The sequence below is a fragment of the Panthera tigris genome, chromosome A2 (assembly GCF_018350195.1).
Source record: "Panthera tigris isolate Pti1 chromosome A2, P.tigris_Pti1_mat1.1, whole genome shotgun sequence".
NCBI classification, from domain to species: domain Eukaryota; kingdom Metazoa; phylum Chordata; class Mammalia; order Carnivora; family Felidae; genus Panthera; species Panthera tigris.
Genome location: NC_056661.1, coordinates 49896896 through 50031326, shown reverse-complemented (window position 1 = coordinate 50031326; position 134431 = coordinate 49896896). Strand labels below are relative to the sequence as shown.

Sequence of the window (134431 nt, the reverse complement as noted above, 5' to 3'; positions counted from 1 at the left end):
GGCCCCTGCTGGCCTGCAGCCCTTGTCCACCTCGGTGTGTGAGGATGTGGACAGAACAGGCCTGGTTAGAAGAAGCTTGGGATGTCTGAGACCACCCCCCCGCCCCAGGGCACTGTTGACAGATGGTATGCAGATGAGCACTTCACCTGTTATACCCCACCCCCTGGGACTCGCTGTGTCCTGTTCAATTACTGCTGTCCCCCCTTCCCCACCAAGCCTGGCCGAACTACATACCCGTGGGGGTCTTGCTAACAGGGAGCCGCAGCCCTGGGAGGGGTGTCCTGCTCGCTTGGGACCACCTGGCAGACAAGGGGAAATGCAGAAGCAAAGGGCCGTGAGCTGGGAGAATCTGAGTCACCTGACCTGGCAAACCTTCCCGGCTCAGACTTGGCCCCTGGATCCAGCTGCCCCGCGCCAACGCCACAGGCTCCGCCTATAGGGGAGGCTGAGGCCAGGATGAGGTGCACCCCTGGGTGGTGGTGCATTCTGCCCCTGGGGACGGACTACTACGGGAGAGTACTACAAGCCTCCCTTCCTCCTCTTCCTCCTGTAGCTCTGTCACGCTCAAGTCTAGGAGGCCAACACCTCTAACCCTGCGGTTCCTCCAGCTTACCTCTGTGGGCCTCAGAGGGGATGCTTCTGGGGGCGTTTGTACCAACGGAGGGCACGGGCTTTGTTTGTTGCAGTGATTGGAAGGGACACGGTTGGCATTTGGTAGACGGAGTCCAGGAAGGCGGGATGTCTAGCAATCCGTATGACGAAGCCTGTATCACATCTTACACAACTTGCAGATACCCCACTGACATTCACAGAGAACCTGGTTACACAAAATCTCAGCAGTGGCTGAGATTGATGCAGTGGTAATTCTTATTTAGCGTTCGGCTCTGTTCTTTGATTTTCCTGCATGTCTTGTTTGAAGTTGCTTCTGGATCTCTTATTACCCTGAAGTCCAAAGGAGTAATTCCCTGACGACCCCATTACTGCTCCTCGTGCAGTCCTGCCTGAGCATCCACAAATTCACATAACGTGCATTAAAATATTACTTTCTTCTCATTCCTCTGCAATAGTTCAGTTTGTGCATTCAATTGCTTTTTTGTTTTCTGTTTTTAGAAACAGGTAAGTGGACTATACATGAGTGTCCTTTTAGGATAAAAAAAAAAAGTGTCCAGTGACCAGTACATACTGTTGGTGTGTGAACCCAAAGAGAAAATCTAGCTGGAATAAAGTGGGTCCAGAGAGACACTGTTCCAGTTGAGTACCGGTGGGTTACTAGCCACAGGGCCCTTAGTTCCCGTGGTTCTGGCAAAAGTCCCAAATAAATCCTGGGTCTTCTGGCTGTTTGATAACAGTCGCTTGTTTCTCTCTGCAGTGTTAGCTATTTTTATGACCTTCGCTGCAGCCAGGGTATGACTTCATTTTCTATTTCTGCCTCTTTCTATTATCCCCGGGCTGAGTTGGCTGTCTGTGTGTAGCCCTAAACCTAGTTGAAGTCACTGGGGGGGGGGGGTAGAGATTAGAATATTAGGACAGCTTGGACCCCAACACTGGCCACCACAGACTGTGGCTCTCATCTCCATTCTGTTTTAAAAGGACACAAACTCAAGTGATTTGCTTATTCTTTGTTGCTTTCCCAAAGGAGAGCCCTAGCCCTGTTCTTCTCTATTCACTGATGGTCAGTCTGCCAGGCGGCCAGAACCATGCTGGGCTTTGTGAGAGTTTCATGGAGATCTGCAGTCTCTGCCCTAAGACTATAGGAGAGACTATAAGACTATATACTATAGTATATAAGACTATAAGACTATAGTAGGAGAGAATATATGCAGGGGACAATGAAAAAATGAATGTGATAGTCAGGTAGCTTTATAAGAGGAGGATACCTAAGACCCAAGTCAGTAGTAGTGATTATAGGTGACAGTGACTCAAATTGACTCATTGATTAGCTCTTATCCCTTAATAAAGTTTACCAGCTTCAGGTATAGCTGGATCCAGGGATTTGAAGGATTTCATTCCAACGTGGTCTCTCCTGCCCTGCTTCCTTCTTTTTCCTATCTGCTTTTCTCTTTTTTGCTTTGTTCACAGGCAAGCTTTCCATACCTTGGCAGTAAGACAGCTACCAGCAGCTCTGGAATTTCATCATATGAGTTCAATGACCTCAGGAAAGAGGGGGCTGCAAGCTAATTTTCCAGAGACTCTCACACAGAGGTCACAGGGAAGGTTCTCAGTGGCTTGTTTTGGGTCACATGCCCATTCTTGAACCTCACTGACCGGTGAATGTAGTGACTGAATTGGCCAGCCTAGGTCACATGGAACCCTCTCCCCCTAAACTGGGGGCAGCCTGGGACTATCAGAGAGACCCCTGGAAGTTGGGCACCTGTCCACTAGAGGCACACACAGAAAGTGCTAGTTTATCCAGGGATGATGTTCCGGAGTTTTTTTGTGTACTCTGCCGCAAATGACATCTTAAGCCAGAGAGGTGAAATTGGGATTGGGTCCTTTCCCTGTCTAAACCCTGAACTTCCCTTCCCTGTATTTGCTGGGGTTGTAGGGATGCTATCCTCTGCAGTTTGGCTGTTAAAATAAGAATTTGGACTGACCTTGGTCTCAGGGGAGGGATATGGTCCTGGAATGAGAGAGGATACATGTGTGCTTGTGTGTGTGTGTACATGTGTGCATATGTATGTACATGTGCATGGGTACATTCATGATATGTGTGTACATATGCATGGTGTATGCACATGTGTGTATATTTGCGTGTTTGTGTGCATGGAGTGTGTATGTATAGGGTTGTATGCATGGGATGTCCATGTATAGGGTGTGTGTATCCTGTGTGCATGTGTGTGTGCATGAGGTATAGGTGTATAAGTGTGTGTGTGCATGTTTGTGTGTGTGCATGGGGTGTGCATGTATAGGGTGTGTGTGTGTGCGTGCGTGTGTGTATGGAGTGTGCATGTACATTGTGTATGTATGAGTGTGTGCATGTGTATGTGTGCATGTATATGGTATGTGTGTGCCTGTTTACGTGTGCGCGCATGGAGTTTGCATGTACATTGTATGTGTGTACGTGTATGTCTGTGTGTGTGCATGTATATGGTGTGTGTGTGTATGGGCTGTGCATGTATAGGGAGTGCATGTGTGCGTGTGTGTGTGTGTGTGTTTGCCAGATGGGGAGCATACTGCTTAGAAGGCTGGAGGAACTTCCTCCCCTGACCTAGTTTTCCTCCCTTAGCTCCAGGGCCCTGTTATTCCGTGTAGCTCCCAATACCCAACCTTCATTGTATGGTTAGCTTGTTGAGCCCACGGCCAACTTCAGTTTCTAGTTCACATGCAGCCCTTGCTATGGAGAACGAAGAGACAACTGTTTTATTCACAGTCAGGACAAACAACCCAGGTGGAGTTATGTTTCTCAGCAGGAGGAGAGACCCTTCTGGCTCAAGCAGCCTGGACTCCGCCGGCTTACCCTCAGAATTCCAGGCTCCATATGCTTGTGTCTAGTGGTCGGGGACTGTGGAGAGGACGTGGCTTTGGGGGTCATATACCCTCTGGTTGAAGCTCTGGCTCTGCCTGTTGTCAGCCGAGTGACACAGCAATTCACTCATCTTGCTGAGCGTGTTTCGCCACCGGTGAGATGGGGATGACAGCACTAGATTTGCAGGGCGTGTTGGAAAGGGACGGGATGTGCAGAGCTCAGTCAGTAGGTGCTCCATACTGGGAAAGGCTGTGTCTTCCCCTGAAGGAGAAGAAAGAGGTGACCTGGATATAGGGAGCTAATATTTTCAAGAGCTAATACTTTAGGGCAAAATTAGTCACTGTCATTTTAGTAACAATTAGTTTCTGTCCCATGGTTGGAAAGCCAGGCATGACTTTAAGGGGGTTGGGGCAGAGGGTGGGGCATTCTGTAGGGGAGATAGCACAGTGTGCACAAAGCCACATGATGTGGCCTCATGGCCACAGCCTGGGCTTCCCATTCTGGCTCAGCCACAATTCACCATGTGGACTCATGCACCTTGTGGGAGATGCAATGAATAGTGTGTGTGGTTTGTGTGGCATTTGAGCCCTCAATGGTGTGAGAGGTTAGTAGTATGTATAGGTTAATAATAGTATACAGGAAGAGGCAACTATTGGGAGAGAAAGATCTACCCCCTTAACATTGGGGGTAGAGCAGAAGGAGGGTGCTGTAGACTATGTGTGTCCCCGAAAAATTCATATGTTGATACCCTAACCCCTGAATGTGATGGTATTTGGAGATGGGACCTTTGGGAGGTAATTAGGTCATGAAGGTAGAGCCCGCATCAATGAGATTAGTGCCCTTATAGAATAGACAGGGATCTCCTTTGCCATGTGAGGATATAGTGAGAAGACAACGTCTATGAACTAAGAATCAGACCCTCACCACACACTGGTGGTCTTCTGGTCCCTTGATCTTGAACTTCCAGCATCTAGAACTGTGAGGCACAACTTTCTTTTGCTTCTAAGCCACCTAGTCTATGGTACTCTGTTAGAGCAGCACAGAATCAGGCAGATGGTGTCTAAGTACAGAATCTAATGCTATGTGATACAAGGCAGTGGTTTCCAAAAGCCAGTCGGAGTGTTGGGACCTGACTGCAGCAGCCTTCCCTAGAAAGTTTGTCAAAGATCAAGATTCCCAGTCTGACCCCTAGATATTCAGGATATTGGTGTCTAAGATTCTGTAGCCTTAATAAATGCCCCGAGATGATTCTTGTGCATAGAACAGGAAATTGGCATTTGGAGTCAAAATGATTGGGCTTTGGAATCAAAATTGTCCGCCTTAAATTTCAGTTCTTAGCTCACTGTGGGCTTACTTTCTCAAAACCTCAGCTTCTTCTATGAAATGGGGACAGTCCCTGCCCTACCTACATCCCAGGGTTGTTTGAAGGCTCACATAAGACTTGGAATGTGAAAGTGCTTGTAAATCAGCACACCGCATATATATATATATACATATATATATATATATACATATATATACATATATATATACATATATATATACATATATATATACATATATATATATGTATATATATGTATATATATATGTATATATATATGTATATATATATACATATATATATATATATATATATATCTTATTACCAGTGGGAAAGATAACCTTGATGGTTTCTAAGGTTTCCTGTTACTTTTGACCCTGCCCACCAGGGGGCAGCAGGTGCACGCACACGAAACCTTGGAGCAGTTTCTCCCACAAGTGAGTTCCTTGTCTCATGAAATCAGAACTTTAGGAAGGTGGTGCTCAGCAGTTCATGGGCCACGGAGACCCTTGCAAGGTCAGGGCCTCAGGGAGATTGAGGTGTCTCCAGAAAGGTCTTCAGGAATGCATGCAGTATATTTATACTGAATATTATTCAGAGGCTCCAGTTAAAATGTTTTATCCTTCCAGAAGGACATCATGGGAAACAATACTGACTGACATTTAGGAAGCCAGGCTGCAGATGCCAAACCAGAAGTTAGTGGTTGAGGTCAACACATTGGCTCTCGAAACCAATTCATTCGTTCACTCACTGACTCATTCGTTCATTCATTCAGTAGATACGACTGACTCCTTCTCTAAGCCTCTGAATGTTGATTTCAGCTCAGGTCGTGATCTCATGGGTTTGTGAGTTTGAGCCCCATATGGGGCTCTATGCTGGCAGTGAGGACCCTGCTTGGGGTTCTATCTCTGTCTCTGCCCCTCCCTCCCTTCCCCCCTCAAAATAAATAAAACTTAAAAAAGAAACCCCAAAACCGAGACCTTCTCTGTGCTGGGCACTGACTAGGGCAGTCACAGGGAGAAAAAAGTTGAATCAGGTCAGCCACTGACCTCCTAGCCTTGAGGACTGTTCTTTAAGATAATGGTGAACATTTTTAGAGCATTACTCACGTATCAGTTGCTGTCCTAGGCTCTTCATATGTGCTAACTGATGTGAGCCCTACCAGGTAGGTATTATTATTACCTCCACTCGACAGAGGAGGGCATTAAGGTCCAGAGAAGTTAAATCAAGGTTCCACTTTGAGGGGAGAAGCAAGGATTTAGACATGGGCAGTGTGACTCCAGAGCCCATGATCTATCTGGTTTAGTGGGGTAGGCAGGCATGATAATGACTTGGCAATAAGAGCTGTAAGACACTCGTGCCTTAGTCACTCCTTGTTCCCAGGCACGCTGATGACGCCTTACTGAGCCGGGCAGGGGGGCAGTGCTGGGGAGACGATGTGGAGGTGGGGATTAGAGAATCAATAACCCCAGCTCCTAGGGGAGGACGACTCTGAGGTGTGCTCTCTATCGCCCTCTGGTGCTCTCCAGTGGGACTGAGCTCTAGGTGGTCACAGCGGTATCAGCTCCAGTATGCATGCTCCCTGCCTTCCTACTTGTTAGGTAGCATTTCCTCTCACTCCTACTATTGTTTCCTGGAATCACCTTCCAACTAAAGGATTGCAAGGACTCCCATTGCAATCCTTGGTTCAGGACCTGCTTTGGGGGGAGCCCTACCTGTGACACCTATCTCCCTGAAGTTTGTATCCCTTAAGGAGTAAAGAGCTGGATCCAGTTTATAGCTAGAGCCTCAGCCCCGAGCATTCAGGGGCTGAATGGAGTGGAGTTGGAGGCTAAAAAGACTTGGAGGGAGGGGGCATTGATTTGACCCAGTGGGGAGCAGTGAAGGCCCCTTGGAAGAGATGACATTTGAACTGCTGAATCTGGATGCTCCCCTTACCTCTCTGTGAAGGGGTGTTCTCTCTCACTGATTTCCTCCTTGCCTTTGAAACCCACTTGCTTCTCAGAGGTCTCAGAGAGTCATGATTCAGCCCCCCGGGATTCCAGTGCCTGCTGAGCCCTGCGTTGTCAACCTCAAAGCACTTTCTTCCCACGGATTTATCAGCACTGTGAACCAAATGATTGCTTCCGCTTGGCTTTCTTTAGCCATGTGAGGCCACAGATCACCTTTTGGGGCCTGAGTTTCCATCTGTAAAATGGGGGCAGTAATGCTCCCCCACCAGGCACCTGTGAGTCTCAGTGTGACAAGGCGAGAATGGGCTGTCAGCTCAGGGCCTTCTGGGGGGACTCCCAGCACAGCGCTGTAACCTTGTGAATGAAGGTGGCTCCATCACTAGCTGTTTACCTCTGCCCCCCTCACCCAGGCAGTCTTTCAGTCTGGTCTTTGCCCTCCGTGATGGTGTCCTGGATTCCTGGAAGAAGTCAAAAGGAAAGATGCTGTATTTCTTGCCTGTTTCTTTTGGATGCCCCCAACACCCAGTAGAAATCCAAGCATCTCGCGTTAGAGGCACGTGGCCAAATAGGCGGTCCTGACTCCATCCAGGAGACCCAACCCGACATCTGGACTTCATTATGCTAACAGAACCTCACCTCCTCCCACCTTAGTGTGCTGCACAGCTCTGTGGGATTCATCTAACCTGCCTTGGGAAGGCACTGCGATTCCTTCCAATTCCCTGTTCCCCTTTTCACTGATTGAAGCAGGTAATAATCACGGTGAACATTTATTAAGCCTTTACCAAGTGCCAGGCACTATTCTAACCATTTTACAAGCGTTTAGCCCTAAATCTTCTTAACAACCTTGTGAAGGAAGGACGGTTTTTATCCCCATTTTACAGATAAACACATTGAGGCCCAGAGAGTTTAAATTCTTTTTTTAACGTTTATTCATTTTTGAGAGATAGAGACAGAGACAGAGCATGAGCAGGAGAGGGAGACACAGAATCCGAAGCAGTCTCCAGGCTCTGAGCTGTCAGCACAGAGCCCGATGTGGGGCTCTAACTCATGAACTGTGAGATCATGACCTGAGCCGAAGTCGGATGCTCAACCGACTGAGCCACCCAGGTGCCCCAAGAGTTTAAATCACTTGTGCAAAGTCACAGAGCAGGAAAGTGCAGAGCCATGCTGTCTGGCTTTCAGTCCTGGGTGCAAATGCAGTGGTCCAGTATAGACGGTGTGCTTATGTGCCTAAGAGGGGGTGACCCCCAGGACTCCAGGGGAAAAGCTTGTGGAGCAGCTGACAGCAGCAGCAGGGCCTGCCCGAGGCCGGTGGGCGGACAGTGTGCCTGCCTGTGGGCGGCTGTAACAGCTGTGGCTTTTGGGAGGCCCCAGCCTGGCAGCTGCTGGAAGGAAGTGCATTGTTCTTCTTGGGCAGAAACTTGGGGCCCAACTTTCTCTGTGGCCGCAGCTGACTTGGCCTCTTCTCAAGGTGGCTGGGTCCCAGGTCACCTCTTTAGCTACACCCGAGAGCAGGAACTTTATTTTGGAGTGCAAGTAACAGTCCTGTCCGTGGCTTCCTAGTTGTGATACCATCCTGGGGAAGGGGGCTAACAGAGCCCTGTATGATCCTTCTCCCCACCAGGAATTCACACGGCTAGAGTTACTCATATGTTCTACTGTATATGATACATGATATATCCCACAACGTGTGTGGGATAAATTGTAAAATCACCCCTACATTTGGATAAATCCCAGCTATGCTCTTTTTAGCCTGAAGACCTTGGCTCATCAATCTCTGAGCACTCAGTCTGCCCATCTGCAAAATGGGATGTTAATAGTAGTTCCTCCTTCAGGGGTGGTTTGAGCACTAAGGGTGTGTAATGCCTGGAAAGCCCCTACAGTGGGCCTAGCACATACTAAGCACTCCGTAGTGGTCACTGTCATTAAGCCAGTGCCAGCGACTATTATTATCACTCTTGTTGCGTCTGTCTCGGAGATCACTGTAGGACTTAATGACTTAATGCACGGCACACCATAAGTTTCTCATTAAAGAGCCATTTACTATTTTGGTGTTTTATTTTACTAAGTTCTTTTATGCTCATTTGGTTCTCACTCTGGATCTGAGGGAAAGCTGGAAATGCGTTTCTCATTTGAAAGACGTTCCGGCAGAAACGTAAAAAAGCAAAATGTCTTGTTCCAGGTTTCCTAAAAGAGTAAGGGTCAAAGTCGTGACTGAAATTCAAAGTATTCAGGCTCCAAATCCTACGTCCTTCTTAGGCATTGAAGTCTCTTTGAAATTGACCTCCTGTTATGTAGGAAACAGCCTTTCGTCTTTTATTTTTATTTTTTAAAGTTTATTTATTTATTTTGAGGGAGGGGAAGGGCAGACAAAGAAGCAGAGAGAGAGAACCCCAAGCAGGCTCCACACTGTCAGTGCAGAGCCTGACATAGGGCTCGAACTCATGAACTGTGAGATCATGACCTGAGCCAAAATCAAGAGTCAGACACTTAATCGACTGAGCCACCTAGGTGCCCTGGAAACAGCCTTTAAACCACACCAGCTTCTAACTGCTTATTTATAAAACACCTTTCCACCTACTGTCCCAATCTGATGTACTCATTAATCCTTTGAGACCTATTTACTTTAAGACCCATTTCAAAGATGAGAAAAATGAAGTGCAAAGAGCTTGGGCGTCCTGTCCAAAGTCACGTGGGTTGGACCAGAGCCAGGACCTTCTGGTTTCTTGACCTCCAGTATGGAATTGAAGAGAGTTCCTTTAAGACCAGAAGAGGTTCAGGAGTCCCAGGAGGCACATACTAACACAGAGCATGGTTCTTCCTTCCCTGTCCTCTCTTCCCTGGTCAGCCTCCCACTGTCTGTGAGGCGCCTGTTCTGACTCTAGTTTTGTCCCCTCTTGTAACTGATGACTCCTGTTGAGTCGTGTCCTGGAACCCAAACCCGCCCCACTTCTCACAGTGCAGACCATTTTGGACATCTGGAGCCTTCTCTCCCGGCATCTGATCCCGGACGTCCCTAGGTCCAGCTTCCATGCTCTTATCCCAGACCTGCCAGCTTGCCACACATCCACCGTGCAGCTTGGCCAGGACTCTCACTCATCACATACCGCCCTCTCCAGACCAAGGCAGGACACTCGAAGACAGAAGAGGAAGGTGTGCAGAGGATAGATGTTGCTGACTCCAGCAGCAAAGAGTGACCTAGATACAGCGGAAGAAAAACATAGGTGGACATGTGGGCGCTGGGCCAATTGGTTGTGGGTCCCAGAAGCCTTGCTCACCCTGATGGAAACAGTTTGTTGACATGCAGAACTGGAAAGCCTCAGGTGGTTTCTGGCCTGGGGCCTGGGTGCACCCAAAGGTTGAAACAGTGCCATGGGAACCTGTTTCTCTCCACCTCTTGTCCAGTTGGGTGACATGCTGTCCATCCACCTTAATTCCAGGCTTATGCTGACTCTCTCAGCAACTCTTATAGCTAAGAGCACATGGCTTTCCTGATTGCTCCAGAAAAGGTTCCAGTACTGAGACTCATTGGGCCGAATGGCCTGGTTTGGGCCAGCTTAGTGCCAATGCCTGTGGCCTGGGTGATGAAATGAGCTGATCAGCCAAGCCTTGATCCAAGGATGGAACCAGCTCCATGGAAACCTCCTGGATACAAAAGGGGAGAAGCTTGGTTCCCTTAGGATAATCTGGGTGCCATTCCCAGAATGAGAGGAGAATCCATGGGACCGAATAAACAATGCCCAGGGCAGCATTTGTGCACACTTTAGATTGGTCCCTTCCCCAACCAACCTCTTTTCATCCTGATACAGTGAGCTTGGACCTGTTCAGTGTCATACATGATAGAAACCTGGGTGCACAGTTTCCTTTGAGGATGCAGGGGCTGGGCTGAGACTCTCTGAAGCTAGGCAGCAAAGTCAGGCTCTCCACTCTCCTTCCTCCCTGTGGCACACTGTCCCCTGAGGATCGCTCTGCCTCAAAGTGGGGAGCTGGTTCAGGAAGACAAAAAGCCAATTGCTTCTAAGGGACACATGCTGTCTTCAGGTAGTGTAGAATGCAGCCTCTTAGAATGACAGAGTGAATGAGGACAAGCTGGGCTGCAGGAGCCAGTGCGGTCTGGCCCTGGGCAGCGACAGGCAGACTGGGCAGGTGGCTTTGGGTCTGTGGTGGTTGGTAGGCATGAGGGAATCTCGACTCTTGCAAGGGAACAGACCAGATTTCATTATGCAAACATGAAAATCCTCCTGGCCTCTGCTGATTTCTCTCATCCCTCCAGCTTGGCTCTGAGAGAGCTTTCTCAAAGAAAGATCCACTCAGTGACTGCCCCTGTACAGATGCAGAAAAGCCTTCTTAGCTTTGCCCTGGAGCGTAGAGCTGGAGATGCGGCAAATGATCCGTGAAGGGATGGGATTTGTATTGACAGACATGTGTTTATCCAGATCAATTAGGGAGAATTATTTATTTATTTTTGCAACACTCCCCAAACAAGGCTTTGCGGCTGATAATGACTTGGGTCTGTGCAACACGAATGACAAAAACGTGAAGCGAGATGAGAAAATGATTTGCCAAACTGCCTCTGGGGGAGGGGGCTGTATGGCCTGGAAGAGATGTTGTGATGACCCCTTGGAGCAGAGAGCAGGATGCCTTATAAGTGGCTCTGCATAATTAAGGAGGGGGCAGTTGGACATTGGGGAGGTTTTAAAAGCTGACCCCTGGGGGCTCCTGGGTGGCTTAGTCGGTTGACTCTTGACTTCCACTTGGGTCATGATCCTGGGATGGTGGGATCAAGCCCTGCATCAGGCTCTGTGCTGAGTGTGGAGCCTGCTTAAGATTCTCCTTCTCATTCTCATTCTCTCTCTCTCTCTCTCTCTCTCTCTCTCGCTCCCTCCCTCCCTCCTTCCGCCCCTCTCCCTCGCATTCTCTCTCTCCAAAACAAAACAAAAACAACAAAACAAAAATGAAAAAACCCGATCACTGTGTGGAGGAAGGACGACAGACAGGAGGAATAGCAGAGAAGGGCCTGAGGAATGTTGAAGTGTCAGGTGGGGGACATTTCAAGAGAAATTCAGGGTGCTGGGTGGTGTGGGCCTTCCCTGGGAACATACACAGTGTGAGTAGAAATTGTTGAGAGATCCCCAAGGTTTGGTGGCCTGAATCTCTTCTCTTTGCTTCTATAGCCCGGGAGGCCATCTTGCAGAGGTTCTCTTGCCCTCTGGCTTCCTTTTGGTTTGGCCAATGTGGAGCCAATTTATGTCTGGTCAGGGCATCAGAGGGAATGAGGAGAGTGATGTGTGTGTGGCGGGGATGGGGGGCGCTGCTTGTTCCTCTGCTTCCACATTGCCTTGAGTTGGCTGTTGCCAGCCCCAGGGAACCAACCACACCCTGCCCACACCTTTGTAAAATTTTCTTCTATTAAACACTCCCTAAATTGTCCTAATTTGAGTGTGCTGGCTGTTTCCCGCCAAGACACTGACCAACTCTCTTGGAATGAGCGCATTTCTCCTGGAAGCCTGAGAGGCATGGGTTCTGCACCCTGGGCGGGAGGCCCAAGCAGCGGTTCACTCAGGTGAGGGAATCGCTGACTTCCGGTTGTAGCCAACAGGTGCTCTCATGGGATCTCCTGGCAGCCTGGCTGCCCCTAGCAGCTATGGTCGCTGGGAAGTAAAAACTGTGAGTCCCAAAATAATCAGGGTGGCCCTAGGAACTTGCCCAGGCTGGGGCCCCTTGCGCCATCATGGTGTGGTCTTCTTTCGACTGAGGCTGGGGACAATGAGGATCTGGAGACTCAGAGAGTGGGGAGTTGGAGAATGGCTGGGGGTGATCACTTCACTGATATGAAAACTGTAAGGGGCTCAAGGTTACATGTCAGGTAGATGGCAACGTTGAAAGAGCCGAAGGATCGTGAACACAGGGCTTGGTTTAAGATTAGTTACGCTGTCAACCAGAGGAGATGTCAGACAAGTAAGTACAGAGGGCAGCTGGCCAGATTGGAGGGTGCAGAGCTCAGGCACTTACAGAACAGTCTGGGCAAGTCAGCTAGGAGATTGAAAAGATACTCCTCCATTTTTCTGGTTATAAAAGCAATTCAGGTTCATTATAGGGCATTTGAAAACCACGGCATAAAATAGAAATACGCAGGCTCTTACCACTTAGAACTCAGTTGCTATTTTAGTATATTTTCTTCCAGGCTTTTTTTTTTTTTTTCCAGTATAGTGGTCATTCTGTTCCTACAACTTTGTATTCTACTCCCTTCTCTTAGCATTATGAGTAAACATTATGGATACACATTATTTTTAAAACTGTTTTTTATATCATGCAGATTGCCATAGCTTGTTTTTGTAACTATTCCTGTGATAGTGGGCATTTAATTTCTGTTTTCTAATTTTTTTGCTATTATAGTTAAACACACACGTAACAATATATACACATATCTAATGTATATTGTTCAATATATCATATATATATATATATATATATATATATATATATATGTTTCTGTCCTTTCAGGCCATGAACCCACTTTTAAAATTCTGCATGAAGGAAATAATCAGACATGAACATAAAAATGTGAGTACAAAGTTTGTGCGTGACATTATACATATACTTTAACAGCTCCTGTTATGTGCGGATAAATTGCGTTCCAGAGAAGCTGTGCTCGTCCTATTTCTTGTTCAGGTCAGGTGTCCATGTGGCTCTGCCTGTCTGGAGTTGGGAAGGGCCTCATTTCAAGGCCCCACCCCGCCCCCAGGTCCCACCTTCACCACCATTAGTCTTAAAGGTGAGCCCACTGGTAGTGAGCATATGCAGTAGGTAGGCGAGAGTTTCTCTGGCTCCAAGAGTAATACGTATCTATTTTCTACTTTCTAGATGTTTCTTCCCTCTGGGACCAATTCCATAGCTCCCTGGAAGGTGATACAATGACCTTGGGCTTGAACCCAAAGAGTACAGGAAATTTTTGGCAGGTTGCTGATGGGGTGGTGCCAACCCACTTAGAGTAAATACACTGTGTGTTGGGCTCACGTGGAGAGAAGCGTCTGCAACTTCCTCTCACGGGCTCAGAGCCACCGCAGTCTCCTCCAGGAAACTGCCTGAGCACCGGGACCCCCTGGCAGGAAGCAGGCAGGATGGGTTTGAGAAAGGATTTATGTATGGGGAATGGGAGGAGTAGGCATGCGCTAGGTGTGGAATCAGGAGACATGGGCCTTGAGAGGCCATTGGTACAAAATCAACGGTAGAACAAGAAGCAGGCGTTTAGCCTCTCTGGGTCTCCATTGCTTCACCACGTGGGTTAGTGTTGGAAAGATTTCTAGGGCCTTCCCAATGAACTCACACACACACACATACATGCCCCAAATATACATTTTAATGCATAGTCCACTTGGTGGATGGTGAAATGACAAATCATCCATCTTTAATGTTTGGTTTCCTCCAGCTAACCCTAATGCTGGAAATTCACTTCGTAGATTGCCAGTAATAGCTATTAAAACCTAGAGCTGCCGTGCCCCTGACAAGGCCATCTTCCTGTCACTACGCTTGTGGCCCTATCATGTGCTGTGGCTGGGTAGAGTTCATTTTACGGTTAACTCAGAAAAATCTGATTAAGAAAGTTGATCCCCAGAGCTTGTGTTTGGTCTTATCCATTGTGTGTGCTATCATCCTGGATCACTTTCTCCCTGGGTTGCTGGATGTGACCATCTTATAGATGTAGAAGCTGAGGCTGAGAGAGGGAACATGTCTAGCAAGAATGCCCACGCAGTGAGAGGTAGAGCCAGGATTAGAATGTAAATCTCCAGATTCCAGGCTGGTGCTTTACTTATTCAACCTGTGGTTTTGCAAAAGTAGAACCTCTTACAGATGAGTCTTACTTGAGTCCTCTCAACTCATAAACAGATAGAAGTAGTGGGGAGGGGGTTCTGTGTGGCCCAGAGCCTCATCCCCACCCTGGGATTTTGAAGCAATTCCATGGATCTTCACAGTTGCACTTAGAAACCAAGCAACCTGCCCCATCCATTTACTTACTCTCTCATTCATTTATTTGTTTAACAAACTCACGGTGAGTACTTGTTATACCTTAGGCTCTGTGGTTAAGTGAGCTACCTCCTGTCCTTCCAATGAATTCTCTGCCCTTGCCTTTTTTTCTTTATTAAATTGTTCAGAGTTGTTTCTGTTGCTTTTCATCAATGAGCCCTAATAGGTACAAGGAGTTTATACCATCCAGGTGGTGGAGCTCCTTTGGAAGATCTTAGGCAGGGGAGTCTCTGGGACATGTTTGAATATTATATAGCCCATGCTGGTGAGTGGACAATGGATGGCTTGGTTCTTGTGGGGATAGAAGGTAGATAGGAGGCAAGAAGACTGGTTAAGTAGTAATGAAGACCAGAGAAGAAATACTGAAGGTGTAAGCTAGGTCATTGCTTGCACCAAAGGCAGGAAAGTGTAATGATTAAGAGCTTGGTCTCTAAGGATCAATCTGGGTTTGAATCCTAACTATGCCACTTACTTGTAAGTGTAAACATGGGCTAGTCACTTAACCCTTCTGAGTCTGTTTTATGGTCCAGATAGGCTAGATAAGAGTATTTCTGCTTGTGGAGAGAGGGAAGATTCACTGAAATAACTCAAAGGAAGCCTGCACACTGCCTGGCTCATAGAAAGCATTCAGTAAATGCTGTTAACCCTTCATGATGAGGATGGTAGTGATGAGGAGGATGGTGATGATGGTGATGATGATAAATGAAGATGGCGGTGGTGGCGATAATGATGACAGTGAAGATAATGATGGTGACGATAGTTATGGTGACATCTACCATAATGGATGGAGATGACAAGTGGAATTTGAAGAAAAAGTCAGGATTTCTAAGCCAGGTGACTGAGAGACCACCTTTTAAGAAAAGAAAAATACCACTCAGAATATATTCATATGGTTATATGCTTTTGTAGAATTTGAAAAGTTGGATATTGGATATCTTAACACCAGTTGGCTCTGACTGCCTTCTCTCTCCTCTGACTTCCTCCTCTCTTGTGCTGGGTGGTGTTGGGGCAGCCTCAGGAAGCCTGTGCAAGCTTCATCAAATCTCTGTGTCGTCACGATATGCAGAACACCCAAATTGTATTTACGTAACATTTCTTTACATTGTCTTATGGTTGTACATCAAAGTGGCCTCCGTTCCATAAATAGAAAGAATTCAATATGATGAAAATCTAAGTTAGTTAATCTTGGCTAGAGACTGTTGCCGGCAAGTGCTCCAAACCTGAGGCTTGCTTTCTGTTTGTTAAAAAGGGGGATCAGCTAACCTTAGAAAGGTGTTAAAGACACTGGCACCAAAAATGAGCCTTTCTCCTTGTAGTCACCAGCAAGATTTGAAGAGAGTTGATGGCAGAACATGACAAAGCTCTCAGTGTGTGAGTCAGTATTATTAAGCGCCGGGCTGTGGACCATCCACCCTACATCCTGGACAGTTCTGCCCCAAAGACAGGCTATCATATCTCCATGTCATGTGGTTACACTATCCACGACCCATAGAAATTGACATTGACAGGTGGTCACAGGTACAAATTTGCTCAGGATTAATCGGCTTGGCCTTTGAGGCTGGCTTCCTCAAGCAGCAAAAGACAGGCATCTTCACACAACGCTTCTATTTAGAGAAGGCATCTGAGCAACTGGGTCTGGGATGGGCCAGGCTCTGCAGAAAGGGAAAGGGATGCTGGTGACATCGCTGGAGCCAGGGCACAACAGTGCAGCTTGGAGATCACCACAAATGAACTGAAAGGACAAGAGGTACCCCCTTCCCATGAAGGGGGCTGAAGTCAGCAAATTGGTCTCCCAGAAAAGAGAAGCAAGGATGAGCCACTTTTCTACTATGTTTTTTAAAAAAATGTTCGTTTATTTATTTGAGTATGAGCCAGGAAGGAGCAGAGAGAGAGGGAGAGAGAAGATCCCAAGCAGTCTCCATGCTGTCAGCCAAGAGCCCAATATGGGGCTCGATCTCATGAACCGTGAGATCATGACCTCAGCTGAAATCGGTAGTCAGACACCCAACAGACTGAGCCACGCGGGCACCCCACTGTCATGTTTTTAATGAGTGTGCTTTTCTCAGTCCCTGCCCTGCTCCATCACATTTCACTCAGATGACTTCCAGAAAGCCTAATAAGCACTGACATAATCACTAACACCAAAATTGACCTTTGCCAACTATTTGCATCCTTTTAAAATTCTCTTTTGAGGCTGTAACATTAGTAGTGATGCTCAAAATATTGGCACCATCCCCTTTTAAAATCTTTAATTATAGAACATTTCAAACATATACAAGAGTAGAGAGAGTAGTATATGTAATGAGCCTCGTGCCCAGCATCTAGTTGCAGCAATATTAACTCACAGCCAGTCTTGTTTCATCTATTCCCACCTCCCCGTCTTCCATTACCCCACTAGGGTATTTGGAAGGAAGTCCTAGAATTATATTATTTCATCCACAAGTACTTAAGGACGTTAGGTTAGGTTGGGGGTGCCTGGGTGGCTCAGTTGAACATCTGATTCTTGATTTCGGCTGAGGTCATGATCCCAGGGTCGTGGGATTGAGCCTTGTGTCAGGCTCCATGCTGAGTGTGGAGCCTGCTTAAGATTCTGTCTCTCCCTCTCTCTAAAAAAAAAAAAAAAAAAAAAAAAAAAGAATGTGTTAGGTTGAACCCTACGCAGTTGGTAATAGACAAACATTTATCTGAAGTTGGTTTTTAGAGCGAAGATTCAAACATGGTCCAACATGTTTTGGCAGCTTCTTCGTGTTGTTGCTTCTCTTCTGTCCACAAGCCTCCGTCCTTGTTCTGCCCCCCCAGGTGTATAGCCATCCCTAGGGCGGAATTTAGAAGGCAGGCAAATTTGCCGTCGGAGCCCCCAAGCTCTTCTGGAGGTTGTCAGCTCTGTAGGGCTCCCACCTGCCTCCTTTAGGTACTCAGAGATTGTATATTTTCTACCACTTTATGAGTTTTGATTCTCAACAAATTCTGATTCTCCCCAAAAAGAGGTTCTAGAGATGAGAAGAGCCAATGAGTTCGATGATAGAAGGGCCTCCTTGGTTCTTCTGGGCCCCGTGGGGCAGGCATATCTGTTTAAGGATTGACAGAGTCCGTGCACTGCCCTGTGACCCGGGCCAAGTCCCTGAACCTCTCTGGGCTTCAGTTTCCTCATATGCCACAAGAGAGAACGTTTGTTCGGTTATTGTTCCTTTCTTTCCCCGCCATCAGAATCAAGCCTGCCTTGTTCGTCGCTGTAGCAAAATACCTAGTGTGTCGTGAGCCCTCACTCATCTTCTGGGCCAGCGGGTGACGTGCTCTCAGGAGCCCTTCCACTCTGAAGCCCTGCTTTTCCATGACACCCCGACTGGCCAGTCCTGCCCACGTCAAGATGTCTCCTGTCCACCTCCTGCCCCTGACTTTGCTTGGCTGACTGAGAAGAAAGTAACTGCAGACAGTACTGGAGGAGAAGGGGTCAGGGACACTGGATGCCGCTTTCCCAGTGTCCTTGACTGAATGTCCCCCTCCTGGGTGACAGCCTGGGTCCCAGCGCTCTGCTCTATTTCAGTCACCATTTGGCATGTGTCACCTTACAGAGGCCTGGGCCCTTAGGGACAAAAGGCCACAATCTGCTACAAGAATGGTAATTTGAGGAAAGTTGGCCCCATGCCCCTGGGGCTTCGGTGTTCTTTGGGACCAGTTGAGTGATGACATCACGGACTTAATTACTTTCTGGGCTATGAAGGGCCCTCGTTTCTAGGCTTCAGCCGGTGAGAGGCCCCAGGGAGCCTAATTTAGGAAAAGGAATCAGTGGGATGGCAGCTGTTGAAAGTGCTTGGCTCATGCCTTCAGCCAGAGAATTTAAGGAGAAGGCCCTTTGAGATGCCTACCTCTAGGCAGGTCTTCCCTCCTGAGGCCTCTCAGTTCTTAGAGATGGAAGGGCCCACAGAGGTCATCTGGGCCCGCCGACACCCTTCCTGACACCCCTAAGAGGTGGTCGTTCTGGCTGGGCTTGATTACTTCCAATGATGTGGAGCTCAGGCTCTCTGGGGACAACCTGTTTCATTAGTGGACAACCCTATCAGCTGGACAGTGCCAACCTGACTTCTACATGGCCCAGAATGCCTTGATGCCATTTCCATGGCCCTGGTATCACCTTGTGGAGCCGGATAAAACAGGTTTAAATTCCTCTTTCTTGCGGCAACCCTTCAGATATTTGAAAGCAGCTCTCATGTCCTCCCTGAGTTTCTTCTCCAGGCTAAACATAGCTCTTTCAGCCATTGCTCATATGACATGGCTTCAGTCCACACCACTATCCTCATCATTTTCCGCTGGATGGGTCCCAGCTTTTCACTGTCCTTTAGCAGAGAGGAGTCGGACGCTCGCTTCATTCCCACCCTCACACATCCACCATCATGGCCTGGCTTGGCAGACGCCCACACTCTTTACACGCAACAGAACCCCCTCCGTCTTCCTCACGCGTGCCACTGGGAAGCCACACCACACTCTGGGATTGGGGCAGCTGTGTTTCAGGGCCCAGGCACAGGGCTTCCAACCATCTGTCCCCATTAAACTTTCGCCTTGTCGAACTCCTGCTGCTGTTCCAGGCTGGCTGGGTATTTTTGGGTCCCAATCCTCCCATTTACCCTCCCAGCTCTGTGCTGCCTCCGCTCGCCGGGTCACCAGAGACACGACCTGTGGGAATGGGCTGGTGTGTCCCTTTTCAGGCTCCCGTGAAGCCATTATTTGGCGCTCCTTCAGAGTGGTCATTCGACATGTTACAGGTCATGGAGCTCCCGTTTCTTCCCGCACCCAGGGACGGTTGGGGAGGCCGGGCTGCAATCCAGATACCCTGTGTCCAAGCACAGCCCCTACTGACTTGTACTGGTGAAGGCACTGAGGTGGGTCAGCGGTGTCTCGTGCACAGTTAACCCGGGCTACTCCTAGTGACCTCTGCCATCTGGAGGACCCTGGAGGAACCCTCTGTGTTGCCCTGGAAGCAAGAGGAAGGTGAGCTTGGAGGGGTGCTGGGGTGCAGGCTCCAGGCTTCTGGCTGAGGTCCACAGGGAGGTCCACAGGGAGGGCTGGGTCCTGGGTGACAGATGCAGGGAAAGGGGTGCCTCCCACCTCATACAGCCCTGCTCACCTGTAGAACCTTTCCAAGGGGCTCGACTCAGTGGGTTCATAAGTAGAGGCACTGTAGGTCTCAACATTTCTCTAGTTTGTTTTTCTTACTCCTTCCCTCCCTTTCCTCCTTTCTCACTTTCCCTGTCTTCTTTCCCTTTTCCTCCTTCCTTTCAGCACTGCCTCCCCACCCTCAGCACAGTCTGTGTTCACCAAGGCTGTCAGGTCGCAGGCCATTGGGGAAGACACATGTCAATCACCAGCATCCACCAGGGTGGCAGGCGTGCCCAAGGTGCTCACAGGGTACTACCGGAATGAGAATTTCTGTGCAATCCCAGGGCTTGAGGTTCTACTCGCTGGTCTTCACGAGCCCTTGAACTCCCCCTGGAATCATCACTCTCTGGTGTCCAGATGACAATGTCCAGATTAACGTCCCCACTTGAAGGAGAGTAAAATTTCTCTGTTAGACCCTGGGTTTATTTTTGGTTTGAAAAATGTACCCCTGTAATAGGTCAAGCTCTTAAAGTCAGCTCAAGTCATTTTCGGATTCGGGATGCTTCTGAATTTGGGTACAAAGCCTGAGAGGAAGCAACTAACCATAGGTCAATATGTATTGGAACAAGGGGCAACTGTGGGCTGGGAGCCTGGGAGAACCAGGAGCTCTTAGCATCTTCTGGAAAGAGTGTAGATGCTCACGTCAGTCTTGGGTTTGTAGGGTGGCTCTTCCTCTCACCGTGTGTGTGATGTTGAGCCTCTTAACCTCTCTGAGCCTCAGTTTTCCACATCTGTAAAATGGGGATAGTCCTTTGCAGTGTCAATTGTGAGGATTCATTGAATTAGTGCAACACCTGGTATATGACAGACACCGCATTTATTATACCTTTGCTGTGATGCCTCTAAGAGCACCGTGGGCTCTCGAAAAAAATCTGTGACTCTTCTGAAAAGGAAAAAAAAGGAAAAACATATTCTGAAAGGAAAATGGTGGAGAATATGAATAATAGGGATTTCCACAGAGGGCTTGAATTATGGTTTCAAGCTGACTTCTAATGTGTGTCTCTCAGGCATGTAATTTTGTGTAAGTTTGCCTTTCTTCACTGTTAAGTTTCATTAGAAAGTCTTTTGAGAGGAAAGAGTGCAGCTGCGTCTCGAAAGAAGGTTGCAGGCCTTGCCTTTGTTTGGGACAACTGGGCCCCGCTGGGAAAGGGTCTGTCCTGACAAACCATGACAGGTGGGCCCGGGCCTGCCCCGATCTGTGCGGTGAGGTGGGGTGTACATCAGGGAGCCCCTGGGGGTGCTGAGCTAGCAGTGCTTTTGTGTGGCCAGGACAACAGGCCGGAGCAGTGGCATGGAGTGTCACACAGAAGGGATGTGAGGTGGTGCCACTCACTTCCCCTGGGATCCTGGCTAGGGCATGGGGTTCAGGAGCATCACGGTGGGGAAGATTCCTCCTGCTCTGCTGACCTTCACCTCTCCCCCTCCATTTTCAAGGACAAGGTCTGAATTCCATGTTCTGCATCCTGCCGGCTGTCCTCAGTAACCTACTCACAGGGCTCAGCCCCATCCGGCCTCTAGCTCGCTGCAGGTCAACCTGAACCTTGTCTGACCACCATTTCTCTCCTGGATTTGTCTCCCTTTCCCCTTCCTCCTGAGCCCTAACACTGCACAGTGTCACTAGGATTTCCCAACTCCAAATTCCCTGACACGGCCAGCCCATGCCATTCCTCACTCAGTTAAGTCAGCAGATTTCATACTATTTATAGGATGATGTAGCAGTTCAGACCTGGCGCCTCATAGGCTGGCCTGGCGGCCACAATACACTCTGTTTTCTTTTCTCTTTTTTCTTTATTCTCTACATTTTAAAGATGACGATTCCTACAAATAATATGCAAATATATTCTCATTGGGAAAGACTCAAAATAGAGAAATATAGGAAGAACACTTAGAAAGAGTAAAATATTTTAGGTTCCATTTCATTCAATTCTGACTGTTAACAGCTTGGTATGTTTCCTTCCAGTCTTTCTTCTATGCATTTATATACATATCTGTGTAAATACAAATGCAAATATATATGTGTCTCTGCAGTAAAGAGTTTAGCCTTGCACAAAAGGAAGTCTGGCCTTGGCCCTCAGCTCCTGGGAGGTGATCTTCATTTGCCAAGGGGCCTTGGGCCAGCCAGATAGTAACAGTGTGATTTAGGGTGGGGGCTTTGGGTCATGATCAGTTGTTGACTTGCCGATTAGACCAACCAAAGAATCAATCATGCCCATGTCATGAGACCCGGTTAACACTCTGAACAGTAAGACTTGGGTGAGCTTCCATTGTTGGTGATACTCTGTGCATATCATCACACATTGATGCCAGGAGAGTAACACATCCATGACTCAGTAGGGAGAGGACAATGGGAGTTCCACGTTTGTCCCCTCTCCTGGACTCTGCCCTATGTGCCTCTTCTCTTGACTGATTTTAATCTGTGTCTTTCCCCTGTAACAGACCAGAACTGTGATTATAAGAGTTTTCATGAGTTCTGTGAGTTTTCCTAGCAAATTATTGATCCTGAGGGTTTTGGGCAGCTCCCTGAATTCACAATCAGTGTTGGAAGTGAAGGTCGTCTTGGGGGCGGTGCCCTCTAACTTTAAGTTGGCCTAAACTCATCACTGGGTGATGTGTGTGTGTGTGTGTGTGTGTGTGTGTGTGTGTGTGTGTGTATTTAAAATTACATGATCGAGAATTTTATTAATGGTTCTGGCGCTTGAATTGTTTCACCTTTATGTACTTAAAGACCATTTTTTAAGGGTTCTATGTCTTAGTTTTCTTTATTGTAAAATGGGATAGTACCACAACCTGTATCCATAGCGTTGTTATGAGGAGTAGATGAACGAACATTTTAACAGAGCTCTTAGACAGTGCCTGGCATGGAGTCAGGGTTACCTAGGTGATGATGCTGATGCTGATGACGGTGATGATGGTGATGATGGCGATTTCCACACCAGACCACTGAAGTCTAGCTTATTGCTTTTAATAGCTGATTCATGGTTATCACTTCTGTGAGTTCCCTTTGGGTATTCCACAGAGAGAGTAATAGGTGTGCTTTATGGGAAATGACTCTTTTGCTGCACTACAAGGTCAGATAAATTAGCCAGATGATCTAGAACAAGTATTTATTGAGTGCCGATAATTTTTCGAGCAAACATTAATTTGGCACACACGATGTGCATAAGCCCTGTTCTGAAAACTGTGGAATTATAAAAGCAAATTTCGTGGGGGAAAGGAAAAGGAGAAGAGAATGACGAACCATCGCAACACCCACTGTCACACACTGCAAATCTGTTATTTCATTTTATCCTTACCACACCCCTATGGGGAAAATATTAGGACCTCCGTGTTCCAGAAGAGAAAACAGAGTCTCAGGGTAAGAAACTTGCCCATGTTGACCTGGCCATAAAGTGTTGGGGGAAGAATTGAAGGGATGCTGTTTTTTTCAAAGCCCCTCATTGTGAGCTGCATTTTGCTGTTGTGCAAGACGTGGACCTCGCCCTGGAAGAGCTCGCCTTTTCTTTGGAGAAGGTGTGGTAGTGGTGGGAAGGATGAGCTACAACACAATAAAAGAAAGCTCCCACTCTTAGAAGCGCACCCCCATTTGCAAAGTTGCTTTGTCAATCAACATAGCATTGGAATTTTCAGAACAACTCTGACGTAGGCAAGCGTCATTATCCCTGTTTATAGATGAAAAACCTGAGGCTCAGAGGGGCTAGGCGCTTGTCCCTCTTAAACATCTAATAAGGGGCAGAACTGGGGGTTGCATGTCAGTGGGCATAATAGTAGGACAGCAAGTGAGCATCTCAGTGACCAGGAGAGCCGGGCTGTTGCAGGCAGGAAGCTTGCGCTCCATCCTCGGGACCTTGCTACCTGTCCCTGGAGGGTGTCTGTGGCTCCTCTGATTCCCAGCTCCTTTCTCTCCTGCGTTGGCTGCTCGAGTCCTCAGGATACTAGAAGCACATTCCTTTGGGCTCTCGGTAATGGAGCATTTCAAAACTAAACCTAAATTAAAAATAAAAACCTTAATTGGTTTCCTTTGCAGTTTTATCTGCAAACAAATAAATGGCTGCCTCTGGAGGGTTTTCTTCATTTTTCCAGGCATGATTCATCACCAGATATATGCTTCCTCCAAGATACAGTAGAAAACTAATGAGAATCTAGTCTCTGCTGAGCAGAGTTGGAGGAACGCAAGTTGAATGCAGGGACAGCCACAGGGCAGTCAGTGAGTGACTTAGAATGCTCTACCCAACCTAGTGTGGCCTTCAAAAGGGAGGCTGAGCTCTGAACCACCAAAATAAGGACATAAATGAAACTGACATTTATTTTCTATGTGAAATTCAGTGTATGAGACACTCCCGGGACTTTACCCTCCCTGTGGAGTGGGCTCAGCCACCGCAGCCTTTGCAAAAATACTAACTATTCCTCCCTCTGGCACAGCCAGCCTGGCATTAAGGCATCCCAATCCCTCCTGAAACCTGGGATCTGTTTTTTTTTTTCTCTTTGGAATCACAGATAAAACTAGGACAAATATTGGGACTATTGTCTCAGGTTCTGAGGACCACAAGATTGCTAGCGTTTGGGGAATTACTCAGGAAACTTCTGCTCTGAGAAACGGTTTCTCAAAGCAATTGGTTTCTCAAAACCAATTTGCCCATTCATCCAGTTACTTTTGTTTTTTAATTTTTTTTAACGTTTATTTATTTTTGAGACAGAGAGAGACAGAGCATGAACGGGGGAGGGGCAGAGAGAGAGGGAGACACAGAATCTGAAACAGGCTCCAGGCTCCAAGCTGTCAGCACAGAGCCCGACGAGGGGCTCGAACTCTCGGACCGTGAGATCGTGACCTGAGCCGAAGTCGGCCGCTTAACCGACTGAACCACCCAGGCGCCCCCATCCAGTTACTTTTGATTGAGCCCCTTACCATGACCCATCCAAAGCGCAAGGAACTGGGGGCACAGCCAGGAAGACAACAAATGTGGACCCCCCGGGAAGCTTGAATACTCTCTGATCATGACAGAGTCAGCTGGTACCCACAACAAGTATGCAGAGGAGGCAGTTATTCCCATTTTCCAGATGAGCAAACTGAAACTGGAGAAGGGAAAGTAACTTGGTGACAATCACAAACCAGTGTTGGAACCAGGTCTTCAAAGCCACAGCTTTTTCCACCCCCTGCACTTCCAAACCAATGTGATTTGCAAACTTTGGGCAACTTACTTAATGTTTCAGAGCCTCAGTTTCCCCTCCTATATGGTGGGGATAACTCTATTCGGCAGAGTTGTTGAGGTGGTTGAGTTAGATGGTGTAGATGGATGTTAATAGACAGATGTCTGTCTGTAGAAATAGACCAAATAGATAATAATATGCTTAAAGCATTTGGTATTCTACTGAGAGCATGAGACTAATCACCATTATGGTAGTAACACGAGCTCATCTTTATTCAGTGCTGACTATATTTCAGACAAGTTCTATTATTATCTCCATCTTGCACTTGAGAAAACCTGAGCGTGCAGAAGTGAGGTGATTTGCTTGAAGTCACACAGTGTACTGATAATGATGGGAAGGCAAGTGCTCAAAGGTAAAATATAGGCATATATTCCATATAACTGCATCAGCTACATGCCCTTTCTTTCACCAGTGGAAAGAAAAGGCAGTTATTTTGGACCCTGCAGAGGAGAGACTGAAAAGCTTTTCTCACATAGACTTTCCAGATATTAAGCTATATGTAGACTCCTGGAAGAAGACTGGGGCCTCAGTGTTCTCACCTGTCTGATGGGGATGGCAGTAATTCTCTCAAGCTTCTTGTAAATATATTTTTAAATTTTTTTGGTAATGTTTATTTTTGAGAGAGGGAAAGAGAAGGCATGAGCAGGGTAGGGGGAAAGGAAGACAGAGGATCATAAATGAGCTCTGTTGAACCCACGAACTGTGAGATCATGACCTGAGCCCAAGTCGGACGCTTAACCCACTGAGTCACCCAGTCGCCCCAAGCCTCTTGTAAATATTAAATGAAGAGTCTGAAATGCTTTGCCTCTGAAGGGCTGCCCGCAACAAGAATGGCTTGTCCTCTTATGTGAAACTCATAGGTTCACGACATTTTGTGCCGTGTGTAATGATGTCATTTGACACAGAGATAAAACATCTTTCTAAGTCTCCAGCCCAGAAGATGGCATTTTACTGGGACAAAAGGACACCCAGCTGACCACCTTGGAAATTGCAAGTAAACTATTTAAATTAAGTGCCTGGGTTATTGATGACCCACTATTCCAACTGAAGACCTGACTTTAATCTCATTTTTAACAGACTTGTCCAGAAGCTGTTTCCTTGTTCTCATTTTGCCTTTAATAACCTGCCTCTTGTCTTAAAATAATGGTTGGTGTCACTGTATTGAGGTGCATTATTCAAAGGGGGAAAAGACAACAGAAAATTGAAATTTCTTTTATCAGTAAGCAAAAAACTAGGAATACCCTCTACTATTCCACCTGTTTTCAGATGTGGTGAAGAAACGTAAGGTAACAATTTCTTTTTGTAGATTTTTTTTATAAAAGTAGACTTTCTTATTGTGGTTAAAATATATAAAATGTGGTTAATATGTAACCATATGTTAATGTAACCATATGTAACCAAGGTTAATATGGTAACCATTTATATATGTAAAATATATAAAATGTGGTTAATATGTGGTTATATATATGCAATATATATAAAATATATAAAATGTGGTTTAAAATACACACACACACACACACATATAACTCAGTGTACTCTTTTGATCATTTTTAAGGGAATAACTCAGTGACACTAAGTACATTCCCAATGTTGCGACCATCACCACCATCAATTTCCAGTACTTTTTCCTCATCCCAAATAGAAATCCTATACTCAGTCACCACTATCTCCCCATTTCCTTCTCCTCCCAGCCTATAAACCTCTATTCTACTTTCTGTCTCTATGAATTTGACTACTTTGAGCACCCATCTCATTTGTCTTTTTGCATCTGGCTTATTTGCTTAGCTTACTGTTTTCCAGGTTCATCCATGTTATAGCATATTATGAGCTGAATTGTGTCCCCTGCCCAGCTAGAAATCATATGTCGAAATCCGACCCCCAGCACCTCAGAATATAACCATATTTGGAGATAGCATCTTTACAGAGGTGGTTAAGTTTAGGTGAGGCTGTTGAAGTGCGCCCTAATCCAATATGACTCATGTCCTTACACGAAGAGAACATTTGGACACAGACACCTACAGAGGGAAGGTCCTATAAAGACACAGGGAGAATGAGACCATATGGAAGCCAAGGAGCGAGGCCTGCAACAGATCCTTCCCTCACCGTCCTCAGAGAGAACCAACCCTACCAATACCTTGATCTTGGACTTTTAGCCTCCAGAACTGAAGAAAATAAATTTCTGTTGTTTAAGCCTCCCAGTCTGTGGTACTTTATTATGATAGCCTTAGAAAACAGTATGTACCAGAAATTCCTTCCTTTTTATGGCTGAAAAACATTCCACTGAATGTATAGACAACGTTTTTTTCTAATGCATGCACCTGTCAGTGGACACGGGTTATTTCCATCTATTGACTATTGGGAATAACGCTGCTTTCAATAGTGGTGTACAAGTATTTGCTTGAGTATTTACTTTCAGTTCTGTTGGGCATATGCCCAGAAGGAGACTTGCTGGATCCTATGGTAATACTGCTTAACGTTTTGAGGAATTGCCAAACTGTTTCCCAAAATGGCTATACCATTTTTATTCCTACCAGTAAAGCACAGGGGTTCTAATTTCTCCACAGCATTGCCAGTACTTGTTATTTTACTTTTTTGGGGGATATGTTTGTTTTTTAATATTGGTTTAGCCAGAGCCATTAAGATCAACAACAAGGAGTTACACTTCCAGGATGGCAGAGTAGGCTCCTGATAGCCTGTCCTCCCTCAGAGAACAATTGTAAACTCTGGATAAAATACAAAAACCAGTATGTGAAGCCTATGAAAAGTGCACTAACATGAACAGATTTTGAAGAGGGTCAAAACTTGAAAGAAGGGACTAGCATTGAGTAGTTTTCAGTTTTTGTGGCTTTAGCTTGAAGGTGAGGTACATTCATGGTGAAATCAACAGTAGCTAAAACTCCAATGAGGATCCTACCTGGAACCACGGGTAATTTCTGTGGGGCTACCATGACCACTGGACAGCCAAAATGGAGTCCTGGACAGGAGTGAACTAGAGAAGAGGAACCCTCCCACCCCAGTTCTTATTCTCCAGGATGCCTCTGGTTGAACATAGAAAACACATGTGCAGGGCAGATGTAAGTAGCTTCCAGCTAAAGTTAAACAAAATCATATGTGATTGTATATATTAGCAGTAAAAAATTGGAAAATGAAATTTTTAGACATTACAATATCACCAACAATTTAGGAATACATTTAACCAAAGATCCAAGACTTTTGCAATGGAAGACATTTGCAGTAAGAGAAATAAAAATGATATACCATATTCATGGATTGGATGACTCAATATTGTTGAGATGACAATTTTCTCCAAATTGATGTACAGATTCAACACATTCCCAACCAAAATCTCAGCAGACACTTTGGTAGAAACTGATGAACTGATTCTAAAGTTTATGTGCAAAAGCAAATAATATAGAGTCAACCAAAACAATTTCAGAGAAGAATAAAGTTGGAAGATGTACACAATCTGGTTTCAAGACTTACTATAAAATCATAGCAATCAAGAGAGGGAAGTATTGATGAAGGATAGACATATAGATCAGTAGAAGAGAGAGAATCCAAAATAGACCTACATGTATATGATCAATTGATTTCAACAAAGGTGCCAAAGCAATTTGATGAGGAAATACCGAGATGTCCCTAAACTCTACCTCATGATGGAATGGGCAGCAAAGTCATATTGCAAGGGCTGTGAAGACATGAAGACATGAAGAACTGGATTTGTTTTGGAATATACCACCCAAGCAACCTGAATGAGCCTCTGGGACCACTCATCAGACAACCCTGCTTATCTGCCCAGGTTTCAGCTCAAATCCACCTCCTCTGAGAGGCCTTCCCAGATGCTCTACCTTAAGCTGACCCACCCATGATCATTTATGACACTACCCTGAGCAGCTCCTTCATAGTTCTTCTATAGCCTTGTTTCTTCATTTGTTAATTGGTCTGTGTTCCCCACTAGGATACGATTATCATTTAAGATGGCTTTGAAGTAGGTAGAAAGAACTGAGGTTGGAAGGGTAGTAAGAGGCCAGGCTGGGGCCCTAGTAGGTTCCAGTAGGGAGTTTAGACATTAAGTTGTACAGAGGGTCAGGAGTTTAGAGCAAGGGTGTACCTGATAAAATGGATATTTTCTAACAAGACTCCTGTGGCAAGGGCACCAGAAGTGAATTCCTTGGGAGGTGGGGTGAAGGGAGAAAGGGAAAGGGTGAGAACGGGGGCAGAGTTCAGTCCATCTGAAGGTGGCTGTGTCAGTCCAGGTGACAGTAGATACCCCGGGCAAAGGTTCAGTGGGGATGGGGAGGCAGGTCCCTGAAGGAGATGTCATATTCTCCTAGGGAGAATATCATCCTCATAGGGAGATATCATCGGGCCATAAGTAGGGAGTGACTTGAGCTAATGCATATGGAACATCATCTTGTGGGGAATGTGGTGTGGTGGGGGCAGGAATGGAGACCAGCTGGGATGGAACCGAAGTGGACCAGGTGAGTGGTGATCGAGCGCCAGTCACCATGCTGGGCATTGAAGGGCCACAGTCCTCAGGGACTCACAGAGTAGAGAGCAGACCACCAGGGAAGAGACCCTTACATACCCAGAACAGAGACTAGCATCTCATCACCTGTCACCCTCATGCCAGTTTCTTGAGCCTCGTCTTCCTAATGGGGCCGGACAGTTTGCATAGTGTCCAACTTTCTCTCCCAAATTACTTTTCTGCTGGGAGACATAAGCAAAACCTCTTAAGTAGCTGCTCCCTAGAAAAGCACATAACAGAATGTTCTAGGCACCTAACTTGCCTCTCCACTGTGGTCTGGGTGAACTATGAACAGGGCTGCAGGACCCTCGGCAGGTGCCTTGCATGCGGCCAGGTCTGCCAGGGTCACTGACTGTTTTTCCTGCCTTTGTTACATGTTCTGTTGGAGATATATGACTTACAAGTACTTCCCTAGGCCAGTCAGTATTTTAGTGTGGATTCTGTGAGAACGGAGGTCATGTTTGTGCGTTGTGATCCTTTGAACAGCACTCAAACTCTGGCTAACACGGGGACTCGATCTGCCAGCAGGGACCGGGCTCAATGTGGATTAAACTGATTGGGGTGGCGTGAATTTTGTTTGTTTTTAAGCTGAGAGTGGAATACCACACAGCATCACGGGGAGAGTCTAGTGAAGAATTACAATAAAACAAGAAAAACAAGTGGTATTTTTTTTTTTAGGATTAGTTCTTCCTTTGCCAATCCACTTCAATTAAATTCTCTGAACTTTGGTCAGAGATGAGAGAAACAGCAAGACAAATAGTGACGACATCATCCTTAGTAATCGCTACTTGTTGCAGGGGTCACTATCACCATTCTTAAAGAGGAAGGTCTCGTGACCAGGATCCAGGAAAATGGGTTCTGGTCCCATTGCTGCTACCTCCTAGCCATGGGGTTTTGAGCAAGTCACATTTCCCTCAGGGCCTCAGTCTCCTCATGTAAAAGATCCCTACGGCACATCATCTCTGAACTGCAGAGACACATTTGTGCCGAGGAGTTAATAACACCTACTCCAGTGTAGGCAAAACCCGAGGCCTGTGGGAGGGTCCCTGGACATGCTCTTTCTAGGCTGCATTGCTGACAATCACGTCTTCCTACTGAACTGCCCTGCCATTTTCCCTGTTAAAATTTTCCTTTGCTCCACACTTAGTATCTGATGATCTACAATGACACAGACAAGGAAAAGTGAACACAATTGTGTTGAGCTTGTCTTTCTAGGTGTGGAGGGTGGGGGAGGAAGCCTGTCAGTTTTGGGGACAAATGGGCCTGAGCAAGTCCCCGCCAGTTACATGAGGCCAGGACCTGTGTCCTGTGTGTCTTGTGTAGAATCTTGTTGTCTACTGTTCCGGCGTGAAGGTTGGTCACCCGCAGGTTAGCTCCGGGCCACTTTCATTGCTGGTTTCCTTCCTGACACTGTGGGATAGCAGCCCTGATCCTCTACTTGGAAGACACTGAAACTGGTCTGGCAGCCGGCAGCTCCAGGGCCAATTTACTGCCCCAACTGGTTGCTTGTTTAGGAAAAACAAAAGCAGGGAAATTTCCTTTCTTTCTGCTTTTCATCACCCCATGGATTGTTTGGTCAGATTGTCTGCTGTGGCTTCCCACCCCTGTCTATGTCCTTCCTCAAGGAGCTTCCAGAAGCAGCCAGCCTGGCAGCCTAATTGGACACAGAGGGCTTCAGCTCCTGCCTATTTGTGAAATGGTCATTAGCTGGGATTGAGCCTGATGGTGAGGTCTGGCCTGGAGATTTCCCCCTGCTTCCTGGGAACCCTAGGGTCTGTGGGGAGACATCAGATGTAGCCATCAGTTTGAGGCATAAGAGGAATGGATGGGGGGGGGTGTCTCCAGCTCCCCTCCCCCTGCTAATCTTATATTCTATTTCATATACTTTCATTTATTTCATATAGAAGGAAACTGTATAAAATGTCATCAATATTAATGGCTCAAAAATGTGTGAACATGCCTGAGCTAGCCCATTGGGTGCCACTGAAAGAGTGTTCATCTCAAACTGCATGAGGAGAAAGCTGGTATTTTTTCTGGGAACATCAAATAAGCAGGCCCTCCATGAATAGGGCTCTTTCTCGTTTTCACAAGTCTTTCCTATCTGCTATCCCATGTGACTGCAGCAATCGTGGGAGGTGGGGGGGGGGTGCGATCACCTCCATTTTACAGGTGTCTCTTGAGGTTTAGAGGGATCTCGTGACTTGCCAGGAAGTAGGAAAGCTCAGAGCCAAGTGCAGCCTCTGCTTTGTAGGCCATTGTTCCCTCTGTTTCACATCTAGAACCCTCAAGGAGAGCTGGGAGCCCCAGCTTCTGAAACGGAACCCTGGCTCAACAAAGCCCTTCGCTAATGAAGTATACAAGAATATGTGCCACCCAAAATGAGCTAAAGGCCAGTGAGGACAGACGGGTGCCCAAAAAGCTGTTAAAGCAGGGCACAAAAGGAAATCCACGTTTATAAAGTGAATTTGTATTTGTAAAGCTGTCTTTGTCTCCTGTAATAGAAAGAGAAGGACTCACTAACTCATCAGTGGAGAAAGCATGGACTTAATTCTGCATGACCAACCTCGCTAAACAATCCTTCTTTACTTTTCTGGTCCCCTTTCCATAACTTGCCTGTCCTTTCCAGGAGCCCCAAACCCCTTTTCCTTCATTTAGGCCAAGCCCATCTATAAGCCTCACTCATCTGGCCACCTCCTTGAGCCACATTTTTCTTTGCAAACAGCTGTGCATAGGTATGTAATTGTAACTGTGTTTTTTTTTTTTTTTTTTTCTTTCCTCTTCGTAATCCATCTTTTTTCAGTTTGATTCCTTGGCCCCAGCCAGTGAACCTAAGATGCATGCAGGGACAAAGAATTTTTTCCTTCCTTACACTAGTCTGCCAGTGGGGCCCAGATACCAGGGTAGCAGAGGCATGGGTACCACGAGCACAGTGTCAGAATGGTGTCCTAGTGTGCAGGATCCTCAGAAAGATCCTCTAAGTAACAACTAGGGCTGACCCCTTTGATGGTGAGTTACAGTGTCTGCCCTTTTTCCTCTTTCCTAAACTTTTCCTGCAACACTGCAGCTAGCGTTCACAGAAGGGGAGAACCCAGGCATCTGGCCTTGAGTTAAGGCAGACATGCTCAATGCTCTTCATCCGCCGTAGAAAGGAAGCCTGATGAGGCAGGCGCCTCTAATGTATTTGTTAGAATAACTCTCTGGACTGCTCCTGCCCAGTTACCTGCAGATGATTTAGCCTTTTGGAAAAAAAAGCCATCTAATTCTAAAGAATTAGAGAAAACAGCTCTCATTGTGCATTATAAATGAAACCAACAAGATCCAGATTAGCTCTGTTTCTTATCATTCCTTTCCTTTTGGAGAGTTTCATAGTGTGGAGGATGCCACCTTTGATATAAAACCTTTGCCCAGAACTGGGATTGCCTTTAAACTTTGGGGTGGAAAGAAGTTTCATGGAGTCAATAATGTCTGACTCCAGAGTGAAATTGGTCCCCAGACCACTCCTGATCTGATACTGATGGATGGCCAAAGAATGGAGCCCTGTGTGTGTTCCCAGGCAGGGGACTCCTTTGCAAGACAATAGAAAGCAGTCACAGTTTGGGCGAAATCTGGAGGATCTCACTTTAATTGGCAGGTTGACAGGCTAACAACAGCCGGACCGAAGCAGATATGTGTCCCAGGCAGAAGGCACTTTGGACTCTGAACACAGAAGAAAAAATAAAAAGAGGCCAGCGGTGGGCTGCCAGATGTATCCTAACTCGGTGACCGGGCTTCTCATTAGTTCATAGGAAGTGTCTCGGGAGCCTTATAAACTGCTGTTTTGTTTTTCCAAAATAAGGTGTTTTCATTTGAAGTTGTGGGCATTTCATCTAGATTATTTGGCATTTTCTTCCAGGCCCCTATTTTGAAAAATGCTTTCACTTAAAAAAAAATGCTTTTTTAAAAAATGTGAGTGTAGTATATAGGTGCTCATGAGTCATGGCTCATTCTCTTTCAGACCACCTGGTAATTCAGTCTTTGTGATAATTTACTGAATTGATTTCCTTTAGTGAAGTTACACTGGTCATGTATGTTGTGAAAACCCCCTGTGGGGGAGTAGGGTGGGGCTGGAGTGAGAATATAACTTCTGAAAGGAAATGACAACTTTTACTTTTTGAGAGAGAGAGAGAGAGAGAGAAGGGGAAGAGGGGGGAAGAGAGAGAGAGACACCACACACACACACACACACACACACACACACACGAGTGGAGGAGGGGCAGAGAGAGGGAGACACAGAATCCGAAGCAGGCTCCAGGCTCTGAGCTGGTAGCACAGAGCCCGACACGGGGCTCGAACTCATGTACCACGAGATCATGACCTGAGTGGAAGTTGGACGCTTAACCAACTGAGCCACCCAGGTGCCCTGGAAATGACAACTTTTAACATCTGTTTCCAACAGAATCCATGCCTTTCCTGGACGTAAGCCATACGGTTTTCCGAAGTGGAAAAGCGTGGGTTGCCCTGATTTCGAAATTCAACTTTCATACTCCATCCTATTGTAAACTGAGAAGCCAAGAACACTATGTCTTAGACTAGCTCCTTCTCTGAGGTGGATTTCTTTGTATGAGTTGTTTCCTTACTTGTGGATTTTACGTCACTGTGCATACCATCCCCTTAGGTAACCACTTTGTAGGGGGCTGTGGGGAGAAACTCTACCAAATTCAATGTATACTGTAACTTAAGATGAATCCCTGTTGTAAGAATGTATTGTTTTCATTTAATGTGTACTTTGGAAGTAAGGATACAAGACACTCAACTTCTGTCCTCCATTTCTACAAGCTCACAGAGGGCAGCACTTTACTGATTTTGAAGGATACAAGTTGCATCTTAAACTGTGTTATAAGTCATACTTTGTATAAATAGAGACACCCCTTCCCCTCCATTGTCTAATCAGCTTAGGCAGGGGCCCACTGGCCAAATCAGGCCCACCTCGTGATTTTGTAAATAAAGTTTTATTGGAACCCAGCCACACAAATTTGTTTACATACTGTTTGTGGCTGCTTTCCCACTACAGCAGCAGAATTGAGTAGTAGCAGAGGCCATATGGCTTGCAAAGCCTAAATTATTTATTGTCTGGTTCTTAACAGAAAAATTTAGCTGGCCTCTGGTCTAAGGTTCTGCAGACTTTCCACCCACAGACCATTCGTAGCTTACAGGTATGTTTTGCTGGTGTTTTTAAAAAGTGAAGCCAGAAGCAGGTGTATGTGCAGCATGGCCCAAGGTGTTGATACTGGGCCTGCTTCGTGCATTACCCTGGTCCTGGTTAGTGGACCCAGGAAGGGGCCTGACTTAGAACCTGGAGACCTGGCTTGCAGTCTTGCTCCACTTTGAGCTTACTATGTGACCTTAATAAAGCTACTTCAACTCTCTGGCCTCAGTTTCCCCACATCTCACCTGGCTTCTAACTAGCCCTTTCACCTCTCACATGTTCCAGTCTTGCTGTTCCGACTGTGGTCCTCAGGCCAGCAGCAGTGACATCACCTAGCACTTTCTAGAAATGCACAGTCTCAGGCCTCAGCCCAGACCTGCTGAATCAGAACCCACATTTTAGCAAGCTTCCAGGTGATTCTCATGAACACTAGGCGTGGGAAGCACTTCTCTAGATTACCACCTTCCTGATATGATGTTAGCAGCAAAGTAAAATAGAGGTGGCTGAGGATTTCAATTTCTGAGTTGTTTTTAGTCCTAGGGTGAGACGCAAAATGCATAATTTTATTAATGTAACATTTCTCTACGCACTTGCTTATGACTTTAGGGGGCCCACTGTGAGTCTGATGGTCAATGGAACCACTCACCATTCTTAAAACATACATGGTACAAATGGAGGTCAGTACCACCTGACTTTGAAATAGCAGTTTGGCTTTACCGGTAAAGAAAGAGTATCTATATTCACGTGTGTGTGTGTGTGTGTGTGTGTGTGTGTGTGCGCGTGCATATGTAGCAAAATGCTGAAGTGTCTCTCTCAGTGGGGAGGTCATATAGGGGCATTTGCCAGAAGGTCTCAGAGATGAGAAATTAGAAAACTAATGATGATGTTTGCTAATGGACTTTAAGAAACATGCACGGAATTTTTATTTTGAGTTTTTTTAAGTTTATTTAATTATCTTGACAGAGAGAGAGAGAACACAAGTTGGGGAAGTACAGAGAGAAAGAGAGAGAGAATCCCAAGCAGGCTCCACACTGTCAGCACAAAGCCCAATGCGGGGCTCAAACTCACAAACTTTGAGATCATGACCTGAGTCAAAGTTAGATGCTTACCTGACTGAGCCACCTGGGTGCCCCACACACAGAATTTTTAAACATATCTGTTTCCAAGAGTAGATTGCATTTGACTCATCTTCCAGGTCCACTGGCCAATAATACAAACAACAACAATAATGGTAAGAGCCAATATTTACTGAGCACTTACTATGTGCAAGGAGCTCTTCTAAATCTTTCAACATGCATGAACCCATTTACTCCTCAGAGCAACCCTACAAGGTAAATACTATTCCTATCCTCATTTTACATTGAAGAGACTTGGGAACGAGTGAACCAATTTATCTAAGGCTACACAGCAGAGTCAGGATTAGAATGGAAGCATCTAGCTCCCCACTGTCAGTGACAATGCTGTGCTGCCAGCCACAGTGCATCTGTTTGGTAGGTGACTGGGAAAGACCAGGCCTGCCAGTGGCCTATGTACAGGGATCCCTGGAGTATCTTGGGAAGGGACACAGTCTGGATTCCACCTGGATGCCCTTATGTCTGAGTAGATGATTATCTGTTATTTGTTACTGTCCTCTGATAGAGTGTGATTCCTTTACAGCAGAAGCCATGTCTCCTTTGTCCACTATTGTATTTCTGATGCCTTAGCACAGTGCTTGGGGCATACGAAATGCTGAGTAAATGCCTGCTGAATAAATGAAAGAAGACAGAATGGGTGAGGGAGAGAGAGAGAGTTGCCAATTGCTTGGAAGACAAATCACAGAGTCTGACGTCAGTGCAGTCTGGTCAAGGGCTGAATCACTAATGCAGCTGGTTAAGACTCTGAACATCTGAAGGAATCACCGAGGGCTTCCTGGAAGAGGGAGTGCTTATGCTGAGCGTGGAAGCAGAGGTGGCGGAAGTGTGACCTTTCAGGTGGGAACAAGTATTAAAAAAGCGCAGTGTCCACAAGCTCTGGTCCAAGATGTCACAAACACTTCTCCTGCAGGGGGGACCACATAGGCAACGTATTGAACAGACATCTTCCCGCCTGGCTTGGGGCTTTGGCTGGAGCATGATCTTCCGTCCAGCTTTGGCACCACATGGTCCCCTTGCGTCAGCCAAGGGTACCCGCCTGCCTGCTCCTTCTCCCTCTTTCCTTATCAGCTGAAGATGAACTCTGTAGAGCTCTCCTGTCAACTGAAGCACAAACCATTCCCTTGTAGGGCAAAGGCTTGCGATCCTTTGCAACAATATTTCATAATTTATATATTTGATTAAAAACTGGAACCACTGCCAGCAGCCTGAATAATCTAACATATTGGGATCATTAGCTGCTTGTGTCACTCTTCTATTTTAAAACTTTCCATATTTGAACTCCTGGAAGTACATCCTTCACATTTATTAAAGTTTTCCCATAAAAACAGTTTAGTGAGAGTCCATCATCTTTCACAGAATTAAGAGGAAAAAAAAAAAAGCCACAGTAAAACCCTTCAGACACCTCCTTTAGGGAATACCATTTTATTTAGGCCTTTAAAAACATTTGTCTTTTCTTGCCAGTAATTAAAAAAAATATCAAGACAAATGAGATTTTTAGTGGCCTGATAATTAGTTCAAGATGAGCTTTGTGACTTGGCTTCTATCCTTGCTCTTTGGAGCCTCTCAGGAACCTGCATATTACCCATTCCTCGCACAATCTTAGTCCCTTAGGTTCCTCGGGTTGGTTCTTTTCCAGCTTCTCAGATTGTTCCTTTTCTGTGCTTTGCTTCTGTTGTTTTATCTACCCTTCCTCTCTGTAGAGAACGAAGCCAGCTCTACTTTGCCCCACTGGCTCCCCCCTCCACATCCCCCCTCCCCCCCCCCCCCCCAGCTGGCTCCTGCTCTAACAGCACCCCCACCATCTCTCTTTCTCTCTCTTTTTTAACAAGGGGCCTGTTTCAGGTGATTTGCTTGTCGCTGTCTTTGTGAATCCCTTGCAGTTGGCTGGTTGGCATGGGACTGAGGCATGCCAATCACAATAACCCAGTCCTCTGGCACAGCCACTGGTTGAGGGATAGGCATGTGACCCACATTGGGCCAATCAGAATAATTCCCAGGAAGCCCTAGAAAGAGACCGCCCCTTTTCATTGGGCTCACTAGCTCCAGGGATAAAAGTGACCCTGGCTGCTGCTGGTGTCCGTGGCTGCTACCTAATCTAGGCGAGCCTACCTGAGAATGAAGCCAATATGAAGAGAAACAGAGGTGAGAGAGGGAAAGGAAGAAGATTCTTAACTACATTATTAGAAGTACTAGATACACTTGTTCCTGAAGCTGGCGCTCCTCTTGAACTTTGTGACTAGAAAATAGATCCCGGAATGTGAATTCCCTCCAATTTTTGTGTTTGTTTGTTTAAACTGGTTTGGATCGGAGTTTCCTCACTTGCAACAACAGCGTTTTAGATGCTGTTTCTCCTGTCTCCAAGTCCAAATCCCTTCTGTTGCTCAAGAACCAATGTCCCAAACCCAGACCAAAGAAATGCTTTATGCTGATGCCTGTAGTTTCTATTACCAAAGAACAGAGGGAACCAGACCAAGAGATCATTTTGCTTCAAATTAGTAGAATCTGACTGCATGTAAGTAGCAGTTGAGAAAAAGGAGCCAACACACTTCTTGCTTCAACAGCATCACCTCCAATGTTGGCCATTGCACACTTTTGTCTAACTTTCTTGTGTAACTTTTTTTTTTTAATTTTTTTTTTAACGGTTTTTACTTATTTTTCAGACAGGGAGAGACAGAGCATGAACAGGGGAGGGTCAGAGAGAGGGAGACACAGAATCCGAAACAGGCTCCAGGCTCTGAGCTGTCAGCACAGAGCCCGACGCGGGGCTCGAACTCACGGACCGAGAGATCATGACCTGAGCCGAAGTCGGCCGCTTAACCGACTGAGCCACCCAGGCGCCCCTCTTGTGTAACTTTTTGTATTTGAATGCAAACCTGTGGAGCCAAACTGTGATAACCCAGTGAGTCAATCACTCATGTCATGTAATAATAATTAATTCAGTCAAGAAACATCAATGGATACTAAGAGCGAGTGGGTGGCATTTTGATGAGGAACGGGATATGAACATAGTGTCAAAGAGAGGCGTATCTCATTTCACTTCACTCTGCTTTATTGCATTTCACAGATACTATGATTCTTTTACAGATCGAAGGTTTGTGGCAATCCTTTATTGAGCAAATCCACCGATACCATTTTTCCAATTGTATTGGCTCGCTTCATGCCTCTGGGTCACTTTTTGGTAATTTCCTTAATATGTCAAAATTTTGCATTATTATTATATTTGTTGTGGTGATCTGTGATCAATGATTTTCACTTGCTGAAAGCTCAGATGATAGTTACCACTTTTTAGCAATAAAGTGTTTTTAATTAAGGTACGTACGTTGTTTTTAGACATATTGTTATTACATGCTTACTACAGTATAGTATAAACATAATTTTTATGTGCACTGGGAAACCAAAAAATTCATTTGCCTCACTTTATTTGGGATATTCCCTTTATTGAGTGGTATGGAACTGAACCCGTAGCATCCAAGATAGGCCCGCACCTTCCCACAAAAATACTCATTTAATACAAAGGGGAAAAGAGTAATTTTACAAAGGAAAAACCTAGCTTAATCAAGTGTTGGAAATTAATAGCAACACCTAAGAGAACAAATAAAAATCTCGTATCATCTGATAGGGCACAATGAAAAGAAACCAGCTTCGCTTTCATGGGATTCCCACCAAAAATGCATAGCCTGAATCTAATTATGAGAGAATATTAGACACCCAATTTGATGGACCTTCTATTCAATAAGCAGACTTCTTAGATGTCAAGGTCATAAATGTCAAGGAAAGAACAAGAAACACTTCAAAATTACAGAGCACTGAAGAGACAAGGTAACTAAACTGGAATGCATCATCCTGGACTGGATCTTTTTGTAGTAAAAGATATTATTGGTACAATCGGTGAAACTTGCATCTGAGGAGTAGATGGTAGAGTGTTAGTTTCTGATTTTGATGGTTGTTTAGTGCTTATGTAGGAGAATGTTTCTGTTCATGGGAATTAGACGCTAAAATACTCAGGGGTGATGGGGCATTGTGTCAGCCCCACCCTCACATGGTTCAAGGGAAAAACAATGTCTTCTTGAAACTTATTTTGTAAGTTTGAAATTATATATATATAAAAAAAACCCCAAAACAGGGCTTTTTTTCCCCAGAACGTCTCTTTCCATTAAGGAAGAAAACTTTTCTAAGCAGCTCCCCAGTGGAGAAGCCCCGTTGGCCAGGACTGAGTCACATGCTCTTTCTTTCTGAAGCCCAGGGCCATTGGCAACAATGCATCCTCCAAGAGCCCTAGGCTGTTTGTCCTTGCATTTAGTTGCTAGGTGCCATAGTAAGGATTGGAGAACCAAAGATAGTGCAAGAAGTTCATAGAGGAAGGCTCTCAGAAACCAGTAATTATAGCACAATAGCATCAGTCAATGATTGCAGAAAGCCTGGATGCTTTTGAGCACACAGAGTAACCTAAAACACCCCCGAGGGGAGGGTGAGGCCAGGGAAGTCTTCCTAGAGAAAGACAGTGATGGGAACAGTGGCTGACTTTTTTGCTGAATGGGGGAGGGGGGGGTAGTTAACGTTGTAGCCTTTTAAAGCCTACCTCCTTCCAGTTCTACTACAGAACTGCCACTCAGCTCTGGTGGTCCCTTGGAAAAGGCAGCAGTTGAACACAGCGTGGGGAACTCCCAGAAGAGGGAATAGCTTGAGTGATGGTGCAGAGGTGGAGAAAGCATGAAGCAGGGACCTGCAAGCTTTTCACCAGGCCTCTGAATGGGGAGCAGGAAGCCAAGGTGGTTTGGGGCCGGAGAAATTAAGAAGCTTGATTGCAAGCCTAAGAAGTTTTGATTTTCTTCTAGGTATGCAACAGGGAGCCCCTGTTTTAGAGGAGGCCTGTGTTTCTGAGCAGTTCATCTGGGCAGTGTGTGGAGAGGGTGAGTTCGGGTAGGGAGACTCACTAGGACACTATTGTCAGTCTCGGCTAAAATCATTCAAGGAGAAATAAGGCCTCAGTGATAGAGGGAAAGCCATGACAGTGACCTATCTGACAGGAAAGGAGTGTCAGAGAGGATTCAGGTATTCCAATGGCAAGCGTGAGGTGTTGTTAGTAGACATGGGGAAGGCAGGAGGACGTTCTGGGTGATATCTGGTAGGGTCTACTGGGGGACATCACTCCTGCCCACAATGGTGTGGACAAAGATACCAGGATAAAATCAGTCAGGTATCATGCTGGGGTTTCAGCAGAGGAGAGAGCATGTATCCAATAATCTCTCTATCCAGTCATCACTACCCCTGCTTAAAACTCTTTGAAGGTTCCCCATTGCTCTTAGGAGAGACTGGTCTTTTCCACTGCCCACAAAATTGGTGCAACTCTTATGCCTCACATCTCTGTATGTACCACAGTAGTCTTCTGTAAGCCCCACTCATGGGCCATGGTCACCACTGTATCTTCAACACTAATATATAGGTACTGAATAAACTGATGCTACTTCAGCCACAGGACCTTTGCACATGCCACCCATGTATTTATCCTTAACCATCTTCCTTTCCCTCTTTGGCTGCTCAGAATTTACTCACCCTTTAGATCTCAGTTCAAGTATCACTTTTCCAGGAGCACCTCTCCTGACTAGGTCCAATCTCTTTTATATTCTTTATAGAGACATGTTCCTCCTCTTTTTATAATTTTACATTGACTTGTAGGAATATTTGCCTAAGGCCATTTCCCCCACAGACTGTAAAGTCCAGGAGGCAGGGGTATTGTGCTTTCTACGAACACTGTCTCCTGTACTCAGGTTGCTTAATGGAACTCTGTAATGCCCAGTGGATATTTGCAGAATGAATGAGTGAGTGAGTGAGTGAATGAAAGAGTGGATATTCCATTGGTGCCTCTGGGAAGGGATTGAGAAGCAAGTAAAGGTGCTTGAGTAGCACCTTACAGGACAGATAGAATTTCAACAGATGGTGTTGGCCTTCAAGTAACCAGCACAGAACTGGGAAAAGCTCAGAAGAGGGCTTGACCAGAGGCAGTGGGTGAATGTCTAGGAGAAAGAGGGAAATGGAAATCAAGAGAAATGAAGGGTTCCAAGGCCAAAAAGACAATTAAGCCAAATCTTGGAAGGATTCAAATGTCAGGGTGAGGACTTGGTTCTTAACTTGGAGACACCGGGGAGCCAGGCAGGGTGGGTGAGGACGATGACACAGCCCAAGCTTCTCTCTGGGGGGCGGACGGACACGACAGGGTAGCAGGTGACTGGAGCAAGGAGCTGGGAACAGAAAACCACCTCAGGAGGCAATTGCAAAAGCTTTGGTCAAACTTGCAAGGTCAGGGTATTGTAGGTAAGAGATGAACAGAGTGAAATTCGGGTGGGAAAATGAAAGAAACTTGGCAACACATGGGAAATTTGAGAAAGAAGGAAAGCCATGGGTGACCGGGCTGTGAGCCCCTAAGCCTCATGTCTTTTTTTGTCTCTGTTTCCCCAGTAGAGAAAGAGATTCCTTTTGTTAGATGTTGTGCAAAGGAAACTAATCTGGGAGCTGCAAATGCTCAGAGGTCATAAAAAGAGAGAAAATCTGGCCCAAAGACCTATTCTATTTGGCTCATTCTGTGCTGAGTTGGCAACGTTTAGAAGAAGAGAGATTTCGCATAAACGTCCTATATTTCTTCAAGACTGCCCTCACTGGTCACCATGTCCCCCGGGGCACCCATTGGCCGAGCTCAGGTAGCCTGTGTGGCTGCTCCCCAACACTCCACCTGGTCTCACTCTCAGAGGGTTCTCTCATTCCCTGCGAGGGCAGCCGATCAGCTCCCGGAGGCTGCTTTTTGATGTACCGTAAACCATGACATGTCCCATCACTGATCTGGGGGTTCCTGGAACGGCGGTCCAGGGGTTCTGCCTTGAGCACCTGTGCTCACAGAGAAATCTGACGAGACGCGGTTGGCAAGGAGGCGCAGCACTTCTGTGCCTTCTGCCACCGCCAGCACTCAGGACCGAGGGGCTAAACGGGTGCCATGCAATCACCGCCATGGTGTAAATGACTAGATAGGGCATAGATGGACTTCATCAGACTTTTATTGAATACGTTCATCATGCCAAAAACATCTTTTTTTATTTCAAATTCAAATTCCATTTGAAAAGGAGGCCACAAATGACTGTTGGGATCCCAGCCAGCTCCTGGAGGAGCCCCCACGTTCGTGAGAAAGCACACACATCCGACAGCTACGCGATTTGATCACTCAGAACTGCATTTTGGGAAACTCCTAGAGATCCCTTGCAGGATGCCAGTTGTGTCTGTAGTTGGTGGCTGGGAAACAACAACGTAACCCCATTCTTAGACCTCTCAGAACACTGCTGGCTTTAAAACTATTGACTCTCAAGGATCTACCAGCCTAGAATACGTGTGTGTACGTGTGCATATATATATTCCCACTGAAAAAAATCACTGGTTTTGTTGCCTGCTGGCCGTCACATCGGACCCTTAGAATGACCTCAGCACCCCTGGCTCCCCTCCTTGGTGGGATCCTGTGGATTCCGGCTGTGGCGGGGCAGCCCTTCAGGAGCGTTTGGACTTGCTACAGGTCGGGCACAGCAGCTGGCCCTTGGTGATGATGTACGCCCGGCCGCTCAGCTGCTGCTCACAGCCTTCACACACGAAGTGCTTTCGGTGCCAGGCCAGGTCTTCCACACGCTGGTAGTCCTCCGAGAATATGATCTGGGGAGGGGAGCAGAGACAGTGCGCCAGTCAGGTTCTGTCCCTTGTGGAGACAGGGCATCGAGGACAAGTTGCAGAATGGTGGTTCCTCCTCCCCCATTCTCGTCTCGACCTTCAAATGCGTCAGTGGAGGAATGGGACACAAACCTCAGGCAGTAAGTACGGTTATCTGCACAGGTCATAATTGTCTCTTAGCTTGTTAGATGGAAAACAAAATTCTCTGCCGTAGGCCAGTTTTACTTAGCTAGCAGCCATGATACTCTTTGGCCCGAATCCAAAGCCCGGCTTTGTTCTGAGATGGGATTACATATCCTGGTGAAGACAGCCCAACAATAGCTAAGTGGCCAATGGCCAGTCTTCACCAGCAAGGTCACACAGGGTCACTGGGGCTTTGAATAAATAACACTTCTTTTTTTTAAGTTCGTTTTATTTTGAGAGAGACAGAGCGTGCAAGCATGCAAGCGGGGGAGGGGGAGAGAGAGGGAGAAAAAGAATCCCAAGCAGGCTCTGCACGGACAGTGCAGTGCAGAGCCCGGCGTGGGGCTCAAACCCACAAACTGTGAGATCGTGACCTGAGCTGAAACCGAGTCCGGGGCTTCACTGACTGAGCCACCCAGGTGCCCCACACACTTTGGAATATGTATTTGTATGCTGAGGAAGCCCTGAGGCTCAGAAAGAATTCAGAAAGAGCAGAACAGCTCTTCTCACCTCATCGCAGCCAGAGCACCGGGGCCGTATGCTCTCGCAGTAATGGCGGCCACACCAGGGGGCACCGTCCTTCCAGAAGTAGATGAGGTCCACCAGTGGCTCCGAGCACTTGGCACACACAAAGCAGGTGGGGTGCCACTGCTTGCTGTAGCCTGCCCTGTCTGAGTAGACCACAGGGCTGTCCGCAGGGGCCACTCCCTTGCAGAGCTCACAGACCTAGAAGGGGAGAGGACACCAGGGATATAAGGGTCAGGAGAGCATAGTGACATGGGTTTGAGCTTCAGCTCATCTCTTTCCTTCCTGGGGGCCCTCCAGCAAGTTACTAAACCTCTCTGTTCCTCAGTTTTCTCATCTTCAAACCTACCTCATAGGTTGCTGTGGGGACGAATTAGTTGTTTAGCTCAGTGAGTCTCAAACTTTTTATCCTCAGGACCCTTTATATTCTTACAAATTATTAAGAACCCCAAAGAATTTTTGTTCATATGGGTAACAGCTGTTGGGATTTACCAAAAGAAAAATTAAAACTGACTAAAAACTTGAATAACTATTTGTTGATTCATTTAAAATAATAAACCGACATGTTAATATAAATATTTGTAATTGAAAATAACTGTAGGGGCGCTTGGATGTCTCAGTTGGTTAAGTGTCCAACTCTACATTTTGGCTCAGGTCATGATTTCATGGTTCATGGGATCAAGCCCCATGTCGGGCTCTGTGCTGACAGCTTGGAGCCTGCTTGGGACCCTCTCTCCCTCTCCCTCTGCCCTCTACCGCACGTGCACATGCTCTTTCTCTCTCCAAACAAATAAATAAACGCTAAAAAAAAAAAATAGCTCCATTTTCCCCAGACAGAAAAATTTAGTGAGAAGAGTGGCATTGCTTTATATCTTTGTAAATCTCTTTAATGACTAGCTCAATAAAGGACTGTTGGATTCTTGTAACCGTTGTAGCTTTTCGTCTTTTGCATTATGTTGCTTTCTTTGAAATATATGAAAAAAATCTGACCTCACCCTGCTATAGAGTTAGAAAAGGAATGGAGGAGTATTTTAATAGCCTTTCCAGATAACTGTGGATATTCTTCCTTGATACTAAATCAAAATGGGACAAGTGGTAGTTTCTCAAAAGTCAGTGGGGAATCTGAACTATATCAATTAACCTTTCATCCTGCTTACATTAAAACCCACTGGACCACCTTGCACTTTGAATGGATCTTTTACCCACGTGTAATTATTTTTTATTTATTTATTTTTTTGAGAGACTGAGTAGGGGAGGAGCAGAGAAAGAAGGAGAATCCCAAGCAGGCTCCAAGCTGTCAGCGCAGAGCCCAACTCTAGGCTCAAACTCAGGAACCGTGAGATCATGACCTGAGCCGAGGCTGGGTGGTTAACCAACTGAGCCACCCAGGTGTCCTGTATAATTATTTTTTTTAATGAACTTTACATTTTAAAACAGTTCTATATTTACAGAAAAATTGTGAAGATAGTACAGAAAGTTATTTGCCCCACACCTAATTTCCTCGGTTAACATCTGAAAGTGATATACTTGTCACAATTAATTAACCAATATTGATATGCTATTATTAAGTAAAGTCCCAACTTTATTCAGATGTTCTTAGATTTTCCTAATGTCCTTTTTCTATTCTAGGATCCTACATCACATTTAGTCCTCATGTCCCTTAGGCTCCTTTTGCCTGTGACTTCTCAGACTTCTTTTGTTTTTGACGACTTTGACAGTTTGGAGGAGTACTGGTCAGGTGGACCTCAACTGGGATTTGTCTGATGTTATTGTCATGATTACATTGGGAGAAAAACCACAGAGGTTAATTGCTATTCTCCTGACATACTTTCCAGAGTACATATGTAATCCATCAAATCTTTTGAGTCATTTTGGAGTTATTTCCAGCTCCTCAAAATTCCGATGATGATGATGATGATGGCGGCAGTGGCTATCATTTCTTAAAGACAGGTCTACATCCAGCATTATGCTCAGGATTTTGCACTCCTTACAGAAGCCCTGGAGAGATATTCCCCTTCTAGATTTAGCTCCCTTTTAAGGAAATCATTATTTCCCTCCAGACTTGGCAAAACTGAGTTTCAGAGAGTTTCAGTGGTTGTTCATTAATATACAGCTGATAGGAGGCAAAGCTGGGATTTGAACATGGGCCAAGCCTGACCCCAAAGCCAAGGTTCTTTGTACTATACTGTGTGTAAGTGTCCATAAACTGCAGCCACACCAAACCCTGATGCTCCCTGTACTCGTAAGACCCACTGGCTAAGAACAGATTTTACGTTTGAGCTCCAGTTCACTGAAATGTTTTCTCCCGAAAAAGAACTTCATTTTCCTCATTAGTAGACCTGTATTAAGGACTGAATTGTGTGCCTGCCGCCAATTCATATGTTAAAGTCCTAACTCTCAATGTGACTGTATGTGGCTACAAGACCAGGTAATTAAGGTTAAATGAAGTCATAAGGATGGGGCCCTAATCCGACAGGACTGGTGTCCTTACCAGAAGACTAGGCACCAGTCAACTTCTCTCCCACCCTGTGTGCACACAGAGGAAAGGTCCTGTGAAGACACAGGGAGAAGGCAGCTATGTACAAGCCAGGAAGAGGGGCTTCATCAGAAACCCACCACACCAGCACTTTGATCTTGGACTTCCAGCCTCCAGAATTATGATAATAAATTTCTGCTATTTAAGCCACCCAGTCTGTGGTGTTATGTTACGGTGGTCTGAGCTGACCAATGTAACCTGTATTACAAAAACCTGTATTTATATTATTAGATTGTGAATTTCAGAAATGGAAAACTGGAAATTTGTTTTCCCTCTTGTTACATAAAGTACCTACATGATATCATCAGTTTTGGCTCTGGGCCTATAACACCTAAAGTATTTACCATTTGGCCTCCATGAGAAAATGTTTGTAGACCCTAGCTTTAGATGAGGACTCTAAGCTTACCAAGCACCAATTATGTGTCAGCCAAACTAGAAATTTCGTTCTGCCATGCAGACAGGAGTAGGCATAAGTTAAGAGCCTAGACACTTGGCATTCTAAAGTTATATAGTTTAATTACATTCTTAATATATATTCTTGCGTATGAAGAAAAAATAAAAGCTACGATGACAAAAAATAGGGAAAGAAAACCAGACCACAAAGAATGCCCCTGTACTGCTCAGGGGTCCCTGAGCACAGTAGTTGTTGAATGAATGTCTACATAAAAAATATGCTTGGCTAATGGATCCGGACAGCTTGACAATGTTCCTTAGAATGTGCTGGACTTGTTGTTTCAGTTATGCCCACAAGAATGAACGGTGTGAGTCCTTCACCGCAATGAAAACCCTGTTCCTCTGCACGTGACTGAGTCCCAGCTCCCATGGAGCTCATCAGAGGTCTTAAACCAAAAACAAGGATGAATCATCATTTACTTATTTTCACCATCCCTTCAGCACAGCCAGGACGTGTAAACTATTTGGCAAGTGTCATGTGAGTACCAAGTGAGTTTTCTGTCTGCCCGGCTTTCTAAATTTCATGGGACGAAATTTCCAGCCCTTTTCGTCCAGCAAAGAAGGGACTTGGGGTCAATCCACCACCTTGGCTGGGTATCACTGTGGTACACCAGTGGGGCTCCCAACTCCAGATTTCCAGATGTTGCTTAACACGGAAGCAGAGAAAGGGAAAGAGATAGAAATGCACGTGGCGGAGTCTGGGGAGCATCTGAAGGCACCCACAACCCACAGAAGGAAACCGAGGGCTGGGAGGTCAGAGGGGCAGTCTGGGTGGCTGTGAGCCTAGGTTATGGCTGAGATCTCTGGAGGTAATAGGGGGCCATTACTGGTTCTTGAGGCTGGAAGGGCTGTGTTTGGTTTGCACTGGAAGGAGATAGTTGTAGTGGCAGGGGCAGCATGGAGAAGGGAGGGAGAGTCATGCCCGCAGAGCTTGGTCCTGACCTTCCCCCACCACATCTGAAAGTGCTGTCTTAAGCACCTCCCTCAGTGAGGAGTGGCCCTTCCCTCATTGTTCCCTCAGCATCCCTGGCTCCTGGCCTCGTTATTACCAGTAGCCAGCCCTTTTTAAAGCAAACAGTGTCACTGCCATTTTATGAAAACAAGATGTCCGAGTAATGAGCCCTGTCAGCATGTGTCAGGAACAAATTTCCTCCCTTGGCCTCTGAGCTATTTTCTGTGTTCCTTTCCCTGTCTGACAGTGTCCTGGATAGTAGATCTGACAGTGTGCTGGCTCTGTCAGCCTGGTGGCCCCTCAGCCACCAGGGGCAGGCTGGCAACCAAGAGTCAGAACGCCCCCTCACCTGCTTGGCTCCTAGGATCCTTGCCTTGCCTTTCTCTGCACAAACTTATTCTCCAACAATCCTTGGTACTGAAGTGGACAATTTCTAAATTGCAGTAGGTAGCTGAGAGTGGGGCTGGCTGTGTGACCTTGGACAAGTTACCCAACCTCTCTGTGCCTTAGTTTTTTCACCCATCAAGTGAGGATACCAATAATATTAACAATGTCATAGAGCTGTTGCATGGATTAAATGCGATAATAGAGTTAATGGACTTTATAAGGGCTCAGTAATAATTAGCTAAAATCTCTGGTTATCTGTATGCCAGCTCTCTTTATAGATGAGAGACCTGTGGCCCGGAGGGGTTAAATCCCTTTCCCAAGATGACAAAGACATATTGGAGGCAGGATGAGCTTTAGCTTTGGAGGCCTGAGGTTCCTTTCCGTAACACCACGATCATGTAGGTTGGCAGGAAGTGACTTTTCCCACTGATGAGCTTTGTAGTTTCCCATCTCCATTGTCTCCATCTGTGCGTGGCCAGAGAACAGGGTTCTGGGAGTTGTATCGTCCATCACTACCCCAGACTCGGCTACAGTCAGTCCCCTTCCCCAAACCGCCCCCTGTAAGACCCTGGTTCTCAGACTGGAGTCTGCCCCAATACCCCCCAGAGGGCTTCTTAAAACAGACTGCTGTGCTCCACACCCACAGTGTCTGATTCGGATAGGTCTGGGATGGGGTGCAGGATTCTGCAAGCTCTGGGGGATGCTGGTGTAGTCAGGGGACCCACTTTGAGAACCACTGCCACACAGAGTTTAAAAATGACCTTAAAAATAAGCTCAGCAAAAATGATATCATCAACTCTGTTCAGTTATAGCAAACGCCAGTTTGAATTCCTGGGATGCTTAAATTCTACACAATTTTTAAGAAAGCCCAGTGTGGTCATTCCCAGGCTACTTCCCCCGTGAAGGAGATAGTGTGGCCAAGTACAAGTCCCTTGGGACTATGTTAAAAAGCATACAGAAGACCACTTATCATTAGCGTATCAGTTGGTTCTTATTCATACTCTCAACCATCTAAAATCAGAGCTTGCTCATGAGAATCTAACATTTGCCACATAACTTAGTTTGCAGACCATTTCCCCCTGGGAGGAGGGGGGAGTGGCCCAAATCTTTCACAGGTGGAACAGGTATGAAGTTTCTCCTTACGACCCTGAAGTTTTGCCCTGTCCCTGCTCAAATGGCGAGAGATTCTTAATGAAAAAGGTCTAAATGAAAGGATTTGAAAATTCTATACTTTGGGCCTTTGTAATCTGTAAAAAAACAAAAACAAAAAACAAACAAAAAATGCCTGGTTTGAGAAAGCTGAGGAACATTTCAGATTTGGCTACTTCAGAAGCTAAGACCCTGCAGGGCTGGGGTTCTTTTGGTCATGGTGTGTGGAAATGTTGTTGGCAAATTCTTGGACACTCCTCCATCCAATGGGGTATCTAAGTCCCTTCCTTTGATTGTGGTCCCTCCTTAATGACTTGCTTCTATTGAACAGAGTGTAGTGGGAGGGATGTTATAGATGCCTGTGGTAGGGCATAAAAGACAGCACAGCTTTCACTGGGATCTCTCTCTATACACACACCTTGGGAGCCCTGGGAGGACAGGAAAGAAATCGTGAGACCTCTATGCCAGGGCAACTTTGTGGAGAAACCACACAGAGAGCAACAGGCCCAAGGACCCCCTCCCTGGCTGGTCCAACCCAGCTGTTTGTGTCTTCCCAGCACTGAAGCCAGACCACCGAGACAGCCCCCAGCCTATAGGCTGCTCCAAATGATGCCACGTGGGCAGAGACAAGATATCCCCACTGAACCTTGCCCACATTGCTGATTTCTGAGCAAGACAGATGTTCTTTCTTTAAGCCTCTCCACCTTTGGGTGGTTGGTTATGCAACATTAGGTGACGAGAACATCCAATGTGAGCACACAGAATTAAGACTTCTGGCATGGGAGTAACCTAGACACAAAGTGTTTTAGGCAACAGTATATTAGGGACAGTGGCCAAAGGTTACATGGCCAAAGACCTGTCTCTAAGGACCGAGCTGTGTTGGCCTTCAGAGCAGGATCAGCAGATGTGGAGAACCCTCTCCAGCAATAATCTCTCTGCTGGGGTTGCCAGAAGCTCTGTCCCAATAATTCTGTTCTTTTCTGGAAGGCTCTTATCCAAAGGCCTCCTCAGTCTAAACCCAGAGTGCCTTGTGAAAATCTCACTATTACAATACAGTAAATATTAACACAAGGGCCTTGAATTCAGGCGCTGGGTTCTTTCCAACACAAATACTCAACAATTTATTTATAAACAGCCTCTCCCCATTTCCTCTTATGGTGATTATTCGCCATCTTTGCTTTGCAGCCTCATGTATCCCAGAGGTTTTTTTTTTTTTTTCCCTCATTTTCTTTCCTTTTTCAGCCCAGTGTCATTTCTGGTATCTTTAGACTCTTGTGTTCTGTTCCTCCACACTGTCATCTTCCTGAGACTCCTCACAGTACAGACTGGGCAGGCTGGGTGCAGTGGTTAGGGTGAGGGGCTTTGGGATAAGATCTGTACCATTGCTCCATCACTGATAAGCCCTGAGACAAATCACCCACCTCCCTGAGCCTCAGTTTCCTCACTTGTAAACATATGACAGGCCCTGGCTTATGGGAGATGCTTTACACATGGTGGTCCCTGTTGTTGGCCAACGATTTCACCTCATGCTTCTTCTTGGGGCAGACGATTGAACATGGGCCTCTCTGCCAAGCAAAGTCACATGTTAGTCATCTCTAACTGAATCTCTCTCACTGGTTACCTGATAAAGGGGGAACACGGAGCCAGGAAGGCTTCATAAATGCTACTCTCAGAAGAGAGACCGTCAGCCTGGGGTGTTCTCAACTCCAGCTTTGACAAGTGTGTGGGCAAGAGCTGGCTTCCCACCAAGGACATTGCAGAGTAGGAAGAAGCCTTATATGTGGTCATCTTGTCGCAGTGGTCATGCACGTGCCTGCAGCTGCATGGGGTGCTATGGAAAAAGGAGGTTCCATCATCTGTGGTGTTTGTGGGGTTTAGGGTAAGTTCCAGTTCTGCCTTAACCGCTCACAAGCTAGATGACTAGAAAAAGGGGAAATTATATTTTGTAGAAGAATTCTTAGGATTCAGTTGAAAAAAAAAACAAAACTAGGTAAAGCCTTTGGCACAAGTGCTGGGCACAGTCTAGGTAGTCAAGGAATGCCAGATGACGTCATTATCATCATTATTCATTAACCTGCATTAGCAAAATGAAATTGAATAAAACCAAAGTAATTCATAAAAAGCTAATAAAAACCATGTTTTACAGTTGTTCTAGTTCTGGGGTGAGCACACTACATCTGTGGGCCAAACCTAGCCCACTGCTTGTTTTTGCAAATAAAGTTTTATTCGCACACAGCCATGGTCATCTGTTAGATATTGTCTATGGCTGCATTAGTGCTACAACAACAGAGGGAGTAGTTGTGACAGAGACCGTGTGGCTTGCAAAGCCTAAAATATTTAGTATCTGCCTTTTACAGAAAAAAAGTTGCCAGCTCCTGTTTTAGTCAATGGAATATTATGCAGCCCACTCCAGAAAAAAAAAAAAAAAAAAAAGCCAACTTGTGAAGTCTCTGTGGCAACATGGAAATATATTTATAGCATAAAAAAGTGGGATGAAGGGAATTTTCAGTGGAAAAAAATTCCTTTAATGTCATTAAAATATCTCCACTGTAAAGAAGGAGGGAGACAGATGTTGAGAAGCCTGGTAACCATGGTGATTTTTCCTGCTGCTTCCCTGGGCCTTTTACCCTCTGTCCTCCAGCTCAGACAGGGCTCAGGACTGGGGGTGGGGCAGTGGTTTCAAATTCCCAGAGAGGGGCCTGCAGGAAAGCCAGCCTGCCGAGCCCACAAGCCAAACATCTGCTGCACAAAGATTTGGAAGTCCCTTGCCCACAAATATGTCCCTTGTTGGGGCAGGAGTTGGGCTGAGCAGCCAGATGCTGTAAGTTTCCATCTGAGAGGCAGGCCTCAGTGGGCGGGGCGCTGTGGGGAAGGGGCTGGGTGAGGGGCACCCAGCAGTGATGGTAAATTACTAACGGGTGGAGATTACATTGAATGCTATGTTCTGGCTTCCTTTCCCCTTTCTTCAGTTACAAGTTTGGGGTGTAGGGAAGGGAGGAAATTCCATGCCCAGGAAATCCGCACATTTCATTTCTGAGAAAATACCAAGTAAGCATTCTAAATGCAGGGAAATGGTTTGGTGGGGCTGTTAACAATCAGAGCATTGAGGTCATTGACCTCGCAGCCCAGGCGCTCATAGGTTCCATCCAGGTGGGAAAAGTGGGGCGCGGAGGGCCTGGAAAGTGGATATGGGGCTCTGCCATTCTCCAGGGAATGTTCCCGATTGCTGGAGTTGGCAGATCCCTGGCCATGGAGCTCTCGGAAGCCTCCCAAACCCATGAGAACCCATGGTGGGTGGGATTGAGGTGTAATGGGCAAGGCCTTCCATTGTTCTTGGCATGCCTACTAGAGGCCCCCAGATTCTTCACTGAACTGGGCTGTGGGTGACTCCAAACTCTGTGGCTCAACCAGCAAACATAAATACACACACCTTTGTGGAGTTGTCCTCACCCATCCAGGGCCCCACCCTAGGACTGCTCAGACTCCTCAGGACTGGTGACCAACAAGGATCTGGGATGGAATCCCAGCCCCACCTCTCATCGGCAAGCCTTTTAAGTTCTCTGCTGCAGGCTTCACAGCTGTGAAATGGGTATGAACAACTCCAGCCTCTGCCAGTAGTTGTTAGGAGGACTCAAAGACATGAGTGAGCCTGCTGTGAACAGTCCCCTTCCCACCTGCCCCCCTTCCTTGCCAACACACACACGGTGGGGCAAGTAAAGGAGAGAGGGGGAGACATTAAATATTTGGGGTTTTTCATTGGCCTCACTGATTTAAAGGGCACACTTGTGGGGTGACAGTGGCTGAGTTAGCATCTGGGATTTTTCACTGCGGTGTTTCCTCACAAAGACAGGTGCCTCTGATGGCATTTCCCATGGTGTCCTGCCTCTCCTAAGCTCAGTGTAATAATGACTCTTTAGGGCTGCTCTGAGGTGGGCAAGGGCAGCCACAGCTCCTGGATCTAAGGACCCAGATCTAAGGACTGCATAGCACCAGCCATACGGGTGAGTTGAGCTCAGAGGGTGCTGTTCCCACAATCTGGCTAGACCTCTGTTATACATGTGGCCTCACCCCTAACTCAGCTCAAGGGGCCCGTTTCCACATGGACAAGGTGGAAAAGGCTTTTGGCAGTAATGCTCCTCTGGTCTGGAGAACCCTTTCCTCTGAGCACATTTTGGTGGAGGGGCTTGGTGAAGACTCAACAGCCCGATCCTGTTGTAGCTCGGGTCCCAAGGTCTCTGAGGAAGGACAGCACTGTAACAGGCTGACAGCAGATTGATGGAGCCGTGCCAGCTCCGAGGAGAAATGCCCTGCAGTGTAGACGGAGCTGTGCCAGCTCACAGAAGTGCCCTGCAGCATAGGCTGATTGTGGCTCCGTGAAAAGGGAGCTGGTGGCCTCAGGCTGCTGAGTAGTGTGGTTGGGTGTGGTGTAATGCAGTGTGTGATGCCCTGCCTGTGTTTCCCAAACTCCCTGTGGGTCTTTAAAGATTCCTATGTAGCGTCCTCAGAGCTGGACTCCCTAAGCCAGGAGGCCTAAAACATCTATAGAATGCCCTGTTGTCTTCTCCGATCCTCACCATATGCCAATTTAATGATATTATTTTTCCTCGGCTTATATGTAAAATTATTTTTATACTTTTTTTAGCAGTGGTTCTCAAAGTGTGGTCCCCAGACCAATGTCAGCATCAACCCAGGTGTTCATTAGAATAGCTGAGTCTCTGGCCCCACCTGTTCCTACTAAGCAGGGAGCTCTAGGGTGGGGCCCAGTCCTCTGGATTTTAACCAGCCTTTCAGGTGATTTTAGTTTGAGAACCACGGCTACAACCTGCCAGAGGCTCTCAGAAGTCCTACCTCAAAGAGACCCACTTAGTTTTGGTTACTCTAATGTCTCCCAAACTTACATGGCCATGTAACCCCTTTAGGATCTAATATCCATTAGCTATCCGAGGAACAAGCTTTGGGCAACAGGAAAGATGGACTTGGGGACTGATGGGGGGTTGGTTCAAATCCCACAGCTTTTCTTCAAGTCATTGGGTGGTTGGGGGCTTTAAATCAGACCCTCTAGTTCTTAGCGCTGCCCTTGGTTCAGAGAAAGCCAAATCGTAGCTGCTAACGATAGTAATAATGATCATTCTTAGGATGACAAACAATATTATGTCACCAAGATCATTCTAGGAAAATGTGTTTCACGTGTTCTTTCTTTTGCCCATTTTTTTTTTTTCTCATAAATCACCGCTTGGATTTGGGGCATCAGTCTGAGTTCTACAATTTCCTCCCCATATCTGGGTTCTCAAATTGAATGCCCTGACCATTTCTGGCAAAGTCCACTGTCCTCATCAGGGGAGCAAAAATCAGGCTTCCTGCCTGATGCTTGGCTCTGGTAGCTGTTCTACACTTCCCTTTTATGAGAAACAGAAGGGACACAGCACACAGGATGACCAGCACCCACGTCCACTTGACTTGGCCATTGACTAGGGTAAGGCAGAACAAATTTGGGTTTGCTGGGGACACACTGTCTATGAACTGGCAGGCTATCTAGCTACCTTTATAGGATTTGCTCCCTGGCTTCTAGGAGATAAACAGGGAGTCAATAAAAGCACCCAGCCTTCTTTCTTCCTGGAACAGATAATAAGCAGGGTTTTATAACTCAGCATCATGTAGTTGGAAAAGTATCGGATCCAGGTTCTACTCCTTAAAAACTGTGGAACCTTAGAAAAGTTACCTACCCTCTATGAATCTCTGATTCCATACCTGTCAAATGGGGTTGGTGAAATTCACCCTACTAGGCAGCCGGGTGAGTTAAACAAAGACTCTGAAAGAGTAGGCATGGCATCTGGCACACATCAGGTGCTTAATAAATGTGAACTTGGATCTCATCATCCTCTGGGGCAAAATGGTCATCTAAACTGTCCCCATCGTTAGAGGCTCTATTTAGTCTGAATATTCACTGATTCATCCATTTGTTCATTCATTCATGGTTCACATATTTATTGAGCACCTACTATCTATATCAATGGCACCTGCTGAAGATACAGAGATGAAAAAGAAACCCGCAGCACCTAGAGGTGACATGAACACATGACGTACAGGCAGGGATCCACTAGTTACATAACTAGTTATCCAATCAAGATTGGGGGTAGGATAAGGAAGGAGAAGGCCGTTTTCCCTAGCCAGCCCAGCCCAACCACCACAGGCTTCCTTCAAATTCTGTTTTTGGTCTGGTCTTATTGTTTAAATGCTTCCAAACTGTCAGAACTACTTCCTAAAGTTGACGATAGGCAGGGGCTCAGGATCTCAGGCCACCTTTGCCCCACTTCCATGCTGTACAAATATGTGGGGCTGAGTCAAGGATAAAATAGCGTATCTCTCCTGGGAATGGCAATTGGGAAATGTCCCAACGACTTAAAGAGATCGCCTTCCAACTTGGAATTATGCAGTATTTATGCTTTAAGGACAGATAACTATTTGGATATAGGGCTGGATGGGGAGGACACTAGTTTATGAAACACTGTAACTGGATCTAATTTTTTTTTTTAAGTCGCTGGGACATGGATTCTTCCTCGGAAATGGGTCTTTTCAACACCATCGCCAAACCTGTGGTAAGGAAAATAAGTTTTGTTCTTTTGACTTAGAGTTCTCAGATTGACTGTGTGCGGCCATAGTTCACTGGACGGTAACCCCAAATGAACGCGCCAACAAATGGGGGTTGGACATTCAGGACACAGGTTTTGGATGGCAAGTTTGAGTCACTGCAGGCAGGAAAGAGCCTGGCCCTTTCTGAATGTAGTGACAACATCACCAGGGCTGGCATTTCCCTGGGCGGTCCGGCTCACACGGGCGACTGCCAGCCTGTTACCAGCAAGGCAGGTTATTTGCTTGAGGGCTTCACGTATTGGGACATTTATCTCCAAATAACAATTAGAAGCAGCTGAAGTCACTTGGCTGACTGGGGCAGAGGGCAAAAGGTAGACGGGAGCCAGAGGCCGTGAAACAGCAAACATCAGCCCTCTGTGGTACCCGTCTCCAGCTAGTCCTTTATACCTCCTGTGGGGCAGATGAAGACAAAGCCATCCATGAGGTTTTCACCTCCCGGACACTCTACCTTCTTCATTTTCTCTCAAATAGCCTCCAGTCCCTCACTCCCTTACAGCACATCTTCCACATGCTGCTAGAGGGCGCCTTCCCAAGCACAGCTCAGATCCTGTGATAGCTCCCGCTGAAACCTGCCATAGCTGTCTGTGGCCCTCAGAGTGAAGTCCTACATCCATGGTATTCTCCAGTGTGGGGACGGAGTCCTCCACTTGTTTGATTTCCTGGGGCTTGGCGGACAGCACAGGCTGGTTGATACTTGGGTGATGAATGGATGGAAGGCTTGCCTCTTCAGGAAGTGTGCCCCTGCTGACCCTGCCAGCGTCGTGTCCCCACGCCCCCCAGCACACCACGCTCTCAGGCACATGGGACTTTGTTCAATCCTCTGGCTCCACCGTGCTCTCTGGAACTTAGGGTTGTTTTGCCCAAGCTTGCCTCTTTAAGATGGCCTGGGTCTTCCCTGCCAAGCCTGAATTCAGCTCTGGGTGCGTCCTAGTCATTTCTCCCGGCCAGGCTGGGCCTCAGCTCCTCCTCCAAGCCCACCCTCACCTCAAGCAAGGTTAGATGCCCTTTCTCTAAGCCGTGACAGTTTGGTAGCCTGTGACCTCCACTGGACAAGTAGCCTCTCAAGCACAGTGACCTTGTGTTATTTTCCATAGGATAATGCCTGGCACAGAGTAACTGAGCACCAAACAGCCGCTGGCAACATGAATGCATGAAATGAATGTTGGAATGAGGGGCAAGAGCCTGGAGCTGGGGCCCTGCCTGTGCAAGCCCTGGGCCTGGTTTTTTCAGCCAGACCTGGAGGCACGGCAGACACTTACGTATTCTTTGGACGGGTCACCGATGCTGCCGTTGGTGGTCGGAGCGGTGGTCTCTGTGCCCTCTGGCTTTTCCTGCTGCTTCCCTTCCTCCTTGGGCAAGCCACCCTGCCCAGGGAGGGCCACCTCTCCCACGCCGAGGGCCTCGCTCTTGTATTGCTTGACGAACTCTTCCATTACTTTCAACTCATTCTCCAGAAGTCCACGGCAGCGAGAGGGGTCCTGGTCGTAGATGGGGAGCTGCTGCATGAGCTGGCGTCGGCGGTAATAAGCGCCCTCGGTGCCTGTCACTGGCTGCTTCTCTTTAGGGATGAGCTCCATGTACTGTAGGCCCTAGTGGGGAGGAGATAAACCGACTGTGATTCTCAGGCACCCAAGCCAGATCTGGAATTGGTGAGCAGCCTCCAGCTTCTCCATCTGTTTTTGCAGAGCCCCGAGGCTTGTCAAGGCAGAAATGTTGTGAGTTTGGCGACACCCGGAGAGGCCTAAATAAGCTGTCACTCTCCACCCAAGTGGTCGCAGATTCACATTCTGAATGGGAGTGTTGTACTGGATGCGTTGGCTTTGCAACGCAGATTTGGTTTCCTTCAAAACTAAATATTTTTACTTCACTTTACCTCGTGGCAATGCTCCTTAAAAAGAAAAAGAGTCAATCTAGTTTAAAATTGCTTTGCTTGGAAAAGTATAATTAAATCATTATAGGTGTAAGGTATTTCATGGTTTGTTCATTTAAAAACAGGCAAAGGCACCTTCTAATAGAACAAGTTGATAAGGTCTCGTGGTAATAACATTTCCACATCAGTATGACTGAAAACCATCTGAATGTTAATATGTCCATAGATAACTGTCCAATTTGGCTTTTTTTTTTTTTTTTTTTTTGTAATGAACAGTAATCTTATACTTGGGTGGGTTGCAGGGATGGGAAGATTCAGAGGAGAAAAAGGTCAAGGCCACAGAGCATGAGGAAGCGTGAAAAGCAAACTGTTTATCCTTTACAACTGGTCTCCATTTCTGTGCTTGACCCTGACTGTGACTCTGACACCCCCACCAGTTTGCCGGATTCCCACTGCCCAGGTGGCTGTTGCCATATTTACCCTCTTGGAACCTGCCTGTGTCCTATCACATCCTGTGGTTGGAACTGGATTGTGGTAATCAACATGGAAAGTCATACTGTAATTCATAATGAACAATCCCGGCTTTTGCCTCATGTTAGGGAGGAGGGGCAAGGAACCTGATGGAGGGGCGTACTAGTCCAGAGCCTGGTTTGCTAACTTCCATAATAAATGAATTCCGGGTCAGAGCAGTTTTAGAGAAGGGAGAGGCAGATGACCCGGGTTTCTGTGGACTCATGAAGTGAGAGATGGCTGTAGATGGCCCTATGTGGCTCTGCCCTAGAGCTTGGAACACTTGTGGGCTCACAGAATACCCTGTGAATCCCCCTTCACCTGTACAGTCCCTCAGGACTTTTCCAGGTGCTTTTTCAGGCACAGGAGATGGACTGGGTGGTAGATAGAATCTTAGGGTGTCAGGGAATTTGGTTTCTAGCTCCCTCCCTGATGCTGTTCTCTGTGTAACACTGAGAAAGTACACAGCCACCCAGGCCTCGGTTTCATCATTGCAAAGTTTGGGGTAGACTGCATGATCTTTAGGGTCCTGAGCACTGTGAGAAGTCTGTGGTGACCTCACTCGGTCCTCACCACAATTAGCAGAGAGAGAGGCAGTAGCACTGACCCGGGTCTACAGTGCAGGAAAGTGGCTCAAGGAGCCCGTGGTTTCTGGTTCGCCAAAGAGGCCAAGACTCTGAACCCCAACACACGGAAGAAGAAGTGTCAGGGAGCCACACGGCTGACCACACGTCTGGGAAAGGCTCGGTCCTGACTCTGTCTGCGGGTGGTGTGGGGTGATGCGGTTTTTCCCTGGGTCAGTATGAAACCACAGGTGGCTTCCAGCACAAAAATGCCAGGCAGGTAGGTCTGAAGAACCTAGTCACAGACTTTGGGGTGCATGAGAATCGCCTGACCACCTTGTGAAGAAGCTTCCTGGGATCACCCTAGACTTTGATTTGGGAGTCTGGAGGAGCCCAGAAGTGAGGACTTTTGCAGGTCCTCCTGGGTCATCTGAAGCAGGACATCGGAGGACTCAGGGACAGTGGGTAGGGGGAAGGGGTGTGACCATCTGAGGACAGGGCAAGCAGCAGACCAGCAGCACACAGGCTGGGGCAGGGCACAGGGCCCTGGGGAGATGGGTTAGAGACAGGTGGGTGGGGGGGCAAATATCTATCCCAGGCCTTCTTATTTCGTGTCTGAGGCCTGCCCCGTCCTCGGGATCTGTGGAAGGGATGGGGAGGTGGTGACAAGACTATGGCTCACCGTGCCAGAAAGGGCACCCAGACCTGCTTAGCATCTCATTCGCTCCCACTGTGGAAGCAGTTCCAAGTGCATGGCTGATCGAGCTCATGGGAGCACAGCCTCTTCTTCTGTGAGGGCTGCTGACCTCCCGGGTTGAGTGGTTGAAGGAATGGCAGGAAGAGCTCACACTTACGTGGTACTTACTATGTTCCAGCACACTTCTAAATGCCTGACCCATGTTAGCCCGTTTACTTCTCACAGAACCCCCAGGAGGAAGGCACTAATATTACCCCTCGAAAAACCGAGGCACAGAGAAATAACCTCCAGAGGGTCACACAACTCGTCTGTGGTGGACACAGCTTTGTACTCAGCAGCTTGGGTCTCAACCCCTTCTACACTGCCTCTCTAGAAGGCGAATGATTTGCAAAGAGGAAAAAAACAAATTCCCCCAATCTCTAGGGGAGTTTCCTTCTGTCTTCATTTCAGGGTGAGGAGGCTGTGTGGGCACTGCCTAGTGAGATGATCCCCCAGCCCCTGGATATGCCCCTGATTCCGGCCTTCAAGAGCATGCATCCCTCCCTGCATAGCTTTACAAATAAACACTGTGGTAGGAGTCCCGGGGTAGCGGCCTTGCTGGCCACCTGTTTGTTGATCCCTGTATTCAGTGTCCTTTCATGGCTCTGTCCTGGCTACAGGTGTTTGTGACCTGCAGGGCTAACAGATTCCTGGCCAGAACCCTGGAGACAGGGAGTGTTCCCTCCCAGGAACCTGTTGCAGGTCAAAGCCCCAGCTGGGTACCTGCTTTCTGCCTTTGCAGGGTCAAGGCCACACCATGTGGCCGCCAATGTTTTGTTGTTGTTGTTGTTGTTGTTGTTGTTGTTGTTGTTTTGTGATGGCTGGCCTTGCCTGGCTGGCCTGAGAACCCTATTCACACACCTGTGGTAGACATTACTCATCAACCCCGGTGAGGGCATCAGAGTCCATCTCAACACAGCCCTTCAGACAATTGCTGTTGACTGGCATGGGCTTGGGACGGGGATGATGGGGAGAGAGGGCTGGCTCAGAGTCAGCTGCCTGTGCCACTCAGAGCTTGTAAGAGAATCTCTCAGAAATCCCTCCAGGAAGCTGATTAAGGTCATGTTCCCAAAACCTTTAGCAAGAGGCCTTTTCTCAGAGCAGTTGGAAAGGTTGGTTTAGGTTTCAAGTTTTTCACGAGGACCTTTCTGAGTCATTTGGTGCATTGCTGTCTGGCTGGGACATCTTGGGTGAAGAGGTTCCCAGAATCAGGCTTTATCAGGAGAAGAATCAAAAGGCAGAGAGAAAAGTGGAAAAGAAAGGTGCCTTATTCCCAGAGTTGGGCATAGTTGAACACACATGGACTCTGGAATCGGAAGACCCCATCCTGCCTGTTCTTTCGGCTTCTCTGGTGGTCAGGCAAGGACAGTACATGGGCTTTGTGTTACATGCTAATCTCCATCAACAGTGGCTACTTGAGTGCTGTGTTGAGAAGGATTCTGAGGCCCAAAGAGACTCAATGGAAGATCGTGCTCTAACTGACCAGCAATGTTTGCCATGGGTGTGGGAGTAGAGGATAAGGTAGGAGTGCCACACCTGCACGAGTTCCTCAAGAGCCTCTGTTTGCTCTCCTGTAAAATGGGGTTATTAAGCACGTAGGGAGTGGTGAGATGTTGATGACATATATCATATGTATCATAGTATTTTTTTATCATAAATCATAAATATATCACAGGGATTCGTGAGAGAGTCTCTAACAAGCTCTGAGTGGCACAGATACCTCTGACCCAACCTCTCTCCCCATCATCATAAATACACACATACACACACACACACACATACACGTGCACACACACATGCAGAATGCTCAATGGATGCTGGTTCCCTTCATCTTTTCATCCTTCCCTCTCCCAAATCCTGGCTAGCTTTCAAAGATTTTCCCAAGTCCCTCCCTATTCTTAGAAGCCTTCCCTTAAAAGTGCTAACCCAAAATACATGCTGTTTTCTGCCTCTCCTCCTACCTGTCTGGTTCTCCTGGCCTGGCTTGATAGGTGGGAGCCTAAGCTTTGGAGTCAGGGAGGCCCGAATCCAAGACGTGGCTCTGTCATTTAAGCCAGCTATGGGACATCAGGCTAGTGGTGTCACTTCTCTGAGCCTCCATTTCCTCCTCTGTGAATAAGGGTAGTAACAGTATATCCCTAACAGTGTTGGAAAATTAGATGAGACCACGTATGCATAGCTCTTAGCATATGCTAAGCTTAGCACACGTAAGTACTCAGTAAATATTAGCTATTAGGTTTATTGTTACTAATCTTTAAAGGCTTAAGAATTTCTCCATTTTTCATTCTGGTTGGGAAGGATGACAGCAAGATTCAGTTCCATTTCCAAAATATAATCAGTCCTGATCACTTGGTAATTAAAAAAAGAAAAAAGTGGGGAGGGTGAATGGGAAGGGAGAGCTGTCCAATCTCAGGCGACTTGCTCAGGCAGGCCAGATGCAGAGCAGACAGAGGGGCCTTTATACCATGTGGTTTTATGAGCGAGCATTAATCACAGCCTCACGATGCCTTCCTCTGATTAGTCTGGAGCCGAAGCATTTGGGGTTTTCACCAGCCAGTTCCTGACGCCCACAGCCAGCTCTTTTACGAGCTGCTTGCTTTAGTTTCCACTGACATCTTGGAGACCTGCTTGATGGCTTAGCCAGACCTGGGTGCTGGAGGCAGACCCACATTTGGAGCCACCCAGCACTGCTATAGTTGGATGCCACTCTCTGTGGCCCGGATCTGCCCCTGCCCAGCCCCTCCAACTGGTCAAGCCCAATTAACCATTCTATGTTTCCTTACATGTAAAATAATTCCTACCTCACAGGGTGGCTGAGCTCACAAATGCTGACGTATTCTTTTAAAATATGTTTTCAAGGGGTGCCTGGGTGGCGCAGTCGGTTAAGCGTCCGACTTCAGCCAGGTCACGATCTCGCGGTCCGTGAGTTCGAGCCCCGCGTCAGGCTCTGGGCTGATGGCTCAGAGCCTGGAGCCTGTTTCCGATTCTGTGTCTCCCTCTCTCTCTGACCCTCCCCCGTTCATGCTCTGTCTCTCTCTGTCCCAAAAATAAAAAATTAAAAAAAAATAAAAATAAAAAAATAAATAAAAAAATAAAATATGTTTTCAAGAACTATAGCTTTTTTAAAAAAAGCATCTTTGCCTCTCTCCACTTGATTGAAAAGGGATTTCCCCCTCCTTTCCTCCACTTAAGCTACAGCTTAGAAGGGTGCTACTCAGGTGCTCTATGGTGAAGGATCAGGTTTTTTTGTTTGATTTTTTTTTTCACTGATTGCAGAAGGATTCTTGGGCTCACTGCATGCGATGAGAATGTAGCCCATGCCACATGAGATTTCCATGTGAGTCTGACCACAGTGGAATTCTGTTCAGTGAGAGGAGTTGTCTGATCACATGCTTGGATGTCAATTGCTACTATATTTCCCCAACATTTATTTTCAATTTCTGTACTTCTCGTTGTGGACCAGTCACAGGATTTTGTGGTACACTGTTAGTCCACAGACCATGTGTGGAATGCCACTGGCCCGGAGGGTGATGTAGCACAAATAGGATGTGCCAAATAGGATGGTGCACAGGACAGGTGTGGTGTCTGCCCTCGTGGACCTCGCTTCACTCCAATGAGAGAGATAACCAAACAAAGACATACATAAGACAATTGCAGCTCGCAATAAATCTTCTAAAGAATCAATGGCGAACTGAGGGAGAGAGAAAAAAATATAGCTGGAGGATAGGTGGACTGGGGAGTTAGGGAAGGCCCGTCTGAGACCTGACTATCAGAAAGACCCAGCCATGCAAAGAGCAGGGAAAGGCATTTCAAGGGGAGGGAACAGCAAGTGTAAAGTCCATGAGGAGGGCAAAAGCCTGGAGTGTTCCAGAGCAGGAAAGAAGAAGGTCAGAGCACTATAAAGTAATGGGTGAGGGGTCATAGCCAGAGCTGCGGGTGCAGCCTGTGGGGGTATGACCATGCAGGACTCTGAAGGCTCTCCTTTTCTCCCAGAAGAGATTTAATTACATGCCAGGCTTCCATATCTAAAATTGTAGGAACTTTTTCAATCTCATGAACTTGTGGAAATCATCTAGGCCCTCACTATTCCAAGCATGGTCTGGGGACCAGCATCCCCTGGGAGCATGTCAGGAGTGCAGAGTCTCAGGACCAGCCCCAAGCTTCCTAGATATATTTCTGCAAGTTGTCTAGATGATGTATGTACTTGTTGAAATTGGAGGGGCACTGGTCAGGTCTGTGGGGTCTTGACAATGGCTGCAGGTATCATTATCTGAAGAGTTAAATGCCCATGTCTGGTGATTCTGATCCTGTAATCTGGAGCTTCTGATCTGGGGTGAGGCCTGTGCATGGGAACTTGATACGGGTCTTTATAGTGGGCAGCCAGGGTGTGACCTTGTGCAAGTTACTTGCTCTCTCTGGATGTTGTCCTTCTCTGGGTGCCTCACCCCCAGGGTTGTGTAAAGCTAGTCTGGTTCTCCCTTCCAAGGCTAAGAGCCTTCAGCTGTTGGCAAGAAGAGAGGACTGTTTTTGTGCTCCCCCACAGGCCTGCAAAGGATACATCCCAGGCCACTCTGAGGGAAAAGGAACAACTCACACATGAAGACAAGCACTGTGGGAGTCCTGAATGATAAGTCAGCCTTTGTTCAGAAGTGGGGAGCCCAAAGGGAATCATGAACGACCCTGTACTGGAATTGGAAGGGCCCTCAGAATTCATAGAAACACTTCTATCCATTTCATGGAAGAGGAAAACCGAGGCCCAGACAGTTTTCACTTCAAGATCACATAGGTGATGCAGGAGCAGGTTTGGAACCTTAGTTATTCCTATCATTTCTATAATACTGCCCTCTTCTTACCTTGTCTTTGAAATTCAGGCATGACTAACATTTACAAGGACAGGACAACAACCATTTGGTTGGAGGAAGCTGTCTTACCAGTTTCTGGGTGACTCCAGGGGGGGCCCACTCATAGGTGATGGTGTCAAAGGTGGGATCTTTCCCAGTGGCAATGGGATTGGTCATGATCATCCGATTCCTCTTGTAAATCCGGATGCCGTCCCCGCCTTTCACTCGGGCTGTGAGGGTGGAATACTTGGAGTCCATCAGCAAGCGGCCAATTTTCCGATCATCTTCCAGCTCAGAGCTCAGGCAGTGGTCCTCATGGCTGCATTTGCATGACTTGCATATTTTCCTGGGGGGGGGGGCGGTAATCGGGAAAAGTGAGATCAACCTCCAGAGAAGAGCAGCAGTCTCCTGCTGGTAGCATCTGCCTTTTTGAAAGCAAGTTCAAGGCTCAACTTTAGTAACTTGGAACGGCTGGCAGCAGATGAATGGTAATGTGAGACCAAAAGGACTTTGGGATTGGGAACTGCTTTTGGGAGACTACCTATCAATCCGACTGTCTGTCTGTGGGGAATGTGGGATATGACTTCAGCTGGTCAGAAGAACAGCACATTTTTACTCATGGTGGCAGCAAGGGCTGGTTCATTCATTAAAGATGCTCAAAAGCAGGAGTCTTTATGACCTGTAGGTTGAACCTGGCCCACAACCTGATTTTATAAATAAAGTTTTATTGGAACACAGCCATGCTCATTCATTTATATATTGTCTGTGGATGCATTTGGGCTACAGCGGCAGACTTGAGTAATTGCAGCAGAGACCATTTGGCCCACGGAACCTAAATTATCCACTCTCTGGTCCTTTATAAAAAATGTTTCCTGACCCCTGCTCTAAGGAATTATTGAAATTGTCTCCCAAGATTCATGAGCGTTGGAGCTTCAGCAACTGTGAACTCTTTAGCACTCATACTGAAGTTAGAATACAGCTGGAAAATTTCTTTAAGCAACTTGTGGCTGGGACCCAGGGGAAAGAGAATGAGCTAAGAAAACCCCTTGGGCTGGAGAGATTGATATTCACTGGCAAGGCTATGTTGTGAGGCTGTGAGAAGGAAAAGCATCCTAGGGAAGCTTCACATTCACCTGAAAGCCTGACACTTCTCTCTGACAATGAAAAACAAAAGCATCTGGCTGCCTTGTGCCATGCTGTTAAGGTTGTGAAATCCAAGTGTTTGCAGTGTAGAGGAAAACCTCTTCCCTCCCTTTCTGGCTTGTCACCTGAGGTGTGCTGTGACTCCTGAGGCGTGCTGTATCTCACTTCCTCCCATGCATGAGACTTAAGAGCTTGTTAAGTAAAGCAAGCAACGTCGGAACCTGCAGCAGGGATGGATGGGGCAGGCCCAAGCAAAAGAGGTGTCACTGCAGTAGCGTGGGCGCCTCACAGCTAGGCATGCCCGAAGGAACCCTCCTTTTTTTCTCTTCTAAACTCAGGAGATTGATATGTTCACCCATGTATCACAAATATTGCCTGGGAGGCCCGCAGGAGAACACCTTGATAGTCTACCTCAGTGATTCCAAACTAAGGTCAATTCTGATGCCCAGGAGGCATTTGGCAATGTCTGAAGACACCTTTGATTATGGCAATGGAGTGCTACTGGCTTCTAGAGGGTAGAGGCCAGGGATGCTGCTAAACATCCCATAAAATATAGGACAGCCCCCTCCACTGCAAAGAATTATCCTGCCCCAAACGTCAATAGTGCTGAGGTTGAGAAACCTTGTCTAATATAAAGTGAGGAGGACCCAGTGCACCCTTCCAGGAGCCTATAGTTGGAGTGGGAGAGGGAAAGCAAATCAGATGGAAAATGTAACATAGAGTAAGGTTGGGCCATATGAGAGTCACATATGCTCTGGGGTGGTTCCGCTGGTCTGGACCAGTTCCCCTAGCATGTAAGTATGTGGCACACGGAAAAAGGCTCAGTGTGGGGAAACAGTGGGTTACAGAAGGTGAAACGCGTTTCTTCAGTGCAAGGCTGATTCTTGTTTTTAACGCACTGATGTACAGCGTGACTTTAAGTCAGGGAAAATGCAGCGTTTCCAGTGTTGTTCAAGGAGAAGCTTGCAGCCCCAGTCCATGTTCCGTGGGCTATAATTTGAGAAATGGTAAAATTGTTGATCTCAAGGATAATTCCAGCACTACAAAAGAGAATATGACCCTAAAGATGACATGGGGCAAAACCAAGAAGTCTTTTCTTTTTTTCTCTGTTGCTCGTGTTTTCAGAATTGGGGCATCTTACTCATGATAAATATTCTCTTGCCTCTCCCTTTCATGAGCTAGACATGGAGGAGACTGCTTCCCTAAGGTAGGGAATAAACCACTAGTTTACACGTAGGGAGTGACAGCAGCAGAGGAGGAAATGGAAGGAGGAAGTGGAAAGAAGTGAGGGAAAGCCCAGTGTCCAAGTGGACCCTTGGACCCCTAATGCCTTCCATGTGTGGAGCTGGGTGGGGAGGCTGAATTTGCTTATTTGGTTAATGTAGACTCTCAGGATGCTATTAGAGATGTGTGGAATGCAAAACACCTTGAAATGGAAAATGTTGACGGATATGAGATATTCTTTGACATTATGTCAGTATTATTTCTCTTTTTATTCATGCCGTCATGTTGCCAGGTATTGTTGCTGGGACACCATAAATGAAGAAGGCACCCCTCTGGCCCCACTCTACTCTTTCCAGGCACTCAGACTGAAGAGGGCAACGGACACACCCAGGAAGATCCCCAAAGGTGTTAAAATGGCCATTTCTGCAATCTCTCCTGGGCTACCTGGAATGGTGGAAGAGGCAAAGTCTTGGAATGTAATGCCAGCCTCAACACTAGCCCAACACCAGCCCGTGGTCAAATCTCCTATCTGACAATGAGAGAGTTGGTCTACATTAGAGGTTGGCAAACTACATTCCATTGACTGAATCTGACCCATCACCTATTTTTGCACAGCCTGTGAAGGAGAGTTTTTACATTGTTAGATGGCTGAAAAAATTCAAAAGAAGATTACTATCTTGTGATACAAGAAAATGATAGGAAATTTGAATGTCAGTGTCCTGAAATAGAGATATACAGAACATAATCACATTCATTCATTTACACGCTTCATGGATGCTTTCATGCTACAAGGGCCAAGATGATTGGTTATGCCAGAAACCCTATGGCTTGACAAACCTAAAATGTTTACTAATGGGCTATTTACAGCAAGTTAGCTGACCCCTGGTCTATTTGATGAGTTTTCACACTTTGCTATGCATCCAAATCACCTGGGCAGCTTGGTAAACTTGGAGATGCCCTCCCTGGCCCCAGCTAGTCAGATGCACTGGTCAGGAGTGGGATCTGGTCATGGGTACTTGTAATCCTGTTCAGAGGTAATTCGGATGCACATCAAAGTGCCAGAGTCACTAGTCGGTCCCTTTCGGGAATTTAAGTGGCTCTGGTTGACTTTCTCTAGATTGTCTGTCAAAAAGCAAAGGAAGCCCAAATCTCAGGGCACAGTTATCTGTGAAGATCCACTGCCCTGGGCAGAAGAGGCAGAGGGAACAATGTAATTCCTGCAGCTGGTATGGAGACAAGACCTCATCAGAAGGCATGTCACAATGAGGAGACCAGGAGAATCCTTCGGAGAGTGACCCCTGAAGCATGTAAAACTTTGTAATTTGAAGCGCCTGTGTGGTCTGTCTCCCATTTTTCATACTGTGTCCCTGCTTCCCTCAAATTGCGGTTTTTCTCTACTCACTGGAGTCAGTAGACGTTAAAAAAAATAAAGCTATTACAATAAAGATAATGTAAAAATATCTCTGCATGCAAGGAAGAGACTTTCTGTTGGGCTCTCTCTGAAAAGCCTGAAGTCCTGGAGGTGTGTTTCCCACTGCCCTGAAGGGCAGTTCAGCATCCTGAGGTTGTGTCGGAATGCCAGCAAGCCCAGCACGTCCATCTGGGAAGTGGGAGGCTGCAGGCTGCTGGGGGAGCCTCCCCTTCCATTTTCATGATATGCTGGTTCTGAAAGTCTGCTCTTGCCTTCACTCCATACTGTCCTCTTCAAATAACTCTACCATCTGTGCCTCTAATTCCATTCTAATTCCATTAACCATGTCAATCACAGGTTTGATTACAGACAACTTGCCTGAAACTATGGATTGTAAAGCCAGAAGGGGAACCAAGAGCACATTGACTCCAATGCTCCTATTTATCAGATGGAAAAGGTGAGGCTTACAGAAGGGAAGTGTTTGTTCAAGGTGAGTGAGCACATGAATTATTGTTTGAGGGAATTGCTCACTAAACCAGGCTGGCTCCACTTGGGTCATTTAAATAAATTTCTAACTATCGACAGTGTGAAAATTGGAGCATAAAAATGGTTTTATGTAGCTTCCCTGCTAAGGTTCTTGGACCTCACTGCTCCAGTGTGGCTTGAATTTAAGTCCCCATTAAAGTGATTCAAACCAAATACAATGCTTGCTATGGGGGACCCGAAGCTGCAATCTGCATTTCTCAAGGATAAATTCACTGGATGTTCACGTCCTTTGTAGACTGGTGGGGGAATGTAGGGATTACAACAATGCTGAGACTCCTTGCTTACAGTCCTGAAGAACAGGGCCCAGAAGTGTCCTCCTGCCATAAACAGCTAGAAAACCAGACAGAATATGTTAAATGACCCTGTTCAGATGTCAGACAAGAGGCAGCAAGGGGCTGAACATTGAGAGGGGGAAACATTATTGACTGAGTCAGGGGGTGCATTCAGGGAACATTATCCCTCCCCGCTGCCCTAAGAATTCTGAAAGGAGGCATCCCAGCTGTCCTTGGAGAGCTGATGAGGAGTCAGCATTGTTCCGTGACACCCTGATGGCAGGTTCAGCACCAAGGGGGAGGAATGATAGGGAAGCTGACTCCTCAAGGCCAGAAAGAGCTCTAGTGGCCAAACTAGATGCGTGGGGCATTCCCCCAACAGGAAGTGTGCTAGCTGTAGGAGGAATCTGTGCGGGGGATACAGTGGGGTTTGGATGACTTTGAAAGTCACTTGCATCCAGAAGACCACATGAGCTCCTGTGAGGTCAAGGACTGTCAGGGAATGGAGCCAAGGAACAGTCCCGTGCTTCAAAAGCTCACGACCCACAGTACTACTGTAGAATGTCTAAGAGCATGGAGTGGGGTTTCACAAAGACCCAACTTTGAATCCTGGCATTTAGTAGCCATCCCCTCCCCACCCCTGTTAGCCAGCCTCAGTTTCCTGATATGAAAAATGGAGACACTGAGATACTAATACCAACTGCTCAGGATTGCTTCAATATTCCAACGTACAAGATTTAGCAATGAATGTTTTTCTAATTGCCATCCCACCATGGAAATCAACAACTCTGAGACAAATACCTCCCAAATTTCACTCCTGCTCTGAGTGCCCCAGGAATCCCTCTGGTAGGGGGATCAAAAGCTCTACTTTGCTATCGTGCCCTACAGAGGTTAGCCTCTCTCTTCCAGGGCTGCCAGGACAGTCACACAGGCTGTGTGCCCTGCACAACTCCACACAGATGCTGATGGGAATAGCGCCTGGGGGCTGTGCAGTGTGAGGTCTCCACCTCTGCTTTTCAGATTCCTCAATAAAAAGAGAGAAAGAAACACTCTACAGTTCCAAGTCCAGCTGGATCTCATGGCCCTCCCTCACGGATATTAATGTAGCGCCTGGTTTTTAAATACTGTGGACACAGTGACTTTTATTTCTGGCCCAGGGGTACTCTGAGATCCAAATGGGGTGATGGCACCGTATGGGGAGATCTGCCACATGCACCAAGCCCAAGGATAGAGCAGTCCAGAGAAGACGAGGCACCAACTAACATCTGCCCACATCTGCCCAGTGCAGTCCTTCATGGGGCCAGCTTGGTGGTCTCCACCTCAAAACGGTGCATGAAGCACTAAGCTCCTTCCTCATCTTGGCTCCTAAGGGCTTTTCTGTCATTTCTGAATGAGGCCAAGCAGGAGTGCATTCATTCTGGAGCCAGTCCTCCCTGAAATGCATGCATCCTAAGTAAGCAGTCCCAGCAGAGAAGAATGGCTGGGGTTCCCAGAAAGGACAGCCAAGAAGTGCAGGCAGGCAGAGCTTCTCCTGACAAAGTCTGTTACCTCCATGGATGTGGCTCGAAGCCTGAACACGTCCCCTTGCATCTCAAACAAGGCACACCTCTTGCTGACTGCTGCTGGCCCAGGGACATCTGGAAAAGGAGACAGAAAAGAGGGTGTTTCACTTCCACAAGTCTTGGATCGGGGATGCTTGACCTCTAAAAGACTTGGCATGCCAGCAAAGGGATTGTGTGGGGTTCAAAGGGCTCAAGATGAATAAGCCATCAGTTACTGTTTACCAAGAATGGAGAAGACCAGCCGGGGAAGTGGCCATAGGGCAGGCAAGTGGGGAAGGGTGGGGTCCTTGCCAGTAAAAATGGAATGAGGCGGGGGCTTATTGCTGGCCTTTCAGTGCTGTCACCAGCCACCAGGGCTGTGTTGAAAACCCTCCGCTCCTCCCTTTATATTCATCAGCTCCCCTGGTCCACTTGTCACTGGAATGGAATCTTCCAGTGAGTGCCTCCTCTCCCTCATTTATTTGTGATTTATTGATAGGGTGTGATTAAACCAAAGCTACAGGCACAAACAAATGCGCAGGCTGCCACGTGTCTATAGCTCAAAGCATAACTTAAATATTTCGCTAAACCACGGAAAATCAGGAGCATTTGAAATCTGGTTGTCCTTTGGAAGGAGAACAACACCCGACACAGGTTTTACTCTTTGTCACCAGCCGCTGCCGATGTGTTGAGACCCAAATGACTCTCAGACGGGGTCTTCAAATCAGCAGCATCATGGGAAGCTTGCCAGAAGCACAGACCCTCAGGCCCCACTCCAGCCCTCGGAATCAGAATCTGCACACCAACAAACTTCCCGGGAGATTTGTATGACATTAAGATGGGAGAAGCCTGGGGTTAGTGTATGGATCTGCTGGCTGAGAAACTTCCCTAACTCTCAACTGGGGGTGGGGAAGACTTGGTGGCAGGTATGCACACGTACTATGATTTTATCAAGAACAAGTCCTCATCAACTAGTAAGATAAACGGATAAGCTCCTCATTCAACAGACATTTGATTCATTTAACCACTAATTTAGTATCTACTGTGTGTCAGGCACAGGGATACATCATAAGATTCGGGTGTGCCCTAGGAGTACTCGCAGACTAGGAGGGGATGAAGAGAGAAACACATACTTATCACCTGCTCCTGGAAGGGGTAAGTTTGAGGCAAAGGAAGCTGCCTGTTGTGTGGCAGAGGCTGGACTTTGGAGCCTGGGAGACCAGGATTCCCAACCCAGCTTCAGGACTTACCAGCCATACGGGCCTTGGACCAACTGAGCCTCAGTCTCCTTACTTGTCGAATGGGTACAAAGATAATGTATGCAAAGTGCCCATTCACATGAGGTACTCAAGACGGCAGCTGCTGTTATTTTGCACACAGAGTTTAGGTGCGCAGAGGAAGGTGTTAATAAACCTGTAGGGGAAGTCCAGTGAGGCTTCTTAGAAGAGGTGACTCTGGATGGGGGCTATGCAAAATGAGCAGGCAGAAAGGGAGAAGGGGATTCTTAGAAGAGAAAGGTGTGAGGGCAAAAAGATATGAAAGGGCATGATGGTGTGTGTGTGGGGGGGGGGGTCTTGTATTCTGAGCACCCCTGTTTCCTCTTCCTGCTTTTAAGCAGGAAAAAAAAGGAGTGAAACTTGTGAGTCCACCCTCACTGCTACTGTTAGAATCCAGAGAAGTACACGAAAGGTCACAGTTATTCTTTACCAGATTTCTCTTCCGTTGCTCAAATCTTCCCACAATGACACCTAGGTTTCACACCCCCCACTTTGACAACTGCTGTTTGCACGATATCTTCTCGTACTATGCTGTTCTGTAAAGTTTCTTTTTAATGTTTATTTTTGAGGGGAGGGGTGTGGGAGGGGCAGAGAAAGAGATGGACAGAGGATCTGAAGCAGGCTCTGTGCTGACAGCAGTGAGCCTAATGCGGGACTCGAACTCACAAACTGTGAGATCGTGACCTGAGCTGAAGTTGAACGCTCCACCGACTGAGCCACCGAGGTGCCCCCATACCATGCTGTTCTTATACACATTCACAACTTTGGAGAGTAAGAGCCACACTGCACATATCTAAAGGGGATCACGTTCCAATCTGTGCCTGTTCAGTGCTAGATTCATGTTGAAAATTGAAAACAAGAGTATGCTCACCATCAAGTCATCGTCCTAAGCTGCGGAGCTTTCACTCACACGTGGAACTTTACTCTCTAAGACCCAGGCATCTAAAACCTTGCAAACTTTCATCTCTCCTTTCTGCCTCCTGTTGCCTTGGATTCTACTAGTTGAAATGCAGCCATCCTTCCGCACTTAATGTTTGAGTGATTCAATGGTTATTTTGGAAGGTATACAACGTATGAATAAGGCTTCATTGTTGGATTGTTTTAGACTCAGAGGCAGCAAAGCCTGGAAACAGAAGAGCTAGGTGGAAGCATTTCATAAGTGGCAAAACACCCTGCGTGTGAGCATTGCCATTCTTCTAACGAGCGGCAGATTCAACAGTCATCCTATAAGGGGATTAGACCTGATGCTTGGCCGGCAGGGCCAAGCTGCTGGCTCAGGGTCTGGTTAGAACTAGTGATGTAAGTCAGCACAGAAGAGCACGGGCCTGCGGCGGGGGGCTGGCTCTATGGTGCCAGCTCTGACATTTATTAGCTGTGCGGCTAGAGGCGACTCATTTCCTTGCCCCATCTAAGTTGCTCCCCTGTAAAATGAGAAAACTGGCCTGGATCGAGGTTGTTGGAATTCTGTTACCCAGAATCCTCTTGTATGATGTGTTTCCAAATGGTGGATGGCTCTTCTGCTGGACCTCGGCAAGTAACTGGTCTTGCAGAGTTACCGTGAGGGTTATGTGGGTTGCTGCATGGAAAGGGCTTGGCATGCACATATTATGCACCGAGTGTTTGTTCTCGTTGTCACTGTACCTTGTGTAAACGGTCTGAGAGACTCTGAATCAGACATTCTAAAAACAATTCTTTTCCCAGCTTCAGAATTCTAGAGAGCTTCAGAGGAACTACTTTCTAAGCGCATATCTCACAGACTTTCTTACTGTCTACTTTGCTTCATGCGTGCAAATGCTGTCTCTCTGACTAAGGGGAGGAGGCAGACAGTTGGCCTTAGCCTTCATCCTGCTAGTGGGACAGTTTCCATGGTGACAGAAGTCCGTGGGAGAGAAAAATAGATGGCCTTGCAAGGAAGCAGCAGATTTGGGCCATCAGGACACACTTGCAGCCAGTTTCCTGGCCGACTGCTTAGCACAATAAATAGCCATTTTGTCCACTGCGTGTCATTTATCCAGGAGCCAGACAGACCTAGCTATCTGGGACACAGAAAATGATGATCCTGTTTATTGAGGGGAGGAAAACACCAAGCAGAAACAGCGTTTCAAACAAGACATTCTGGTTTATAAACAGTAGGTTTCTCCGATGCGGACTCGGTCTCAGATGGAAGATGGCCCAGTGGCTGCTCACAGTGGTTCACAGTAGCTGAACACAGAAGAGCTTAAAAGCAGCCATCACTTTAAAAAATGGGTCCCTGGAATGTAGCATGTACTCTAACCCTTTTCTTGAGGGGAGATAAAATGTTTTGACAATTTTCTTTGGCTCTGGAGGAGTAGGATGTTGTGGAACTGAATCTTGTCAGGGACTTGAAAGGACTTAGCTCAGGCCAGGAGCCATGGGGGCGCAAGGGCCACAGGGCGCAAAGGGCAGGGGGCCACAGAGCCTTCTCCCCACTTTGAGCATTTCCTTCAGGTGAACCGCCGGGGGAAGTATTACAGGGAGGAAACGTAGCCAAGAACAAGGCAGGACGGGGATGAAGAAGGGAAAAGAGGGCATACAATACGAAGTGTAGGAGTGAGGATTTGGGATTAGAAAATGCGAGTTCTCCTCCCATTGTGTAACTTGGTTTCCTCCTCTGAGAAATGGGTTTTCCCTGCCCTTTCTGCCTCCACCAGGCTGTAGTAAGCCACAAATCAGATTAAAAGGTTGTTTGCACAGTAAAATATTTACCATCGTTAAAAACAATTATCCAAACGTTGAGCATGAGGCAGAAAAGTGGGTGGCACATCTTCTCAGTATCATATGGTGACAATGACCTTGGCCCTCACCCCCCACCCCTATGAGGATTATCTAGACAAATTTACTTTGCTTTACCCCAAGACTTGGTGCAGTCACATGTTAACTTACAGATTTTTTGTCCAGTAAAGATACAAATACAAGCAGTTTTTGTCTTTTTGAAACAGATAACCTTAAAGGTTATGGTTTATTGTCCTGCTGGACATTAGCTAGTTATGTACCTAACCCATCAATCTTGTCCTAACATTGAAATACACAGCCCTTCAGATGCTTTATGAACTGGCCTAAATATCTTACTGATTACTTTATTAACTAATGAGTTGAGTAATATCTTTACTAAGTTTTATTGTATATTTGCACAAGAGTTGTGATTTTATGTTTTTGAAAATTCTATCTTAACACCATCACACGCACTCCTGACTCTCCATGGGTTTGCTTTCTGAGCTGGGGTGTTCTGAATATTGACACTAAATTCTGTTTCAAGTCAATTACTCTGACTTGATTTTTACAGGTAAAGTCTCTGAGCATATGTGTTCTTTGTTTTTTAAGTTTTATTTATTCTATTTTGAGAGACAGAGAGTGAGAGAGAGAGAGCAGGTGAGGGGCAGACAGAGGTAGAGAGAGAATCCCAAGCAGGCTCCACATTGTCAGCTGTCAGCGCTGACATGGGGCTTGATCTCATGAACTGTCAGATCACGACCTGAGCCAAAATCAAGAGTTGGACGCTTAACCGACTGAGCCACCCAGGAGCCCCTATAAGCATAGGTGTTATTAAAAATTATTAGCCAACATGCTGTTTCTTAAAAACAAACCTTTTCCTCCCCACCAAGGAGAGAAGGTAGAGTCAGGGTAGTGAAGAGTGGGGTGGGGTGAAATTATGAGAAGGCCCAGAAAAGAACTGCCATCATCAACAGGAAAAAATGATTCCAGCAATGACTCTATTGCTATCAACAATTCCCAACTATTAACAGCTTGACAATCCATGGATTGATCTTACTTACTTAAGCATTTTTCCTGAACAATTATGATGACACTATGAAGGATAATCATTATTCCTAAACAACAGAGGATGCATGACAGACTGAGAAAGGAGAAGCAACTTGTCCATTCAGAATGGTCTGTGCTGGAGCCCCTATGGGGAAGGGGGGGGTCCCCTCACTCTACCTTCATCTGTACTTCAAGCCAAAATGTTATAGTTTTCCTAATGACTTTGACTGTAGCTAACATTTATTGAGTAGACCTCATGTGCCAGGCATATGCCAGGCATATTCATAATATTTATGCTTGACAAGCCTGTGAGAGAGGTACTGTTAGTGACTTCCTTTTCAGATGAGGAAGCCGGCCCAGAGAGGTTCAGCCTCTTCTTCAGGATCTAACGGCTAGCAAGTGGTGAAGCCAAGAAGTGAAACCAGGCGGGTCTTACTTCAGAGTTGTGCTCTCATCTGATCTGCTCTGGTACTTTCCATCAAGGATATAGCACTTGACGTTTACAAAGTATATTTACATTCCTTATCTCACTGGGTTTTCACAACAACCTTAGGATGTGGACACTTTGCATTTGTCTCATGAAAAAAAAAACTGAGCTCATAGATCTAATGGGATTTGCTGCTCAGGACATAATTCATACTCATGTTTTTGGAATCCAGACCCTATGATTTCCTACCACACTAGGAGTCTCCAGACCTCAGACGGCCTCCTACAGGTCTAGCCTTGACTCTGGGCATTAGGCCAGTTGGATCCAAACAGGCGGGACAGTGTGTCTGTAGGAGTTGGGGGGGGGGGTTCCAGGTTAGCGTTGGGGGCAGTAGTACAAGGCCATGATCACATTGGTCTCAGTATTTTTACCATCCAACCCTGTTCTGCTAAATAAACTAAAGTATACATGTTCAAGGCAATGGACAGGCTTTGAAGGCAGCTAGAGAGGCAGTGGTTGGAGGAGAAAGTGAATCAGAACCACAGGCAGTGCCTGTAGGAGAAAAGCACCAGGGTATTGGCTTCAGTTGATTTATCTGCTCCCTCCCTGGAAGCCCAAGTGAGGGGCGAGAGGTCACTTATGTTTAGTACCAGACTGGGGAGCTGGGGCTCACCCTCCAACCCAAGGTCTGGAGATGACTGGACAGACAGTGGCTTGGGGGACAACATGTTGAAAACTGTCTTCTAGAAACTGTTACCACTTTAAAAAAGAACAAAATCATAATAACTAAGGCAAGAGGCAAGTCATTTTGGGGTTTATTCTCAAGTATTTCCTTTTAAAAAAAATTTTTTTTATGTTTACTTATTTTTGAGAGAGAGAGAGAACTTGTGTGAGAGGGGGAAAGGCAGAGAGACAGGGAGACAAAGGATCCGGAGTGGGCTTTGCACCGACAGCACAGAGGCAAATGTAGGGCTCGAGCTCACAATTATGACCTGAGCCGAAACTGGATGCTTAAGCGATTGAGCCACCCAGGCACACGTATTCCCAACTCTTAATAATTTGTTTAGATCAAGGATACTCACACCCATCTCATTTTGAAGTTGAATTAAGCCACTTTAAGAGGGATAAACGTTGTTGAGTGTTAGATGTCTCCATTCTCCTAGAATGTGGCCCACTTCACCAGTCCAAATTTATCTATTTTTACTTCCATATCATCTACTATTTCTACCCAGATTCTCTTTCCAATCACTTGAGAAGTTCCAATCACTTGGAAGTTCTCTGAAATATACACTGGGGTTTGTTTTTTTGTTTTTTTGCTCAGGCTCATCAAACCTCAGGGAGCTTCAGCCCCACCTACTCTTTTGAGACCAGCTCACGTCGCATCTTTTCCATAAAAAAAATAATCAGTTGCAGCTGCAATGACTACTAGGCCTTGCAGCTTCCAGCCACTGTGCTAAGCCCAAGCTCAGGCAAATCTTACGCTGCCTCGTGGTGGTTCTCGAGGTGTGGACCCCCACACACCTTGGACCTTGGTAGCAGTGCAAATCCTCAGTTCTCACCCCAGACCCACTAACTCAGTTACTTGGTGTAGGGCCTAGCCATTGCTGTTCAAGCCCCCCAGGGGATCTGCATGCACAGCTCAAGTCTGACAACCACTGATCAGGCTGTGCATAAAGGAACTGAAGGAAACGGATGGTCTTGGTTTGCCCCAGACTGAATCAGGGCTTGAATGCAGGACTTTTAGTGCTGAACCCAGGAATGCTCTGGACAAACCACAAAGAGTTGGTCTCCCTAATTAACACTATTCACAGAGGTCAAATTAAAGTCCTGGTGCTTAGAAATAAACCCAGGTCTCTCAGAATCCCCAATCTCCATTTTAATTTAACCAATGCACTACAGGCAATGCCAAGAAATGAAATTTTCCAGGTATTTTGGGGCCCTTACACTTACTTCTCAAAGAACCCATGTAACTGTAGAACTGCAAATGCATTTGGTGCCAGGAATTAGAAAGAGTGTGCCATGACATTGTACTTTAGTATGGGGATTTGGCCTGGTCTGCATGTGTTTGAAATTAATCAGACACTCTGATTAGCATGAACATCAGCTGGGATCTAGCTAACAAGAAGACTGTGGTGTAGCAGGTCTGGGATGAGCCTTATATTCCGTAGTTCTACCGACCTTCCAGGGAAAGCTGATGCTGCCAGTCCGGGGACCACGGTTTAAAGAGCAAAGGGCTACATCAGTGGTTCCCAACTTGTCTACACAATAGAATCACCTGGAGATCTTTTAACACTTCTAAAATCCCAGCTGCATGCCACTGAAATTTAGCCATAATTGCTGGAGATGGGCAACAGACCTCAGTCATTTGGGAAGTTCTCTGGAGGAGCCCAAAGTGCAGACAAGTTTGGGAACAACTGGGCTTCCCCATTGTACCCTCAGCCACTACAACTTGGACTCTGTGGCTCTCAGCTCATCGGAGAGAGACATCTCCTCCCAGACCACCATTCCCTACAAGGTGAGATTTACAGCATGTCTGACTTTTGTTATTTCATTTTGGTTCCTTCTTACCTGGCATAAGCCCACCTCACAGGCATTCATGCCAAATGCAGTAACTCTCTGAATAGCCAGACAGAAGGAGACCACAGCCCTTCCTCTGCTTCTAAAGTTCCCTGGCTGGATGACTTATTGGGTGACTCCCACTGATGTTGAGATCCTTTGCCAGGCTTGAGGTCAGGGTGGTCCTCCCTAAACCTGGGGCCCAAGTGGGAACTGAGAGGTCCTGCCAAACAGAGGGGCCCAAGCTGGGACACTCAAGGCCCAGATGGTTACAAGCTGCATCATGGATAGTTGTTTTCCCCACCCCCACTTGAGAAGTGTGATCCTTTCAGAGACTGACCTGGCTGGGAAGTGTAATGGGGGCCTTATATTTCATTGTCCCACTCAAGAACCCCATGGCCTCGACAGGGTCTGAACTTCTGTGTTTTTTCTTTTTTTCTTTCTTTCTTTTTTTTTTTTTTGAAGCTCTCCAGTGATTGAAAGAATGAGTTGCCAAATAGCCTTACAAAATCTTAACAGAGTAATGAAATCAATACACTTACTAGTACAATAACTGTCCATTCTTAATGTCAGAGTTACATTCGTCACCCTTCCTGAACATAAACCCTCCTTGTGACATGTCCTGTGTGCCACCAGAGGTAAAGACTGGGGCCCAGAAATCCAGGGATGCTGGATGAACAACACAAACTCTTACATTAGGGTGACTTTGGGCGTTATTCCATATTCCATATACATATATATACATATGTATACATGTATACATGTATATACATATATATGTATATACATACATGTATATACATATATATACATATATACATATATATATATATATATGGAATATTATATATAAAATGGGCATTCCCCATCTTGCCCCTCCAATCTTAGGCACAACTGTTGCCCTGTGTTGATCTCCTGCCTCTCTCTCCTCCCTACTGATACTTGTACTCTGGCTGCAGAAGCCTCAAGCCAGGGCTTCAGTTTGTGGCCAAGAAAACCCTGTTTCCCCAAACAGGAGATGAAAAAGTGGGATGTATAGCCTGGCCTTAAGGTGGCTGGCTTCAAATATGGTACAGAGGAGTGAGCAGAAACTTACTTATTCAAATTTCCATTCTGCACTGACTGACCTATGCTCTCTATAATGCCATGCAAATTAGCCATGGAAACAACTTAGAATAAAGTGCCTCCTAAAACCACAGCAAGTCTCACAAAGGCAGCAACAACGACCTTGCCTACATCAGAGGTCATATCTGGGGACACAAATATTCCTCAGGGGATTGTGTGTGTGTGCATGTGTGTACATGGATGTGTGTGCACAGATGCATGTGGGTATCTGTGTGGGTATGTGTCCACATACACTGTTTCTTCTCCATGGTTGTTCCCTGGGCATTCCTAGTCTTCTGTCTGGACAAGCACAGATGTAACGAAATCACTTCAACTTAGATACCCTTTTCCTGAATTGTGTAATAAGGATAAAAATGCATAGACTAAACAAATTGAGATTAGCCCAGCTGATCTTGTACTCAGAATTCAATGGATGGAAAACTTGTTCTTTTTCCTTTTTGTTTTTAAAGCCCAATCCTATTTAAAGCAGCAGAAAAGGAAAACATTTAGTGGCTGATGAGCTGATGGCAGAAATGCTTGAGTTGTCAGTATTTTGGGGTATAGATCTGATTATCTTTCCTGTTAAATGGTTTGTGTGTATTAAGTTGATTCCTCAGACCAGCTGTGGTTGAGTTAGTCTGATGGATTTAGCTCATGTTAGGAGTGTCTGGTATCCCAAATAAAGTTTTGAACAAATGCCCAACAAAAGAGCACTTTTTACTCTCTATAAGAAAAGTTTTTTTGTTTTTGTTTTTTGTTTTTGTTTTTGTCAAGATGGTTTGTCCAGGCTTGACTCTATGAGAATTTGTGTTTGGGACAAAATACACCATGTTCTCTTTACTATTCTTCCTCTCTCAACACATGATATTTAACAGGTAAAATTAAGTTGAAAGCAGGGCAGCCAGCAAGGAGAAGAAAATTCACAGAATCCCAGCACATGCTCTAGAAGGTGTGAAAAGTCAGCAGGATGCCCGGCGGTCCCAGCCCGTTGGGGTGGTGAAAGAAGCTTTTCGCTCCTCTGTCTACCCTGCCAGCTTCCCCTGAAATGGGTCCCAATCCATCTGTTGAGTCTCCTTGATGACCATGCCCCTGGAGTAGTTCCGGAAACTGCCAGCCAGTTCCTCCCGTTACCTCTTCAGGAAGCTCTCCCCTCTCCTATCCTTTCTAAGCTCCTAACCACCACGTATGACCTGTTAAGACACCCATCCACACGCATGCACACACACGTGCACACATCCACACACGGCATGCATATCCATGAGTGCGCACGCACACACAGCCCTGTATGGAACATTTTCTATACTTGTAATCACTTGTTTGGTTCTGTCTTCCCCTCCAGGGAAGGAAATTATTGGAGATTCCCAAGATTCACATGTGTGAACACAAAGGGTTAATCTAGCTATGAAAACTGAATAGAAAAGCAAATCCATATGGAGGGAGGAAAATGTGAAATGAAAGCTTTCTCTGTTTAAGACCCTGCTCTCAACTCCCTTCCTAACCCCCCCTCCCTCCTCTTTGAGCCAACCTTCACTGATTTGAGGCTGGTTCCAGAAAAACAGGAACGCCCAGACCCAGGGCCATGAACAGAGTGGGCACATGGAAGCCTGCCTTTGAGGTAGCTGGTTCTAACACTGCAGCCCATCCAACAGCTGACCCCATCCTTAACCGTCTGCATCCTGAATGTCTCCTCTTGATTAGAACGAGTTATTGCAACCATTGTTTCCCGTTATCAGGCCTGGTTGGCTGCGTCTGTTAGTAATGTCTACCTCTTACCACATCATCACTTGGCATAATGGAGCAGGCACTGTGAGTGCTCCGCTAGCCAAGATAGGGGATTACCTACCCCCTTTTTCTTTTGCTTCCATATGCCTTTTGGGTAATTTTACTCTTTTGTATTTTTAGCACTTTCATCAAAAATAGGCAAAAAAGCGATAAGACTCAAATCAGTACATTTTCCAAGGGTTTGCGGCTCTTGGAAAGGCCTGACATGAGGGACCTTTGGACAAAGGAGCTGTAGCAATTGCATGAGACAATTCACATGGCTGGGCTCCTTTCCCACTTGGCGATGGCCGGAGCCCTTCAAAGTGGGCAGTCTTGAAATATTTTCAGAGTAACTCTTCTTTCAAAGGTGATGGGGCTGGGGTCACTTTGAAAAAGAGGAGTACAGAACAAGGCAGAAAGCTCCAAATCCTAAAACGAGTGCTCCATGGCTGGATGATTGCATCTGAAGGCAGCGCATGGAAAACGCTGGAAGTTGTCAGGCCCTGCTCAGGACTCTGCCTCCATTGTTGAACATTCCTTTGGTAGTGCAGAAATGATGGTGACTGAAGGAGAGAGGAAAGCAGCCTGTGTGCTGCCAGCTTCTTGCTGACAGCTCATGGGTACACGTGGTTGAATCCAAAGCAGGTCCACAAATTTTACGTGTAAGGGACCCTGCTGGACTGAAGTGATAGGATTTTCAGGCTGAACTAATATTTTCCTTTGACACCAGCTTCCTTTGGACTGCCCAGGCTAACATGAATAGTGAATTGCACAAACGCAGACTGCCAAAACCACTCTCTCCTGTTTTTGAGAACTGCCTGGTTTTAGACAGGTCAGCCCATTATTTGAGGGCACACTGCTTAGTTAAAATAGTCAGTGGGGGGAGGGTTCTCCTTCTCTCTCCCCCCCCCCAACATCCAGACTTTCTATGGATCTTTTGAGACCACTAGGTTCCCAAAGCATGGGCGTTGTTTTCATTGACTGTGAAAGGGATTCCCACAGGGCAAGAGCTGACCTGGCATTTCTTGCCAAATTGTTTGCAGAGGCTCCAACATATCTTTTTTAAACTTGTCTTTTTTTTTTCTTTCACTGATAGGCCCTGCCAGTTCTTGGGAAGATCTAAGTAATGCCACTAGTTTTGCTAGGAGCCAGAAGCTCTCCAACCCCCTTGGGAATTTTATCAGAGATTTACCAAGTGGCTTGAGGGAAATTAAGATAAAATAAAGTCCTTGTAGGGTTTCTTTACTCTCCCCTCCCCCATTTCCTAAATGAGAACAAGCTGTTGGTGTCCCCAGGCCTAATACCTTCAGGCCATACCTGGAAATTAAAATCTAAGTGGCTTCCTACTTCTTAGGTTTCAGCCCTTAGTAGACTCCTCCTCAAGTATAAAACTCTAAGCTTGAGACCAGCAATACTTACTTATTATACCTCCCCAGTTTTTATAAGACTCCTGATTTTAGCGGCCTGATGTCCTAAGAATTTTTCCTAAAAGGATGTTAATTGTGTGTGTGTGTGTGTGTGTGTGTGTGTGTGTGTGTGTGTCTGAATTCTTGCAGCATTACTGATCTAAGGATAACACACTTTTATTGGAGTTAATTTTGGAAATGGAGAGACTTAGCAAACCAAGTTGGAGAATTTTTAATCTTGCTTATCCGAATCTTAACATTGTAATAGGGAGTGTGCCATGTAAAAGTACAGCACTGTTATTAAAAGTCTGAAGGCTTTGCTTATGCAAATGACTCCTGCTGGGAATCGCACACAAATTCTCAGGTTAACTTATGACATTGGAAGCATGGAGACACGCACATTTCCTTCAGCCAACATTGGTGCCTTGATGTTAAGAAACCACTTCCGTTTTACTGGAGTGCCTTTACCAAGAAGGTTTCTTGGTTTAAAACAAGTACCCTTTCTTATAAATGACTTCCCTCTTTTTCTTCACTAGCATATGTTTTTCAAACTAATATTAAATATATCTTCAAATACTTAATCCTCTCCTTGACTTTCCCTCTCCATAATGCATCAGTTGTATATACTTTATATAGTGGAATTCTATGTTTAAGAAAATCTGACAGAAGGAAATCATAGTCTTAGAAATAAAAACACTTTAAGGGCATTTAGATCAAGTTTTTGCAAGCTAGTTTTATGAAACAGAAATCAGCACTTGGTCACTCACCTTGCAAATAATTCATTTTCAAGGTCTCACCTTTGCAGCTCATTTAACACAATTAAAATGTAGTCAGAACTATGGAAACCAAGTCACTTTCCAGAAAGTTATCTCTTGAATAAATTTAGGATTATTCATTTAACCATATGCCCCAGGAAAGATGATACATTCCTGTATACCTCTGAGTCTGCCCATATGCAGTTCCTTCTGTGTGGAACATTTCTCTCTCCCCTCACCTAACTCGTATTTGTCATTCAGGTACCCCTATCATAGGGTCTTAGAAAACCCTGTATCTTATACTTCTTTGTAGCACTCATCATGATTATTACTTAATCCTGAATATAACTCTTCAATGACATTCTTTCCTGCTAGACAGAAAGCAATATGGAGGCAGGGTCCCTGTGTGTCTAGTTTATTGCTCTGTCACCAGTGCCTCAAATTCTGCTTTGCACATAGTAGCTCCTTAATAAACATGTGTCTGACTAGCTTCTTTTATAACACTTTCATTTTTGCCTTTGATTAATGCTTCTTCAGTGTTGCGTTAAAAGCTAATGCGTAATAGATACCCTTCATCTGAGGCTGATGCCTGTAGGAAGAGTTGGGAAAACAAGAATCAACCTGATTTCCTGTAGTTTCCAAGATTCTAGCCTCCCCTGGTTGGCCAACCCTTCTTAACAGCCCTCCCCAACCGCTTCCTCCTCCCCTCTACTCTAAGGTTCCAGCACTTGTTCTTAATGTTTACTTATTTTTGAGAGAGAGAGAGAGTGAGTTGGGGAGGGGTCAGAGAGAGAGGGAGGCACACAATCAGAAGCAGGCTCGAGGCTCTGAGCTGTCAGCACAGGGCTGGAACTCACAAACCATGAGATCATGACCTGAGCTGAAGTTGGACGCTTAACCAACTGAGCCGCCCAGGTGCCCCATTATAGCCTCTTGATTTTCAACATGCTTTTCTCTCTTAAGCATTTGTCTATTCAAATGGCTTCAGTATTCTCTCCAGCTCTCAGTGTTCCCTCCATGAGTGCTTTCAGCTCCTGGAATCTCTTCGTGGATAGGCTGTTGGCACTCCCACCTCACCTTCTTTGCTACCCAAACCCACTGGTTCTCCCATCTTTATGGTATTCCTACCCATCCAGTCACCCAGACCTGTGGTCTGCATCCCAGTCAGTTGTTCAAGGCAAGTAGACATGGAAAGAAATGCTCTTCTTCTTGGGCAGAATCCAGCTTTTCCTCTTTGAGGGGCCCATTTCTAGTGTGTGCCATGGCTTCCATGGTGTACCCCAGAAGATAGGAGATGCTCTCATGATGGGAGAGCTACTTTCTGACCTTCTGAAAGGTGACTCACCAGAGAGAGAAAATCTGACTTCTCTAGAGCAACTCAGACTTAGCAACCTCGGGCTTCTCCATGAAACAGAATACACACAACCACTGGGAAACTGAAAACTCAGGCCAAATGTGAGAGTCATTCAGTTCTACAGACTTTCAATGGCATTTCTGGTCTTGGATCATTGCTTTGGAACATCTCTTTCTCCACTCCTGCCCTTGAATTTGCTGGTGGAGCAGCAGGGGACACCATTTGTATTGGAGCTGAACCCAAGCCCTGGCTACTTTATCACTACACATGTAACCCTGGTGAGCAGTTTCTGCTCTCTGAACCTCGATTTTTTTCACCTTTAAAATGGATCATAATTCCTACCATCCTCATGGGGCTGTTGTGAGAATCAAACATGATCATGCATATAGGATGTTGAGAAATTTGTAAAGTGCTATAGAGATCAAGGGTAATCCAATATTAGATGTTTATGAAAGCCTATGTTCCTCCTTTATGAATTCTGTCCTCAGTATACCACCTGGGTGATTATTATAATTTTTCTTTAAACAAATTACTTAAAAAAAACTTATTTCTTGAAAAAAACCTTTTAACCCTAAAATATATTAAAATAGAAGGTAAACTGGGGCGCCTAGGTGGCTCAGTCGGTTGAGCATCTGACTTCGGCTCAGGTCATGATCTCACGGTTTGTGGGTTTGAGCCTCACGTCGGGCTCTGTGCTGACAGCTCAGAGCTTGGAGCCTGCTTCAGATTCTATGTCTCCCTCTCTCTCTGCCCTTCCCCCACTTGCACACACGTGTGCATGCTCTCTCTCTCTCAAAAATAAACAAACGTTAAAAAGAATTAACAAAATAGAAGGTAAGTGTAAAAAATGTAACAAATATAAAACAACATTATTAAATTCTAACTAGTGCTATTGACTTTTAAAAGGTCTGAGCCTGAGCACTACTCTCTATCATTACTCATCTTTCTGGAACCCTGCAAATGTGTTACATGTAGATAAGAAATGGCATAGAGGGCAGAGGGAGAGCTGTGGATTGAATCTCCTACATTTAATTCATGTTCATCATCTAGCTATGTCACCAATGCAATTTATTTAATCTCTCTGAATCTTAGTTTACTCATCCGTAAAATGAGATTTCTATAAACATTAGGAAAAAACTATGTAGCACAGTGCCTGGCACATGGCCCGTGTTTGATAAATGCAGTTAATATGCCTGGTGCAAGAGCAAAGCTTCTAGTTTGATCCCTCCTATCAAGGGCAGAACTTACTGAAATTTTTTGTTTTTGGTTCTGAGGAGTATGGAGTGAGTAATACAACTGAGGAGAAAATTTGGGGCCATTTCTCTACTAGCAAAGTAAGGAGGTGAGTTAAAGTGATTAACTGGACCACCCAGATTTTAGAAAGATGGGGAAAATATCAACCAGGAAAGCAATTTCACCCAACAAGACTTTGAATAGACTTATCCACTCTTTCAAAAGAGTGTTCATATTGGGAGTGCCTGGGTGGCTCAGTCAGTTAAGTGTCCGACTTCTGCTCAGGTCATGATCTTGTGGTTTGTGAGTTTGAACCCCAAATTGGGCTCTGTGCTGACAGCTCAGAGCCTAGAGCCTGCTTCGGATTCTGTCTCCGGCTCTTGCTGCCCCCTCCCCTGCTCACACTCTGTGTGTGTGTGTGTGTGTGTGTGTGTGTGTGTGTGTGTGTGTGTGTGTCTCAAAAAAAAAATTAAAAAAAAAGAGTGTTCATGGTGTCAAAGGCTAGGCTAAAATAATAAAGCACCAAGAGGTGGAGATAGTAAGAATTTTTTAAAGAAAGGAGTGCCAAATCTAAGTTTTTGGGATAAGAAGAAATATGATGGGTCCAGGGCCTTCTCAGAATTTCTTGTACTTCAAAGAGTACGTACTTGGCAATGATTCTGCTGCTTTCCTGAGTTTGGTCAACGTGGCTGAGGGAAGGCAAAATTCTTAAAATCCACACAGATGGAACTTTTCCACTGGCCCTATTTTGGTATAAATATTCATCAAGGACTAGAAACTTAACATCGATATTGGTCTGAGCTCTGAGTGGTTTGGACTAAATTTCAGCCAATTTTCAGTTGTCCCTCTGGCTCTTGTCTCTCAGGAGGGCCAACTCTGCTGAGATGTGGCTGCTGTTGTCCAGAGCACTGAGCCAACTGCCTCCCCGGACCATGGAAATCACTGGAGTTTTTTCTCAAGAGACCTCCAGCCAGAAAGAGGGGGCCTCAAGGATCAGATGAAAGTTCAAGTCAGTTGTTTGAAGAAGGGAAACAAATCAAGGCTTGGCTCATCCACCATCCTAAAGCCAATCCTTTCATAGGCGAGCCTGCAGGAAGATAATAAAACTTGGGACCAGACATTAAAAATTCAGTTTGGTTTGGAATGGTGCCTTCCCCAACCCTCTCACTTTCATTTCCTTTTCGTCTCCAGATTCTTCCTAAATCTACCAGAGTCTCCCTCCCATGTCTCTGGCTCTACTCCTACCTTGTCAGTTCTGATCTTGGCCCAGGAGTAAGAAGGTTTTAGAATAAGCCCCATGGTTGAGGATCCCGCTGAGGGACGCTGGTCTCACCTACTCTTGTCCATGTCTGTCTTGTGTCCTCTGCCCTCATGCTCTTTCCTTCTTTCTACCTCCTCAAGATTCTTCTACCAGTTTCCCAAAAAGGTTGTATCATTTTATATTGTCTCTGGCAATGTATGAATTCTAGCTGCTCCACATCCTCGTCAACACTTGCTATTGTCAATATTTAATTTTACTACTCTTCTGGGTATGTAATGCCGTATCATTGTGCTTTTGTGTTTTTCTCAGGAGTAATAAGGTTGAATACCTTTCCCTACACTTATTAGCCATTTAGACATTTTTTTCTGTGACATGCTTGTTCAAATCTTCACCTATTTTTTTTTTAAATTGGACTGCTTTTAAAAAATTGATTTAAATGGGGTGTGCCTGGGTGGCTTAGTTGGTTGAAAGTCCAGCTTCAGCTCAGGTCATGATCTCAGGGTTGGTGAGTTCGAGCCCTGCCTCGGGCTCTGTGCTGACAGCTCAGAGCCTGGAGCCTGCTTCTGATTCTGTGTCTCCCTCTCTCTCTGCCCCTGCCCCACTCATGCTCTGTCTCTCTCAAAAATGAATGTTAAAAAAAGGTAAAAAAATTTGATTTAAAGCAGTTATTCATATATTTTGGATACAATCTCTTGTCAGATATATGTACTGTGAATATTTTTTGTGGATTGTCTTTCACTTTCTTAGTGGCATCTTTTAATGAAAGCAAGTTATTGGTGACCAGCCTTTTTTTTTTTTTTTTTAAAGGAGGCTTCATGCCCAGCATGGACCTCGATGTGGGACTTGAACTCATAACCCTGAGATCAAGACCTGGGCTGAGATCATCAGTTGGACACTTAACCAACTGAGCTACCTAGGCTTGTGCCCCCTTCATATTTATATTTTGAGCATTCCCTCTAGATGGTAAAGTCACCAGGATATAAAATTTAGACTACTTTGTTACTGTTCTCGCATTCCATATAGTAAGCTATGACAACTTTGCAAATAATTTTAAAAGCTTTTAAAAAAGATATTACCTCTGTTTATCAAGGTTTTCTTCTTTTCCTCCTTAGCCTTTTCTGATTTCTTATCATACCTCCACACCTCCGCCCTTTATAAATCAGGTACTTTGTGTATAGAACAGTGCTGATTTTTCATGAGTATTTAGGACACAGGTTTGGAGTTCTTAGTTCTTAGAGTTGCCTATCCCCTCCTCTTTTGCCATGTTTTTCCACTTTAAAAGCTATCCTCCAAAAAATAGGATAGTTTGGTGGCATAGAAGTGACCTTCCCAATTGGGTGAGATTTTAAGGAGAGGTAAATAACCTGCTTAAGTGGAGGTCACCAAACTCATGCCAAAACAAAACATGGGGGCTGTCTGTTGGCCATCTCACTTGGCTAAAGGCTGACACCAGGTCCCCCAGAAGCCAGGAACTAACCCAGGAAACAGATGCTTTGACCTTAATCCTGAACAACATGTAGCACTTGGTCAGTTACCAGAACAGGAACGTTAGGAAAAAGTGGTCATCACATCCTTGCACTGAGGAGCTAGGGAAACAGAAGCAATGAGAAGAGGTTGCAGAGACAGATTTTAGCTCACAATGAGGAGGAGTTGTCTCATAAGCAGAGGAGTTCAATAGGTCTCCTCGGGAGCTGCAAGTGCTTGTCAGTGGTATTCTCAGAGCATCTGCCTGTCGTGTCCAGTTCATCTGATGTTTAAGGATGGGACAGTTGAACAAAATAAAGTTTTAAAAGTTTTTCTGAACCTGAAATGCTATGATACCTCAAATTCTTACCCCACCTCTTCTACTCACTAGCTCTGTGACCTGGAACAAGTCACCTAACCTGCTAGATCTGTTGTTTCCTTGTCTGTTAAATAAGGAAGGTGACCAGGGCGCCTGGGTGGCTCAGTCGGTTAAGCATCCGACTTCAGCTCAGGTCACGATCTCACAGTCCGTGAGTTCGAGCCCCGCATCGGGCTCTGGGCTGATGGCTTGGAGCCTGGAGCCTGCTTCCGATTCTGTGTCTCCCTCTCTCTCTGCCCCTCCCCTGTTCATGCTCTGTCTCTCTCTGTCTCAAAAATAAAATAAAACGTTAAAAAAAAAATAAAAAAAAAAAATAAGGAAGGTGACCTAGGGAAACTCTGAAGCCCTTTCGACCTCTTAAAAATTAACTGTAGTTGCTGAAGTATTCACTACAAGCATTATTAAAATAAATGTATGATGATTTCCCTTGTGATGGCCCCAGCCCTGGGCTGGGTCCAAGGAAAAATAAAGGTGAGTGACAACAGCCATTCTAGGTAGCATGAATCTTAATTATGGGGTGTCTCCCCCCCACGGGCTGTTCAGGCCTTTGGCTGTGTAGGAGGACAGACTCTAGAGGAAACACAGCTTTTCCATCAAACTTCGCCTCTTCCCAGGTTCTTCTCAGGTCCACACATAGCAATGATCTCCATAATTTCATTTTCCAGATAACTGGCAGGGAATCATCTGGAATTTTTCTTTTACATGCCATATACAACTGACAAAAATCAAGAACAATCATCCCAGTGACATTTTGACATCCAAACCATGTGTTTTTCATTTTGATGCCTCATCTGCTCTACCACATGGCAACAAGGAACCCACATTGTCAGACCAAGTGAGAAATCTGAAGAAATGGACAAAAGCAATTGGTGTGATGGCAGATTCTCCATCCTATTAACCAACTTCCTGCATTTCAAAAGGCTGATTTTCTTTCTGTTAGTTCATTAAGGTGTCCTACTTGGGATTTCTTTTCCTCTAAGTATCATTTATGGTTTCAGAGTTTAAAGGTGAATAAAACTCGGGGAGCAAAACTGCTGCCTCTGGTGCTCTGGATTGTTTTCATGTTCTGCTCACATGTGCTGTGTGCTGAATTTCACAGTGTGTGTGTGTGTTCCTTTCTTCCCATTTCTATTGCATAATCTCAGGTCTCTGAATCTAAATCTTCCTGCAAAACTTCAAACTCGACGGGGGTGAGTTTGCCAGATCTCCTTTGCTGAGAGTCTCAAGCCACTGCCATAAAGCTTTCTGTGTGCCCGTCTGACAGGGTTTGTATCCTCATCACCCGAAATATTTTGGTTGAGAGGCAAGAGGAGCAAGTTCTCAGAAGAGAAAACAAAAGCTGCAGATGTAGGGATGGATGGATATACGGAAATGTATTTCTCTGCAATTCAAGATGGATGATATTCCCTGAGTTAGAAGTCAGGTAGGATGGACAGTATACATGACGTACTTGGAAAGCATAAAACTAGACCATGACCCGATCCTAACAGCTCATTTATCTTTGTCTCTCAACACTCAGCTCAGATGTCACCTCCTGGGTAAGCCTTCCCTGACCTCCCAGGTGGGGTTAAGTACTGCCTTTTCTGATCCCCCTCACTTCCATACTCCTACCTCTGGTCAAGGTCTTCAGGGACTGTTTCTTCTTGAATGGCTGGACTGGCTGCTCCTCTTCTGAAACCATCAGCTTCTGGGACTCTTTTCCTTCTATTTTTCTACTTATCAGCTTAGCTCCTGGCATATCATAATTGCATATATGTTTGCACAAACTAAATTCGTTTTTTTTTTTTTAAGTTTATTTTGAGAGAGAGCACACAGGAGCAGATGGGGGAAAGAGAGAGAGAGGAAGGGAAGAAGGGAGGGAGGGAGAGCATCCCAAGCAGGCTCCATGCTGTCAACACGAAGCCCCATGTGGGGCTCAAATTCACCAACTGTGAAATCGTGACCTGAGCCAAAACCAATGGTCAGATGCTTAATCGACTGAGCCACCCAGGCGCCCCTATATATGCACATATTTGTGTATATGTATATAGAATACTGTTAAAGCTTGATTTTGACAGAGGTCTTAATGTATTTGGGCTCTTTTGGTTGTCTGACACAAAGGCATTCCCTCTTAGAATAATGTTCTAAATGCATAAAATATGTAGGATTACAGAGGAAACCATTATTACTGAAACAGTATCAATAGATAAAAACAGATCTATGATTTAGGAACACACATGCCTTTATTAAGTTATTAACAAGACTCAGCAGTGGATTTATTGTTATTCCAGAATATGGATAAGCATAAGTGGTACATTAGACATCTATCTAAGCTGTAATAGGATATGAAAGTATCAGATTTCCACTGGTATCAAGGGCATAGGGCCTACATCCAGCTATCTTTTTCTAATGTAAATATCTTGTTCAATAGCTTTATTTGGTTAAAAAGACAAGTCGGGCTGCTAAGCTATCTGGGCTTTTGCCTTCCATCATAACTGAAGAAAAAGCTGAATCAGATAGAGGCTGGGTATATTGGGATGCGATTTTTCCTCATTTACATTCCTTGATACCCTCAATTCTATCCACAGATCCCTGGTTAAAAACCTCTCCTCCATCTGCTAGCAAGATTTAAAAATTCCCTTGACTTCCTCTACAATAAGCCCACAAATGCTGACCCCTGCCCACATTGGGGCCAGATCTCCCTTAAGAAGGACACTGGCTGGCATCAGTGCCAGGGTTGGGTAGGGAGCACAGGAATGTCTCAGCAGGTGGGTGGCTCTCTTCCAGGATGAGGGCAGGGCTGGGCTCCTCTCTCCCTCCACTTCTTCTAGCCAATGGATTAGCCAGGCCAGTCACCTTGGTAGTCCACCTCATGAATCAGTACCTGGACATGTCACTTAGTCATACAGCCCAAATAGATGCTGTCTTCTTAAGGGCAGGTTATGGGGTGTTAGTCAGCCAAGAGACCTTTCTCTGTGCTCCTGTCCTTTGGTGCCCTTGCCATCAACACCACTAAGGACAAGAGCCTGGGGTGTTGGGCTGCATCTGAGGACATAGGCTGAGCACAGACGATCTGTCTTCTTCCATGTCTGCAAGGCAGCTGAAGGGGCTGCTCGTTACCAGTAGCACCTGAGAGCTGCCAGTATGCCCCTTGCCTCAGACTTCTCATCACTAAACTGCCTGTTTAAAATGCAGTAACTGGGAGAATTATCATACTTGTTCTACTGTTGCACTGTAGACATGACTGGGGTTGGTTGTGGCTCAAATGTGTGCAGTGCTGGGAAATATGAGGGTGGGTAGCAAAGGAGAAGAGGTAGGTGTGTGTGTATACACCTGAGTGCTACAGATGGTCATGGAACACACAGAATCCTAGGACACTGACATTATTTGGCCTTTATCCTACCTTTATGAGAAATGCATTTGAGCAGACTCAAGTTTATGTGGCAGGGACCAAAACTTGTTTTATTCATTGTCTTTTATTCAGTGCTCAGCACGGTGCTTGGCACATGACAGAAGCTAAATAAATATTTGCTAAATGAAGAAATGACTGACCATTACCCTGATTTATAAGCAAGACATCTGAGACTTGGTGAGAGGAAGTCCCTGTGTAAGATCACATGGCTGGTGCCAATGACTGGTCTCAGGCAAGGGGAGGGCTCCTTTTTAGAAGTGGAGCAACAAATACGCAAAGCAAATTGTTGCCATTGTCACGATTTTGCATATGATGCTGCCTGAGTATATTTATGGCTAAGTCTAAGTTTAGCTACAAAGAGAAGGTCCTGCAATCTGATATCTTGGAAGCCACATGTGACATGACGTAGGTAAGCTGAACTTGGTTTAACTACCTATGGGATTTCTGTGCTGTACTGATGAGAGGGGATACCAGTAACAGCAAGAGGAAATATTTTTTGAGGCATCCAGGCACTTTTCGTGCTTTATCTCGTTAACTATTGTTTACATGTAGAACTATTGTTAACTCGCTTTCTCAAATGGGGAACCGGAGGTCCAGAGAGGAAAAGCAACTTGGCAGAGATTACAGACCTAGCAAATGGCAGAACCATGAGTCACATCTAGATCTCCATACTTGCAAAGGCTGTGTGTTTAACCGCTTCTCAGTTGGCCTCTAAATCATGTGGCCAAAGCTAAATTCATAGCCAAAACGTTCACTTGACCTTCTGAAGTTTGAGGGTATGAAGTTGACGTGAAATTAGAGTCCTCTGGGCATGGAAGTGACAGAATAGAGAAGATCCCCTTTTCTCCTGCATTCATAAAAGATGCTGTGAATCAGTGCATCTTTTGGTTATGTCTCAGGTAAATCTTGGACATGTTATTTCTCCCCTGTGTCCCAATTGCCACACAAAGGATCCCTAGATTCAGCTCAGCTCTTTTAAATGATTCATTTGCATTTTTCTCCAAAGATTAATTTGATAAAGAACCTCATGTTTTAAAACACAAGGAGAAAAAAAATCCATAAACATATCATGTGGATTTGAAACAGCCGCCATGGGCTGGACCCCAGTCCTCTTTCGTTCTTCCAAAGAGTGACGTGCCACATGGAGCCTTTGCTTTTCGCCCCCCTCAGCAATCTTATTTCCTTTTAAAGCATGTCCTGGTGGGGGCTTGGCTGTGTTTTGCTTGGTCCTGATTCACGTGTTATTGGGTAGACCATGAGTCAGGCTGACCAGGCATGTAGAGATACACATTCCAGAGGTCAAGCTTATCCCCAGGCTAGAATTTCCTGGAAGCTCTGGGACTGGGATCTCTAGGATTTATTTTTATTTTTATTTTTATTTTTTTGGCCAAGGGTCACTGCTTCTTCAGTAATTTCAGGATATTATTGTATGCTTCCTTAGATTGCCTCCCTACTAGCCCCCTCCCTTGAGAGTTATACCAGACTTCTAGAAAACCAGGAACCAGGAGAAATCTAGAAAGCCCTTGTTCTATATCTGGAAATGGCTTTGACTTGATGTGGGTGACAGTATAGTGACCAAGAGATACCAGAGAGGCACAAATGCCTGGTAACATTTGGTAAATGCTGGGTAATTCCTGAATCAGACTAGTAAGGTGTAGAGGGACTTTGATCTCTGAGTGGAGCTCTCGCTGATAATCACAGCTCCCCTCCACCAGACTGCTACTTCTGAGGAAAGCCTTCTTATTTTTTTCTTAGAGTGGAAAGAGGTTAAGGTTTGGGACCAGAGAAGACTGGGTTTGAGTTTGTAACCTGCCATCATAAAGTCACTTAAACTTAATCTTAATTTACTCATGTGTAGAAAGGATATTCAAATTTTTGCATGGTAGTCTTTAAGGCTAAATGGGATGTGAGAAAATGTCAGGCACCTGCATGTACTCAAGAGATGTCTTTCCCTCCTCTCTTTTGTCTTTCCTCGAATTTGTCTATGCTAGCAGACAATGAAGCAGTCTTCCTGGAGAGTTCTTAGGGGACAGGAGTCCAAATAAATGATAAAAGATCAAACATGTCCCTTCTGAGAGAAAATGTAAAAGGGTTTGCTTCTCATATAAAACAGCAGACAATGAGCAAAGAGTTGATCTGGAAGTTTGACAAAGCCTTGTAATTGTATTACCGTTTCTGTTTTTGTGAAACCACCATCAAATTTCCACATCAGATATTTAGGCTTAGATACCAAGTATAAATGTTGGCCACTGAAAGAATCTCAGTGCACATAATGAGACCCAACTTCTTGTTTAATGCTTTCTATAAAATCTTTATAGAAAGCATTTCTAGAACTTCTGCAGATCCATGCCATTGATATGTATGAAGCTCCAAGAATAGGTTTAGGACACCCTAGACATTCCATGTGGAGTTAAAGAAATATCATCATCTTGAGCGACTCCTATAGAAGTGGTTGGTGGCCCTGCACCTGGCAAGATCATGGCAGCTGCCAGCCAAATCCTCTTCCCAACAGCAAATGAAAAGGAGGGGGGTGGTACTTCCAAAGGAAGGCACTTAAAGGACAACAGCTGTCTCTTCCTTCTGGATGTCCTGAAGAGCTGTTCCACAATTCTACTTTCAGTGGGACAAGGTTTTAGGCCTGTTTTCCATAATCCTTTGCTATTTGGGAGACAGTCTGGTGTACTGGAAAGGTCAGTGGACTGGAGGGAAAAGGAAGACTGGTTCTCCTTCAAGGTCCGCTACTTCCTAGGAAAGGTGACCTGTCCAAAGTCACCTGGTAAAGAAATGCCTGCAGTTATTATCATGACTCAACCCCTGCCAGAAAACTTCTCATAATAAATATTTCAATGGTGTTGGATGAACCCTAGGGAGATAAGAACTCCCAAGATCTATGCTCATCATGACAGATTTCCACTTTATTATTCACACGCTATTTTGAATGTGTAAGTTGGAAAGCAAAAATGAATCTCCTTTCCAAAATCAAATTGAATACCTCTTCAGGAGACCTGCTGACTCCAGCAGGCTGTAGGAGGAATTATTCCCTCACCTTTCTGTCCTTACCTTATTCTCACCAGAAGTGGCAGGCATGGGGGTGGGAAAGAAAGAGGCACACGTGAGCCTGTGTCACTGTCCCTCCTTCCTGGTCCCCAGCTTTTGCTGGACTCAGCCTATTCTTTTTCTTCCTGTCACCTTTGGCTAGTTAATGTGGAAAGAGGATCAAACCACAGGAACTTCAGAGGGAAATACCGAAGTCCTTTTCCCTCTGTCCTGCTTATAGAATGGTGGATAGGCCCTGGCTAAGAGGAGGTTTTGGAGCCTAGATGGCTGAGTGTAAAGCCTGGAGATGGTCTGTGATTAAGCCTTTCCTTGCCCCCCACCACCCCAGGTGGTGGATGCACTGGTGAAAGTCCATCAGCAGCCGCCAACCCCACATATTCACACAGGTCTGCACAAGATGACAAGCATCTGCAATTTACCAAGTAATGGCTTCAGCATCTGTTTTCAGAGATCCTTTAAGAAGGACTTGGATAATTTCTGTCTTTCTTTTTTAAAAAGGCTCTCCTTGGGGCCAAGTTCCTTATACACCTATGGGCATGTCTCCACTGCCTTGGCTATAAAGATCTTTAAGTGACAGCCTAGTATATTTTTAAGATTGAAGGAGCCAATGACAGTTCTTGAGGAGCTGTGTTTACATTGGATCGGCTTGCTCAGGCAACATGCCAGCAGTTTTGCACGCTGCAGGAACTGGAGGTGAAAGCAGGAAGCGCTGAGGGCAGAGGAGAGGATGAAGCCGGGGGACAGGAAAGCCAGGAGGGAGGGGATGCAGATGAGGATGTGGGGAGACGCCCAGCTGAACCTGGCAATGCACTTAGAACCATCATGTAATCCTCTTCTGACATTGTGTTGAGGGGTGAAAACAGAAAAAACTGGCTCCCTTTGGAGCCAATCCACTGGCACATGTACAGTCAACAGTGAACATGCTCTTAGATCTCTTTGTTCTAGTCCTTTCTAAATTCCTGCAAGTGGCTCCTTGGCAGCCAATAGGCCTGTATTCTTGCAAAGCCTAATGGGTTTCGGCACATTTTCTCAGCAATCTCACGTAAGGAGCTGGACCCCTCTGGGGCTAAGTTTCCTTGTCTAAAAAGTGAAAAGAGCTCCATGTCCCTTTTCAGGCCTAAAATTCTATGACTCCAGAGTGAGATGACTGGTGATCTCTGTTCCCTGTAAGCAGATTTTATATCTGTTGGGGGGAGAATAAAGACAAGATCAATGTTCAACTTATCAAGACTGAGCTGGGGCGCCTGGGTGGCTCAGTCGGTTGAGCGTCTGACTTCAGCTCAGGTCACGATCTTGCGGTCCGTGAGTTCGAGCCCCGCGTCAGGCTCTGGGCTGATGGCCCAGAGCCTGGAGCCTGCTTCCGATTCTGTGTCTCTCTCTCTCTCTGCCCCTCCCCCGTTCATGCTCTGTCTCTCTCTGTCTCAAAAATAAATAAATGTTAAAAAAAAAAAAAAAAAGACTGAGCAACTGGCTTTGGTTCAGCTGAATAAAAATTAGTTGCTATTGAGATGAGATAGTCATAAAGAAAAGCATGTCCTTTATCCACCAAAAGACTCCTTTCAGCATTCACACACCCATTGAAATCTACCATTGCCAACCAATACTACTCCTACCACTACGCCTACTACTACTAGCTAACTCTGAAAGCTGCTGTGCTGAGCCTGTCATATACATTATCTCATTTAATGACCACGGATACTTTGGGAGGTAGGTGCTGTGAACGTCTCTCCAATTTTCAGATAAGGACACAGACTCAGAAGTTAATTCGCTTGCCCAAGAGCACATAGCTAGTAAGTGGTAGAGTTGGGGTAGGAACCTGGATCTGGTTACAAGAACAGCAGTACCAGTATTCTTAAATTTGCTTAATCAACAACAGAATAAATCCGCAGTAGTGGTTGATTCCACTAAAAGAAATGGCATTTGGCCTTCAAGGCCCTTTATTACCAAGGAATGTTGACTATGCTCAGGGAACTTTTCTGTGCTAGGACACCTTCTCTTTCGCAGTAGAAAAAAAACAAATGATGGCTCAAGAGTAGCCATTGGGAGCATTTAACTTGGCACAGATGAGAGGAGGCAGGTAACTGTTCCTAAGGTCTGCCACTAACTAGGTATGTGATCCTCAGGAGCCACTCTGTCAGATTGGTTAGACAGTCTCTAAGGCTACTCCGGGTTCTGGATTTTATGTTCTCCTGAAGACCTTTTTATGACTTCCCAGCTGCTAAGGATTCCTCGTATCCCTCTTCCCTTTGGGGGTAGGGCAGCAGAGACAGTTTGTGTGCCATTTTAAACCATTTCTCATTTTGTAAATGCATCTCTTGCAGCTCCAAGAGTCTAATGAAATGGTTTCAAAATGCCTACGTGTGATTAGGCATCCTGAAGCCAAATGTTATACCCCCCGCCCTGCTGCTGCAGATTTAAAGAGTAAATATGCAATAAAAGCTTTTCAGCATGCTGTTGGTATGACAGTGTTTAATCACTATTATAAAGTTCAACAAAGAGAAGTTCTCTCCCACTCCCTTCTTTTCCCTTGACTTTTTGAGTTGAAGACTTTGGTTAATCTACATAGTGGTGACCGTCCTCCTCATTGCCACAGTCCCAAGAGGTTAAAAAAAAAAAGTCCACTCTTTCATCTCTACCCACCACATTCCTTCTCTAAGCCTGTAATTGGATCTAAATGGAAAATAAACCCTTTGCAGGCCAAGGAAGTTGGCACTAGAGGGTGACAAGAAGGAGAACATGTTCCACCTCTAATCCGGATAATCACACTCTCCGATGCAAAGGAAAATAAAAACAAGGCTTCCTCCAAGCTGTGGCTTTGGCTTTCAGTAAGGAGGAGGGTTTCCATGTACTCTGCCTCACTTCAGACATTATCTATCAGTCAACATGTAGTAAAACCACCCCCAAATCACCTGACTTTGTAGAGGACAGTGGGAGCTCTGCCCCTTTAGCCCTAAACTCTTTTACCTCAGCTGAATTTGGGGAGGCAGTTCAGGCACACAAATGTCCGGCTGCTACAAGTTAAAAAACATTCATGTACAAAATGTACTGTCCGCGAACACTATGGTCTTAGCTGGACAGATATTCAGTGGTTCCCCGGTAGTTTATTGAGTCCTGCTGTGTATGGTATGCTGTGCTGGAACAGAGATGAACCAGAAAGGTTTGCCTTCAAGGAGTTTAGAAAGATGTGTAAAGAAATAAGAGCAGTGCGTGCGGGACTCACTACTAGGTAGAAATTAGCAGGTACCTTACCAAGATCTAAAGTGTTCTGAGAATTCCATAGAAGGAGAGACGACCTGATTCTCCAAATAGTCTGGCAAATGTGATGGGACACGGTAGGTTCCAGAGATGCCCTGATTAAGTCTGACTTGGTGAACACATTCAGAAAGGTCTGCAGGACTCTGTGTGGGAGTCTGGGGCAGGACAGCTATGTAATGGTGCAGCAATAAATCAGATGCACGAACTCTGTGGCTCTAAGTATCTGGCTTGCATTTTTATTTTGAGTCGGACATGGGTTTGGGGTTTTTTGTTTGTTTGGTTTTGGTTTTTTGCCTCTCATCCTACTCCACAGGTAATGGCAGATGTCTAAGGAGGACTCTGCCCGCAAGAGTTTAAAAATGACTGCTTTGGGAGATTAACCCATAGTGTATCATTACTGATACAACTGCTGGGAGGGAGGCGAGGTCTACTATCCCCCAAACTGGAGACAAGGAAAATGACGCACAGAAAAGTGACTTGGTCAAAACAGTATAGCTAAAAAGGGGCAGGGCCAGGGTTTCAGAGCCTAAGGCTTTCCTTACCCTGTGTTGCCTGCTGGAACCAATGCTCCATAACCCTGGGCTTTTGTTTCTCCACTGGCTTAGACTGTCTGTCTCTCTGTTCCTTTCCAGCTCACTTGCCCTCTAAGTCTCTGACCTGTGCCCTCTCCCAACTGCATCCAGGTAAGTAGCTGGTGGGTGTTTGGAGCTACAGGCACAGCTGAGGGCCTCTCCTGCAGTAATTCACCCGTGACCTTCTGGGCTCTGGGCCAGCCCTTCCTGAAAGGGAAACGTGCAGACCCTGGGGACAGAAATTAGTTCCCCTGTGCTGGCACTGCTGCCATTGCCAACATCACCAACTAAAGAAACGTGTGTGTGTGCGCGCGCGCGTGTGTGTGTGTGTGAGCGAAAAACACAAAATACTAGGAGGACAGACAGCCAAAGGGGAGATTCCTTGTGAGTAAATGTTAGTCTCCCCCAAGACTTCACCTCAATTCCGGAGGTGGAAGATGGGGTGGGAGGAGGTAGGATTTTTTTTTTCCCCCTCGTTTCAGACAACAGAATTACTCTTAAAAAGAAAAAAAAGTTTTATTTAAATTTTAATTAGCATCACCGAAGAACTAAGATTCTTTGCAAATACTTTACACAATGGCTTTTAAGAGTAAGTTTTAGGGTGTGTGCCTGTTGGCTCAAATATGTATTCCCAACTTGTTTTCTGGGAAGTCTTGGAATTTAATGAATTTCCTTCTACTTACGTCTGGGGAAGTCTCCGCGAAACCTGGGAGAGGGGCACAGGGAAAAGGTAGAATGTGGGTTAAGTACAGACAGATAGCAGCTCACCTTCTGAACTCCTGGGTTGAGGTCCTTAGCCACCTTTGCCATCTTCTGTGGTGCAGGAACAGCGCCTGGCTTCTCGGCAGAGGCGCTAGGGCGCGCAGCGGGGACAGCGCTGGCTGAATGGCCAGGTTCGCGGGCCCAGGGGGAGCTCTGCGCTCAGCCCGGCGCCGCGAGGTCCTTTAATTGGAGAGCGGGACTCCCTCTAAAACCGCGCCAGCCAATCCTCGGGAGCGCTCGCGCTCGGCCAGCCAATCGCAGCGCGCGGCTCAACCCCCTCCCTCTGGGCGGCCAGGGCCGCGCTGGGCGGCTGCTGCGGCGCGAGCACTGTCCTGACGTCAGTGCGGCCGGGGCCCCTGCCGGTCCGGGCGGCTCTCATCAGTCCCTCGAGTGAGCGGCAGGAATCCGTCCCCACGCCCTTCTCCTTTAAAGGACAACGGGCAGAGGGTGGGGCGGGCTGCTGGGCCCCGCGATCCATTCAGGTCAGAGGGGAGAGTGATCAAACTGGTAGGCCGAGGTATTTTTAGTGAGCTGGGTCCAAAAATAAATGCTGAGCGTGTTCCTCTTCCCACCCTTTCTGCCTTGTTCTGGAGGGCGGGCGGGGGGGGGGTGGTGTGTGTGTTGCGGGGCGAGGCGGGGGAGGCAGGTGGTATTCAGCCTCACCGACTGGGCCTGCTAACTTTCCCAAACCCGGGCAAGTCCTCCCTCCAGTGAGCAGACAAGAGGTGAGAGTCCAGCGGAGTTAAGTTTTTTTTGTTTTTGTTTTTAAATGGAGGTTTCTAAATTATATGAATGTGCCTTCCATAAGTTGTGTTAGAGTACACCCTCCCAATTCAGCGAGGAGGAGAATACAATTCTGATTTTAAATAAGCGCTGAGATGCACATTTTCTTTCTAGTTTCGTGAGTACTTAAGGTGTTCTTGTTGCCGTGATGATAATGACGGTGATTTTCACTTGCATTTGGTACATGAGGACACAGGATCAGAGAGGATAACTGGTCCAAAGTTGAACTCTTCAGCAAGGCTTTAAAATCTGAGTTAGTGAGAGTGAGCGCTTACCTGGGAAGAAAGGGCATGGGATTATAGCAAGCCATAAACCAGGAAATTCTAGTTAAACTCAGAAAATTGGGTTATGGAGATCTGGACCAGCAAGCTTCCATCTGTGGATTTCTCACATCCGTGGGGCAAAGTGTCTGGCCACGTCTAGCATAACAGGTCCTGTAAGACATTATCAGCCAGGTCTTCCCTCGCAGTGCCGTGCTGTGTGCCTATAACTCCACATCGCTATTAAGCGGGTTCTACAAACCTGGGGTCCTGGGGGCATTTTCCCTGCCCGGACAGAGGACTAAACCCCAACCCCTTTTTACCCTGGGGAGAATACTGCTGTTTCGTGAGGTTTTCGGTCCTGTAACTCACTGCCAGAAATGAGTACCCGCTTCTACCAGGACTCAGGTGGGCTAACATAAACCAGGTTGCAGGGAGACTGAAAGGGTGGGGGGGGGGAGTGGTCTCAAAGTACTTTATGTGACTTATTTGGGAGGATGGGGGAGCTGCAGGTCACATTCTAGGGCTTCCTCTCTTATTGGAGATACTTTCCTTCTTAAAACCTCCTCCAGTTTGGTTGTTAACATAACATCATCATCCCCAGCAATCCCAAATCTTAACCAATGATCCCAAATTATGATTCCTTTTTTACATTCCTGGAAAATGCTGGCTTTCTGTTCCTGATTCCCCATTTTCCTCCTTCGTGGATCTGCTGGAATTGATGTTTGTCTTGCTTGCTCCCAGCTGTAGCCCCAACACCTAGCATGTGACAGACACTTGGAACACATGTGTTGAATGAATGCAGGTTGGGTTCTGTCTTTTAATCAGCAGTGAGCAGGCAGGCAGGGCTAGGAAGAAACGGTGCAGTGCTACACCTGGTTTAGTTTGTCCAAACTTCCAAGGTGGGCTGCACAGTAAACCCGTGTATAAATAAACGGTGGCCAACAGAAGACTGGCCTGAAAGAGTTTCCATGTGAATAGCCCATTCAGTAGCAAATCCTAGGAACAAAAGTGCTGAACTGGGAAGTCATGCCAGAAGCCTTTGTATTTCAGAGTTACAGGAACAGAAGCCAGGAGAATAACAAAGACAGGCTTTATCCCTAGCAAACTGGGCAGAAGCCTTCTCAGTGAAGTCATTTCTCACTCCTTTCCCAGCCACCCTTTTGCCCCATCTTGAGAAATTATTGTTTCATGGAATAATTCTAATTGTATTAACTTTAACACTGTGTAGCTCCAAACACATGACCCTCTTCCTCTCCATATTTTTACCCTTGGCCCCAGTGTCATTTAAGGAGGCAGATATTGTGGCTCTTGTGAGAATCAGGAGCTACTGCTTGGGGTGGCGCAGTCTCTTTTTTCTGGAAAATAACCTGTTGTGGGCAGAAAGGCACCCCCCCCCCCCAGTCCCTGCTTAGTACTTATTCTGTCCCCAGCTAAAGATGCTGACTTTGACTCTTCAAACCCTTCTCTTGAGCCAAATGTTCCAGGGGACCTATAGTTCAGAGTCTTGGCTGGATAGCTGGACAGACTATTATATTTTTGGACTATTCTGGAAAAAGGAGGAAATGTGACCATTACACCTCAGCTTCACTCTAACTCTGAGATCCTTTTGCTTCTGTTTGGAAGAAAGTGGACTGTCATTTTTAGGTAGGAACAGTGAGAGATCTGATTTTCCCAATGCTCATTGCTTTGTGGTGCTGGGGCTTATCAGAAGCTTCATTCATCCTTTAAGCAATTTGGGGGCACCTGCCTTAGCCAAGCCCTGTGCTGGGTACTGGGGACACCCCAGGTACATAAACTAATCTTTCCCTTTCAAGAATGTTTTGGTGTCATAAACATCATTGGAGCTCTCCAGCTGACAAAGTTCTTCTCTTACTTGAACTTCAAGACAATCACAGAATACTTCTAATTATTCCATAATAATTCTAATTATTTTTCTGGGAGAAAAATGGAGATATTGGACAGTCAAGCTCTATCCAGGGTCACATAGCCAGTAAGTGGCAGAGCTAAAATTTGAACTCAGGATTTCTAACTCCAAACTGTGTCCTTTCAACTGTACTGCTTTACCTCTCAAATGAATCTTAAGGATTGATTATGGGGAAAAAGTTAAGCACTTGAAAATGGTGTTGTTGTTATTGTCATTACCAATGGGTTTGTCCCAACTGGGACTTTTCACTCTGTCTCCTGCCCTTTTCATTGTTCACTCATTCATTCATTCAACAAACATTGAACTGAGAACTACAATGGGTTAGGAGGCCCTGAGCTGAGATATGGCACACCATGAATAAGACAGAAAAGGTTCCTGCCCTCACACAGCTTCTATTCTAGTGGAGGGAGACAGGCATTAATCAGGTGAACAGATAATTAGATAAGGCAATTGAGGATGGCAGTGATTGCCTTGGAGGAAGTACATGGAAAAGACATTCACTCGATATGTGGTCCTTTCACGTCAGATGGTCCAGGAAGGCCTGACTGAAGGGGTCATGTGAGCTAAGACCTGAAGAAGGAGAATGAGTCATCTGTGAGTAGAGTCTCCATGGAAAGAACATTTCAGAAGGATGGAGTCATAAGTGAAAAGACTCTAAGGGGGGTACAGGTTTTCTGTGTCTGAGAGATCATAAGGTTGCTGTTGTTGGAGGGCAGTGAGGGACAGGGAGAATACATCAGGGGACCTGAGAGGTATTTGGTAACTGGATCACATTGGACCTTGCTATGGAGGCTAAATTCTTTTCTGGGAAGAGTGGGAAATTATAGGTCAGTGCTTTCCATGTAAGACATAATGTGTGCCAAATAAGTCATTTAAACATTTCTAGTAGCCACATTAAAAAAAGGTAAAAGGAAATGGGTGAACTATTTATAACATGTTTTAGTTAACCCAGTATATCCAGAAGGTTGTCATTTCTACCTGTGATTGATATACAGTATTACTGAGACATTTTACATTCTTTTTTTGGTACTGTGTCTTTGAAATCTGGTGTGTGTTTTATACTTTAAGTACACCTGTGTTGAGATTAACCACACTACAAATGCTTAGTAGTCATTTGTGGGCAGTGGCTACCATATTGAACAGAGCAGTTACAGAGTTTTAAGCAAGGGCAGGGAATGACAGTATCTGATTTACTATTTAATTCACAGCAAGGATGCCCAAGAGGTACTAACAGAGACCTAGCTTGTTATCAGGTGGAAAGACCAAGGGTCTGAAAACCAATAACTACATGTCTGGTCTACTCTGTTTCAACTCTACTCTACGTACACTGGGAAGGGCAAGTGATTTAGCCAAAGTCACAAAGGTAGAAAGAAGCTAAGCAAACCTTGAACCCAGACCTTTTGGCTTCATGCCAGACACTTTAGGAACTTGCCAATAATTAATGGCTCACAATGATGATGTTTTTATTGTTACATTGTAGCAGGTGTGGCTTAGTTGTTTTAGTATGCAAACATGAGTGATGGCTTCTATTTGGTTATGAGTTTTTAGACCTATTGTGTTCATTAAAACCCCCAGCACCCAAGAATAGGTATATATAAATAATCCATGAGTCACCTGATATATTTTGATGTGTAATAATTCATTGATATAAATAATCCCTGAACCATATGATATAGTTTAATATATTAATATTAATTGATAGAAATATACCATAAACCACTTACATGTTTTAATTTGTATCAACTTGGACCATCATTTATACCAAGTATATATGACTTGTTCACAACTTAAATATTTTGGTTTATTTCCTGCCATTCTTACAGTGACTTTAATTTTAGAATAACTATCTAATTTTTTCCAGATTTTTGGTTGGATTCCTAGATCAGGAAAGGCTTTGTCTATAAGGTCAAAACATCTGGATAAAAACAAAACATGGTTTTTGGACCCAAGCATTCTCCTGCTTTGTAGCCCAACTTTGACTGGGACTGTGAAGTACCCAAGGAGAATCTATCCATTGTGAAGGAGCACTGGATCAGGAGTCCAGAGCCCTACATTTTGATCCTAGCTCTCCTAAAATGATATGGCTGGCCATCATCTCTAAGGCCACTTGTGACTCAAATGTGTTATTTACTAGGAGGCAGAGATAAATTTGCTCTGAATATCAGATACATATCCCACTTGATGGTGCAATGGAGCCCTTCCCTTTATTTGCCAGGTCAGTGAGAGAGTGTGAAGAGCCAGGATTTAGACCCAGAAAATCTCTGCATGTGTTTTAGCTCTGTCACAGGGATGGGCGCAGGCATTCGGACAATGTATTTGCCTACTTGCTGGTAAGAGAATGGAGCCCCGCTGGGTTATTTAAGCTGCTTAAAGCCTCATAGCTAGTTAGGATCCAAACCCAACTGGGATCACTCACAAGATGTCTGGCTTTACAGTAAGGGCTTAGCTTGGACTAAGACGGGGAGAATGGGCTCCTCACCTTTCAGGATTGTAATGGGTATTTTTTGTGTTTTCTTCCATATCCACTCTTTGCTCTGTACCTGGAGACTCATACGGGTCTCCACTCTCGGGCCCCTTTGCTGTCTTCCTGGAAGCAGGAGACTGGTAGGAGATCAGGGGTGTGTGTATTTAATCTCCCCTCTTCCGCCTTCTTGGCCTGGATTTTAGAGATGGTCGTGCTCTTCTACCTACAGCCACAGCTCCTGTCAGCCTGGGGACAGCTCTCTCCCGTGGCTGCTTCAGGCCTGGGCGTGGTCCCTGCTTCCTGCTGTCACTGGCCTCAGGATGCTTCCTCTTCTCAAGTGAGTCCTTTGAACTTTGTTTTCTCCTTCTTTGAGAGTGCCTTTATTAAATTTCCTTCAGTCACCCCTTCAAGTGTGTCTAGCCAGGGCCCTGACCTGTACTGAAACAGAGTGGATTTTAGAGATGATCTCATTGTAGCCTTTGCTGGGTTGTTGAGATACAGAACACCCTCTGGGTTTCTCATGTAGTCTTTTCTGCTCTTGGCATGTGAATTAGTTAAAATGATTTGGAGCTTTGCAAACGCTTAGAATAGGAAGACCAGTTGGAGGTGTTGGGAGAAACAAGACAAATTTGGGGACCTTCCCCATGACAAGACTGCCACAGCTGCTCTAGGGTCATGAAGAGGAGGCTGCCCATGGCCATTGACAGTGGCTTTAGGTGCATAACTCCCTTGTGCCTCGGCCCTCTCCTGTGTCACAGTGGGGGCTCATTGTGAGGAATGAATGTGGGTCGTATGCAAAAGTTTGGTCTACGCCTGACGGCCCTTCCAAATGTTCTGTTCCCATGCCAGGGTTCCAGCTGACATAAAGCCAGTCTTGTGTCTTTGGGGACAAGGCTTGAATGTGAGACGCTGGGGGACTTGGAGCCCTTTACTGAAGTAGACCCTCTTGAATCGCTGTAGTTTGCTGACCTGCATCAACTTTGCAGCCAAGATGCAGCAAAATGCTTCTCTTGCTGCTGGGTTTGGCAGAAAACTGTTGAGAAAAGAGTGAGGGTTTGGAACCTTAACTTACCTATCTGTAAAATGGAAACAGTGATACCAATATCCTGAGTTTGAGCCCTGATTATACTACTTACTAGTTATGTGGCCATGGGCAAATTAACTGTTCTCTTAGACTGCTTTAGCTATAAGATGGAAATGATCAGCCCTACTTCCAGAGGGTAGCACCCTGCTTTATGAGGGGGCATGTGCAAAGCACCCAACCCATTGCTTGATACAAAGTAATTAATACCCATGGTTTCCTTCCTTTCCCAAGTTTTCTGTCACTTGGAATGTCTTCAAATCCACAAATAGATTCAGAGTAACAGTTCCCTGCTATTCCTTCCTTTAGCCTCAGAGATGAAACTTGCATTAGACTGTTTCTGCAGACATTGTTTTACTTGCACATGGTGATCAGGTGCAGGCAGGGTAAACTTGTCAGCTGATGAGTGGGCATCTACCCCCAAAAAAACAAGAGGGCCAGAACCTCCAAGTTCCCATCCCCACCCATGCGGCACCTACCCTCTGCTTGGATGCTTTCCATGTCCGAGAACACATGCTCTTACTGGGCCAATCTGGCAGTTTGGGACATCTCTCATTGTTAGAAGGTTCTGTGTTACCTTGGCTGACATCTGCCTTCCTAGAGCTGTTACCTACGTGTTTTTTCTAGCCTTTTCAATGTCTTTGAAGGGCTCTCCCTTTCTTGAATAGTGACAGTTGATCTGTTAGAAAACTGTTGTCATGTGTTCATAGGTCTTCTCTCCCCCAGACTTTAGGGACTATTTTATCTGGCCCCAGTTACATTCCACCATTCCATTCCACTTTGTCAATAGCCATCCTTTCTCCTATCTTGGTAACTGTGTTGCAACCTGTGGAGGGGTAAGAGCATCAGCTTTGAAGTCAGGGGCATTTGGTTCAAATCCCTGCATGGACACCCACTGGGAACCTCAATTTACCTATCTGTAAATGGAAACAGTAATACCAATATCCTAGGACTCCCAGGCAGATTAAATGTGCTAATGTATGTACCAAGTATTCAATCTCTTGCCCAGCATGGAAAAGGGGTGGTATAATTACTTTTTTAACTAATTTCTAGGCAAGTGGTTACCATGCTTGGTTCTCTTAGAAAATATTCCTAGTGACCTTTAACATTGTCATCAGCCTGGATTTGGGAGTTTTCCCTCCCCCCACTCCCTTACACCAGGAAAAGGGCATTAAATGAGTGTTCCATGTATTTTGTTACAATCACAGATTCTTAGGAGGATGATAGGACTGTCAAAATACTGTTCAACGGTCATTTTAAGTATGTTCATGGGAGGCAGGATTTAATTTAAAAACAGTTTGGATCTTCTGTGGCTAAACATGTACATTCTAAGAGGTCCTTCGGGATTGCAGTGGAGTGTTCAGACATCCATGGGCAGAATTCCAGAACTCTTGAAAGATGAGTGTGTCCTGTGGCTGATGAACAAGTTATGAAGACACCAAATCCCCCTGACGAAGTCCAGCAATGCCTTGCCACTGATCAGCCTTTCTGGAAAGACTAGATGAGCTCACTGAGAAGAAAACGGTGGATGGGAGATTTCAGGAAAGATTCTTAGTTATCAGAAATTAGGCATTGGAAGATCTGGGGCTTCCTGTTGATTTCCCAAGTTGTTCTCACAGCCCAAGACACATGGTTTGGCCATGATGTCATCTGACACAGATAGACACGCTGAGACCAGAAACTGTCAAACAGATTCTGGATTATGATGGAGGGTGGGAAGGATGTACAATTTAAGGGCCGTGTGAGTGTGGAATGAGTAATGTTTTTCAGTAGGGTATTACCACCCATCCTATCATTGGTGGGGGTGGGTGAATTGAACTCTGAGATGTTAAAAAACAGGTGTTCTGTATCCCCCTAAAGACCTTACTTTTCCAAGTTTAAATTCTTTATTTAGTAGTATCTTTTGTCACACTAGGAAAGTATTTTCTTTTTTTTTTTTTAATTTTTTAAGTTTATTTATTTGTTTTGAGAGAGACAGAGACAGTGTGAGCGGGGGATGGGCAGAGAGAGAGAAAGACACAGAATCCCAAGCAGGGTCTGTCGTATGTTCACAGGTCTTCTCCCCTGCAGACTGCCAGAGCAGAGCCTGATGCGAGGCTTGAACTCACGAAACCACGAGATCTTAAATTTATTTTTTTTAAGTTTATTTATTTTGAGAGCGGGAGAGAAAGAGTGAGCAAGCAGGGGAGGAGCAGAGAGAGAGAGAGAGAGAGAGAGAGAGAGAATCCCAGGCAGCCTCCACACTGTCAGCACAGAGCTGGATGTGGGGCTCGAACTCACAAACTGTGAGATCATGACCTGAGCCCAAACCAAGAGTCAGACACTTAACCGACTGAGCCACCCAGGTGCCCCAGGAAAGTGTTTTCACATCCTGTTGAATTTACATGACCAATGTCAGTCATTCATTCATTAGTTCATTCATTTGTTCATTTGATCACTCAGTTGATCATTCAGTCATTTGGTCTGTGGTTCTATCAGTTACTCAGTCATTTCATTGGTTCATTGGTTGTTCAGTCTTTCATTCACTGAATGACTCTTGCACATCTCTTTCTGTACCAAGAGCTCCCCTGGGTGTCAGACATGCGCAGTGAAAACAGATTCACAGAATCAAGTCTCCTGGGAAAAAGAGATGCTAAACAAGCAATTGCAACAAAAGGTGATGAATGGGGAGCATTATGATAGGAAAAGCATGAACCCTGAGGCAAAAGAAGTTCAGTTTGGCTGGAGATTACAGTTTTCCATTACCTAAAACATCAGATCCCAGTGGCTTAACTTCCTGGATGTCTAAATACATAACTCCAAACACTCTTCCATTAGAAAGAATAAGAGCTAGCTTTGTGGAGCCCTTGCGATGTAGACAGCCACTGAGACAACACCTAATCTTTCCTGAGTTAGTGTCTCTACATATTCCCACTTCACAGATGAGGCAGTTGAGGCTCACAAGAGGATAAACAGCTTGTTTGTTGGTCACATAGAGTGAATTGGCAGAGCCAGGACTGGAACACCGTTCTGTCTGATTCTAGAGCTCATGGAAATAACCATGAATGTTTTCCCCCTTTGTGCCCAGGAAGTGGAAACTCTGTAACAAAAGGTGTTAAGAAGCCAGGGCAAAGAGAGCCTTTGGACCTTCCTACTCTACTCCCAAAGAACCAAGAGGTCTGCATTGAGCCTCACAGCCCATGGGAAAAAGAGCAAGAACTTGGGGTGATCAGGTCAGAGAGCATCTTGGGGTGAACTCTGTTCCTGCATCCCAGAAGGCATGAGAAAGCTTTGCGGGAAGTTATTTGTAAAAGTAGAAAGACCTTAGGCAATCCAACGCAGAAATGAATCAATCTTATGCTCGTATGTGCATTTTAAATGTAGCTAGAATAATATAAAACGGAATTAGAAAGCCTCATGTCCACAGGATGTCTTTATTTAGTGTAAAGCAATCCATTACACATGCTCTCTTTCCTTTTCAGTGATGAAAAAATAATGTGAGTCAGTCATTTTTGCAAAAATAGTCATTTCAAAAGAAAATAGTTTTCTTAGAGAACATAGCCTTCTCTCTATTTTTTCTCTCTCCTTATGTCCCCTCCTCAAACACAAACTCAATAATAAATATCTCCCATCCAGATGTTAGATCATATTGGGATAATTTGGAAATCTTTGTGCTAAATTTAGAAATGATTCATCTGCACATTGAGTGGTACCTAAGTTTGGCCACGGATGGGGATAGTTGCTTGCCCTGGTGCTGATTCAGGCTTGCCAGTGAGTGATCTGTCTTCTATCACTTGAGATATTACTGAACTGCTGTGATGACTCAGCTCGAGTCTGTACAACTGTGAATACAACAGCGAGCTCCCTCAGCAACTTCTCTTGGTGTCCCCCACGTGGTCTGAGATGATTCCGGGCTCATTGACACTAAGTTTGTGCCATGTATTCTCAGTGAAGGTATGCGTGAGTCATGTTTCCTTGTGTCTCCCTGTCAGTCCTGTTTGGTATTCCGCAGTTGCCACAGGTGTAGTCCATACATCATCCCCTTATTCTTAAGTACCTTAATTATCTTTGAAGAATTTCCTTTCTAGACCCAAGAACCGTGAGCCTCAGAATCCATGTAATCTGCCTCTCTTCTGTATTACTACGATAGTATTACTTCTTCTTGACACTAATTAGTAGTATTCTACCAGTGCAATCCAGCCTTTACCATCAGCAGCACCCCTACCATCATTTCTCCTAGTAAGCAATATTTTGGAATACTTAGAATGTTAGAAACAATGGTTGGGTTCCTAATACGCTTTATCTGAATTAATCCTCATACCAGTCACATGTAATAGGTGCTATTTCGATCCTGATTTTGCTTAGGAGTTAAAAACAAGGTTCAAATATGCAAAGTAACTCACTTGCAGTCTCACCGTTATTAATTGGCAGAGGAATTATCTAAACCCAACTTATCTGACACTATGCTTTTAACTAAGACCTCCGTATTTTCTAACTTGGTGATCTTTTCCACCATCTCATATCATCATCCTATCGCTTCTGTGCGGTTGATTTTGTAATACTGGCTGCCTGATACTTGCTATACTCACATGATCAAGACTGCAGGAACAGACAGGTAATGTTCAGCATGCACTGATATTTGGATCAGTCTGCATCATCTATTAAAGTAAATCCCCTGAAGGAAAACAGAAATCCTGCATTAGTATGGACTCAGAAGGATGACATTCAAACTCCCAGTCTCCCCTCTCTGGCAGACACTTATCAATCTCCAGGCAAGAGAGCCGTTTTTTTAAGTAGTTATTCCTCTTTGATACAGGACTTCTTTTCCCTACTGTCCTATAATTTTGTTTTCTCTAGTGATGACCTCAGTTCTTTCTAGGAACAGTCTCATGGCATCTGTAACGTTTTGCTCAAACTTTATTTCTCCTGGTTGAACAACTCTAACCTGTGCTCAGGAGGCCCTGGTGGTGTATATGGAAATTGGAAATTAACCCATCATTTCTAATGTCAAGGGGACTCTAGTGAGTGATGACTGCCAGCAGGGAAGAGTGGCTCCTATCCTGAAACCCCATCTGGTCCTGGTCCTCCCTTTCAGGTCCATTCCTTTCAGGCCAGGCTTAGGTTCCATGGACCCCAGAATTCTCTTTGTCAATGGCCCCAGTCTCATTTGTAGAACAGAGTGGGCCTCTGCCCTAGGGCCATTCTCCTCCAAGGATGAATCTTGTCACACTTTACCCCTAGGCCCAGGAGGAAACCAAGAGGTGGTTGCTTATGGGATGTGGATGGAGTTTGAGTGTCTTCACTTATTTAAGCAAGACCCCTTGGGGTGTGGGGCAGAGCTAGGAGCAGAAAGAGAAGGTGGTGACAGGCCAGAAACCAGAGGGAAGTCCAAGAGCTTGGAACTCAAACTCAGCCTTCTAGGTTGTTTTGAAGAATTGTCGGGTAGGAGGATAGAATATATTTTTATTTAGCAGTATGTTAGCTTGATTTATAACTTGTGTATATTTAGACATACACCCCATGGGCCTCTACTTATACCGTTTTTCCTTATGTCCCACAAGTGTTAGGGGTAGGTAGGCCTGTTAGCTACCACTAGGGCAATCAGTCGTCCCAGTGTATCTGAGACTAAGGGGTTTCCTGGGATTCAGGATTTAAAGTGCTAGTGGAGAAAGACCTGGGAAAACTGGAAGGAAATGAGTTGATCAGGGGCACCTGGGTGGCTCAGTCGGTTGAGCGTACAACTTCGGTTCAGGTCATGATCTTGGAGTTTGTGAGTTCAAGCCCTGCATCGGGCTCTGTGCTGACAGCTCAGAGCCTGGAGCCTGCTTTGTATTTTGTGTTTCCTCCTCTCTCTGCCCCTCCCATGCTCATGCTCTGTCTCTGTCTCTCAATAATAAATAAACGTTAAAAAAATTTTTTTAAAAAGAAAATGAGTTGGTCAATCTAGACTACCTACTACCTATAATGTAGTGACCACTATTGATTTATATAACTATATGGAACTCAGACGACTTCTTTCTGGGGCAGGAAGAACTTCTGTTTACATTTTCATCATAATAGCATGCAAGAAATTCCACTTAATGATAGACCTTCTCTCAGAATCAGGAGATAATTAAAGGTCATTTAACCACTGGCAAGCATGCTGTCTCCAGGGCAGGATGCAGCCATTAGCAGTGGCCTTTGTAAAATTGCCACTAAAATCAACAGTGAACATTCATTGACCACTAGAAGAAACATCATCGAAATTGTTGCTGGAAGTCAAAATAGCTTTGTGTACCCTGGACTGTCTTATTTCTTCAAGAATGAGGAGAGTGGGGATGGTTCTGTGTGATATTATTCCTATCGATGCCCAGTTCCACCTTGGCTACAACCATCTAAGGCACCTCCTTTCTAGGGAGCCTCCGGTGCCTAAGAGGTGTGGGTATTTTGAAGTGTTTGGCAACTGAAAAAAGAGTAGGTGAAGCATCTTTAGCCAAATAATTTCTAGGAAAAATTGAGAGGTAGATGAAGTTCATTTCTGCCCATGCTGCTGTTTCCACTTTCCCCATCATCTTGTTACCTGAGTTTTTAGGAATAAGACATTCACTCATTGATTTATGCATTCATTCATCCAGCAAATGAGGCCCAGAGTGGTAACACTGCAGGCAAAAGAAACAGCAAGACCAAAGGCTCTGTGGCAGGCACGTACTTACTTTAAGATCTAAAAGCAGACCAGAGGAATGGGCTGGAAAATGAGGAAAGTGGAGCAGGAGAAGGTCTCAGTTGGATTGGGGCCAGGTCACATGAGACCTTAGGGGCCACAGTACAGACTTCGGATTTCATCAAGTGCAATGGAAAGACGGTGTGGTAGTCCGATTGATCCCCAGAGATAGGCACACCCTAGTCCTGGAACTGTCCCCATTATCTGATACGACAAAAACAGACTTTACAGATGTGGTTAAATTCAGGATCTTGAGATGGGGAGATTATCCTGGACTATCCACGTGGTCCTGGGTGCCATCATATGCACTTCCTTCTTTTTTTTTTTTTAATGTTTATTTATTTTTGACAGAGAGAGACAGAGCATGAGCGGGATAGGGGCAGAGAGAGAGGGGGAGATGCAGAATCCGAAGCAGGCTCCAGGCTCTGAGCTGTCAGCACAGAGCCCAACACGGGGCTTGAACTCACAGACAGGGAGATCATGACCTGAGCTGAAATTGGATGCTCAACTGACTGAGCCACCCAGGCGCCCCCATCACATGTATTTCTATAAAGATGGAGGCAGTGAGAAAGTGGACAGACAGAAGAGGACAATGCATTTTGACCATGGAGACAGAGATTGGAGTGATGTGGCCACAAGCCAAGGAAGGCAGATAGCCTCCACAAGCTGCAAGAGGCAAAGAACAGATTGTCCTCTAGAGTCTCCAGGGCATGGCCCTGCCAACATGCTGATTTCAACCCAGTGATACAGATTTTGGACTTCTGGTCTCCAGAACTGTGAGATAATAAATTTTATTGTTTTAAGCCACCATGTTTGTGGTAATTTGTTACAGAAGCTGAAGGAAACTGATACAGGCAGGTTTTGGCTTTAGGCTGGGATGTGACATGATGTGATTTCCCTCCTTCAGTGACTGCCTTGAGAGTTGTGTGGAACAGAGATCAGAGGGGACAGAAGCAGAAACAGACCATGTGGGAAGGTCTTGTCAGGTTTTTGCAGGTGAGACCCAGTGCCACTGTGGAGGTGGAGAGAAGTGGAACCCTAGAGATTTTCTTTGGAGGTAGAATGACAGAACTTGCTCACAGATTGCCATCAGGCAAGCAGGCTTTGAAAAGTCATCAGCAATTTACTCTGAATGTAAAGATGCCTTTTCCTCCAAGGAAAACTTATAATTTTAAAAAGAAGCACAGGGATAAACCCAGCGGCGGGATTTTAGGCTCTGTCATACCGCACGTATGGAGAAAGGTGTTTAGTGGGTTGTGGGCTGGTGGAGGAGTTTCCCTGCAATCCAGTCTGTGATGCTGCTTCACTAACCATCTTCTCTGTTCACGAACTGTCATAAATCCTTTTTTACAAGTAGATGGACTGCAAATCAACTAATGATATTTTCCATGCTAGCTCAAAGGGAAATTTCTGTGTCAGGGAGGCATTTGAGAGATGAGGCTTCAATGCCTTATGACATTTCACAGGTTTCCTGTGTTGGTTCCCAAACTTCAGCCTGTATCTGATTCACCTGGGGAGCTTATATGTCAGGCAGATTTGAGAAATGTAGCTCCAGAGATTCTGATCCTAGGTCAGGGCATGTCTAGGACAGCACCTCTCAGACTTTAAAGATTCTGATTCAGCAGGCCTGGGTGGAGCCTGAGAATCTGCATCCCTGATGAGCTCCCGGGTATGCCCACACGGCTGGTCTCTGGACCACACTCGGGATAACGAGATTCACAGAGATCATTTTCAGAGCTTTACGCCCCCATGTACCATGGAGGAGCTTGACTCTGGTTCGGATGTGATACCACACGTGTTAGAAACAAAGGTAGCCCAGACGCACTGCCAAGCCTTTCTGTGCGATGGCCCAGCTGTCATCTTGGTGCAGCAGATTCTTTTCCTCCCTAAACCAGTGACACTCCGCATTCTCTCCTGCTGAGCTCACAAACGCCTCCTTGCCAAACCCAACAGGGGCCGGCTTCCCAGACTGAGTTACGAGGCTGAGGTTTGCCAGGCTCGCCCCTTCCGGGAATGCCGTGGGCCAGACGGCTTCCTCAATGCAGCGGTGTCTGTCTTGCTCGGGGCCCATTGAGGGTTGGCATGCCACAATCAGCGTGTGTTTCCAACACACAGTCCTGGCCACGCTTTTCCTCCACATCAAATCCTGCCCTGGCCCTGGTCAAGCTCCCTGGCCTACCCACAAAGCTCCACTTCTATCTCTAGCTTTTGCAATCTACAACCCACCCATATAGAACCACCCTGAGTGCCCTGTTTCATAGGCTTGCTTTCTCTTCTCTCCAGGCTCTGAGTCACTGTTTAAGTCAAACCATCCTCATAGCTGGCGAAGGAAACACACGGTAAAGAGAAAGAGGAGCAGAATTGGGGCATAAAGAGAGACAGTGCAAGCCAGTGGTTAAGAGCACAGGCTTTCGTACAAATCCCAGTTTGGTCACACCTGCTGTGTGACCTTGAGCAAGTCTCTGGGCCTCAGTTTTCCCATCTATAATGGGATACATAGAACCTTTCCCATAGGACTGTTGAAAGGGCTTAATGAGTTAATATATTTAAAAGGCTTAATTTTGTGACAGGCCCATAATCAGAGTGGAGATTAGCAATTCAGATTAGCCACTGCTATTTGTCACTCTCTTGTTTTTTAACCTTCTCTTCTTTCCCCCTTCTCTCCTTGCTCTTCCTCTCAGGGTCTTGAGGCCTTCACACAGGAATAGTTCTTGGCCTTCTCTCTATGAAATTCCACAGGGGTGGGAAGTATCGATTGTAGTTCAGAAACTGTTTTTGGTAAGTGACCAATAGGAATGGTTTAGGACTCTCCACTTAGCTACATTATCAGTGGTACTTTAAAAGGAAATGAATGGAAATGTTCATTATTCCAGCCATTAGTCCAAACTTGGAGCAAACAGAAATCTCTAGTTCCAAACATTTCCTCTGTAAAGCTTTGTTTACCTTAGAGACCAATATCAACACAGTTAGGTTTCAATATCAGCGACATGGGAAGGATTGAAGTCAGGGGCATCAGAAGCCTTTTATAAAGTTGGTGTCCAGGGCCACAGTTAACAGCTTTCTTTCCAGGCTAGAAGTAGGGGGACATTTCAGGGTTTCTCCATCAGACTGAGTAATCAGGAGCTGACATTAGATTCCAGATGAGATTATCACTAGAATCATGGGGGAGACTCTTTGAATCTGTGCAGATAAGGCCCAAAGATGAGCATTTGCCAAGGCCCAGCCATCACCACCGCCAGCCAGATGAGAGACTGCATTTGTCCAGGGGTCTCAAAGGAAAAGAAGTAGAGGCTTTGACTGGGGTTCATTCATGCACATAAATCAACAGATGTTTCCCAAGTATGTGCCAGCCACCGTTGTCGATGCCAGTGGTGCAGCACAGTAAAGGAAGCACACAGAAATCCTTGCCTTTATGGAGCCCCCATGCCACTTAGGGTACATCTTTATCTCATGAAATATCTACATGCCTTACCCTGAATTCAGAGACCTAAAGGATCACAGATCCTGGGATTTGACGGAGTCAGACACCTTGAAGATCACCTAGTCTGTTGTTTCATTATCTTTCTTAGGGTGACGTGTTTCTTTGAGAATACTGTAGAAGCTGTGAACCCACCCTTGAGTTAGGCCAACTTCTGCCTCTAGTTTCAGAGGGTTTCTGTTGTATCCTTCCCATCTCCCCAGCCTCAAGTTTCCGATCTGGTTCTCCCACCTTCAGAACATTCCTCAGCATCCTTGCTAAGAGAAGCTTACCACAAGGTGTGGGTTTATTTCTTTTTCAAAGAGATGATGGACTTATTACCTCTCCAGGCAGCCGATTCCATCCAAGTAGTGGATAGAGGCAGCCCTACAGACTCTACCAATTTCCTTTTCCACCCTGTTCCCTGCCTCTAAGTCCCGAGACTGGGATCTGGCACAAATATGTCTGGCACCCTATTCACTGGTGTTCTGTTTTTTTTCTTGGAGGTGCAGAGAGAAGTGCCTACTTCTACCACCCTCCTAGGTTTGGGGGCTATTATGGGTTTAGCTACTATCCTTTTCCCTGAAAGGGAAAGACTCCAGTAACATTTCTTCTCGCAGTCTCTCTATAAAGATACTGGCCTAAGACAGGCCTTCTTAATCTCCTCCACCCTCTGTTTACCTTCTTATCTGAAAATATGACTGGATTTGCAGAATAGCCAAAGGAAACAGAGACATGTTTTTAAGACTGGCGACTTGCTTTTTGAGCCTGCCAGTATTTATAAGGCTTAAATGACTTCTCTGTTCCTTGTGTTGTGTGGGAGGAAAAAGAAAACTCTTACCTTCAGTGGGGTGAGAGAGCAATGTCAACAACATACCCCCACCCCCACCTCTGTTGAAAGCCAGTTTTTCTTTTAAAGCAAAGTCCTGGCCATGTGAAATCCTTCAAGAAGACAGGGCCAGGGACCGAACTATGAGAGGTCCTTCTGAAGGGAAGGTAATACAAGCCTGTCACACCACTCTGAAGAGGTTACTCTCCAGAGAACGTTGGCTGAAGCTTTTGAAAGTAACTGAGTCTTGTTATGACCCAGAGCTATGTGATCTTTAAAAGCAAGATGCCCAAGAGAATGGAGAGATTGAATTGATTCACAAAATCAGTGGAGCCATGAGGCAGAGGGAGCTGGAGTGAAATTTGGTTTTCTTTAGCTCACTTCAAGCTGTTCTCAAGCCACTTGTACACTCAACCACTACCACCAGCCAGGATCTGGATGTTTCGGTGCAGGTGCCCAGGCGCTGGGCCATACGTTCTAAATCCTCCCAGCAACCCTGCCAAGAAGGAATCCCTGTTGTCACCCTTGGTCCTCAGCTTCAAAGAACTACATAGATAGTGACTCTGGGTTCATGACACACGCTCAGAATCCCATGTTTTAATAATGCCATGAAAACTCACGACCCTGGACTTAGAACTAAAGCTCAGGCATTGACATGGACTCATATCTACCCATAGGGCTCCCTCTCCCATCTCATCCCTGCCACCCCAACAGAGGCAATCTTTGTCCTGAACCCCATTTCCACTACACTCTGGCTTTCCTCTTTATACTTGTATTGCATCTATATGCATCCATAAAGATGTATGTGTATATTTCATTTTAGTTGTTTTAACTTTATACAAAAGGCTGCCATACTTGACACAATTTCAGTGTAATAAATATCTTGCTGAGATCCATCCATATTGTGCACTTCTGTGTACCTCATCCATGGTGATGGTTCTAGAAGATTACACTGTGGGAATATCCCAGTTTATTCATTCACTCTTCTACTCATGAGGTTTTGGGTGGTTGCCAGACTTTTGCTCTTGTTAACAGTGTGGCCTTTGAACTTTCTTATGTGTCTCACTTCTTCCAAATGGTTGCACTAATTTTCGCTCTGAATGGCAATGTATAAGAAAGCCTTTGTATTATATCCAATCCAATGTTTGGAATTGTCAGATTTAAAATTTTTTTCCAAGCCAATACATTTAAAAAAAACTTTGTCTCCCATTGTGGCTTTGATTTGCATTTCCTTGATCACTAATGATATTGAACATCAGTTCACATATCTTTCTTTGGCACTATGTTCCCTCTTTTGTGAATTGTTTGTTTCTTGGCCTACTTTTCTATTGCATTGGCTGTATTTTACTTAATAATTTCTGTTTTTTTCTTATGTTCTTGTTACTAATCCAAATAGAAGAATTAACATCTTATTTTATCAGTGGAGAAACTGAGTGTCCTAGAGAGTCAGTGACTTGCTTAAGATCACACAGCTATTCACGGAGGACCAGTTTGACCTGGTGTATACTGAAGGTACCAGGGCTACACAGTCTTCTTACTGCCAAGTTTGTGGACCTGTGGAATGTGAGATCTGGTTCTAGCCCCTGCTACACCACCAGTAGGATGGAGGGCATTGAATTAATCTCTCTGTCTCTGGGCTTCACTTTCTTCATCTGTAAAGGGACAGCTTTTCTTTGAGCAAAGCTCTGTGGACCTATCTCCATATTTTTTGATTCTCACTGACTTTCAGAACCAGTGTGGCTGATGTACTAGAAAAGGGAATGTCCCCCCACCAGCTCTTATCACCTTGTGCAGTTGTTGTATGCTTGCTCTTGGAGAACTGTGTCTCACTGGCAGCTCCAAGGATTTTGCTTCCTTTGGGGATTGGGAGCCCTGGAGTGAACAAGGATAGTACTGACATCTTTTTTACTTTTACTTGATTATCATTTGCCATCTCTGTTTCCAGGAAGCCATTGATTAAACATAGCAAAAGGGAAAAGTGTCATGAAAGCTTTCTATTATCTGGTCCATCCAACAAATATTTATTAAATACCTACAACACACTGGGCATACTGGGCAGATAGTGTACTTAGGTGTCAGACAGGCTTGAGTTTAATGTCTTTTACTAGTTGTGGGAACTTTGACCAAGTTTTTCCATGTTTTGGCTTGTTTCCATATTTTGGCCATAGTGAATAATGCTGTTATGAACACTAGTGAGTACTTTTTTTCTTTTAATTTTTTTTTTTTTTTAAATTTTTTTTTCAACGTTTTTTATTTATTTTTGGGACAGAGAGAGACAGAGCATGAACGGGGAAGGGGCAGAGAGAGAGGGAGACACAGAATCGGAAACAGGCTCCAGGCTCCGAGCCATCAGCCCAGAGCCTGACGCGGGGCTCGAACTCACAGACCGCGAGATCGTGACCTGGCTGAAGTCGGACGCTTAACCGACTGCGCCACCCAGGCGCCCCTTAATTTTTTTTTTTACATTTGTTCATTCTTGAGAGACAGAGAGTCAGAGCACAAGCGGGGGAGGGGCAGAGAGAGAGGGAGACACAGAATCTGAAGCAGGCTCCAGGCTCCGAGCTGTCAGCACAGAGCCCGATGCGGGGTTCGAACTCACAAACCGCGAGACCATGACCTGAGCCCAAGTCAGACGCTTAACCCACTGAGCCACCCAGGCGCCCCATGAATACTTACTTCTAACAGGAATATTGAGAGGGTAAAATATGCCCTGACCCATGATAAAGACTCAATAAATAGTTGTGGTGATGAAAGTGGATCCTATTAAGGGGAAGAAATGCCAGTGAGAAAGTGCCAGAAGTCTGCCTGAGAGACAGTCAGCAGAATTAGTGGAGTCCATTTAACTGTGTGCAGACTGCGGAGAAATGCCTCTTTACTCAGAACTTTTTGTTTAGGGCCAGACACTGGAGATGGAGACTAACAGTAGTCATGGTACACATTTACACCGCACACACCATGTACTAGCCCCTGTTCTGAGCACTTTATATTAAGTCATTTAATGTTCACAAGAACCTGGTAAGATAGGTAACCAGTGTGAGTCCCATTTTATAGATGAGGACAGGGAGGTGCAAAGAGTTTAATTAACTTGTCCCAAGTCGCAGACTAGTAAATATTTGAGCCAGGCTTGGAATCCAGGCAGAATGGACCCACAGTACCACTGCAGAATGAATGAAGCTGAATCCCTGTTTTTGGAGAGTTCACGTGTTTTGTGACAGACATTTTATCTCAATGCAATCAACAGTGTCTGAATGGATTCATGAGTGTTCATGATGTTTACTTCCAGGGAGAGACACTGGATTGAGGGAGAATTTATCTCCCTTTGTATCTCATTCCCTATTGTTAGGATTTTTTTCTTTATGACATTGAACATCCCTTAATTTGGTAATAAAAAAATCACCATACAGGCAGATACAAAACAAGGATTTGGTAGAAGTGACTGCAGAGATGTGGGCTGGCATCATGGGAACCCAGAGGAGGTGGCTGTTTACTCTAGAGGAGGGGGTGATGGAGAGTTTTGCAGGATGGGTAGGAGTGTGCTTGGAGGAAATGAGCAGAGAGATTATTCCAGGAAGAAGGACCACTTGGGTAGAAGCAGGTACGGTTGCCCTCAAAATAAGAAAAATGTTCGCCCAGGGTATGGGACTTAGGAGGCACATGGCTAATATTAGATTTCCTGTCCAGTGCCCTAGGATATAGGGAGTGGCCATTTGTGCTTCTTTCTTGGATTCTACTCATTAATATTATATCAGTTAGGTTGTCTTGGTAGCCATGTTTGAAGAACCAAACTGTGGTTTCTTAATGCACCAATCTGGCCACACAGGGAAAGCTGAGGTTACATCTGTTCCTTTGGCAAAAGAAGGTCAAATAGTCAGGAGTCAGTGTCCCCACCCATCTCACAACTTTTCTGTGAGGCACGGTCTCCATCGCAGTCTCCACTGCCACCATCCCCTCCTGCAGCTGTAGACACATATAGGAGCAGAGGGCTGACCTTCCCGGTAACTCCCCCAGAAGCTTCAGATTCCTCTTGAGTGGCCCAGGCTGAGCTGTGAGCAGGTCCTGAACCAATCCCTGTGGCCAAGGCAACAGAGCATGCCCACTGGTGAGACCAGAGTTATGTACATCAGGTGTCTTTGAGGCTGGGGAGTAGAGTCCCCTCCCAAACCCCAGAACAGAAGTAGGAGATGGTAGTTCCCCTCCAGGAACATTAGGATGCTGCTCCCAGGAGAAAGAATGGATGCTAAGCAGGCAAAACCAAACAGAAAAAGCAGGTATTTTGAAATAAAAAATGGTTTATTAGGATATGAGCTCAGGTAGGGAGCCCCTGATGTGTCCACATGGAAACTCCTCCTGTGTCTCTCCAAACTCATGAAGAATTAGGATTAATGAGTGGAAAACTATCATAGACCTGTTTCTTTCTGTTTCTTCTCGTTTATCTCTCTTATCTCCATTTTTGGATGTTTTCAGGCTGGGGAAATTTGACCCTTCGGAATATATTTTTAATATTGTTTCTCATCCAAGAAGTAACTTACTTTTATAGACACTCATTCAGATCATTGTTTTCATTCCTGGTGTTTCCAAAGGTGAGCTCCAAAGGCGGGGTCAGGGCAGTTGTATGAGGGGGTAGAGTTCATTACCAAAGTATTTTTGAAGTTTCAAGCTTGCCATGAATACAGATGTAAGCAAGGGCATATGTCTCAAAAAGGATGTACTCTGAGAAATCTAGTTTCTTTAGGGAGCTCTTTTTCTGCTTGGTGACAACTTCTCAGCTGACATGATTGGGCCATCATGCATACACATCCACGACCTAAAGAATGGGCACCTGATCAGAGATTTAGACTCTGGAATCAGGCTTCTGTTCAAGTCCTGGCTTTACCACTTATTAGCTGTGTGATCTTAGGCAAGTTCCTTAACTCCTCTGAGCTTTACTTTTACATCTGTAAAATCAGGATAACGTTAGCACTGAGAAGACCAGATGATGCAATGTGAGTAAACTTAGCCCAGGGAGAGAACAGACCTAGTCTTTATTCTCTGGAAGTTAATAATAAAGTGACAATTAATAAAATGAACAAGCTCCTATAGTGTGTTACAGCAAGAATGCAAATTTGCTAAGTCTGGATTTCAACCCTGGTTGTCCACGTAACAACGATGTGGACTTGACTCCCTGAGTTTTACTATTCTTATCTGCAAAATGGGGATAAGGAGACCACCTTGCTGAGTTAGTGGGTGAATTAAGGTGATTTATGTAAACCACTTGGCCCAATGTCTGGCATAAAGCAAGTACTCAGGCGGCAGCACTGGCTTCCACCTCCCTTTCTGTCCGGGAAGCTGTGGCCAGCCCACATCCCTGCCTTGGGGAGGGGTGCCTGATATTTCTATAGTGCAAGCCCGCCGAATTCACTGGGGTTGAGAAGAGAGGCTGTTTCACAACATATCTCAGACACTGTCACTGAGTGCTGAAAACTGCCAGCTCCCCACCGCTGGCTGCCAGAAATCACTTTTTAAATCATTGCCCCATTTGACAGGATTTGACATGTAGAACCAATGCTTCTGCCATGCCTGTGGTGAGTGTCATCTGCCACATGGGGAAGCTGCATGCCGATCACCAGGGCAACCTCAGGTTTCCCGGCACAGCCAGGGCTGCACCATGGCAGCTGGCACCTTACAAAAGCTGCCTCTCTCAGTGTCTAAGTTCCCAGGCAGCTCTGAGGGCAAAGCCTGGATGGCATCTCCCTGCTGTGACCCCACCTAGGAGAGCACTCCAGGGATAATAAATTGCAGTATGAGAGCCCAGGTGGGAGTACTTGGCTTCCAGAGTGAATAATTCACTCAATACAAATAGTCCCCAGCCGCCTCCCACTGAGAGGATGCTGCATCTCAGACTGGCCCTGTCTCCTCTCAGCCTTGCTAAGTGAGAGGCAGGGGACAGGGCAGTGAGATCAGAAGCAGGCATGAGTGAAGATAGGTTTGCCTGGAGCTGAGACTTGCAGGTTTCCTGTGGGGGCCTCGGGAGTGGGAGGTGATGAGGATACAACATGACATTTATTTAAAAAAAAAAAAATTTTAATGTTTATTTTTGAGAGAGAGAGCGTGCGCAGAAGAAAGGTGGAGAGAGAGGGAGACACAAAATCCAAAGCAGGCTCCAGGCTCCGAGCTGTCAGCACAGAGCCCGATGCAGGGCTGGAATTCACGAATAATGAGATCATGACCTGAGCTGAAGTCAGAAGTTTAACAGACTGAGCCACCCAGGCGCCCCAACATGGCATTTATTGACGGTTACTTCCTTCTCTTTTAAGCCGTCTCTTGTCCATTCAAACTCGTTCTTGTCTTTCCTTTCTATCTTGTTTCTGAACCCCCTGTCCTCTGTGTCTTTCTCATCAGCTGAGCCAGTAGTGCCATAGGATAGCCCTGCTCTCAGTTGGCTTGAGAGAAGTGGAGAGCTCCCCATCCCCCAAACTGATCCTCCTTAAAATACACAGTAGTCCCCCCTTATCTGCTGGACATACATTCCAAGACCCCCCCAATGGATGCTTGAAACCACAGATAGTAGATTCAGGGTTCAACCATCTGTTTTTTCCTATACATACATACCTACTTGTGATACTTAGGCACAGTAAGAAATTCACAAGAACTCATTATACAGTAGAATGATGATAATGTACAATAATAAAAGTTATGTGACTGTGGTCTCTTTTTCTCTCAAATTATTTTGTACTATACTTGCTCTTCTTGTGATGATGTGAGATGATAGAATACATACATGATGAGATGAAGTGAGTGACGTGGGCATTGTGATGTGGCGTTAGGCTACTATTAACTGATGATACATCAGAAGGAGGATCACCTGCTTCTGTACTGCAGTTTACCACAAGTAACTGTAAATGTGGATAAGGGGGGATGACTGTATTCCTTGCTGTCTCCTTACAAGGCCTACTGTGCCATAAGACACGAGGATGTCAGGAGGCTTATGTTGTAGAGAACACAGATCACCCAGGAGACTAGCACCCAAATCCACTGTTCCCCAGTGTAATGGGTAGCTATCTGGGTAACCAATAAAGCCAGAATTTTATGGAATACAATGATGAGTATTTATTTTACTCAGGTGTGTGCATTGGCTTAGATGGCTGGTTTGGCTCTGCTCTACATGGGTTCCTTCTGGGAGGAGGATGAAGTGGTGGAGTGTTTCTGGGGGAGCTCATTTCATAGGGATAGCAGAGGGAAAGCTCAACCACGTAAGCAGATTGCAAGCCCCTACTTGTATCATGTCTGCTAACATCCTTTTGGGCAAAGCAGATCTATGACCAAGCCCAAAGAAAAGGGATAGGGTTATACATCTTTTTTGTGTGGAGGTACTGCATGGCTTCATGGCAGAGGGTACCAGATACAGGGAAAGGTGAATTGGGGCCAATGTTAGTACCTGAATATGAATTAGGTGGCTTAGTACATAGAAAGTAGTAATGGGGAGCCCTGGCAGAGCTCATACAATTCCATGAGGGGAGGGGAGAAGAATAGAGACAAAACCCAGTTATTCTCTAGGTGGGCAGTGCTTTGAAACCTGGAGACAATGGTCACTGGATACCCAATAGCAGTGGTTCTCAAAAGTTAACATGTAATTTCCTGGGAATTTTGTTAATACAGATTGCCAAGCACTACTCCCAGAATTTCTGATGCAGTAGGTCTAGGTTAGAGACGGAGAATTTGTACCTGCAACAAATTCTAGGCAATGCTGGTTATTCCTATAGGAACTATACTTTGCAAACTACTTCCCAAAGGAGATCGTTTTTGCCAAAGACAAGCCAATATTCATTAATGACCATCTTGCCTAAGCTTGGCCTAGCCTCCTCTCCTTTGATTCCATGCCAACCCCATCCTTTGCCACCTTTGTTCCTTTATTCTCATTCATTTCCCTCGTGATTCTGCACCCCGTTTTTCTTCCCAGACAGCTCCTCCGTCCTTCTCCTGCTCTGTAGCACCTTGACCTGTGTTTCCCTTTCTCCTTGCGCCTAGGAAGTAAGAGAACCCAGGGTATATGCGGCTGGAGTGTGCGTGACAGACACACCCATCACAGCCAGGCAGCTGAGTCATAACCTCCATGAGAAAAGCACTTCACGTTTTGGGTAGGGATCACCAGTTGATATGAAGATGATATTCTAGGAAGTAAATGGGTACCTTAGCAATATTCTCTGATGGTTTATTGATTGATTGATTGCATCTGTGCAACATCTTGTAACTTCACTTCCAAAATGTATTTGGTGCCCAGTGGCAGCCCTCACAAGGCACTGACTTTAACAACTTGTGAGGGATGAGATGTTCCGCATGGGACCATAACTGATGTGTCATGAAGCTTACCCAGGAGTTTGGAAAGTGGTTGGACCTAAAGCCCAACTCACTCTCAGAATTCAACCCTGTACTGTAGGTGCTGTCCAGCATCATCATAGACTTGGCCCATCTAGTGGACTAGAGTGCCAGGAGATCATGATCATGTGTGTTCCAGCATGCCCTTCAGCTCCTGCCTGAGGGAATGAATGGTTTGAAGATGTCTATAGCTGGGTCCCAGAGAGAGACAGAGAGAGATGAAAGAGAAGGGAGCTGTTACACTGGGGCCACCAGTGGCTCCTTTATTGCTAAGCCCCTTTGCATTTGGGGGCCCATGTTGTCCAGGTCCCAGGGTCTCAACCTGTTATGTTCTATTCTCAGTTCTATGCACCCCATCCCCTGGGGCTTTCTCTCCCCAAGCCTGGCTGGAGAGTGATACAAATGTTCCTGACCCTTTTTTCTCCTGCCTCTCCAGAAGACAAGTCCAACAGGACATTTTGCTTAACTTAATGGTAATACCAGGGGCTGTCACAACCATACTCACTATTGGTTAACAAGCATTGATTGTCTCTGAAATGGCAAATAAAAGCATCAGGTTCTTTATTTTCTTGATTTCCAGGCTCTATAAATTCTAATTTCTTCTGACTTGGCCTTAGAGTAGATCTCTTTAGTGAAGGGGTCTTTCTGAAAATGAATGAATATCTTTAATCTCCTCTGTATTAGTTTTCTATTTCTGTGTAATAATTTACCACAACTTTAGTGGCTTAAAGATACATACATGTTAATTGCTTCATGGTTTCTGTGGGTTTGGAGTGTGGACACAGCTTTGCTGGATCCCATGCTGACTCTTACCAGCCAGCAATCCAGGTATTCGCTAGGCCTGTGGCCTCATCAGAGGCTCAACTGTGGAAATAAACACTTCTGACCTCCTCTACATTGTTGGCAGAACTCAGCTGCTGTGGTTGTACGCCTGGGGTCCTCTTTTTCACTGGTTGTGAGTTCCAGAGGCTACCTGAAGTTGCTTCCCATATGGTCCTTTCCATGGGCCTTCTTACAACATGGCAGCCACAGTAGAGAGAAAGCCTCTCCTGTTCAGCTTTGCTGAGATGGAGTCTTATATAATGCAGTGCAATTATAGGCATGAGACTCCATTGCTTTTGCCATTTTTAGTTATCAGAAGCAAGTTCAATGTCCCATACAATTACACAAAGGCAAAGATACACAAAGTATCTGTCTTTCACACCCTCTTGTCAATCTGAAGATGTAGTACAGGCAGAATGATAGCTACCTCTTGGTCTTTGAAATCACTTTGCTTTTCTGAGGACCTCCAGTGGGATGTTATTCAGTTTGGGAAACCTCTTCATCCATTCACTTCTGTCACCACAGGACATTTTTTCAATAACCCTCCCATTTGGGAAAGGAACTCCCCAGACTGTCATCACCATTGCATAATTCATTTTCATCACTTATTATTAGTTCACTCAACAAATATTGACCAAACACCTGTCAGGTACTTGGCACGGTTTCAGCCACTAGAGAGACAGTTGTGAACTTGACAGAGTCCCTGCTGTCATGCAATTTACATTCTAGCTAGCAGAGAGAGACAATAACATAACAACTAAATAAAGAAACGCATAGGCTAGCAACAGCTGCTGTGAAGGAAACAAAATGTGGACAGAACATGCCAGAACAGTGCTTGAAACAGGGAAATCAAAGAATGCTTTCTGAGGAAGTGGTATTGAGTTGAGCCTGGAATCATAGCAAGAAGCCAGCCATATTACCATTTGGGAAGAAAGAAAATGTTTAAGGTAGGAGAGTAGCAAGTGCAAGGGCCCTGAGTTAAAAAGAATTTGGCCTATTTGAGCAACTTCAGGAAAGCCCATTGGCTGGAGCTGGTGGGAGATGAGGTTGAGGAAATAGGCTGAGAGCTGATCTTGCAGGGTCTTCTGGGTCATGGCAAGGAATTTGAGTTTGAGTTCGATTTTTGTGTAATGGGGAGCCACTGGGGTGGGGGCTAGGGATGTTACATAATGTAATTTATACTTTATGAGGCTCATTGTGGTTGCTTTATGGAGAACAGAATTAGGGCAGCATGGGCGGAAGCAAGGAGACCCACCAAGAGTCTGCCACAGTTTTCCAGGTAGTGATACCATCCGTTTGGGCTAAGGTCACAGTCACGGACTTGGGAGAAGTGACTGGAATTGGAATGTATACGGAATGGCCTCACAACTCCCATCTCCTAACCATGGGAGTTGAACAGTCTTCAGTTGTTCATTAGGGAAATAAATCAGTCCTTGAATCAAAAATGATCAATTTCTTTTGTTTTGCAAATGTTTGAAAATTTCTATAATAATAAGCTAAAAAGGAGATATAGATCTTTGCGATGTACCACGTCGGGCTGCCCTCTCAGAGCCTCTAACCACCACCTCTCAGCAGCATGAGGGATTACTCCAAGTTGATCCTCGTAAAATAATTAGAATTCTGTTGACTGAAAAATTCCACATGCTAGACCCTTGTGCACAATGACTTCTGCCCCTGTGGTGTGATTGTGGGGCATCCATAAATATTTTCTCTATGATTCAAGGAATTAAAAAAATAAAAATAAATGTGGCTAAGTTCCCAGGGCTAAGGAGTAGAGGAGATTTCGTGCTGAAGCATGAAGCAAATGCTTCTTGTTAACATAGACTTGCAGCCTAGCATCATAGCTGAGGACACAGATTATAATTAGAGTATTTGTGTTTGAATCTGTTTTGCTGCACCACCCTGAACAATCTACACAGCTTCCCTCTGCCTCTGTTACCTCATCTGTAAAGTGGAATGACAATAAAGCGACCTAATGGGTTGTTACTAGGATTTAATGAATTAACACTTATGAAGAGCTGATAAAAGCAATATGAGATAAAAGCAAATGATATAAAGGTATTTGATAATTTAAAAACAATAGCTCAGATATTTTTAAGACTCTCATGGTATATAAGGAACCCATTAGAAATCAACACTGCTTCCGCTTCCTTTACTTTATATGTCAGAACAATTATTGTGGAAAAAAGCCCATGGGATATGGTGTTGGATGGACCTGATTTAACAACCCCCAACTCTGCTATTTAATGGCTGTGTGATCTTGGGTAAGTCAGTTAACCTCTCCAGAAGCATCATGTCCTCATGTGTAAAACAGAAAGAATAACTAGATTGGCATGCTGATAGTTAATAACTAATTCTGAAAATAAAAAGCCATTATTTGCAGTGTTTTCTGGTGAAAACACTGTTTTAAATATGTCTACCATAACTGATTTCAAGCTATTTATGTGATGTCACTAAGCACAGAGTTGGGAAGAAACGCAGACAGTCTATTCTTGGGAGTAAGCAAGATTGGGTCTGGCAGGCTCATGAATGAAAACAGTATCTACTGTTTACTGAATGCTTAATATGCATACAGTCCCAAGTTTTTAAAAGTGAAAGAGTATACTACTTAATCCTCCAAGCAACCCTATGATAGAGGCATTAATATTATCCTTATTCTCTGGTAGACACAGCTGAGGCATAGCTAGATAATTTGCCCAAGCTCACACTGCTAGTAGGGATGCAAATAACTCAGTTCAGTGCCTGACCCCTGACAGGCACCCAAGAAGAGGGAGACATTGATGTTATTGCTTTGGCAAAAGAAGGAGAGAGATTTCTTAGTATTTAGTCATTTCTATAATGGTCCATTGGTTTTCGTGAAATTTACCCTCAATTGTCATACTTCTAAAGGAACCAAAACATTTTGTCCTTTCCATGAAAGCAAGGATGAGAGTATGAGGTTCAAAGAATCATTCTTAGTTCATTAAGATAAAAGCTGAGGATTTGACTCTGCACTTATTTGAAGGAAGGATTAGTGATGGAGAGAAGATGTGGCTATGTATTGAGTACTATATGCTAGGTGCTTCATATATGTTATACCATTTCATCCTCCAGGGGTAGAAAGGATTATCCCTCCTCTGCTCCCATTTGACAGATGAAGATGCTAAGACTCAGAGCAATGCAGGCACTTGCCCAGTTGTACATCACTAGTACGTGGCTACTCTGGGATTTAAACCCAAGAGAATGAAAAGCCACAGTTGGTTTCCTTTCATTGTATCATGGGGCTCATACTTGGACTCCCCTGTCCTGTGAATGTCAATGAGGCTCTTTTCTAGAACTCAGGTTGGAACTCTGTGAAATAACAAACACAGCCTGGCCGGTCACAGAGCATCTCTTGTCAGCTAGCCCAGCCCTTCTCCCTCTGCCCATCATCAGTAAGAGCAGTGGCACAGCCAGTGTCGTGATCAGTGGCCTAGAAAAACACAGGGGCCCTGCTGTGGGCTTCTGGTACTGTTTATATGAAACTGCTCAGACCGTGCCCTTGGGATGCCCAAAGCCCTGGCCAGTTGTTAAGGGAAAATATCAGCTAGTGCTCCAGTCTGGTCACCATCTGTACACATTCCAAAAGACAAATAGTCCATTTTAGCTGATGACCAAGTTAACTTTGAGACTGCAGAGACCCAGTCCTACTTGCCAGTATTCACGTTCATCTTATTTGCTTTAGGTCCAGGGCCTGAGTCCAGAGCAATCCTGCATTTAACTTTTTTTAAAGTTTATTTATTTATTTTGAGAGAGCAAGAGCACGTGAGCCAGGGAGGGGCAGAGAGAGGGAGAGAGAGAGAGAATACCAAGCAGGCTCTGTGCTGGCAGCACAGAGCCGGACATGGGGCTCAAGCCCATGAACTTTGAGATCGTGATCTGAGCTGAAATCAAGAGTTGGATGCTTAACAGGCTGAGCCACCAAGGCACCTCTGAATTTAACTTTTCATCTGCATGGCCGGGCTGCCCAAGTGGATTACATGTGAAATTACCTTTGTAAACACTGGCAAAAATATTACTGTTCTGTTATCTTGAGTATTCTGACCCAACAAATTGAATGAGGAGGGTTGTCTTTAATTCCTGATGCAGGAGATAGCAAGCCCATGTATTTGTCAAGCATTACAAGGAGCCCTAGAATATCCAAATGAAAAAGGTCTTTATTCACTTACTCATTCATCAAATAGTTTTTGGTCATCTGCCATATTTCAGAAATTGTTAGGTATCCAGGTTAAAAGATCAATTTGTCATGATTCTCATTAATGCAAATCTTATAGTCTAGTTGGGGAGGCAGTTTCATAAAACAATCCTAACTAAAATTGCAACCGTGAAAAATATTATGAAAGAGAAGTACATGGGCCAATGAAAGCATTTAATTAAGGGGCCTGACTCAAACTATGGGGGTCATGGCAGGCTTCCCCAGGGAAGTGGCATTTGAGTAGTGAGATGGAGAATGGTGGTGGGTCTTGGGAAAAGAACTCCAGGTAGAAGGAACAGCATATGCAAGGTCTGAAGGTTGAAGGTAACATGACTTGTTTAAGAGTGGTAAGAAGATGAGAGTAGCTGGAGCATTGAGTTTGTGAGGGTAGGGCAAGATGAGACTGGGGAGCTAAGCAGGGACCAGATCACAGAAAGACTTGACACCAAATTAAGGATATCGCTCAGTCTCCTGAGAGCAATGAGAAGGCACCTAAGATTTTTCAAGCACCATGGGAACATGATTGATGCTGTCATTGTAACAGAGCATATGTGGAGGATAGAATGGAGGGAGGAAAAGGCAGGTTGAGGTGGGGCTGGGGAGTTCAGATATATCAAGGGAGAGATGATGGTGGCTTGACCTAAGATGGTGGTATTGCCGATGAAGAGAGAACTGGAGGCACTCCATTCCAGGGAGATGTAGGAAAGTTCACTGGCAGGGCTTGCAGTTATTAAAATTTTAATTTTATTCTTTTGGGGGAAAGGAGAGCACGTTCCAGAGATGAATTCCAGATACATGACTTGTGTGGATAGAGGGATGCTAGTCTCAGTCACAACCATGAGAACATCAAAAAAAGACAAGGTTTGTGGAGTTCATTACAGCTTAGGTTAGGTTATTCTGAGGTAATAAAATGACCCTCAAATCTTAGTGGCTTACAGGAACAAAGGTTTATTTAATGCTTGTGCTATATGGCTACATAGGCTAGCTGCATTTCTGTTCCATATAATCTTTAGGACCCAGGGTGATAGAGCAGAAGTAGTATAATCCCTTTTTCAATATCTCTGTATAGACCTTCAGTATAATTCACCTTTACTGTTTGAATGCTGTAGAGAATAGATTTGAGTGTCTATGTATTTATGTATATGTGCATGTAAGTATGCATGTGTTGGGAGGAGGTGATACGTTGAACTTGACTATGATATAATAGCAGGCTGGTAATGAAAGTTCAGGTGCATTCGGGTCCTACGTTAGCAGCTCAGTATTGTTAGTGTGCAAAATAAAACGTAGACAGTGTTAGGATATGAAAATGTAGAAGCAGTCCTGGCCAATTGTGAAAATGGCCTTGAACATCAAACTAAGAACTTGGACTTAAGTACTCAAAGTTAAAAACTATTTACAGGTACACAGGATTAATATCCTATGGGGGACTAGAGAAAGAGCTACAATTCCTTGGTAAAGATGGTTAAGGTGTCCTCATATGCCCTCAAGAGAGCCTGCCAACACTGGTGTGATTGTGGAGTGAAAGAAAAAGGAGAATTCTGTTCAGTTTCAAGATAAACAGTATTGCTTAAAAAAAACCCTGCCATATCTCGATGTGGTGTTGCCATGGAAAGAACTATTTTCATCAGATGTGAGAGCAGGAAGCCACATAAAACAGAGAAGTGGCCAGAATGCAGGCTTGAAATATCCCTGGGCTGCCCTAACTTAGCAGCATTTTTAGAGAGGGCAGTTTCTTCATGTTTATATGACAAGAATGAGAAAAATGAAGCATCTCAATGACCTATTCCTTCCATTTTCCCATTGAATAAGAAAGCATGCCTAAAATCTATGGAATGTAGGAAATATTCCAAGTAAATGACAACTTGCTGAATGAAGAATGGTCCCAGATGGCACATCAGTGACCTCACACCGGTCACCTCCTTTCCCTCCCGACACCACTCCCATCTTTGAACGATGTAGCATATCTCATTGCCTTCCTGTTAAATGTATGCATTAAAACCATTTAATCAGTTGTGATTGACTTTTCAAGGGACATATTATGCTCTGGTGAAGTAGGAAAGACAGTAATAAGGACATGCAGATCTTTCCAAGAAAAATATGTTTTAAAAAAGAAGCACATTCACAACTTTGGAAAAAAGAAAGCAGAGTCAGAACTTGGAATGAGGTAGTGGAGCCACCTTAGGTGTCTGAGAAAATGATTGGTGCCAGGGTAAGTAGTGAAGTTATGGGTTGGGACAGGCATTTGCAGTCTTGGGACTCTGGGAGCTGAAGGCTCCTGTCAAATGCACCAGAAACCAGGGAAGCAAATAATATTTTGTTGGCATGTCTGGCTCCTCTGTGGCCCTGTGGGCAGGATCTTAAAGTTAACACAGTCCCTGAGGTTGAACAAGGGAAGGGCTGGTAATTTTAGGCAACAAAAGGTTAGGATATTAAGTTTTGTGTTTTCTGAACAACTTTTGGGGGAAACAGACCTCCACTTGAGAAGTGAACGTGAAGAGGCAACCATTTCAGAGATGAGACCCTCAGATACCAACCAAATGTTATTTCCTGCTTGTTCTGTGCAATTTCTCTTAGTAATCTCTTGATTGCTCACACTAATTA

At 45.5% G+C, this 134431-nt stretch overlaps 1 protein-coding gene across 1 annotated transcript; it reads right to left on the bottom strand.

Moving 5' to 3' along the window:
- Positions 1-43003: 43003 nt before the first annotated feature.
- LMCD1 (LIM and cysteine rich domains 1) lies at positions 43004-101132 on the bottom strand. Its single transcript, XM_007075521.3, has 6 exons — positions 100970-101132; positions 71177-71265; positions 65123-65378; positions 57772-58101; positions 44370-44585; positions 43004-43661 (listed from the first exon to the last, which is right to left on the bottom strand). Exons 1-6 carry the CDS (start codon positions 101009-101011, stop codon positions 43503-43505), a joined length of 1092 nt encoding a protein of 363 aa, XP_007075583.1. The 5' UTR covers positions 101012-101132; the 3' UTR covers positions 43004-43502.
- Between the last annotated feature and the right edge of the window lie 33299 nt (positions 101133-134431).

Bases quoted from the DNA above. Each gene is read 5' to 3' on its own strand.
- LMCD1 (XM_007075521.3), bottom strand. From the start codon at position 101,011: ATGGCAAAGGTGGCTAAGGACCTCAACCCAGGAGTTCAGAAG. The intron at 65,379-71,176 runs GTAACAGACTTT...CCCCCCCCCCAG, and splicing joins TTCGAGCCACATCCATGGAG to GAAAATATGCAAGTCATGCA. The intron at 43,662-44,369 runs GTGAGAAGAGCT...TCCCCTCCCCAG, and splicing joins GGTGCTCTGGCTGCGATGAG to ATCATATTCTCGGAGGACTA.